At 45.1% G+C, this 139,616-nt stretch overlaps 14 protein-coding genes across 24 annotated transcripts in view; 5 read left to right on the top strand and 9 right to left on the bottom strand.

Annotated features, from left to right (window-relative positions):
- Positions 1-7,786: 7,786 nt before the first annotated feature.
- Positions 7,787-9,358, bottom strand: LOC117738046 (uncharacterized protein DDB_G0271670-like; the record flags this gene model as incomplete). The annotated part of the gene is made up of 2 exons (XM_034544336.1): positions 7,787-8,411; positions 9,057-9,358. Coding segments are annotated over 2 exons (927 nt in total), but the record flags the coding sequence as incomplete, so codon positions are not given.
- A 5,169-nt stretch (positions 9,359-14,527) lies between these two features.
- On the bottom strand, positions 14,528-15,469 carry LOC117738052 (uncharacterized protein DDB_G0271670-like; the record flags this gene model as incomplete). Its single annotated transcript, XM_034544345.1, has 1 exon — positions 14,528-15,469. A coding segment is annotated over one exon (942 nt), but the record flags the coding sequence as incomplete, so codon positions are not given.
- A 4,602-nt stretch (positions 15,470-20,071) lies between these two features.
- ids (iduronate 2-sulfatase) lies at positions 20,072-29,386 on the bottom strand. Its single transcript, XM_034544105.1, has 13 exons — positions 29,168-29,386; positions 28,646-28,782; positions 28,371-28,548; positions 28,171-28,259; positions 27,354-27,554; positions 24,632-24,802; positions 24,392-24,518; positions 23,752-23,919; positions 23,230-23,336; positions 22,223-22,342; positions 21,714-21,824; positions 21,439-21,564; positions 20,072-21,358 (listed from the first exon to the last, which is right to left on the bottom strand). Exons 1-13 carry the CDS (start codon positions 29,226-29,228, stop codon positions 21,278-21,280), a joined length of 1,677 nt encoding a protein of 558 aa, XP_034399996.1. The 5' UTR covers positions 29,229-29,386; the 3' UTR covers positions 20,072-21,277.
- A 1,129-nt stretch (positions 29,387-30,515) lies between these two features.
- Positions 30,516-33,034, top strand: dcps (decapping enzyme, scavenger). The gene is made up of 6 exons (XM_034543289.1): positions 30,516-30,826; positions 31,175-31,325; positions 31,412-31,557; positions 31,821-31,934; positions 32,174-32,284; positions 32,500-33,034. The coding sequence occupies exons 1-6, from the start codon at positions 30,620-30,622 to the stop codon at positions 32,764-32,766; spliced, it is 996 nt and encodes a 331-aa protein (XP_034399180.1). The 5' UTR covers positions 30,516-30,619; the 3' UTR covers positions 32,767-33,034.
- Positions 33,035-33,972: 938 nt separating this feature from the next.
- Positions 33,973-70,354, top strand: zgc:66433 (uncharacterized protein LOC321250 homolog). Of its 5 annotated transcripts, none has more exons than XM_034543247.1 (16): positions 33,973-34,122; positions 51,964-52,046; positions 55,626-55,800; positions 56,681-56,807; positions 58,583-58,723; positions 58,828-58,887; positions 62,333-62,476; positions 62,563-62,659; positions 63,230-63,500; positions 63,601-64,084; positions 64,730-65,930; positions 66,053-66,156; positions 66,348-66,498; positions 66,681-66,799; positions 66,979-67,072; positions 68,806-70,354. In XM_034543247.1, exons 1-16 carry the CDS (start codon positions 34,058-34,060, stop codon positions 69,291-69,293), a joined length of 3,804 nt encoding a protein of 1,267 aa, XP_034399138.1. In that variant the 5' UTR covers positions 33,973-34,057; the 3' UTR covers positions 69,294-70,354. The 5 variants fall into 5 exon arrangements, with proteins under 5 accessions (XP_034399138.1, XP_034399144.1, XP_034399141.1 ...); XM_034543253.1 differs by lacking the exon at positions 33,973-34,122 and adding an exon at positions 34,413-34,456; XM_034543250.1 differs by lacking the exon at positions 33,973-34,122 and adding an exon at positions 34,414-34,452.
- Positions 70,355-76,361: 6,007 nt separating this feature from the next.
- Positions 76,362-86,022, bottom strand: LOC117737465 (LON peptidase N-terminal domain and RING finger protein 3-like). Of its 2 annotated transcripts, none has more exons than XM_034543454.1 (12): positions 85,136-86,022; positions 83,367-83,485; positions 83,135-83,257; positions 82,859-82,984; positions 82,571-82,769; positions 82,408-82,492; positions 82,039-82,153; positions 81,743-81,864; positions 81,344-81,502; positions 81,076-81,238; positions 80,821-80,970; positions 76,362-80,601 (listed from the first exon to the last, which is right to left on the bottom strand). In XM_034543454.1, exons 1-12 carry the CDS (start codon positions 85,836-85,838, stop codon positions 80,440-80,442), a joined length of 2,226 nt encoding a protein of 741 aa, XP_034399345.1. In that variant the 5' UTR covers positions 85,839-86,022; the 3' UTR covers positions 76,362-80,439. The 2 variants fall into 2 exon arrangements, with proteins under 2 accessions (XP_034399345.1, XP_034399344.1); XM_034543453.1 differs by having other exon boundaries at positions 76,362-80,604.
- Positions 86,023-88,399: 2,377 nt separating this feature from the next.
- commd5 (COMM domain containing 5) lies at positions 88,400-93,066 on the bottom strand. Its single transcript, XM_034543129.1, has 7 exons — positions 92,623-93,066; positions 92,213-92,373; positions 91,672-91,700; positions 91,525-91,575; positions 91,260-91,355; positions 90,938-91,013; positions 88,400-89,137 (listed from the first exon to the last, which is right to left on the bottom strand). Exons 1-7 carry the CDS (start codon positions 92,741-92,743, stop codon positions 89,036-89,038), a joined length of 636 nt encoding a protein of 211 aa, XP_034399020.1. The 5' UTR covers positions 92,744-93,066; the 3' UTR covers positions 88,400-89,035.
- Positions 92,892-98,578, top strand: fam199x (family with sequence similarity 199, X-linked). Its single transcript, XM_034543127.1, has 8 exons — positions 92,892-93,005; positions 94,212-94,380; positions 94,764-94,983; positions 95,112-95,270; positions 95,373-95,534; positions 95,756-95,939; positions 96,045-96,148; positions 96,289-98,578. Exons 2-8 carry the CDS (start codon positions 94,214-94,216, stop codon positions 96,463-96,465), a joined length of 1,173 nt encoding a protein of 390 aa, XP_034399018.1. The 5' UTR covers positions 92,892-93,005; positions 94,212-94,213; the 3' UTR covers positions 96,466-98,578.
- A 1,311-nt stretch (positions 98,579-99,889) lies between these two features.
- smim19 (small integral membrane protein 19) lies at positions 99,890-101,652 on the top strand. Of its 2 annotated transcripts, none has more exons than XM_034543468.1 (3): positions 99,890-100,134; positions 100,838-100,962; positions 101,141-101,652. In XM_034543468.1, exons 1-3 carry the CDS (start codon positions 100,022-100,024, stop codon positions 101,197-101,199), a joined length of 297 nt encoding a protein of 98 aa, XP_034399359.1. In that variant the 5' UTR covers positions 99,890-100,021; the 3' UTR covers positions 101,200-101,652. The 2 variants fall into 2 exon arrangements, with proteins under 2 accessions (XP_034399359.1, XP_034399358.1); XM_034543467.1 differs by having other exon boundaries at positions 99,893-100,146.
- pld7 (phospholipase D family, member 7) lies at positions 101,638-110,269 on the bottom strand. 2 transcript variants are annotated; one of them, XM_034543463.1, is made up of 12 exons: positions 109,094-109,387; positions 108,783-108,890; positions 106,175-107,179; positions 105,824-106,005; positions 105,365-105,536; positions 105,163-105,277; positions 104,363-104,490; positions 104,040-104,243; positions 103,795-103,934; positions 103,350-103,515; positions 103,149-103,248; positions 101,638-102,314 (listed from the first exon to the last, which is right to left on the bottom strand). In XM_034543463.1, exons 1-12 carry the CDS (start codon positions 109,094-109,096, stop codon positions 102,112-102,114), a joined length of 2,526 nt encoding a protein of 841 aa, XP_034399354.1. In that variant the 5' UTR covers positions 109,097-109,387; the 3' UTR covers positions 101,638-102,111. The 2 variants fall into 2 exon arrangements, with proteins under 2 accessions (XP_034399354.1, XP_034399353.1); XM_034543462.1 differs by lacking the exon at positions 109,094-109,387 and adding an exon at positions 109,437-110,269 and having other exon boundaries at positions 102,002-102,314.
- gpr137 (G protein-coupled receptor 137) lies at positions 109,814-113,640 on the top strand. The gene is made up of 8 exons (XM_034543466.1): positions 109,814-109,923; positions 110,818-111,280; positions 111,540-111,589; positions 111,713-111,950; positions 112,153-112,302; positions 112,393-112,518; positions 112,622-112,740; positions 113,109-113,640. Exons 2-8 carry the CDS (start codon positions 110,897-110,899, stop codon positions 113,203-113,205), a joined length of 1,164 nt encoding a protein of 387 aa, XP_034399357.1. The 5' UTR covers positions 109,814-109,923; positions 110,818-110,896; the 3' UTR covers positions 113,206-113,640.
- A 1,055-nt stretch (positions 113,641-114,695) lies between these two features.
- Positions 114,696-124,861, bottom strand: syvn1 (synovial apoptosis inhibitor 1, synoviolin). Of its 2 annotated transcripts, none has more exons than XM_034543464.1 (16): positions 124,491-124,861; positions 122,705-122,856; positions 122,514-122,606; positions 122,259-122,411; positions 122,043-122,091; positions 121,428-121,531; positions 120,467-120,593; positions 120,126-120,225; positions 119,855-119,920; positions 118,206-118,322; positions 117,823-117,980; positions 117,135-117,281; positions 116,874-117,005; positions 116,366-116,549; positions 116,037-116,155; positions 114,696-115,943 (listed from the first exon to the last, which is right to left on the bottom strand). In XM_034543464.1, exons 1-16 carry the CDS (start codon positions 124,717-124,719, stop codon positions 115,732-115,734), a joined length of 2,142 nt encoding a protein of 713 aa, XP_034399355.1. In that variant the 5' UTR covers positions 124,720-124,861; the 3' UTR covers positions 114,696-115,731. The 2 variants fall into 2 exon arrangements, with proteins under 2 accessions (XP_034399355.1, XP_034399356.1); XM_034543465.1 differs by lacking the exon at positions 124,491-124,861 and adding an exon at positions 124,296-124,425.
- Positions 124,862-125,786: 925 nt separating this feature from the next.
- On the bottom strand, positions 125,787-131,417 carry smad5 (SMAD family member 5). Its single transcript, XM_034543416.1, has 6 exons — positions 130,672-131,417; positions 129,167-129,445; positions 128,427-128,534; positions 127,396-127,617; positions 127,043-127,299; positions 125,787-126,920 (listed from the first exon to the last, which is right to left on the bottom strand). The coding sequence occupies exons 1-6, from the start codon at positions 131,072-131,074 to the stop codon at positions 126,777-126,779; spliced, it is 1,413 nt and encodes a 470-aa protein (XP_034399307.1). The 5' UTR covers positions 131,075-131,417; the 3' UTR covers positions 125,787-126,776.
- A 5,146-nt stretch (positions 131,418-136,563) lies between these two features.
- The window catches only part of ap1ar (adaptor related protein complex 1 associated regulatory protein), a 10,001-nt gene continuing 6,948 nt past the window's right edge, over positions 136,564-139,616 (bottom strand). For all 3 annotated transcript variants that reach the window (XM_034543534.1, XM_034543535.1, XM_034543533.1), the window contains 2 exons: positions 139,168-139,290; positions 136,564-138,940 (listed from right to left, as the gene is read on the bottom strand). In XM_034543534.1, coding sequence (XP_034399425.1) covers positions 138,669-138,940; positions 139,168-139,290 — 395 coding nt within the window. In that variant the 3' untranslated portion in view covers positions 136,564-138,668. The remainder of the gene's footprint in view (positions 138,941-139,167; positions 139,291-139,616) is intronic.

Below are 139,616 nucleotides of genomic sequence, written 5' to 3' on the forward strand. Positions count from 1 at the left end.
GGTCAATTTTGGAACTCACGCAACCGTTCTGTTGACTATATGCAATGTCAGTATGTCGGTATATTCTGAGACATTTCGGGGACAGACTGCCTCAGCATGACCTTTTATTCTGCTGACATCTTATTAAATATGTCATCAGCTCATGTTACATTATCACAGTTGTCAACTTGTTTATCAGAAGCAGCGGTGATGGAAACAATCATCGCTGTTGGTGTGATTACAATGAGGGAGCTAAACAGACTTGTTTATTTTTTGACACCAGATGGTTACAAGCCGATAATACGTTGATAATCTCTCCAGTAGTGATGAGTGTCTCTAATATTTGTTTGCGTTTTAGAAAATCACAGATACACTTTAATTGCTTAGGAAATTGACAAAACTGCCTCATACAGTAAATTAACTCCCAGTATTTATAAGGATAATTATCTTCTCAAATTCCTGTGATCGACCTGAGAGCTGCTTTTTTAATGTTCTTTTATTTGATTGTCCTCATGAAACAGTCATGCAAGTATTTGAAAAAGATCAGTCTCTATTTATCCAAACTAATAATAATATAATATCATATTTGTTGGGGTCACTGGAGGGAGACGTTCATACAACGTCTCTACCACACTAGTCAGCTCTAGAAAATAACTGCTAACATGTCACATCATGTTCTCTTATTTATGCTTTATTCTAAGCGATAATCATCATTTGTCCATTTCAAGTTACTTCTGAGGAAGATCAACTAATGCTGTGGGAGAATTCATATTTTCAGCTGTAATGGAAGACAATAAGTTCTGCAACCAATTTACTGTGCAATGCATTTACAGAAATAGTTTTGAGAGAATTAGACGAGACAATCGATACAGCTCTCATGTCTTATGTGTTACGTGTCAACCAAGAAATGGGAGGCGATTAGCCTAGCTTAGCATAAGGGCTGAAAACAGCAAAAGAGCTAGACTCTCTCTTAAGAAAAAGAAAGAAATAAGAAGCTGCACAGCCCTTACAGCTCACAAATCAACACCTTGTGTCCCGTTTATTTAATGCATACGGGCAACAAAACTCTTAAGTATTCCAGAAGCTGACTCTTCCTAAATGAATTGGTGAGCTGGATGTTTGGACAGAACCGGGCGAGCTCGTTCTCCTACTTCTACTCTTCATGTGAAACTCAGCCAACCAGCTTCTTGGCTCCAGCTTTAAATTAAGCACAATTTCTTTAATAGGCACTTTTTTTGTAGTTGATATAAAGCAATTGTAATAGGGTAATGAAGGAGTAAACATACAGAAGTTCAAAAACTTAAGTTCAACTCACAGTTCTGGAGCCTGTCAATTTTACAGTGAACAGGAAAAAGCATTGAAGCATTTTAACCCGTCAACCAGTAATATTCCCATTGAAACCATGTTAACCTCTGCCAAGGTTGCTTTGATGGTTTCACTGTCCCATGTGCAGTTATTTTTAATAGATATTATGGTTTCCCTCCTGGGACACAACAGTGTTAAATGATGCAGGGATTCAAAATGGCCCAGATGAAAACAACCCATAAAACAGGAAGTTCAAAAAAAATAAATAAAAAGCTGTTGACTCTGAGCACTTCAGTGTTTTTCATTCATCCCGATCCCTGCAGATGGAGAGTGTCCAGACTGCGCTCTAAATGTGCAAAATGTAGCTGTTTTAAAACAAAGCACTTGTCCACCATCAGTGGTTGTTCGGGCCCGATGTTCACAAAACAAAGACAGCCTTAATCATAAACCTCTATTTGTAACGTCGACCAGGAGAAAGTCTTCTTGGTGATGAGCTGCTCTACTTATTGCGACGATACAACGGATTCAAAATTCATGTGGCATTTATTGATGTTAAAATGCTCCATGGCCAGTGTTGGGCATCCCAACATGGTGACATTAGCGTATTTTAAGGCAGGCATTGGTGGCTTTGAGACGGGCAGCAACACAGTGCCTATGTCTGTGGCTCTGATGTGCAGCGCAGGCCAAACGCTGTAAAGATTTCTATAAAATGACACCGAAGAACACATCTGTCCAACATGGATTGCATTGTATTTTTAAATGTGTTGCACAACTTCAGCTATTTTTCTGTTTCTATCAGTGCTATCTTTTGGCCTTTTATATGGTTCTTTTTTCTTTCTTTTTTATAAAGAAGTTGTTCTATGTGATGATCAGAAGTTGTGATGCAGTTCCATTGTTTTTAAATATTTAATGTCTCTAAAAATATGGATTAAAATCTGTTTGAACCAGTGGTTGTGCTGCTCTCGTGGTCTCATTTGTGTCTCTTTAAAACGCAATATTTTACAGGGCTGCGTGGCTTTTATATCGATCTGAACTTGTCAAATTCACCAGCAGCAAAAACACATAAACTTGCTTTCATATTGCATTTTGAAGTTCCATATTAAGTAACAAGACAAAGCAGAACACATTTGCCCAAGTTAATTCACACATTATAATAAGCGCGCTTACAATAAGATTGTGTTTTGTTAATGAATCAATTCTCCGAGTTCTTTTATAAATACGACCCTTGCCTTTGAGAGGCCTAAATGTATTACATTATAAGAGCCAAGCTAGTCTTCTTATTACCGCTAATGGACTCTTATTTCTACATCATAGCAACTATTAGCCCACTCCACCAGGCATGATTAATTCATTGAATAAAGCCGCGCATTAGAATTCAAGAGGGAAGGAGGCTGTGTGTCTTGAGAAAGGAAGAGTGACGGTGGGAAAGAGCTGCGTGTGAGAGAAGTGAGGAAAGACAAGCAGTCTTGTGTTAAAGTCCAAATTAAAGAGCACTTTCTGGGTAACATAAATCCCGTCTAATTAAACATTTCTCTAAATGAGGAAGGGCATGGAAAGCCTATTTGCAGAGCCTTAATGTTAGCTGAGTGTGTGTGTCCTTGGTGCACAGCCAGCACGCTCACAACTTAGATTTATAGGTCTAATTGCTCGAGGTAACCATGCACTCCATGTGCAGAATTCTGATTTGGAAAATAATTCATATGGCAAAATGCAGCACAGCCTGATGAAATTGATCGATATGTTGACTCACGAGGAAGCAGAGGGGGCGAGTGTGTGTGTGTGTGTGTGTGTGTGTGTGTGTGTGTGTGTGGGGGGGGGGGGGGGGGGGGGGGGGGGGGGGGGAATACAGATATAGTGTCCTGAAATCTGACCTCCACCTCAAAGCTATATAAATATAAAAATATGTATTTGGTATAAAACTAGAGCCTTGAGACTGTAATTTCAGGCAGACTTTATCAAATCTATCATATATTACTTAAGGTAATAATATATGATGGTATGCTAGCACAATTCGATTAATAAACATTGTGTAAAATCCATAAAGGTGGTGCAGTTAAGCCAAATATGTAACTTGAGGAGTAAAATGTTTTTATTCATTGAACCATATTCAGTTCCACTCTCTAAGTCATTTATTACAGTTTTTAAAAAGAGAAGTACGAGAAACATAGAACGACAAATAGAAATTGAATAAATAAACCACTCCAACTTCCATAACTTAATTTTTTTTATCTAAATTGACTCCATACTTGGAGTCCTTGTTGGTTTTAAACCCGTCGGTGCGTTGAGGTTATGCATAAATGGTTTAGACTTAATCACGTTATCGTTTTATTCCAGACGAACTGGGCTTTTAGAATATGTACACCAGTGTGATGTCACATGAATGTATAAATAGTGCCTTTGAGTACCTTTTAAAGCGCTATACAAAATAAATGTATTATTATTATTATCAATATTAATATACACCGTTTGTACTAATCTCTTAACAATACATTTCAGCCATGCTTCATCTGTTACGCCATCTTTGTTTGTTCTGTGCCTGGTAAGGAAGCGTCCCTTTAAGGGAAATATTGGCCTGTTTCTTCTTTCCTCTTTGGGGGATTCATCTCTCCCGCCCCCACCCCCCCCCCCCCCCCCCCCCCCCCCCCCCCCCCCCCCCCCCCTTTACAAATATCCCGGTAGCAGACTTAATCATCAAACATCATCTGTTTAAAATATACAACTATCAGTTTCCTTATTTATGTGTCTCTCCTGTTTGAATTGTTGTTTGATATTGTCAGCGTACAACATATTTTAAGTCCAGTGTCCTTGTGGGAAACTCATGAAATCCTCGGATATGTTCTGTAATAGACACGACATTGAGTCATCATTCAGTGTGGTTTATATGATAGGAGGTGGGGGGGGGGGGTATTGCAACAGTCCAATAACGTGATTTTTATATTTGAATGATTATGTGTCTGTAAAGTAGCTTTTTAAATAATCAGGAGGAGAGGACCGGCTGCTGGACAAATGGAAACACCAGGAAAGAACACATGGTGTTGGTACTTTGATTATTGTTTCAAGGACTAATACAAATAAAGGTTTGCAATAAAATTGTCTTTAAAAATATTATAAATACCAAAATACTGAATAAAATGTGTTAGTAATCCATTAAAATATGAGTGTAGTATCCCTAAAAAGTTATGCAAAAATAAAAAAATATAGCCATATTCCTATGCCATACATATGCCATATGCCTATGGCATGTCTATGTATGCCATAGTATAGTATGGCATACTATTTGTAGAATTAGATTCCAGTGATGGTTGTGTTTCCAAAAAAAGTCAAAAAGTCCAAATGTATTGAAAACATAATTCCCAAACACAAGTTTTTATATAACACAATTATCTTTGCTTTTTAGCCTTTAAAAAAAAAAATTCACTGCGGTCAATAAACTGTTTGCTCTCAAAGTCGCCGCAGTGTGAGACAGGAAGGTCCAGAGCAGCTACATATTCATACGATAAATTATTAATTTCAAGAAGGATATGTGGAAATTTAATTTTAGCATATTTTAATACAATTCAAATTGAGCTCAGAGGGAATTATTTTCATCAGACATTACGAGTGGTGTGTGTGTCTGCTCGTCTCTCTCGGCTCAGGAAGAAGCACGGCATGCATATTCTATCATTTATCAGATTGTCTTATGTACGTATGACACGTCCTCTGGGCTAAAGAGTTTTCAATAGATTATTAATGTGTTGCAGCATTCAGACTGACTGAAGCTACACTGTGTCGCCCTCACAGCTGGCTATGGGCTACTACTGCTACTACTACTACTAAGACTACTACTACTACTACTAAGACTACTACAACTACAACTACTACTACAACTACTAAAACTACAACTACTACTACAACTACTAAAACTACAACTACTACTACTACTGCTACTACTACTACTAAGACTACTACAACTACAACTACTAAAACTACAACTACTACTACTACTGCTACTACTACTAAGACTACTACAACTACAACTACTACTACTACTGCTACTACTACTACTGCTGCTGCTGCTACTACTACTAAGACTACTACTACTGCTGCTGCTGCTGCTGCTGCTACTAAGACTACTACTACTACTACTACTACTACTGCTGCTACTACTACTAAGACTACTACTGCTGCTGCTGCTGCTACTACTACTACTAAGACTACTACTACTGCTGCTGCTGCTGCTGCTACTACTACTAAGACTACTACTACTACTGCTGCTGCTGCTACTACTACTAAGACTACTACTACTACTGCTGCTGCTGCTACTACTACTAAGACTACTACTACTGCTGCTGCTGCTGCTGCTGCTACTGCTACTAAGACTACTACTACTACTACTACTACTGCTGCTACTACTACTAAGACTACTACTGCTGCTGCTGCTGCTACTACTACTACTAAGACTACTACTACTGCTGCTGCTGCTGCTGCTACTACTACTAAGACTACTACTACTACTGCTGCTGCTGCTACTACTACTACTAAGACTACTACTACTGCTGCTGCTGCTGCTGCTACTACTACTAAGACTACTACTACTACTGCTGCTGCTGATACTACTACTAAGACTACTACTGCTGCTGCTGCTGCTGCTTCTACTACTAAGACTACTACTACTGCTGCTGCTGCTGCTGCTGCTACTAAGACTACTACTACTACTACTACTACTACTGCTGCTACTACTACTAAGACTACTACTGCTGCTGCTGCTGCTACTACTACTACTAAGACTACTACTACTGCTGCTGCTGCTGCTGCTACTACTAAGACTACTACTGCTGCTGCTGCTGCTACTACTACTACTAAGACTACTACTACTACTACTGCTGCTGCTGCTACTACTACTAAGACTACTACTACTACTGCTGCTGCTGCTACTACTACTAAGACTACTACTACTGCTGCTGCTGCTGCTGCTGCTACTGCTACTAAGACTACTACTACTACTACTACTACTGCTGCTACTACTACTAAGACTACTACTGCTGCTGCTGCTGCTACTACTACTACTAAGACTACTACTACTGCTGCTGCTGCTGCTGCTACTACTACTAAGACTACTACTACTACTGCTGCTGCTGCTACTACTACTACTAAGACTACTACTACTGCTGCTGCTGCTGCTGCTACTACTACTAAGACTACTACTACTACTGCTGCTGCTGATACTACTACTAAGACTACTACTGCTGCTGCTGCTGCTGCTTCTACTACTAAGACTACTACTACTGCTGCTGCTGCTGCTGCTACTAAGACTACTACTACTACTACTACTACTACTGCTGCTACTACTACTAAGACTACTACTGCTGCTGCTGCTGCTACTACTACTACTAAGACTACTACTACTGCTGCTGCTGCTGCTGCTACTACTAAGACTACTACTGCTGCTGCTGCTGCTACTACTACTACTAAGACTACTACTACTACTACTGCTGCTGCTGCTACTACTACTAAGACTACTACTACTACTGCTGCTGCTGCTACTACTACTAAGACTACTACTACTGCTGCTGCTGCTGCTGCTGCTACTGCTACTAAGACTACTACTACTACTACTACTACTACTGCTGCTACTACTACTAAGACTACTACTGCTGCTGCTGCTGCTACTACTACTACTAAGACTACTACTACTGCTGCTGCTGCTGCTGCTACTACTACTAAGACTACTACTACTACTGCTGCTGCTGCTACTACTACTACTAAGACTACTACTACTGCTGCTGCTGCTGCTACTACTACTACTAAGACTACTACTACTACTGCTGCTGCTGATACTACTACTAAGACTACTACTGCTGCTGCTGCTGCTGCTTCTACTACTAAGACTACTACTACTGCTGCTGCTGCTGCTGCTACTACTACTAAGACTACTACTACTGCTGCTGCTGCTGCTTCTACTACTAAGACTACTACTACTGCTGCTGCTGCTACTACTACTACTACTGCTGCTGCTGCTACTACTAAGACTACTACTACTACTGCTGCTGCTACTACTACTAAGACTACTACTACTGCTGCTGCTGCTACTACTACTAAGACTACTACTACTACTACTGCTGCTGCTGCTACTACTACTGCTAAGACTACTACTACTACTACTACTGCTGCTACTACTACTAAGACTACTACTGCTGCTGCTGCTGCTGCTGCTTCTACTACTACTAAGACTACTACTACTACTGCTGCTGCTGATACTACTACTAAGACTACTACTGCTGCTGCTGCTGCTGCTACTACTACTAAGACTACTACTACTGCTGCTGCTGCTGATACTACTACTACTAAGACTACTACTACTACTGCTGCTGCTGCTTCTACTACTAAGACTACTACTGCTGCTGCTGCTGCTGCTACTACTACTAAGACTACTACTACTGCTGCTGCTGCTGCTGCTTCTACTACTAAGACTACTACTACTACTGCTGCTGCTGCTACTACTACTACTACTAAGACTACTACTACTGCTGCTGCTGCTACTACTACTAAGACTACTACTACTGCTGCTGCTGCTGCTACTACTACTAAGACTACTACTACTACTACTACTGCTACTGCTGCTACTACTACTACTAAGACTACTACTACTGCTGCTGCTGCTGCTACTACTACTAAGACTACTACTACTGCTGCTGCTGCTGCTACTACTAAGACTACTACTGCTGCTGCTGCTGCTGCTGCTGCTACTACTAAGACTACTACTACTAAGACTACTACTAAGACTACTACTACTGCTGCTGCTGCTGCTACTACTAAGACTACTACTACTGCTGCTGCTGCTGCTACTACTACTACTAAGACTACTACTACTGCTGCTGCTGCTGCTGCTACTACTACTAAGACTTCTACTACTGCTGCTGCTGCTACTACTACTACTACTAAGACTACTACTACTGCTGCTGCTGCTACTACTACTAAGACTACTACTACTGCTGCTGCTGCTGCTACTACTACTAAGACTACTACTACTACTACTGCTACTGCTGCTACTACTACTACTAAGACTACTACTACTGCTGCTGCTGCTGCTACTACTACTAAGACTACTACTACTGCTGCTGCTGCTGCTACTACTAAGACTACTACTGCTGCTGCTGCTGCTGCTGCTACTACTAAGACTACTACTAATAAGACTACTACTAAGACTACTACTACTGCTGCTGCTGCTGCTACTACTAAGACTACTACTACTGCTGCTGCTGCTGCTACTACTACTACTAAGACTACTACTACTGCTGCTGCTGCTGCTGCTACTACTACTAAGACTACTACTACTGCTGCTGCTGCTGCTACTACTACTACTAAGACTACTACTGCTGCTGCTGCTGCTGCTGCTACTACTACTAAGACTACTACTACTGCTGCTACTACTAAGACTACTACTACTAAGACTACTACTACTACTACTAAGACTACTACAACTACAACTACTACTACAACTACTAAAACTACAACTACTACTGCTACTACTACTACTACTACTAAAACTACTACAACTACAACTACTAAAACTACAACTACTACTACTACTGCTACTACTACTAAGACTACTACAACTACAACTACTACTACTACTGCTACTACTACTAAGACTACTACAACTACTACTAAGACTACTACTACTACCAAGACTACTACTACTGCTGCTGCTGCTACTACTACTAAGACTACTACTATTGCTGCTGCTGCTGCTACTACTACTAAGACTACTACTACTGCTGCTGCTGCTGCTGATACTACTACTAAGACTACTACTGCTGCTGCTGCTGCTGATACTACTACTACTAAGACTACTACTACTGCTGTTGCTGCTGCTACTACTACTACTAAGACTACTACTACTACTACTGCTGCTGCTGCTGCTGCTACTACTACTAAGACTACTACTGCTGCTGCTGCTGCTGCTACTACTACTAAGACTACTACTACTGCTGCTGCTGCTGCTACTACTACTACTAAGACTACTACTACTGCTGCTGCTGCTGCTGCTACTACTACTAAGACTACTACTACTACTGCTGCTGCTGCTACTACTACTACTAAGACTACTACTACTGCTGCTGCTGCTGCTACTACTACTACTAAGACTACTACTACTGCTGCTGCTGCTGCTACTACTACCAAGACTACTACTACTGCTGCTGCTACTACTAAGACTACTACTGCTGCTGCTGCTGCTGCTACTACTAAGACTACTACTACTAAGACTACTATTAAGACTACTACTACTGCTGCTGCTGCTGCTACTACTAAGACTACTACTGCTGCTGCTGCTGCTACTACTACTAAGTCTACTACTACTGCTGCTACTACTAAGACTACTACTACTAAGACTACTACTAAGACTACTACTACTGCTGCTACTACTAAGACTACTACTACTAAGACTACTACTACTGCTGCTACTACTAAGACCACTACTACTAAGACTACTACTAAGACTATTACTACTGCTGCTACTACTAAGACTACTACTACTAAGACTACTACTACTGCTGCTACTACTAAGACTACTACTACTAAGACTACTACTACTACTGCTGCTGCTGCTGCTACTACTAAGACTACTACTACTAAGACTACTACTACTACTACTGCTGCTGCTGCTGCTGCTGCTACTACTAAGACTACTACTACTACTACTAAGACTACTACTACTGCTGCTGCTGCTGCTACTACTACTACTAAGACTACTACTGCTGCTGCTGCTGCTGCTACTACTAAGACTACTACTACTGCTGCTGCTGCTGCTACTACTACTAAGACTACTACTACTGCTGCTGCTGCTGCTACTACTAAGACTACTACTACTAAGACTACTACTAAGACTACTACTACTGCTGCTGCTGCTGCTACTACTACTACTAAGACTACTACTGCTGCTGCTGCTGCTACTACTACTAAGACTACTACTACTGCTGCTACTACTAAGACTACTACTACTAAGACTACTACTAAGACTACTACTACTGCTGCTACTACTAAGACTACTACTACTAAGACTACTACTAAGACTACTACTACTGCTGCTACTACTAAGACTACTACTACTGCTGCTGCTGCTGCTACTACTAAGACTACTACTACTACTAAGACTACTACTACTACTACTGCTGCTGCTGCTGCTGCTGCTGCTGCTACTACTAAGACTACTACTGCTGCTGCTGCTGCTGCTACTACTACTACTAAGACTACTACTACTACTACTGCTGCTGCTGCTGCTGCTACTACTACTAAGACTACTACTGCTGCTGCTGCTGCTGCTACTACTACTAAGACTACTACTACTGCTGCTGTTGCTGCTACTACTACTACTAAGACTACTACTACTGCTGCTGCTGCTGCTGCTACTACTACTAAGACTACTACTACTACTGCTGCTGCTGCTACTACTACTACTAAGACTACTACTGCTGCTGCTGCTGCTGCTACTACTACTACTAAGACTACTACTACTGCTGCTGCTGCTGCTACTACTACCAAGACTACTACTACTGCTGCTGCTGCTGCTACTACTAAGACTACTACTGCTGCTGCTGCTGCTGCTACTACTAAGACTACTACTACTAAGACTACTACTAAGACTACTACTACTGCTGCTGCTGCTGCTACTACTACTACTAAGACTACTACTGCTGCTGCTGCTGCTGCTACTACTACTAAGTCTACTACTACTGCTGCTACTACTAAGACTACTACTACTAAGACTACTACTAAGACTACTACTACTGCTGCTACTACTAAGACTACTACTACTAAGACTACTACTACTGCTGCTACTACTAAGACCACTACTACTAAGACTACTACTAAGACTACTACTACTGCTGCTACTACTAAGACTACTACTACTAAGACTACTACTACTGCTGCTACTACTAAGACTACTACTACTAAGACTACTACTACTACTGCTGCTGCTGCTGCTACTACTAAGACTACTACTACTAAGACTACTACTACTACTGCTGCTGCTGCTGCTGCTGCTGCTGCTACTACTAAGACTACTACTACTACTACTAAGACTACTACTACTGCTGCTGCTGCTGCTACTACTACTACTAAGACTACTACTGCTGCTGCTGCTGCTGCTACTACTAAGACTACTACTACTGCTGCTGCTGCTGCTACTACTACTAAGACTACTACTACTGCTGCTGCTGCTGCTACTACTAAGACTACTACTACTAAGACTACTACTAAGACTACTACTACTGCTGCTGCTGCTGCTACTACTACTACTAAGACTACTACTGCTGCTGCTGCTGCTACTACTACTAAGACTACTACTACTGCTGCTACTACTAAGACTACTACTACTAAGACTACTAATAAGACTACTACTACTGCTGCTACTACTAAGACTACTACTACTAAGACTACTACTACTGCTGCTACTACTAAGACTACTACTACTAAGACTACTACTAAGACTACTACTACTGCTGCTACTACTAAGACTACTACTACTAAGACTACTACTACTGCTGCTACTACTAAGACTACTACTACTAAGACTACTACTACTACTGCTGCTGCTGCTGCTGCTGCTACTACTAAGACTACTACTACTACTACTACTACTAAGACTACTACTACTACTGCTGCTGCTGCTGCTGCTGCTACTACTACTACTAAGACTACTACTGCTGCTGCTACTACTAAGACTACTACTACTGCTGCTGCTGCTGCTGCTACTACTACTAAGACTACTACTACTACTACTAAGACTACTACTACTACTGCTGCTGCTGCTGCTACTACTACTAAGACTACTACTACTGCTGCTGCTGCTGCTACTACTACTAAGACTACTACTGCTGCTGCTGCTGCTACTACTACTAAGATTACTACTACTGCTGCTGCTGCTGCTACTACTACTAAGACTACTACTACTGCTGCTGCTGCTGCTACTACTAAGACTACTACTACTGCTGCTGCTGCTGCTACTACTAAGACTACTACTACTACTAAGACTACTACTACTACTACTGCTGCTGCTGCTGCTGCTGCTGCTACTACTAAGACTACTACTGCTGCTGCTGCTGCTACTACTACTGAGACTACTACTACTGCTGCTGCTGCTGCTGCTGCTGCTACTAAGACTACTACTGCTGCTGCTGCTGCTACTACTACTAAGACTACTACTGCTGCTGCTGCTGCTACTACTACTGAGACTACTACTACTGCTGCTGCTGCTGTTACTACTACTACTAAGACTACTACTACTGCTGCTGCTGCTACTACTACTAAGACTACTACTACTACTGCTGCTGCTGCTACTACTACTACTAAGACTACTACTACTGCTGCTACTACTAAGACTACTACTACTACTGCTGCTGCTGATACTACTACTAAGACTACTACTGCTGCTGCTGCTGCTGCTGCTACTACTACTAAGACTACTACTGCTGCTGCTGCTGCTGCTACTACTACTAAGACTACTACTACTACTGCTGCTGCTGATACTACTACTAAGACTACTACTGCTGCTGCTGCTGCTGCTGCTACTACTACTAAGACTACTACTGCTGCTGCTGCTACTACTACTAAGACTACTACTACTACTGCTGCTGCTGATACTACTACTAAGACTACTACTGCTGCTGCTGCTGCTGCTTCTACTACTAAGACTACTACTGCTGCTGCTGCTGCTGCTACTACTACTAAGACTACTACTGCTGCTGCTGCTGCTTCTACTACTAAGACTACTACTACTGCTGCTGCTGCTACTACTACTACTACTGCTGCTGCTGCTACTACTAAGACTACTACTACTACTGCTGCTGCTACTACTACTAAGACTACTACTACTGCTGCTGCTGCTGCTGCTGCTACTACTACTAAGACTACTACTACTGCTGCTGCTGCTGCTGCTACTACTACTAAGACTACTACTACTACTACTGCTGCTGCTGCTACTACTACTGCTAAGACTACTACTACTACTACTGCTGCTACTACTACTAAGACTACTACTGCTGCTGCTGCTGCTGCTGCTTCTACTACTACTAAGACTACTACTACTACTGCTGCTGCTGATACTACTACTAAGACTACTACTGCTGCTGCTGCTGCTGCTACTACTACTAAGACTACTACTACTGCTGCTGCTGCTGATACTACTACTACTAAGACTACTACTACTACTGCTGCTGCTGCTTCTACTACTAAGACTACTACTGCTGCTGCTGCTGCTGCTGCTACTACTACTAAGACTACTACTACTACTGCTGCTGCTGCTGCTTCTACTACTAAGACTACTACTACTACTGCTGCTGCTGCTACTACTACTACTAAGACTACTACTACTGCTGCTGCTGCTACTACTACTAAGACTACTACTACTGCTGCTGCTGCTGCTGCTACTACTACTAAGACTACTACTACTACTACTGCTGCTGCTGCTACTACTAAGACTACTACTACTGCTGCTGCTGCTGCTGCTGCTACTACTACTAAGACTACTACTACTGCTGCTGCTGCTGCTACTACTAAGACTACTACTGCTGCTGCTGCTGCTGCTGCTACTACTAAGACTACTACTACTAAGACTACTACTACTGCTGCTGCTGCTGCTACTACTAAAGCTACTACTACTGCTGCTGCTGCTGCTACTACTACTACTAAGACTACTACTACTGCTGCTGCTGCTGCTGCTACTACTACTAAGACTACTACTACTGCTGCTGCTGCTGCTACTACTACTACTAAGACTACTACTGCTGCTGCTGCTGCTGCTACTACTACTAAGACTACTACTACTGCTTCTACTACTAAGACTACTACTACTAAGACTACTACTACTACTACTACTAAGACTACTACAACTACAACTACTACTACAACTACTAAAACTACAACTACTACTACAACTATTAAAACTACAACTACTACTACTACTGCTACTACTACTACTACTACTAAGACTACTACAACTACAACTACTAAAACTACAACTACTACTACTACTGCTACTACTACTAAGACTACTACTACTACTACTACTAAGACTACTACAACTACAACTACTAAAACTACAACTACTACTGCTACTACTACTAAGACTACTACAACTACAACTACTACTGCTACTACTACTAAGACTATTACAACTACAACTACTACTACTACTGCTACTACTACTAAGACTACTACAACTACTACTAAGACTACTACTACTACTAAGACTACTACTGCTGCTGCTGCTGCTGATACTACTACTAAGACTACTACTGCTGCTGCTGCTGCTGATACTACTACTACTAAGACTACTACTACTGCTGCTGATGCTGCTACTACTACTACTAAGACTACTACTACTACTGCTGCTGCTGCTGCTGCTACTACTACTAAGACTACTACTGCTGCTGCTGCTGCTGCTGCTGCTACTACTACTAAGACTACTACTACTGCTGCTGCTGCTGCTACTACTACTACTAAGACTACTACTACTGCTGCTGCTGCTGCTACTACTACTAAGACTACTACTGCTACTGCTGCTGCTGCTACTACTACTACTAAGACTACTACTACTGCTGCTGCTGCTACTACTACTACTAAGACTACTACTGCTGCTGCTGCTGCTGCTACTACTACTACTAAGACAACTACTACTGCTGCTGCTGCTGCTACTACTAAGACTACTACTACTACTACTAAGACTACTACTACTGCTGCTGCTGCTACTACTACTAAGACTACTACTACTACTACTGCTGCTGCTGCTACTACTACTAAGACTACTACTACTGCTGCTGCTGCTACTACTACTAAGACTACTACTACTACTGCTGCTGCTGCTACTACTACTACTAAGACTACTACTACTACTGCTGCTGCTGCTACTACTACTACTAAGACTACTACTGCTGCTGCTGCTGCTGCTACTACTACTACTAAGACAACTACTACTGCTGCTGCTGCTGCTACTACTAAGACTACTACTACTACTACTAAGACTACTACTACTGCTGCTGCTGCTACTACTACTAAGACTACTACTACTACTACTGCTGCTGCTGCTACTACTACTAAGACTACTACTACTGCTGCTGCTGCTACTACTACTAAGACTACTACTACTACTACTGCTGCTGCTGCTACTACTACTAAGACTACTACTACTACTGCTGCTGCTACTACTGCTCCTGCTGCTGCTGCTACTACTACTACTAAGACTACTACTACTGCTGCTGCTGCTACTACTACTAAGACTACTACTACTACTACTGCTGCTGCTGCTACTACTACTAAGACTACTACTACTACTGCTGCTGCTACTACTGCTCCTGCTGCTGCTGCTACTACTACTACTAAGACTACTACTATAGATCTAACTAGCTGGTGACTAAATGTTTGTTTCATGCCTTCTCATGGGCTCCATTCAGCGGTCTGGACAGAAAACATGCATTTACACAAACATAAACTCAACATGTAAAGTCCCCTGTGCTTGACTAAATACTTGTTAAATCAGGTTTCATGGAGGACCGAGAAGATGGAGGTCTATTGGGTGCTACATTGATCACAACCATGAGTGTAATGATGACAAGGAGTTCAAAGGGACTTACATGTGGGGTCCTTTGAGTCACAGAACAAAGACTCACTGTGATACGATGATAACCTTCACTGTCTGTCTGTGCAATCATTTGGTAACAAAGGAAACAAAATAAGGAAATAAGGAACAAATTAAAAATAACTGAAGCATGCACCTCGAGGTGGTTTCAACAGGTTCCATTCTGTACCATCTGTTGTCAATGAAAAAGGCTCTAATGATGGATAAATATCTCATATCCAGAGTATATTTTTGGAGAACCTGTGGTTTTACAGTGTCTTCTGAAAGACATGTTATTCAGTTATTTAATTTTAAAAAGTAAAAATAATTCTCAGGGATAATATTCTCAGGGAGCTTGCATCACACAGAATGATGGCTGAATGTCCATGTTCATTACTGGCCATATCCTATAAATTTCCCCCACGACACTGGAAAGTGGAGAATTGGATAATATTCATTAAAATAAATGACGCAGGGTTTGATTCTTCCATAGTTCCCACTGGCTTTGAATACACCAGTCCGCCTGAAAACCCACAAGATGATCTTCAGACTTCCAAATTCAGCCGACATTCAAACCACCCTGGGTGAATGAATAAAATGTGGATATTTTTGCACAGAAGATTCTCACCTTTACTTTAATTTCCATTTATTTGTATGTATATTAATCCATAGTTTTAAGGCTTATATGACAGTGTGTTTTACCTTTTTTCTGTGACATTAGGGTCTAGCATCTGCCTACATTAAAAACATGTTTTTAATAAATAATAATAACACACACACACACAAGACACATATCAAATATAAGATACAAACCATATACATTGTAAACCTTGACCTCAGGATCTTAGATTAAGACCCTCTTGTAGATCGGACCACTTACATCTGAAATTAAATTAAAAATACATTTTTAAAATAAATATTACTACTATTTTGACCAGCAGTCAGAGGCTGATTAAAGATATGTCTTTGTTTTGTCAACGTGGCTACATAACATAAACTACCAGTAATCTATCAAATGCAAGCAAATGGAAAGACTGAGAAAATGAGATTCAAGATGGAAAAAACAATGTTACTTTAATTCTAAACATGTGTGGGACCTCGTGAAATTCTCTTGCAGCCTGACAGTTTGAGACCCGTAATCTTAACACAAAACATGCAACCATAAGCAAAGATCAAGGCAATACTAGAAAAAAATGATTTTTCAGATGTTTTTAATCTAATTCTCCAAGCTTGGTATTTCTATAATTGTCAATGACATTTCAGTGAAAATGCTTTCCCCCCACCCCCTTCATTAGAACTGCAGGTTTCCCTCACCCGCGGGTTGATTACAGCCATTCAACTTCATTAAAAGAAACCCAATCTCAAAATTAATTCCCTCGGTCGCACTGTGCAGAGAGGCAATTTCAATAGAGTGCCCCTCATTCTTTGCCACGCGTTTAAAAGTCCATCATCCATTAGCTAAACCCGCTCATCCTTAGAGGGTCGCGGAGGGGGACCGGAGCCCCTTCCAGCAGCCGCTGAGCGAGAGGCCCATCTGGGACGTCACGGGGCCGACCCGCGGAGACGGACCGCCAGCCATTCACGTCCACAACGAGGGGCCATTCAGAACCGCCAATTAAGCAAACATGCATGTTTTTGGACTGTGGGAAAGTCCCCACGGGCCGGTGGGGGGGAGGGGGGAGGGGTGGGGGGGGGGAAGCACGCGACCTCCACATGGAAAGAGGCCGAGCCTCTCCAAAACCGTCCGTTGTCGGCAACGGTTCCTCAAAAAACAGAAAAAGGAGGCTTCCTCTCCTGCTCCGGGTTCACAGCTCCCGAGGCGCTAACGAGGGATGAGCTCGTCAGCTCTAATCCAATGGCTCCCGATTAAAGGCTCCACATTGGCAGCCAACGGGTCACATCCAGGCCCACTTCTACTCGGCTGCTTCCTTGACGCTCCACGTGCTCTGGAGACGCCCTTGCAGATGTCATAACAGGCCTACTGGATCTCCAATATACCCCACCGCCAGAGGTCAGGGGTCAAGGCGCATACCAGACTGCCCAGGTGACACATTAAGTTGGATTTAAGTTTCTGTGCACATCTATACAGGTATTTCAATCATCAAGGCTGATTAGAGCACTGCTATGCTGGGAATTAAGTGAGGGTACCAAACTCCATATTCTAATAAGGAGGATAATTCGAACCTTAGCAGAGAGGTTTCAGGCCCTGATGAACCCACCTGCTCGGCACCAGACAGCGAGAGGCGAGCTGGACTAGCAGCTATCGTTTCCCTCCAGCACGCCTCTAGTGCGATGCAAAAGCATCCAGATAAAACACTGTAAGCAGCTTAGCGGCTTCAAAAGAGAGGAGACGGCAGAATCCACCAAATTAATTTGGCTTTTGAGGAGAATTTCTTGTTAAAAGCAGCTCCTCTGAAAAATACTCTGCAAACACTTCAAGACCTTGGGAGGCAGAGGGTCCGATTCATGTCCCAATTCTGTGTAGACTACAGTCTGTTTCCTATTCATGCACACACAGTAAACACACACACACACACTCACACACACACAGCAAACACACACCCCCTTGAGAAGAACCCTAGTCATGATGCAGCTGAGCTAAGCACTTTTAAAAACACACTCTCCCTCTCTCTAAAGTAAGTGTGTATGTCGGCAACGTTAACAGAAAGGCAGCGTGACCTGCCAGAATATGAGCCCATAGCTGTAATGCGATTACCAGCATATGAAACATAATGACAGACGATGAGAGCGAGACAGAGACGGAGTGCATTGGGTGGGGTAGTGTGTGTGAGGGGGGGGGGGGGCCGCAGCAGAGCAACAGCAGGTAAACACTAATGTAATTGCCATTAGATCAATTTGATAGTGGTCAGAGATCACCGCTTGTGATGATAAATATGGATCTGATAAAACCACTGAGGCTGAAATATGGGCCGATGTGAGAGCTGCACTTACTCAGAGCGGCGTGACCACGCAGCGAGGCCCGTCTGCTGGGCGGCGCTCTTATCTGAGCTCTGACAGCGAGCATCCAGCTGGTGGAGCATTAGGCACGCGCTCACTTTTGTGTTTATATCATATTATAGATCATCTTATGCATATTCACTTTGTTCTCTCTAAAATCATATAAGTGGAGGCTTTAAATACGCCCAGTGGACTCTCTGCCTCTTCCTGATCCGTGTTATTATTTGTGTATTTCTTTTTATTGTGGAAAATAGCATAATATAAACAAACTAAATAAAGTAATCAGCTGGAGAGTCAGTCCAAAACAGAGCAGCTGTTGGACGCCCATCCATCAGGTGACCAGAGGTTGCTCAGCCTGAAGGAAAGCACCATGTGCTGGCTGTCAACAGGGAGTCTCGTCTCCTTGTCTCCTTGTCTCCTTGTGGTCCAACAAACTTGTGGAATGCATTTTCTTCCTCGTAATAACGAAACATTTGCTATGGAGATTTATTTACTATACATTTCAAAGCGTCCACGTTGCTAAATTGGCTCTGAACTGAATATCTGTGTAATCGTGTATAACTGGAAGCAGCAGTGTGTATTGCAGTGTCCTGGTCTCACACACACACACCCCTCAGGTTACCTTTAGAAAGAGATACCTCGAGTGTCGATAGCTTGTTTCCATTGAGTTTTGACATTCAAATCATCTTCATGTTTTAACAATATTTCTCACAATCCACTAAACAAAAATCATATAGAACACCCACGAGATAAATATGAATGTTGTGTGAGGGAGAAGTTCAGGCTTTTCATTTGTAGCATACAGACTTCAGTTCAAGCAGACTTCAACATATGCTCTGCATGATTGCCCAGAAATTGAAAACGGTAAAAAAAGAAAGAAAAAGAATAAAAAAAATAAAAAAAAGGATGCATACTATATTTCAAAATGCAATTAGAGAGCTTTTAACCGTGTTGCCCGGACGGATTGACTCAGTGGAGTCATGCACAAATTAGGGAACGATCAGCTCGGGTTAGCAAAGCATTCTGGGCAAAGAAATTACAAAATAAAAGAAACGACAGAGAGGGGGAAGCAGAAAAAAAACAGAGCCAGACAGGAAGTCCCCGAGGAGCTCCTCACTGCTCTGCAGCTTCACACGTCTCCTGGGGGAGCGCACAACATGCAGCCCAACACAGTGGGGAGGGGATGCCAAGTGGGCTTCCTTTCTGCAGGACAAACGGGAATACAGACAACAGTCACTGCGAAAACAGTTTGTTTTATTAAACAAAGTTATCGAATCAGACATAAATATATTAACAGCATGGCCTTGCCTAGCTACAGATTTAAATAATTTCCCCCTCAGAAAGCTGGCGATCAGACTGAGATGCTCTGACGCAACCAGAGCGGAGGATGAGCTCGTCTCTCTGTTGGCGTTCGTCTGGATGGACGGATTCTAGACGCAGAACCCTGATGCTGCAGGAACGGTCACTAATGAGCGAGGTCAAGGGGGAAGACATTTTAAAGAAAAAGAAAAGCTGATTCAATAAGACTTCGTCTGGTATATGATCCATGCTGATTACATGAATCATCTGCATCCCATTAACATGAAGCCAGTGTAGCCTATAATAAAAGTTGACAGACCGAATCCCTGCAATCCATTGTTGGACCTGAAACTCGAGCTGAAATTGCTTTCTTCTCAAATTGCCACAGCGCATGCATTGGAACAGCGATACGACGTCGTGCCAGTCTGTTTCATTTGCATCCAATTATTATGGGGGGCTTTTACTCACTTCTTCATTGCGGGTCCGCAAATTGATCCGAACCGACTGTTTACCGAGGGAGGAGGCAACCGGCTGCAAGTGACATCGAGTGCAAGTACAAATGTCATATTGTTTAACACTAGAGCGCCAATCTGTCAAAGTCCCTTTTATCTGTTCAAGGGGGTGGGTCAGCTGTTCAGTATTAGTGTTTTCTAAAGGAATCATTGAAATATGCCATTTGATTTTTCTATTTTCTACCCTAAGAATGAGGCAGCTGCGAATAAGCTTGGCATAAAGACGGGCTGCAGACCACCCCCCCCCCCCCTCCCAACATGTTAGTAATAAAAACTAAGTATGGAACTTTCTGCTCGGGCGCAGTGAGTTGGACGACAATGAAAACACTGGCGGCGGGTTTTAGCAGCAGGAACACAAACCAGTCAGAATTGTCTGTGCGCTTATGGATGTTTCTCTTTGTCAAAGAAAAACGGTGCTTTCGTATTCACTTTGCTCTCGTGTTGAACACAGCTCTGCCTGCCAATGAGTTCTCCACAAGGAACATGAGCCTAAAGGATTAATAGTGCCACCACGTAATGCTAAATCAAGTATGCATCATATTAGAAGAAATATTCAAGGCATCCACCCGTCCATCCTCCCTTTGTGCTCGTCTCCATCCGTCCATCTGTGGCGGTTCTATTCCCGTCATCACGCCGGCCCTCTACTCGTTTTCCTCCCTGTTGAGAGGTAGAGGAGCTGCCGCCTCATTCTCATCTGCACGCTCACCGTCTGGACAGAAACCAGTCAGAAAACACGTCAGCAGATGAAAGAAGAGGAAAGTATTTCTAAATAAACTAATGCAAACTTACCGGAGGCAGGCTCGCCATCTTTCCCATCATGGCCCGGTGGTCAAAGTTGTCGTAGACGTTCCTGTCCTCACCGGGGTCGTCTGTCAACATGTACAACTCCCCCCCGTGGACATCCGACACGTTCACCTAGAATGAGATGCAGATGGATGACAGGCAAATATAATCTGCTGCTGTCATGGAAAAACGTACTGCGCCACACAATGGACAGATCGATCAATCAATCAATCAGATCAATAACACACAGAACCTGAAACAGAGAGATATTATACACCAACCTGAAATGTTTTAGGGTTGAACCCCAGCCAGAGAGTGTATCTATAGTCCCAGCAGCGCAGAGAGTAACCCATGACCGTTATGTCTTTAAGGTCGGGGAGGTCAGAGTTCACCTACAAAAAATTTTTTAAAAAAGATTTCAATAATGAACACTGAACTATAAAAGCGTCTCCCGTAGAAGCTGCCAACTCGTCCTGTGAGCCGATGTCTGGCGTACAGAGATCAACCTGCAGCCGGCGCCGGTCGCTCGAGACCTCCCCCCCGTGGCCGGCAGCGGGCCGGCGTACAAACGCAGCGAGGGCAGAGAGCGGCTTCAGCTGCTATGACCTTCACTAATGTGAACATTTTATATGAGTCCACTAAATCCATTTCATTAAAAGTAACAGGGCGACATGTTAATTAAAAGATTAGGCCCGCTTTCTGAACAATAGAAAAATAAAGATTTAACCTTTAGACGGCTCATGGAGGCTTTTTTCATTTCATTTGCTTTTCTAAACACTCGGTCTGGTACCTGTGGCGTGTCGGCAGGTCGAGGGTACTGGCTGAAAGACATGGCTTCTGTAATCCTTTGCTCTTTGTGTCGGTGTTGGAAGGTGGAGGCCCTGTTTTTTCCTTCTGTACACAACTCCTCCTGAAAGCCAGAGGGTAAAAAAGGAAAGAAATGTCAGAGGCCATTACGTCACGGGCACGTCGGGCACGTTGGGGGTTGTTTATGCAGCGTTTACTCCCATTAACTTTGTTTGGCAATGTTGACACGAGGGCCAAATGAAACCTGAAGGTTTGCAGTTTGGTTCTTGCGTTGCAATTTGTGGGAAATGTGAAGTGCGTGCTTGACACGGCATGAAAACCTGGTTTCAACTAAAAGACCAAAAGGGTTACAGACGTCCAGCGAACGTCACAGAGGCTGAAGGACACTTTGAATCCCACTTTGGTAAAGTAAATACCAGACTGCAGCCGTGCTGCCATAGATGCTCCGCGGCAGCACTCTAGATGCTCAGCGTGCTCACAATGTTTAGCCATTCAAAGGCCATTTCCTTCACTTCTACACTTAGTCCCACCTGATGCACATCGACGCAATACCACCATGGCATGGCACATCTTTGGAGCGGTCGGTTAACAAGGCACAGCAAATAAATGCCTTCAAGGACCCTTTTTTTTTTTTTTAAAAGGGAGCTGAAAGTATCCTATTATTGTTTATACTGGATTAGATTTAGATTGTAGTTGAACTGCCAGTGTAATAAGTTTCATTACGTGGAATATGTCGTAGGTCAGATATTCCTGATATTTTCCAACTCAACGGACATAAAAGTCGGAGGTTGCTACACCAGTCTAGACCAAAGTGGAGTAAGGACCAACGTTGCCTTTCCACTGTTGCCAACGGCAAAGTTGAATCTGATGCATTTTTTCCTACTGTGGTTGAGACAAAGAGCAAGTTGTAGACATAACCAAAGCTCTTCAGTGCAAAGCTTTAGTCAGTGAAAACTAGATTCAAACGCTTTCATTTCCATCCATTGCTACCTGAAAAGAGAAGTCCGGACACGGTCTCGGTGCTTTGAGGCCAGCCAGGTGGGAGACGGTCGGAAAAACATCCACCAGCTCCACCACGTTTTTGACAACTCGTTCATCTGAAAGAGAGACGGGGGTGGGGGGGGGGGGGGGGTCAGCCAATTAGAGAAAGTCTTACATTCCCACTTACAGCGAATTAGCCAAGATATCTCCTAAATATCACTAGACTCCCTGCAATTGCATCATCGTTGCACCATTTATGCACAACTATCCGAGGCTAAATATCAAAGTGAATCCCTCTCTAAATACTTCCGGGAGCTCTCCGTGTAAATCAAAAGACTTCATTTAAGTTGACAGAATCATCCATGTTTTATATGAGGAATTAGGACTAAAATTATTCAATCAGACGCAAGTTCCCTTTTGTGAGTTGATAGACATGGTGCTTTTAAAAATGATAATACAAAAGAAAAAAAGGAGGGAGGATTGTCCATGCTGCGTTAATCAACACGAGTAGTCATTGAAGGGGGGCCTTACTCTTAAAGACGAGCTCCGACTGGACGAGGACATTAATAAAGGGAAAGGTAGACCCTCGCAGCGAGTCGCGGCCGGTGACCCCAGGAACGTAGAAGATGAGGGGGACACGCGTTGAAACATCAAAATTTGAATACTTTGCCCATTCACCGTGTTCTCCCAATGACCACCCTGCAACAAGAGGGGAGACAGATTTAAAAGAGGTTAGTTCACAATGACTGAGGCAGATGGGAGGAATAAAACAGTATTTGACAACTAGTATTTGAAAATGATGGCATTGGATTGAGCTTTACTGGGTATGAATCAAAACAGTCATGGAAAGGATTCACTCCGGTGTCCTCCACTGAAGGAGACATTAAAAGAAATTGAGTTTCCGAGTCAAAGGGGAAAAAAGGGAAAATAAGTAGTGCAAGAAAGAGCTGGGATTTTAGGATACAGCTAGATTAGTGGGAGAAGGTAATGGAACAACACGCTGTTACAACACTGCCCTCTGGTGGCGACAGACGCATGTCTGCAATAAATACATTTACACATACATACACTTTTTTTTTTTAAACACTACTTCCTAACTAGAAACGCACCGAAAGCCTGACATAGGACAAGAGTTAATCATTTCCCTAAGTATCCATCGGCGTCCACTAACCATGATCTGAGGTGAACACCACCATGGTGCCGTTGGCCAGCCCCAGCTCATCCAGAGCACCGAGCAGCCGCCCGACTTGGGCATCCATGTAAGACACGGCAGCGTAGTAGTGCTGACGGATGCGCAGCTGGAAGACACGATGTGGAACACAGTTGGTGTGCGACACAGGAAGTAGCAGCAACAAGGGAGAGCAATACGTGTACATGGAGATGTTTTTCAGGGTGAGCAGCGCGCTCGTACCTGGAAGTCTTTGGGAATCGGCCCGTAGGGGAAGCTAATGTTGAGCTTTTGGACATCGTCCCTCTTCCTCAGATCCATCCAGGGGTTGTAGGCCACAGGTGGAAGCAGTGAAGGGACATCGGGGTCCGGGGCCAGAGTCATTTGTTCAATGGGATATAGACTCAGGTACTCCTGGAACGCATAAACTCTGTTCAGTAAAACCAGGCAACAAGGCCCCCTTCATACACAACACGCATGGAGAGAACCACTCATCACTTCACACTGGATGAGTACTGCTGAACCGACGCTGGATAGTTTAATGAATGCATCATATTTTAACTGTTATAAAATGAAGAGTACAACCTGAATCTGCAATGTAACCAGTAACATTTCTGTCGGTAAAATGTTATTAGTACCGTGTTTTCCTCTGAAGCCGGAGTACGTCGCGACCACAGTTCAAATTATTTTAAGTGAAGAGTGAAGTCATCATCTGCACAATGTACTGAAATGTACGGAACGTCTGCTTTCAAGTTATAATGCTGGATGTTTAAACTATTAATAATTCATCGTATTTTAATAAGATATAGTAAAATCTGAATCTGCAATGTGCCGACTGTAAATGTGGTACGACAATGTTTTCCTATGAAGTAGAAGTACACAGTAGGGAGTAGACAGGCCAGTTGCACACGTCTTAAAGTGCTTTGGGTCCTTTGGTTATTTCAGGGGACAATGACTTAAGTAACAATTCATTATTTATAATTTCCAAAACATAAATCTATAGCAGTTTGGGAGAATATTAATATGATGAAAGATCAGTTTCTAATGTGGCTGAGGTGTCCAGACCACACGGGGTTAATCCCATGCAGCATCCATCACGCGCCGACAGACGGAGCTGGCGTGACCTTTTCCCTCTTTCCATCCCTCAACTTGCCACCTGGAAGGAAACTTCTTCGTCTCCGCTCCCATCCATCCACCTTCCACTTCATCATACTCCCTTCATGCCGAATGGAGCCTCCCGTAGATCTAGATCAGGCCTCATTAAAGTCTCTTCACATGCAGCCCTCTATTCTCTGCCTTTTAACAAACAAAACCAGCACCCTAAAGCAACATTGGGCCTCCTGCAAGATGCACGAGTGCGAACAGAAACCTTCCTAAAGAGCTTGTGCGAGTGAACTATTTTTATTACTAACGATTGTGCATTTCGTTACCTTGAAGCAGTTTAAAGTTTGAAAAGAGAAAGAAAAAGTTGAATGATTTTGCATGAGATCCAATGCCACGGTCCTCTACGGACTCCGAGGGTATTGAATTCTGTTGGAAGACGATATTTGTTCCCAGCATGGCCGCGGCTCAACACTGTCCTGTACGGCACTCGTCTCCTCTACATTCATTCACCCTCATCTTCTGAAGGCCGTCCCGTTTCCACTCCACACAAGCGCCGGCTGATTGGATTGTACAATGCATGAATGGGCATTACAGGAATTCCACCTAAAGGATATTTGACCTTCAGTTCGTGGGGTTTGACATTGAGCTAGTAGATATCAGGATAATGGAGGCGCATCCGTACACGTCAGCCAATAATACAGTTTTAGTACAGGGATGCCAAATGTATGGTTCAGGTCATTTAGAAACTGTCAATTACAGCAGTTGTGCACCAGCCGGTCACATTATTCACCATAATGTTGTAGCTAAATACATGTTTATTAGAAAAAAGTATTATTCAAGAAAACCCTTGTGAAGATGTTGGAGTAGGTTATATGCGATATAATAGTAATACCAGATGTTTGTCATTTCTGCAACGCTATAACTCAAATTCAAGGTTCACGATGAATCTCCACAGCATCGTGAAGCGGTGCAGCTCCCGCTAGATGGGCACGACGCCCGCTGCTAGTCAACAGCTCGTTGACTAAACGGGAGGTTTATCGGGTCAGAGCCATGACACGGTTAAACGTTTGTTTTAGGAGGACCAAAGAGTAGCGAGCCATCAAATGGCTCATCTTTTCAAAATCGTACCGAGGAGGGCCGTTAATGCACGAGCGAGCGTGCCGATAGGCGATCATGTGCTGGACGGCTGCCGGGGGAACCATTACCCACACGTTGCTCTTCTGAGTTGCACTGTAACAAGCCGTGGAAACCAAATGGAGAAAAAAAGATTAATACATTTAAAAAAAAAGATACTGACTGCGTTGGTTCAAAAGTGTGGCTCGCATACAAGCGGCTCAAACGGAGATCCAGCATGTCCACAGCTGGTTCTAATCATTCACGTCATATGTCCTTCGTTCTGATATTTGTAGTAATGTTGGCAGATCAAGTCCTCACTATGAAACTAGTTGTGAACGTCAAACCCTGCGGAGCCTCTTAAAGCCGGCTCGCCTCAACTCTGAACAACTGTTGATTTAACTGGTTTCTAACCATTGTCACTTCAAGCCGTGTAGAGGGTCTTAGAGGTGTGGACGTCAAGTACCTGTGGATGGGATTTGATCCGATGCATTCCGTTTGTGCAAATTAACACGCATGCTGTTTGTTTTTTGCATTTTATTTGGTTAATATTTTTTTTTACCATTTTTCCTCTGTACACGTTTCTTTTAAATATGTTCTCATTTATGAAAAAAAAAATAGATACACAATAATCTATATATATATATATATATATCTCTCTATCTATATATATTATTGCGTATCTATTTTTTTTTATCTCTATGGATACAGTATATCATTGCACAGTAAAAAAAGAAAAGTCCTGTACCTGAGGTATCCTGAAGGGAATGTGTGGTTTGTGAAAGCCCACCGCCAAGAAGAAAGGAACGTCGTCGTTGACCCGACTCTTCAGTAACCTCACTGCCTCGTCTGTGCTCTCCAGGTCAGGGAGGGTTCCCCCGGGCTGCTCCGCCACGTTCACCGCACACAGCAGGTTGGCGTGGAGTTTACCATCCTCTCCTTTACACACCTGGGGGGGAAAAGGGTTATTGTTAAGTGTCGTAGAGTTTCTTTCTTCAGAGTCTGGTGGCCGGTCCCCCAACTGAAGCTGCAGGATGATTTGGTGACTGAATTATTGCAAACTGATCAAGAAATGTCATCCAGGTTAAAAAAAATATATAATAATTACAAACGGATGTATATATGAACAGTAAAAACATTTGATCGGAATCTTTAAACTCGCATGCAAAGAGTGCCGCCTGGGACTGAAGATTCAACCCCTCAAACTACTACCATGCTATTGGAGTGAAAGCAATGCGTTCAAAAACATTGTCATTTAATTTTTTTTAATTTAGAATTTAGGGAGAATTAAGACATGACTTCAAAGTATTTTATGAAGCAAGACATTTAAAAATGAACTCCTCTGCGTCTTAAAGGCCTGAGTAACATTGAGATCGTTTGGAACTTGATTTCAGGCGCGAGGTGCAACGTGCACAAAGCACTTGAGCGAGGTTTAGCATCTTTATGTTCTCCATAGGAAAATAATGCCTGATGCCTTCACAGGGGTGCTAGACCAAAGTGTGACCATTACAAACTTACAAATGTGATTCTCCCGTGTGTGTGAGAGATACTTTTACTTTACACACCTTTTCTTTCTCATATCTAAATGAAGCTGGGTGGAAGGCCGGGGTGGACCAGCTGTAGGGGAAGTCATCGGAGTGGTTGGAGGGAATACCTAAAGAGACAAAATACAACGCTACATCTATATAATTGGAGGCCAAATAAGTTATACTTTTTTCTAAGTGCTTCCTACCGCAGTGTAAGAATACACTGGAATTAATCTGACCTGGATGAAATATCTTGCCCACAGACGTGGTGAAGTACCCTCGAGATTTAAAGTACTGCGGCAGGGTTGTGTAGTTTCCAGAATGGGTTCTCCAGTAGGAGTTGAAGTCGTAGAGCCTGGTCGTGTCCGGCCTGCGACTGGTCAACATGGACGTACGGCTGGGAGCACACACGGCTTGCTGAGAAGAGCGGAAACGACACCTTTGAAGTTTCCCCTCATCATAAAAACATCATTCTAATAAATCACATAACAAACCACATATAACACCCGCTGACCTGTGCATATGCATGGAGAAAAACTTGGCTTTTGGACGCCAGCTGGTCGATGTTTGGGGATTTTGCCACGGAGTGCCTGTAGCATCCCAATGATGTCCTCAAGTCATCTGCCATAATGAAAAGGACATTTCTCCTCTCTGAAACAAGCACACACAAACAGTTCATTCGGGGGTTGTTGTTTTTTTTTTTCTCCCTTCAACTTTTAAATTGACCTATTCAGCAAAGTTCCCACATTGCTGCAAAGGAACAGGCCCCCAAACTCAACGAGGTGCTGTTGAACACAGCAACAAGCTGATGACAGTGAAGTGCTCCTGATACACAAACGGCAGATCAAAGCACAACACACACGTGCACGTTTCAAACTCAATAAGCGCGACGCTTCAAGTAAACCTGACAAACAAAAGCCCCATTCAGGGAGTCAATGTCAGCTCGCGGTGGCTGCAGCCACTAAGTCAACATAATAAGCACTCATTACCCGATAATGTGAGCTAGTTACGGAGAGTTACTGACAGACAACGTTACCTCTCCTCGCGACCACAGCCAGAGCCAGTGCGTGAAGAACCAGGAGGCGGAGTGTGTACATTTTGATTTGGAAAAGAAGACTAACGACACCATAAACTCCAGACACAGTTCACTTTTGTAAAGTCTCCTCTGCAGCTTCTTCCCTCCTCTCACGGGAGCCAAACAAACGCGCGTGTCGTCGTCTTTAAATAACTTCCTGATTATCGCACCGCCCCCAGTGAAAGGTTTTCATTTGTCCACTCATCAGTAGCCCCGCCCCACAACGCTAATCATATTAGTTAAATGATGTGTCAATCATCTTTAACGCCAGCTTGTGTGTGTGTGCGTGTGTAGTTTTTTTGGGGCAGTTTCTCAATACCAAGTACGCCAAGTGTGTACTTTGGAGTTTGTACTTGGGAGTTAAGGACGGGAGGAAGTGCAGTTACAACAGCAGCTGACTTGATGACGTCACCACGTCGGCCAGTCTTTTTTCACACGCGCACCCACACATGCGTATATAAAAAGCCAATGACGGGAAAACGGTTGTGGAAGGTGGTCGTTATCGGGTATTAATTAATAAAGAAGAGCGGCACAAAGTATTATTCGAGACGCGCCTTACTATATATCTTGCTTTGTAAGTGGGTCTTAACATTGTGTCTGCCCACTATTCTTCTTTGTAACCTGTCCTTATGCAGACTTCAACATTTACTTTATATACCAAAAGAAAAACGAATGACATTGAATGTTGTATAAATTATACATGTCACGCTTTGGGAGTTTGTTTAATGTCAGCTTTAGTTTCTGCTGCTGTTGAACTGTACTGGGTTAGACTAAGCAGTGTTTCTATTATTCATATTGGATGGAAAAAACGCCTCAAAAACAGAGTGCATTATAACATTGCCGATGTTGACATGTACTGCAGTGCTTTTTGTAATATTAATATATTATCTAACTAGATCTAATGAGCTGGTAGAGGGGAGGTTTGATACAGTAACAACAATATAAGTTAACAGTTTCATATTTTAATGTATTGGCCTATTCTATTCCACATACACATGTGTGTCTTCTTGGTACTCAAACATCAAGCAGTTAATGGGTCCGTGTAACAGGCCTTGACAGTTAGATGCACACACATCACATCATTAATGCAAGAAGTAACACATACATAAACACAGGGGTGTAACACATTAATTAAAGTATATAAAGGTAGTGACAGATTTAGGAGATTACCAGAGGCGTCTATGACTTTATAGTGAAGAACATAACGTTGTCATTGGAATACATTTACCATAAAATATTCTCCAATAGGGAAAATACTTCCTGATCTTCAAACACTTTGCCACGAGCTACGGGGAGCGCGCATGCACGAGGCTCGGTCTAGGTTCGCTGAGTGGATTTGGGGTTGTTTGATGATGAGTAGGTCATCATCCTACACATAGACGATCTTTGGCCACAAAGGCAGCAACACAAAACATGGCGGACACCGCGGCCAAACGGGAGACGGATAGTGTCGGAACCGATGAATTATCTCAGAGAGTCAAGAGGGCGAAAGCTGACAATGAGAATGGCGACGGAGGAGTTGGAAAGGATCCTGAATCTGAACATATTCTGTCCGAGTTTAAAACGTCGACTGTCCTGAGTGATTCAGCCCGGGAGAAGACCATCTTCGTGCACGGGAAGGTAACCGGAGGTTGTTGTTAGCCGGAAGAAGCAGTTTAGCTCACTAACTCTAGCTGTGGTCGTGCTGCCGAGAGAAATAGTTTGTAACTTAAGAGGGAAACGTTTTTATTGTATTAGGTGCATTCAAAGGGCTGAGTAGTTTCGTGAAGCAGAGATGGAACCATTCACTTCCGGTTCGATATTTCAAAATAATGGTCCGCGTGATATTGCCTTATTGTAAGGATGGATTTCATAGAGACGAGTGCAACAACACACGAATGGCTGTTTTGCATTAATTCCATCATGAGGGCATAACAAGCCTCAATATTAGTTCAGACAGTCAAACATTGAAATGGTTGTCATCACCAGCTCGGCGATCAGGAGGCTGTGGTCATCCTGGAGAAGACTCCCATCAGAGAGGACGACCTGGCTGAGCTGTTCACTGGGTCCAGGCTGAAGCTGGAGATGAGGAACGACATCTACAGCACGTATCGGTTACTGGCTCCCCCTCAACTCAATGGTGCGGTCAAAATGAAGAAGACGATATGATGAACTGAAGGTATCGGCTCGGCCAAAGTTTGACAGCCTGTGCGTTTCTGTTTTTAGAGATCAAGACCACGGTCGTGTGTCCGGCCACGGAGAAGCATATCAAGAAATACCAGCGACAGGAGAGTTCACTGGTGGAGGAGACGGGGGAGGACTACAAGTCCATCACGTTGCCCTACATTCAGAAACAGAGTTTCAGCGTGCAGGTCGGTATCCAGAAATCACGTGCTTGTATTGGCATCATTACATTACATTACATGTCATTTAGCTGACGCTTTTATCCAAAGCGACTTACAATAAGTGCATAAAACCGTGAGTCCAAACTCAGAACAACAAGAATCAAGCAAGTACAATTTCTTCAATAAAGTTAAACTACACAGTACTATCCGTAAGTGCTACTAAAGTGCTAGGGAATCATAATGCATCTCCGTGAGTGTACATCATTAACATGACGATTGACCCCCTCCAGTGGGTCCACAACATCCTGGAGAAGAAGGCGGAGGCTGAGAGGATAGTCTATGAAGATCCGGACCCAGAGGTTGGCTTTCTCCTCCTACCAGATTTTAAATGGGACCAGAAACAGGTGAGCTGACACTAATGCTGGACCACAGTCGACAACCAGAAAAAGACATGATGTGGAATACAAGTCAGTGATTTCAGACATTTACACTCTCAGGACTGCAGCCTTTTCTCCTGATGTGAGAAATGGTGTTGTGTTCCCTGTGTGTGATGCTGATGCTGAGCAGGTGCATGTTTCCATGCTGAGTTAAAGATCCTTCGGCTAACAGACTACGCAGTTTAACAACGTCTGTCTTCTGTCAGGTTGACGATTTGTACCTGATTGCCATCGTACATCAGAGAGACATCCGGAGTCTCAGAGACCTGACGTCGGAGCATCTACCGCTGCTGCAGAACATCTTCCAGAAAGGAAAGGTGAGGGAGGAAAGAAATGGCTGAAAACGTCCTTTTCTTCCATCCGCCGCCATTAATGTGACCACATATTTAAGCCGTTGTCTTCAACCAATTGTACTTACTATTTTAGAGTGCTAGGACAGGACATAGCTCTTCATGATTGGAGACAGCAGTGGACATATTCATAATGTCAAACATGCAGAAAGTCTGACGACGGCCCTTTCCTTGTGGTTTAGGAGGCCGTCCTGCAGCGCTACAGCCTTGCGGCCAGTAAGCTGAGAGTCTACCTGCACTACCAGCCGTCCTACTACCACCTCCACGTCCACTTCACCAAGCTGGGCTACGAGGCGCCAGGCTGCGGCGTGGAGCGGGCGCACCTCCTCGCGGACGTCATCCAAAACCTCCAGTCCGACCCCCAGTACTACAAAACCCGGACCCTGTACTTCCCCCTGAGGGCGGACGACGGACTGCTCGGCAAGTTCAAGGAGGCGGGGAGGCTGTGATGTTTCCCCGCCATGCACTTATTCCACCCCGTTAGGAGATTCCCATCATCACTGTGTGGTTTATGGAGGAGCTTTTTTTTTTTCTTGCATTTGATACACATTTGATACATAATTTGTACATGTTTTTTTGCAACGATCTTCATATTGTTCCTGACGTGACATGAGTCAACCCAGCGGCTAAAGGGCTTTTCTGTCAGTCTCTGTTTTAAATGTGTTCGATATGTTAACTTAATGTTGCTGACTGAATTAAAGAGTCTTTTCTTTTCTACTCCGCCTTCGTGTCATCCCTTGTTTCGTAATATTTGAGACGGGTTCGACTGCCTGAGACAAAAGACGACGCTTGTTTTTCATGTCCTGGTGGCACTTTTTTATAGAGCACCTTTCAAACTACCCAAATCTGATGTCAAAAAATAATGTCACGGTAGACAAACTCAGCCACAACACCAGATGGCAGCAATAATCCCAAAAGAGTCCAACTTTTCCAGTGAAACTTAACACAAACAACTCCAGTCTGGGTAACTAATGAAGTGGGGTTCCCCTTTGTTTCCTCTTTCGTCACTAAAAGAACAAATAGCGTGTTATCAAGGACTTTTCTGGCAGCCGGCATCATTTATTACTTTTTTGATCTCATCAGACGTCAGTTGGCCGATGATGTACGCTTTGTGCGTACGTTGCATTCGCGTGTTGCTCGTAAAAATGTAAACTAATTAACAGGACCCAAACCTGTCAGAAAAAAGAACAAGAGACTCGTCATATCCATTCAGGCAGCATGTCAGGGACCCTTTAGTGGTCTCTGTTAAAGTCTAAGAAGCTACAACTTGTTCAAGGTTAATTTAGAATGAATTTAGTTGTGTAAATTCCAGGTTAAATTAAAAAAAAATCTCTCACGTTATATGCGTGAGGAATAAATATAACAGTTAAAATCTGCCTAACACCATTGTTGTATTAGTTCAGTGTCACGACTGAACCTGCACACCGCTGAGATGAGATTATGAACATCAGATGAAACACACTATTGCACTTGTGTCACACACGCTACATTCACATGATTTTGTCCCAGAAAAGTGTTTTAAACCTGAGCTATTTACTTATTTATTTTGAATCTATTCATACTTTTCTTCATATTATTTTTATTTGCACTCTTCTTTTTTTTTGGTAATACTTCTGTACATCAGAAAGTCGCGGGAGGATTGGGGCTATTCCGAGCCGCCTGTGAACGCACCACCGTGGAGCAGAGGACGCAGAGCAGGGACCGAGATAATCCAATCATCGGTCAGCGCTGCCCGCGCGGATGTCTTGGTTCCAGTCTCTGAGGGATGAGTTCACCCTGAGACCGGCTGAGATAGAGCCGACACAGTGAGTACCCCGCCGCGTGCACGCGACATCTCTGAACGCACCTCAGCTCCGCGAGAGGGCAACTTTTTGGCGGAGATGGTTGTGTGTGTGTGTGTGTGTGTGAGAGAGAGAGAGAGAGAGAGAGTTATTATTGGGCTGAACGGGAATTATGACGTTCGGCCGCTGATCGATACATGCGGTCGATATCGTGTTTTTTGGTTTTGTTTTGTGCATCAGCCGAAGTTGTTGAGGAGGAGGAGGAGGAGGAGGAGGAGGAGGAGGAGGAGGAGAAGAAGGAGGAGAAGTGTGTTCTCTGTTTGGATCGCGCTTTACTGGGAACACTGGGGCGATGTAGGTGGGCTGCTTATGGCTCTAATTATTCTCAAGAGTTTTGTAGTTTAACAGTTTAACATCTTTTTTGAAGGGTTTTATTTGGGACATCTCTGTGACGTCCCAAATAACGTGTGGGTGTTTGGTCATCAGATACATCTTTTAAATAATAACGAAGTCTATACTCACAGATTATCCTTACTTTTTCTTTCATTACATTATTCACCCTAAAACGTACTGTGACGTAGAGGTTGTGGTCCTGTTTGAATTTGAGTCAGCAATGTGCATTATGAACTGTCTCAAATGAGCTAATCTGACAATAGGACCTTGGTGATCGTCCACATCTGCTCTTTAGTGTGTTATTTCACATGCATGTCCTATATGTGTTTACGTAAAGGTCCAGTTGTGTACCGACATGTAATGCAAACTGTCCCCATTAGTTTGATTTTATTATTATTATTATAAACTTCAATTTTATGTCTTTACTGTCAGCCATTCTGTAATACTGTGAGATAACACACACTCCCTCAGTGTGACGTGTGTGTGTGTGAGCTCAGTGTTTGGCAGCAGCAGGTCAAGGACGGGCCAGATTAAACAGTTATATTTCACTGGGTGGGAACCGCTGTAATCCTGAACGGCGTCCGACTCAGAATAGAGTTGTGTTGTTTGTCAGCGTGAGAGGATGAAAGGCTCTATTGATCCGGGATCTGCTGATCTGATCCTCATGAAGATGCACTGCGGCCTCTCTGAGTGTTTCTTTGTGACAAAGAGGCGAACGCACAGCCTCAAACAGCCCTGATAATCGATGCCATTAGACCACCGCGCTGGTAATCTGATTGAAGAGCTTGCTGTGTGTGTGTGTGTGTGTGTGTGTGTGTGTGTGAGTGGGTATGGCCTGTCAACTGTCACAGCCGTCCTGATTGGACAGCTGATCAGGTCATCTTGTCACTGGGTCATTGAACAAGCCCTCTGAGGTTTTAGGGGATGTCCTGTTTACTGTTCCTCTCTGTGAGGAAATGGCATCGTGATAACGCACTGATACACACTGCGACACGCACACAGCTGTGGTCGAGTCCCGCCCAGTGTGGAGCGGGAGGGCCTCTGCTGCATGGAGGTGGTTGTGGGTTGTTTCTTCCTTTCTGGGATGAGTTGATCAGTGAGGCCAGCATTACTTCCTGCAACATTAAAGGGGAACTCCATCCATCTTTTACGAATGAAGGTTGTTGTGCTTGTCAAGGCTTGTCACAGGTTGGACAAAATACAACTTTATGTAATATTTTGTTTGACGAAATTGCCCTGCACTTGAGTCATCATCCAGAGTGGATTTCATTGGTTAGCTGGAGGAGACCCTCTGCATACGCAACTCTACTGGTAGAGAGGAGAAACTAAATCAGCAAGGTTAACATAGTGTGCCGAAGTATCGTCATTTTAACCGTGCCCAAACCTGACGACGTGGTCACTGACCATCCACCACAGTCGGAGCAACGAGATGCGTCATTCACTCTGTCAAAGCGTGAACTTTCAGGTTAAAGACCGTCATCTTTCACTTCAACTCTTTGAATCAACCGCTTGTGGGCCTCCTGTTGCTGCTTCAACACACACACACACACACACACACACACACACACACACACACACACAGAGAATAGGTGTGTGAGTGAGGAAGTAGATTTAAAGACGACTGTTGTAAAGAATAAATCCTCTCTCTCTCTCTCTCTCTCTCTCACACACACACACACACACACACACACCACCCAGTGTGGCTGGCTCGGCGCGGGAGTATGATTACAGGGCTATTTACATTACAACATAGAGCGACAGAGAAAAGGGGGCGAGAGATTGGCAAACAGAGAGAGAAAGAAGATGGTTTCCAGATGTGAGGTGGAATTCAGAGGGCTACAGAGCGACTCCCCTCCTCCTCCCCTTCCTCCTTCTCCCTTCTCCTCCTCCTTCTCCTCCTCTGAGCAGCGAGAGATCTGGATCAGCATGTGCACTTTGTAATGGAGAGAATAGGAGACTGAGAGAAACCACAAAACAGAGGAGAGGGAGAAGGCGTTGCACTGCATGGGGTGGGTGAGAGGAGCTCGGGCCGGCCGAGGGAAAAGAAGTGATGGAGATGCAGGAAGGGGATGGAAAGAATAAAGCAGAACGAGGAGGGAAGAAAAACAGGGCCTCTCGGTCAACCGCAAGTCCAGCAATCTAACAGCGGGTGTGAAGGGATGTGTGTGTGTGTGGGGGGGGGGGGGGGGGGGGGATTCAGTTGGTGGAGCTTGTTTTAGTATTGGTGAGCAAAAGAAAAAAGAATCCACCAAAATTTAGCGGAACTAATTTGTAAACACATGGCTTGAAGACATCATGCTTTTTATCCTTACGGCTCTAATCTGAGCTGGTATCTGGTGTCTTAATGAATTTTAGTTAATTAGGGCCCCCCCTCCATTGGTTTGTGGTTGACGACATCCTTGCCAACGGAGGTGACACGAGAGGGTTGGAGCACAACCGCTCGCTGAATAAGACATTTATAAGCCAACAGAATTGTGACAACTACCTTTTAGGAAGTGAAAACACACTGAGGGGGGTTAAAGTTGTTGGACAAAAGATTGAGACCATAAACTCATGTTCACAATGTTTACTGAAGTAAAAGAGAGAAGTAGGGTCACTTTCTCATTGACTTCCATACAATCGGACTCTTTTTACTACCGGAGGAGTCGCCCCCTGGTGGCCAGTACAAAGAGTGCACGTTTAAGGCTTCCCTTTACAGAACCAGAGGTTGCCATCAGGCAAACCCCGATGTCACCGTTGACCGTTCATCATTGAAACATGGCTCAGAGTTAGCCTGGGGGTAGGGTGGCTAACCTTTTAGGCTCTAAGTCTTTGCGTGTGTGGTCCTGTCTAGGCTTCAAACTAAAGCAGCTGAATGGAACTCAGCCATCATTCATTTCATTATTTCTACCTGTGCTTTACCTACGTCCCTCCCACCGCTGTTTGTCGGTTCTCAAAGTCAAACGCTCAATATATAAATCCACTTCACACGGATAAGTTACAATATTATGATTACTGAAAGGACAGCCCTTCAGCTTCTCTCTCTCTCTCTCACGTTTCAGGAAATACCAACATCCACTTTTTTTCTTCGAAGGGAAACTGGCCGACATTCCTCTTGGCTCTTTAAAGAGAAAGCTGCGTGATTGATACATGCATATACACACATAATATATATATATATATATATACACACACACGCACACTCAGACATATTTACACATTTCACAAAGGGTTGCGCCACACTCTTGGAGCCGTTCGGACATGTCAGCATTAAGAAATTCATCCAGCACACACGCACACGGAGACTTTGGACGGTTGTGTTTTGAAAATCTTCCCCTTGTTGATTTTCGTCCGGTGAAAACGAATGTGAGACCAGTTTTATGCTGAGAGGTCATAAATCTCCCCCCACAGAGGTGTATTTAGATTCCCTCTCAGAAAGGCTAAGAGGGGAAAAGTATCATTCCTGGATTGGGCGTGCAGTGACTACCTGGACAACTGAAGCAACGGGTCAAATGGTTTGCGATGGGAAAGGGGTTGCGTAGTTGTACGCCGCTTTTTAGCGTCTTTCAGCTCATTGTTTTGGTTTTGCAGGCCGCAACTTTAATGTTTTGGCTGGCTGTCCTCTGCGGCGACTTGCCCACGTCTAATTGGTTTGACCGAGTTCCTTTTATTTATTTCCGTGTCCCGTGAGCTTCGTGTAGGTCCATGATGTGTCAGGACATCCCCGCTGCAGCAGAGCGGCGCAGGGCTTCGGGATGGGGAATCACAGGATACTGATTCCTGGAGCTAATCGCTGAATGTATTGGTGGAAACACTTGATTAACCCGCACATTAAAATGGAGGAAATCCTCTGTCAACACTCCTCCCTGATGATTTATTGGCAGTGGCATATGGTAGAAGCTCCTATAGAGTGTGTGTGTGTGTGTGTGTGTGTGTGTGTGTGTGTGTGTGTGTGTGTGTGTGTGTGTGTGTGTGTGTGTGAAGGAATTTTGCAGTCCCATGGTGCCAACAGTGATCTTCGAGGCCGCGTGTTTGTGTATTGTGCTGTTGAAATGGAGCTGCAGAGCTCTGGAACTGATACAGACCGAGTCTGTCTTTGTTTACTCTGACAAACACACACACACACACACACACACACACACTCACTCGCTCTGGTGACTTGGACAGCTTATATCAATTTCAACATGTTTGGAATGAATCACACAGACAACACTCGGTCTGGGCACGTCGGTATTGAGCAATTCGCCCCACTATCACCACTCCTCGGATGATTAATGGGGACGTGGATGTTTTTGTCACTTTGTCTCCAGGTCATTTTCCATGCGGCCGCCTCAGCACTAAGATGCTACCCTTGCATTTGAGATGCAGCTCAGAGGTGCTATTGGATGACGTAGCATTGTTGGAAGAAGTCAATCTTTAAACTTTGCCTCGATATCTCACTAAAACGCAAAGTGTGTGAATGCGTGCCTCGTCTCGGGTGACGATTTATTCATTTTGTTTTCGTGTGTGAGAGAGAGGTTTTAGCAGCAGGGAGTCTCTGGATCAACTCTTATGTCACCTGGCTGCAATCGGAGCTGTAGTGGTTGTAGGTAGATCAGCTCCCTACTTACAGTGATGAACTGCGACAGGCTGTAGCTCGACCGCTAGGCCCCGTGCCGAGGAGGGAATGATTAACGCAAGGCATTTGACGGGCAGAGCCACTGTGTGAAGGTAACTCGGACAAGCTCAACCATTGTTTCCAGCTGAGCATACAGGGAGGCGTGGCTAAGGGAGATCACATGGGAGAAACTTTGGATCGCACTTCTTCTTTTTTTTGTCAGCCTTCGATTATTTTCAGGCTGGTGGCACAAACTTCAACCTCCATTATAAACGTCCTGTCACGAGCATCCGTCAATTGAGAAAAATCCATGTTGTCATCACTAAGCGCATGTATATTGATTGTTTTTTGGCAATGCAAGTCCATTATGTGAAAGTAGAACAACACAGTGTACCAGGAACGTCTACTCTGAATGGAGCACAAGTGAATCCAATTTGTCCCTGTATGGCTGAGAATAATTTTTTTGTTATCTCATGTGGCCTTGTCATAAACAGTTCAGCCATTAAGTTCTCACGGTCCAACAATATGCAGCTCATACCTTTCCTCAATAGATAGATATATAGAACATACAGTACTTAGTCTTGCTTCAGAGGTTCAGTAAATTAGTTAGCAAGATATTACAGTAAAATAAAAGTAATCATTTGGGTGTAGGTCCAGTAATGAGTCGGTCTGAATGATTTGATAAAGCCCTTTATTTTTTATTTGAATTTAATTTAAGTAAACCTGCATTATTGATCTCCACCAAGCCCAGATATATGTTGCTCATTAGCAGATAAATGTTCCACTATGTTCACCAGCCAACAGCGCTAACTTTGTCCGTTTGCCGCTTGGTGCTCAGCGAGTAGCTGCAGTGGGTTCATCACATTGGAATCAATGCTCATGAGAGCCAAGAGATTGATTCAAAACGGAGCTGGAAGATGTTACAACCCTCAGTCCATCTCACGCTCGCTGCTCATCCAGACAGCTACAGCTCGCTACCTCATTGCAGCGTTCACTTAGGATTCAGGTCTATTTTTTTCCACTGTACGTGTGTAAAAAGGGAGGCTGATGGCCAATAAAAAGGTACGGAATAACTCGGAGACACCGTCCAAATCAATCAAAGTGGGCAAAGTGTTTCCCTCATTGACATCCAGTCTACAGTTTGCCCCAGCTGTGTCTCTGGCTGCAGGGCGGTAGCTGGGGGTCGACAATGCACTAGAGACCCCTGCTGACCGCGGCCCGATTTTAATAGTAGTGAGTGGGGAGACAATGGCAGTGTAACACATGAAATAAAAGGGGTTTTGAGAATGTTTGAGTCACTGCAACCACAAGAGGTTCTTTAGCATCCTTTAGCCAGAAGAATTGGAGATTAGCCGTGGACAGACACAGAGGTGCACACGCACTCACGGCGCAACCTGCACAGTGGGTTCACGCACTCCTAGCGTAGTTTAAAATGACTGCTGCATATGTTTAGACCCAATTTATTCATCAATACATACAAAACATGGCATTGGTGAGTTTACAGAATAACTGAACAGTCGGGTGACAAAGAAAGAGGATAAGGTCATGGGGGGGCAGTCTCTTGCTCCCACTTTGCCTCCTCCCTCATTCCACCCCCCTTTCTCCTCCTCCCTCTCCCAGCCTTCTCTCCACTGCATTTCCAGCCGTGGTGACCGGGAGGAGAGGAGTGAGGCATGCAGCAGCAACTCAGTCACTCATTTAGTCAATTGTTCTCCTGCGAGCTCACGGCTGTGTTGAACCGGCACAAGGGATTTGTTCTGCACTGTGAGACGTGCTCCTCCAGGAAAAGCCTTTCAAAGACATCCCCCGATTGATTTGAGAAGGAGATTCCTGTTTCTGCTCCCTTAAATCGGTGCTTCTTGTTTGACACTCTGATCCCGGCATAATCCCACTCTGGCTGCGGTTGCGTGAGCGGTCACCATTGGCTCGCTGTTGCGCCTCTAAAGTTTGGAGAGGGGAGCTCTCCAAACTTGTGCCAAATCGGGACTGTCGCGGAGCTCAAAAGGAGGGAGGGGGAGGATGGTTTGACTGGGAAGAGAGAGAGAGAGAGAGAGCTCCCGTGTGGAGTTGCATCTTCTCTGTTGCAAAGGGAGAGAAGGGTCGCCGGTCCTCAGAGAGAAAAGGGGGTCTGGTGCAGGACAACGGCTCAAGGTGTTGGATGTGAGGGTTGTCGATACAGGGACAAAAACAAAACAATTGTTCATTTTGCGGCGACGGAGAAAGAGATATTTTGTCTCGGGGGCATCTTTTACAGTTTCTACAACATGGCTGGGATGTATGGATGCTTCAAGAGCAGAAAGTAAGTTTCTTTTTGTAATAATGCCATTGTTCTTTCATCGGCGCCTATTACTGGTGAATGATTATGATGAAGCGATATTGTGACGCTCAGTTCTGTTGCAGAGGCCGACAATAACTCAAACTGGATCTCCTGAATATTGCAAACTCTTTTGTTTTGACATCACGCCTGACAACAACACAACATGACTCGCCATGTGCAACACGACTAAAGCTCTGCGTCTCAGGATGTGGCTGTCATTTGTTAGGGATGTGCCACTGTTCAACTCCCGTGACGGAGGCCATGGACTACTTGTAATACTTTGCTATTATAACGGGTGTTATCTCACAAGGGGACATATCTCGTACTGAAGAGCCAAATGTGCTGACCACAGCGCAAATCCAACCGCTGACAGAAATTACCAACCCTTTTCCCCCCCTCGGAGCGCGCTGATTTTAATAGCAAGCTGTGGGGGGGGGGGGGGGGGGGGGGGGTCGTTTAGTCCCGCAGGAATGACACTGTCTTTAGTCGCAGCTGTCTAATCAAACTTTTGTTTCTGGAGACTATCGATGGCTTGTAGTCGGGCGCTGACAGTCAGCTGGGTGACTCAGAGCTCGGAGAGGGATCCTTACACTGGAAGTGAATGACGAGTCAGATAATCCCAGGACCAGACTCGCTCATCGGGTCGAATCAGGTCGATGAACGTTATCTCCTGTCAGTACTCTCCTGAGCGGGATCAGTCATGGTGTTGCTCAACGCATGGCTTGATGCTTGATAGCTGTGGGTGCATTACACTTCTTCCGTATTTCAATTTTGAGTGCTTGTTTTCTGTTGTAGTTGAGAGGAGCCCTCAGTGGTTTGAGTGCTTTGACTCGCTATATATAGGCCCGGGGCTTGGCAGTGCGACAGGACCACAGAGGGTTAGGATAATGAGCGCCTTGAGCTTTTTGACTACAGTAAAGTAACTTCATTTGGAGCCGAGCTGTGGAGCTGTGGTGTTGGGCGCACTGTTACCCCCTTCCACTTTCTTTGTCTTTGACCTCTCAGTCTCAGGACACAACAACAATAGAAGCTTTTATGCCCAGTTGACTAAGACAAACATGTTGTGTGTGTGAGTGTGAGTGTGAGTGTGTGTGTGTGTGTGTGTGTGTGTGTGCGTGTGTGTGTGTGTGCGTGTGTGTGTGCGTGCGCGCTCTCCTTGAATTCGCTCATTACTGAAACAAAGATGAGCTCGAATGACTTCTTCCTACAAACTGTCACTATGCAACACTGACGGTGCCTTCAGACCGAACTAATGAAGTCGTATTTTCAACAAGTCAACCATTCATATGGCTGAGCGGTTAAAAGGAATAGTTCAACCAAAAACAGTATGACTTGTACAAACAGACGTCGACAGAGGCGGAAAGAAAGACAACAATAAAGGTTATATGAAGGTTATAAAACATACCAAAAATAAACTTCTGAAAGACGAATGTGCAGCACTATCAACGTGTCTTTATGTATTTGTGGGTTCATGGAAACGCAAAAAGCATTTTCTGATTATCCGAGAAATGCATGCAAATTCCTGCTTTGTCAAGTGGAAGCGTGGCGCCTTCAAAGTGTGTTCACACTGAGATGCGTTCATCTTTTTGGGGTGCTGCGCTCCCCCTAATGCCATTTGATAGACCACACTGACTGTGACCACAAAGAGCTTACTGTTCACAATTAATATTGTTTTTGGATGAACTACGCTATTGTACAAACTGTCGAAACTTACAAACAATTATAGGCGTTTCCCCGTCCCTTTAAAAAAAAAAAAAAAAAACTTTAATGATTCCTACGCAGTGTTAAAAAAAAAAAATTCTGTCAAACTTTCTATGTGAGATGGAGTTATTGCTCTCCAAACGCATTTGTCGAGTCCTTAAAGTCTGCATGTTGTTTCATTGCATGTGACAAACTGTTTCACAATATGAGCAACAAGGTGTTAATCTACTTTTAAAAGCCGTCAGCTGGAAGGAGGAGAATGGAAAGCTTGACCGGTAGATCAGCAGTGAATAAACAGCTGGGGCTTCGCAGATGCTTAATTGGCCACCACCCATGATGCAACATGCTCCATGCTGGAATATTTCAATCCATAGAGAGCAGAGCAAAAGCCGCTTTGTACCCTTTTTCGTGTTTTTAGAATGTTGCAAAACGTCCATCAGTGTTTAGGCTCTGAGCCGCACAGGGAAAGTAGATGAGAGTCTAGAAGCTGACGACAAGTGTGTGTGTTCTCACTTTGTCAGCGGGCCCCGGTCTTCCCCGATGCCTCCCTGGCCCAACAGTCCTTATGTAACCACAGCAGCGGTACGGTGATGCAGCGTTAAATGAATGTGGGCCGAGCAGAGGGACCGACGAGAGTGTTTGGTCAGCTTCTGTCTCGAGTCCATTTAAGGCGTGTTGCTAAGAGCGCAGACCGGAGGAGATGGAGGAGAGAATGTGGCCCAGTGGAGGAGAGCTGGAGGACGAGAGGAACCCAAAAGAGCAGTTTATGTATCGTAAACAAACCTCAGGGGTTAAAAGGGCAGCTGTTTGGACAATAATGGTATTTCCAATGAAATCTGAAGCTGATTCTCAGGTTCCAAAGTTCATGGAGCTCCTGTCCAGTTTAGAGATGAAGAAACGGACACACAGTTCTCATGTCTCTCAGTTAAATGTAGCAATCTTAAATGGTTATTCCTACATCTGATTACCAAGGCTGCATGTTATTATTACTATTTAAATATATACCTTCGTCGGGCAGCAGGAATACAGAAGCTGACACAAATAACATTTGTATTTTTTCAACAGTAACGTACACACAAAATGTTATTAAGAACATTTTGAAAGTATTTTTGGAAGGATATATTTAAAAAAAAAAATGTTATAGGTCAGCTAAACCTTTTTTAACAGGTTGATGAAGATTGCGTCAATGCAAAGTCTTCATTCAAAGTGTGGATCATCCCACAATAGTTTTGATGTTTGTGTAATGATATGAGCAGTATTTTATATATATATATATATATACTGTATATAACTTGTTACTTTCTCAACTCTTTTTTTCTTCTTTCTTTCTGCATTTAAAAGCGTGGGAAAGTGACGGTGACATTCTTCGGCGCACCGGACTGAAATGTTATGAATAATTTCCTTCGAAGTCTCCTGCTGACTATGCAGACGTTAAATACCGCGGTTTTAAAGGCCATGTTCCCAGCGGAGGGGTGTGCGGTTGGACGAGAGACAGAGGAACAGACAAAGAAAGAGAGAGGAGGGATGGTGAGATAATGACACCGGAGGAAACAGAATGAAGAGACAACGAGGGGAGGGGGGGGGGTAACAAAGACATGTTGGTGTGGAGCTGTGTTATCTGGCCACATTCTTTCTATATTTCTCATACCCTTTTATGGTCCTTTGGCTCAAGTAATGGAGATGGGTTAGACAATAACAAAACTCACGTAAAAGCTTTTTAACATCTGGGGAGGGAGTAATAAGAGAGTGAAGGATGTGGCTGCTGCCCTTTTTACATGCTGTTGCCAATTACTGTTTTATTAGATACCATGCAGAGGGACATGTGACAAGATGGCAGGAGGAAACAGCCGGACTGGACCTTGTACAGCGTTCAATAAACCATTCCAGATTGAACCAGATCCAGGAAAGGCGACTTTACGTTGTCATTTGGGGCGACTGTGGGTCAGTGGTTAGCAGGTCTGTCTTTCAATCAGGGGGTTGGTGGTTCAATCCCCGCCCTAGTCGATGTGTCCTTGAGCAAGACACTTAACCCTGCATTGTTCCCTGTAGCTGTTCTACAGTGTATGATTGTAAGTCGCTTTGGATAAAAGCGTCAGCTAAATGACATGTTATGTAATTTGATGACCGTTTGGATCTCTGATGTGTCTGGTTTGACATATTTGCTTTCTTGCCAACAGTTAAGTGAGATTACAGATGACAACTGTCATGTTTTTACACTAAATACGTAGCTAGAGCTAAGACTGGACTGACAGCAAGACTCTGGGAAGCCATTGGTCCAGCCAAGAAATAGTTCCAGCCTACAACTCTCCATAACGCCATTGATTGTCCATGTTGCTGTTTGTACAGATGAAACAAAGCAAGATATAACATGACAATAAGTGAGCCTATGTTCACAGCATGGACAGCTGCATTGTCGTTCCAATGCTCGTTCTGGGCCTCGCACTGGAAACTGGCTTACGGCATTCTGCTAGGCGGAGCGAACGGGACGGAATGAAAACGTACGATCGGTTGACGCTTCGCCGCCTCATCGGAGCTCCGACGATAGTCAAGAACGATTCAGCTGAATGTGACCGGCTTCAATTGTCTTCTAGCCAAATTAGCATCTGAGGTACGGACATGAATCGGCTCAGGTTACAAAACAAGGGATATGTTCAGGCTGTTATTCATTAGGTTAGGTAGATCTGTATTAGTAAACCAAGTTAAAGCGATGTGCCCTAAATCCTTGGGTATCCAATTCCAGTTGTTCTCAGGAAAGCTTCGGTCCAGTCCTTCATTGGCAGCAAAGGGACTGTCCAATGAAGGCGTTCTGATCCCAGTAAGATTCTCAGCGTGTTCCCAGTAAAGAAAAGCGAGAGATTGGAGATGAGATTGAGCCTGATTCATACCCAATATGTCAAGAATAATTCTCTGTAATGTGCCTGTGTTATTCCAGCATGTCAACATACCGCATGGTGTGTTCTCTCTAAGTCGACATGCATGCTGCTTATGTCTGTATATGAAACATGCCTTGTCTGTATGTCATGTATATCTGTACCCAGTGGCTAATCTCAGTCCGCCAAGTTCATTGTTTCAGCTGACTGGAAAAATCCTTCTCCTCTCTCTTTCTCCCCGCGGAAATTGAAGGCTTGCGGCCCGTCATGGATCCACTAACATCATATTAAGGCGGCCAATTCATCTGCACCGCCTCGGCCCGGGCTCTCATCTCATCTCACTCTGCCAGGACTCAAGTCTCTGGCTTTATTTTTTTTTTTGCACGGGGAATGTCTTCTTAAATTCTCTGGCCAAGCACCTAAAAATAGGTCTTTGTCTGGTCTTTTTGGGGGTTTCCCTACGGATTCCTCGCAGTGATGCATTGATGGGGATTGAAATAACTGACTGAATATTTTTTTGAATTGTTAGACCCGTCACAGGCCTCTTCACCTCAAACATCCCGATCTTTTTTGGGGTTTCTACGTGCGTGAGTTGTGCTCAAGGCATCGTGAATTAAAAATAGATGTTCTTGATAATACTATAAATTCGCAAAACCCACACTGACGGTATGCGAATGAGCATTCCAGCTTCAAGGGGCGGATTGTGCGATGGAGAACAGAATTTCATTCATAAACGCCGTTGGCTCCTTCGGCTCTAACTGCTCTCCCATGACTGAGGTTTAGCTCCGGCTTCTACGGCGGACGTGCACACGGCTGAAAGGAAATCTAATGGGAAATCGTGACCGTAAACGTAATCACGTTATCGAAGGGATACAGCATTGAGTATTCCTTAAACAGGTCATAGTTGGCCACAACCGTTCTCCCCAGCGACGTCTGTTAAACAGACAAAGAAAAAAACGTATTGAATAATAATAATAATAATGTATTGAATAGAAAGTGGGCTGCACGGTGGTGTAGTGGCTAGCACTGTCGCCTCACAGCAAGAGGGCCGCGGGTTCAATTCCCGGTCGGAGCGGTCCTTCTGTGTGGAGTTTGCATGTTCTCCCCGTGGCAGCGTGGGTTCTCTCCGGGCTCTCCGGCTTCCTCCCACAGTCCAAAGACATGCTGCAGGTTCATTGATCTCTAAATGTCCCATAGGTGTGAATGTGAGAGTGAATGGTTGTATGTCCCTACATGTGCCCTCGATGGACTGGCGGCCTGTCCAGGGTGTCCCCTGCCTTCGCCCTATGTCAGCTGGGATAGGCTCCAGCGCCCCCGCGACCCTAATGAGGATAAGCGGTATTGAAAATGGATGGATGGAATAAACAGGTCACGGTGACGACCGCTGTAACTCTGCAGCGATGGACGTCAGCGCTTCAGGGGTTTTACTCCACAGTGTCCAACTGTTGGCTGCTTTCCTAAACTCTGCCGCTGATTCATTGTAAATACTCTGCGCTCCCTAATTGCTGTAGTAATGTAGTGAGGTCAATATAAGCCTAATTTAGTGCAAGTGGGACAGAGGGATTAGGACTGGAGTGGAGTGGATTTGTGTTGTAAAAGCTCAAAGTCCAGTATAGGATTTACTATAGAAGCCTCTATGTTACTACATTTGATAAGCCCTTTCAGTATCCGAAGAAACGTGCCTGTATGCAGAGAAATAATTTCAGTTCATCATGAATGGGTTTGTTAACCATATTAGAAGCTTATTTTTACCGTAACGTTGGGAGTGGGGGGGGGGGGGGGGGGGGGGGTCATTGTCACCGCAGTCAGCCATCATGTCAGACATCATGTCAGACATCTGTATGTCTTTGCTGACAAGAGCCAATTAGTCTGCACTGAAAGCCTGTGGAGACTGGTTCCATTGAGAGATTAAGGCTGAACTAGATTTGATTTGTTCTACGTCAGACGGACAGGAACCCAGTGGACAAAGTCAAGTTGTAATCATCTGTGACAAAAGAGCTCAGCGTTCATGCACAAAAGATGGAATGCAGGTATAGTTTGACTGGAGAAGTTTCGACATTATTTGGTTCTCTGTGTGTGTGTGTGTGTGTGTGTGTGTGTGTGTGTGTGTGTGTAAATGCTCACTCTGTGTGGGTGTTAATTAGGTTATTTGATGTGCCTATAAAGGCTGAACCCCTACTGGTCTGAGTACCTCTATGTGTAATCCATGTTACATAATGAGCAGGGCACACACACACAGACTCTCTCTCTCTCCCTCTCTCTCTCTCTCTATGCACAGATGCCAACCTTGGTAACTTGGATCTCCAGCTCGTTAAACGACTTTGCTGGACAGTGAAATATTGTTTCAATGTTATGAGAAAAGAGTCTCCGCAAGTTTATAAGGTCCCCACACCTCCTCCAACATGTTGCCCTGTACTATTATGTTTTACTGCTCAGTTTCAGCTGTTAAGCTGTGTATTAACGACTGTGGGACTGTTTCTAAAGCCCTTTCGTTACATTCATCTGAACCAGTGGATGTAATGTTAACTTGATATTAAAAGAAATATCGATGCACTTGCTTTATGTTTAGTGATACTGCATTGATTCTCACGCTGAAATGCTCTTGATTTTAAATTCATAGTTGACACGCAAAGACTTTGGTTGACAACCACACTACTGATTCACACAGGAAGGCCTCAGTGTTTACTGTAAGTCTGTTTTCTCATACGTGCCTCTCGTCCCCCTAATATGCGTCTGTTTATCTAACGGACTCTTCTCTCCTCTCATGCTGCTCTTTCCCACAACCCCTCTCTTTGACCCCCTTCCCTCGCCCTGTCTCTTATGTTTTCTCTCTGTCTTCCTTAGCTCTTGCCTTCTTTCACTCCCCCTTGCTCTGTATTTATGTGTCCCACACCCACCCTCTCATCTATAATTCTCTCGCCCCGTCTCGTTGATTCACTCTGTCTTTCTGCCACCCCCTCCTTTCCCCATCATCCCTCCGTTCTCCTCGATGAAGCGGCGGATGTCACCATGGGGAACCAGCTTTGGAAATGGGCGCAGGTCAGTCATTGTGACCCCTGACCCCTCTGACCTTGAACCCTCTGGCCATGAAACTGTCCTTCGACTTGAATTTAGTGAGACGTTTGGTTCTGTACCACATTCATAGCTTGCTGTAGCCTAGCTTAGCTCGCGTTAGATAGTTATAGGCGCCTCCAGTTCTGCTCTTAATTAAAACAACAACTATTTTTAATGCGTGGAATAAACAAATGGGACGCTGTGTGCTCATTAATGAGCTTTACAGGTGTACATTGTCAGATTTGTGTGATTTGCCATGCTAGCATGGTCCCAGTCTTTATGCTAGCTCTTAGCTTCAGCTCCATACCCAACGCACAAACATTAAGAGTTGATTTCCTCATCTAACACTCATCAAGAACAAGAATATTTGAAATATTCCTATGCAGTAGTTGTAGAATATGCATTATCTGTAATATTTCCAGGGATTCCAGTCATGTGATACTTTTTTGGGGGGGGATTAGACAGTTGAGAACCGTCAGTCTCAACAATGTTATAGACTCATATACCGATATAGTTATTCAGTTAAGAGTAAGTTTTAAAATGTCCATAGGCTTTGCCTATTGTGGTATGTTCATTTAGCCCACCTGTTGATACATAAAGTCCTGTGCTGGTTTTATTGGGTGTTTACTGGTTTCACTTCTCTCCACGAGTTCATATAGACAACATACTGTGTGTGTGTGTGTGTGTGTGTGTGTGTGTGTGTGTGTGTGTGCGTGTGTCGTGTCTTCCTATGGCATCAGACAGGAAATGGATCCGTCCAGCACTATCAGCTCATAACAGCATCAGCAGACCATAATAGTTTACATCAGACGTTCCTCCCTCTCTGCTGTAGACAACGAGGAAGGTGAAGAGGGTTCTCATGACTTTACCAAGGGGGAAGATAATGATGGTGATCATAGCTAAAGGTTGTGTAATAGTAACACTGACGAAAGCCCCTCAGCACGTCAACAAACCCTCTGGAATGTTCCATCTGTTTCTTTAACACAAGCTCACTGTAAACACAGTTGACAAGAAGCTCTGCAGCCGCTTCCTTAATGGAGAGAAAGAGAGCGAGTACACACTAACAGCAAGCATGGAAAACACGGCGGTCTTGTGAACCTTTTTCAGAAACGAACTGAAGAAATCAAAATGTCTCCACGTGTCTAAACATGTTTTACTTAATTATCTCAAAGTCAACATGAACTTTTCCCTCTAGCTGTCAACCATATCGCATGGTCTTCATCAGTGGATGGAGCTAGCGCAGATGTCATGGAGACGGGTCTGTTGACGTGGATGCTCCGCGTCATCATTTTATTCATAGTACCTCAAGAGCTTCGCGTCCCTATTGGTTTACAGTTAAGTAAACTATTTTAGTGCTTCAACCAGGGTCATCAGTTCAGTGATATGTGAGGCATACGATTCTATTATTTGCAATAGTGTCACTAGATATTAGTGATATCACGTAGTTGGTATAATTAATAGGTGCTGAGAGACGGTTTATTTACTCTGTATTATAGAAGCAAGAAATTATCTTATCTTGTTTTATTGAATTGTTTTATCTATTTTAATATCTGTTTCTTTGACATTTATTTTTCTACAATTTCCTTACAAGTCTGTAACAATGTTAGCATGCTAACAATTAGCGCTACACACAAAGCACAGCCGTGGCTGATGGGGATGCTGTTAGCATTGTCAGTGTTTTTAGTCATAAACCAAAGTATTGGAAAGATTGACATTTTGAGCTGACGACGGTGCTGAAGGATTCATTCTGGGGCTTGTGATCTCTCTACAAATAGTTTTTGAGGTATTTTCAAAACGTTGGACAGATTAGGCCGACCGAGCAAAATAAATAAAATTCTGTCACCCAGATCTGTGAAACAAAAGGCAGGCACATTTTGGTTTAGTTGCTTTATTGCATATCTGTATGTAGTAGCCCCCTAACTGCTGTTTGGGGTTGGCTGGATGGTTTCAGGCTTATTGTCGTCCAGGGTGACATAGTCACAATTATTCTGAGCTATTCATTTGCTGAAAACATATCAGTATATCCTGCCTGTCCTGCCTAACTGCACGGGACATCTTTTTCTATAAAGCACATAGTTCAATTTATTTGAGACTCGAATATAGTCATGTAAAACTTTACAATTTATGCGCCCTCTATGAGAGAGCAGTTAACTGGTTCAGCATGCCGGAGCTGTTGAAATGTGTCCGGTACTAACCTCTGTTGTCTCTAGCGCTCTTATGTCCACTTAGCAGCCTGATGCATGCTGGTAATGGGAATACCGCTTGAGTTTGTGTGAGGGGTTGCTGGGCATCCGTCGGCGCCAAGACGTGAGACGTCGTGTGGACGGCAGAGCAGAGCACTGGAAACATAGCCGAGATGCCTCTGGAGAGACGGTTCGGATTGGACTTAAGATGGGCCTTAGATCGGACTGAAGTGTAACATAACCGCTCAACCTTTAAGGAGTGAAGAGGGTAGAGCACTGGTGATGCATGCAGGACTTCATCCAACGGGCTGTGAAAATGGTTTCATAAGGCAGCGGCAGGCTTGCTGCAGACGACTGCGATCCTTCCAACGAACTTGCTCTGTTAGTTCAGTCCTGTGCGAGTTCAGATTTTGCCGAGCCACTTTCACTGGCTGTCACGTCACTCCCAAAGGGGACTTTAATCCCATTTAATCCACCGAGTCCGATCACACTGCAGGTGTTGGTATATGAACAATAAGGAGATGGAGGTAGATTAAGATAAATACAGTTGCAGCCCACAGTTGTCATGGAGAAAAAACTCAAAATTAGTTGTGCTCTTGATTGAGGATGACCTTAATTACTTAATAACTAAAGAAAAATGTTTATACTGGATTATATATTGTATTGTGCCAACAGTATAAATCAATCCAAGTAGTCGTGTTCATCACATTGTTGCACACATGTTTTATTGAGCAGCAGTTGAGCTCATCAATCTCTCTCCCTGTCTTGCAGCAGTGACAGCGTTGCCATGGCATCGGGACCTCCAGATGTGATGGACCATCAGGAGCCCGCTGAGGTCGTGGAAGAGTGCTCAGGTAACCATTTGATGAAACGTTCAGTTCAAAGAAATGTGATGGGATTTCAGTAATTGAGGTACATTTTGCCAAAAGGTTGTAGTTTATTCATGTCACGTCAAGTTTATCAACCAAAATTGATATTTGTAAGGTTTGAATTTCAAAATGTGGGACACCCAAGACTAAACGTTTAACTTCTTCTGAGTGTTTTAATGGGTCACTCCCTTTTATATGTTGTCACCAAGACCTAATTGGTGTACATTTTAGGAGGAACACACACAAGTACTTGATTTTAATAGAGCCATCTGAAACAATGTATGTGCTAAGAAGCCAAAAAGGTTTCTAAGGAACTGCTGGGACCAAAATAACTGACTATATTATTGTCGGTAACATTATATGGAAGTCTACGTCATGAGATTATGTACACAGACACAGCAGAGAAGATCAGGCCGGCTTCAACAATCGAGATCTAGGGCCTCGTTGCTGTTGGCAGGAAATGAAGGAACAGCGCAAGCTATCGTCATCTCTCTCACACAAAACCCAGATGCACACTGTCTATACAGATGGATAGCACACATTCTGCTCTTACTAAGGGAACAAATAGGAAGTGCATTGGGTGGTCAGAGTGATGTGAAGCAGGGGGTTTAGTGCTGTTAAGATTATTGTTAAGAAAGTGGAAACTGTCTCAACGAGCTCCTCTGTTAATTCTCACGTTTCAGGGTGAATCTATTATTGCAGGAAACAGAACATTGGCACTAAGTTTGGTGAGTCACGTCTGCTTGACTCTCATCCGAGAGCTAAACGTCAGGCGTGACTCCACAGATCATGATGTCTGCCAGTCATGTCCATATCAATCTGTTGGTGTTTAGCCGGTGAAGTTGCGGGACCAGCAGCTTATTGCTGATTTGGTGAGATAAGCTGCAATCAAATTAAAACAGCGCCCAGTTGAATGTGCAGCGTTTTAATTGGATCTGCAGTTTGAGAGGGTTGGAGTCTGCAAATAGAAGTGATGCACATTTAGGCCTGCTACTTTCATGGCATGATACTGCAAAGGTTTACGGTCATGTATTACTCATTAAACTTAGCTTAGTCCCAAGAATATTGGTACTATAATTTGACTGGTGCACTATCTAAGTGGGCGTGCAATAATACTAGTTTGTGTTTTCGGTAGTTATGTCACTTAAAGTCGATGTGAGCACCAGGCATCTGAGCGCTGAGTTCACCAATTGGGCCACCAGTTGCTGTGATTGGTTTCTTGTCATTTGCCATCATCACAACAGGACCCGTTCTACAGAGCAAGTAGAGCAAAGAGACCCGGCAGGTGTTGAACTAACAGAAGAGTGACGATTCCTTTTAGAATCAGTGCTAACGTTAGCCTTCTCTTTCCTCTTGGAATACGAGCTATAAGGGAATTGAACAACTTTGAGAGGAACACGTGTACCGAAACTTCTCAATGTCAAAATTGTTCCATCTTTGGCAGATGATATATGTGTTATAGGACCCCATCGCTCAGTGAAAGAGGCTGATTGAAGAAATGTGTTGTCAGGGCCTTTAACGTTTAGCTTATATAAGCTTTCATCATAATGAAACTTAAATCTATATATATCAACCTGTTACCCCCCCCCCCCCCCCCCCCCCCCCCCCCCCCTCCATCCTCTCCCCACCGCCTCATCTTCCTCTTCCTTGTGTCGTTTCTGGGACAAAATAACAAATGTTGCTCGTAGAATCTGTCCAACTCTCTGGACAGCGGCCATGTCCTGACACAAAAACGTTGGAGAGGCGTCTTAGCGTCCCTCTCGTACTCTTTCTCAATCTGCCTGTGACACTGTTTCTCTGACTCAAAGGTCGCTATCTTGCCATTGTGTGAGCCGAGGTCAGTTCGCCAATATGTTATTTTTAATATGTGAATGTAGTCATGTTTATAAACTGAGATCATTTGGAAATAACAGTATCTTAGAGCTCCACTGACCTTCCATTGAGGCAGTGGCCTTTTTCGTCTCTCTGAGTGCAGACCTTTAAACTTAAGTGTGTATTGTGCCTAAAATAGCCCAATAAATGGCACCGTCGGCTGGTGTTTCCCCCTGATTTTTCATCCTGGCAGTGCAGAAAGGCCTCTGAGGCACCATGAAAAGCTGAACAGAACAGACAGAAGAGGGGAGAATTTGCAGACAACATTTCTTCACACAACATATTATCATCTTTGTGTGATTTGGTGGCAATTCATCAACATTGTGTGGCAGGTACTCTACTTCGCCCTGCATGCGGTTTGTAAATGCAATTTGATTTTGCACTTCATTTCTGTGAAGCTTTGTACGATATTTATCAAATATGCCTCACACGAGATCTCAGAAGAAAAGAAAGCAAGTGGCTTGTGTCTCTATCTATGACACAAAATGTGAAATCTGTAGCGTAAACTATAAGCCTGACGTGGCCTTGAGCAAATGACCCAGAAACCTTAAGCGTCTTGGCGTCTCGTAACAGGCTGAGATTCCAGACATTTTTCACTGTGATTTAGTTCCAACCAGAAAGTGTATATGTAGAGAAAGGAAGGAATGCTGAAGGATTCCCGGCTGGGAGAAAAACAGAAATTACAACGCTAGTGTAGAAAGAATGTGTCTCTCCTAAAGTATTTTTATGGCCCAGGGATGTGAATTTGTTCCCCTCTGTTTCGTGTCTCAACTCATCATCTATCCGTGGACTAGGATAGTATGTACTGTTGTTCCTCCACCGGACACAGGCCTACTCCAAATCATTCTTTTGGAACTTGCTCCAATACCTGCTCAACTATTGGCATCAGCCTCGGCTGTGCTACGTGTTTAGTTCTAATGAGCAAATGTTGACGTGCTAAACCGATAAGCTAAGATGCTGAACATGCTGTAGTGTCCCTCTGAACACCAGTACGTCAGTATTGCCACTGTGTGCATTTGAGCATGCTGATGTTAGCGTTAAGCTCAAAGCACGATCGCGCTACATTGCTGTACACTCTTTAGTGGCGCCGAATGCAGCCTGGGGTTGTGTTGCTTCAGGTACCAGCCTCGACATTAAATACATCCAGGAAGTCCAGTTTGAGTAGCGGATCCAAGAGTTTTGAAGGCCCAATGCGTTGAGACGCATGGACACGGCCCTGTTGAATGTGGGCCAGAGAGAGGGGACCAGTGGGCATTTCAAGTTCTGGTTGAGCGCCTTGCTGACTGAAAGCAGTGAAAGCACTTTGTAGCTGTTTAAGGAGTTATACAAGAGTTGTTGAGTTTTTCCACTGCAGTGCTAATGGAGGTTGACTCGCTGGGGGGGGTGGGGGGGGGGGGGGGGGGTTTACAAGCAGAGGAGTGTGTGTGTGTGTCTGTGTGTGTGTCTGTGTAAACACACATCCGTGCTGGTGTTTAGTTTCTCCAGGGATGCCCACCTGGGACTTTACAGCCAACTAATTGCTCAAGTTCGAGTTCATACGAGGGCAGTGTGTAAAGATGCTGTGTGTGTAATTGCCTCATTAGCATATCACTGTGCAGTTAGTTGTAAAGCTTCACTGGAGAGCTTTCAGAGGAAGCGAACTGTAACCAGTTTCTTTCATTCGCTCACTTTTGATCGTTTCTGCCTTTGCAGCAAAGAAGAAGTCCAAGTTCCAGACGTTTAAGAAATTCTTCGCCAGGAAGAAGAGAAAGGAGCCGCCGGCCGCTGGAGCAGAGGAGGGGCTGAAAGCCAGCCAATCGAGCGACAACGTCAGCAAAACATCCCAAAATAACACGCTCACTCGATCAGAGAAGGATAAGGGCTCTGGGTAAGATCAGACACACACATGCATTAAAAACCCACGATAACTCTTATTCAAACATTGACACAGTTACGAACACATGCTAAGTGCCTTTTAACAGGACTTGAAAATGGATTGACATACCTCTATGAGGTTTATATGGGAAAGGTTTGGTTAAGGATTTATTAAAAGCTAATAAATAACACCCCAGAGAGATCAATCCACTTCTGGCAAGTTCAGAGATATCCCTCAACCTTCCAGTAATGAATTCAGCCACCACAAAGTGTTTTCACGAGCTTCCCCCAACAAAACATAGGCGCTGCTACTAGATACCAATGATATCTTCCTGCTGCATCTTCCTGTGTATTAGGTCCTCTGTTCATGTAGATAAATAACTCCTCTTGTGTGAAAAAGATCATTTAAGAAAGGCAGATCATGTTTTCACATCCATTTCCTGTTCTTCCTCAGCGGAGCCCCGGGGCTTCCTGTTTTCGTAACAAGTAGCGGAATGTGTCTTCCTGTGGACAGTCCTAATTTCCTTTGTTTCCCTAAGCTGTGCCACTTCCTGCCTCGTCCACTCGTGACTTTTCCTCGGTGTCACAGGATATTTTATCGATGCCGTTCAGTGTTCCTCCTCCTAGTCATTGGGGGAGTTGGCACAATCGGCCAAAAGCAAAAAAAGAAAGTATCGATTGTATTTTTCAATGATCTTTGATAAAAGAAGAGAAACAACTCTAGTGGGCTGAACAATTGTGGCTCAATGGTGTTTGTTTTTAAACCACTGACACATCAGGGCCTCTCAACATCCAGTTGTCTTTATTTAGTTTATGATGCCATAGAATTTGAAAAACATAACTTTCTGTTTGTTTATTTCTTCCTCTTCCTCTTCCTCTTCCTCTTCCCAAAGGTCAAAGACCAGCCTGGGCAGCAAGGCCTTGTCACATGACTCCGTCTTTGTTTCGGACTCGTCGGAGGCCAACGAGGCTCTGGGAGCGTCTCAGGACAACATTCATGGGAAAGTGAAATCACTCCAGGTAAATAAATACACATAAGTAGTCTACGTGCTGAGCTAGCGTTCAACTCAAGGAGCAAAGTCTGAGCTCCTGTGTCAACAAGTACCGTAGTCTCTTCCTGGGGAAAGAGTTGGCATGTGGAGACAAGCAGGAGAGAAGAGGATTTGATGGTTGGAATAATGAAAAATAGTAGACAAATAAAATAAATCACAATCTGTATGTTTGGGCGTGGGAGTGTCTACGACCTTGTGCTGAGCTTTCATGAACCGTATTAACAATAAAGGAGGTGATAAAGAGAGACAAAGCAGCTGATCCGGAGTATATTCAGTCAGACGGGCGAAGCTGATGAGTATCACTGAGGGAGGTTAAAACCGAAGCTGTCAAAGCAAAATGAAGGAGCGGCTGAAAAGCAGACAGACAGAACAGATGTCTGTCACAACAACGGGCTCAAACGTGACGCCCAGACAGACCGACTGACCTCCAGTCAAACTGGTCCACTAAGCTTCCTACAGAGGAGGGAGAATTAAAACAAGATCTTATCAGGATTTGCAAAAGAGGAAAAACTTTCTCCTGGAGCTAAAAAGTAAGTGAAAGTGTTTAGTTTGGGCCTGTTGGCAGAAGAGACGGCAAACACACAGGCGATAATAATCATTTATAAAACGAGTTCACAAGTAAAACTGCACAAGTATGTAGATTAGATAGAAATAAGACCTTGAGTATAAAGGGAAAACACTGATTGATTTATTCATGCACTGAGGTCATTGGTCCAAATCCACACCTGTACAAATTGTTTAACTTTACCCCAAACATCTGTATTATTTTAAAGTCTTGTTTCTCCATTCACTCTGATGGAGAAATACCAAATCCCTTCTAATTTTGCTATTATAACGGCTCTGCTATTATGTCCTGAAACAGTTGGCATATTGAGATATTCAACAAAGAAAATAATTTAACATTAAATAGGCAATAGAGAGAGGGAACATTAAATCTTCCCTCTCTCTTTTCAAATTGCTAACTTTAGCTTGTTTGCTATTTTGTGGCGGTCGCACACACTCGTACCTACATTATTAACTCTTTGTTTGATCTTGAATTAAGTCTTATTCATGTGCAGGTACCTCACAGCCAAAATATAAATATATATGTCTGTAACACAAAAGTTTATATTAATTTAAGCTAAAAACTTTAAATTTCATGTACTAGTAAGTTGCGCTTCCCAGCACAACTGCTAATGGCGAGGGGAGCTACTCCGATGTCCTTGTTTTAGTTGGAGGTCCTCTCTGTTTCTCCACGTCTTCCAGTTACTGTAACAATATCTCAATATTAACATTGTAAAAGCTGCAGCGGTCGGTGTCTTTCGGTCAAGGTCTTGCTGTGTGCCCGCGTAACAGCCCGGCTAAAGAAAAGCTGTATTGTCCTCTGTTTGCTTTGCACCCGAGTCTGTGAGTCCTTGAGCGATGGTCACAGGGCTACACGTAGCAGATAACAGGTCTGTTGGTTTGAGTTTCAGCGATACCTGCCAAACAAACGGCCTAAAATAAACACTTTCCCTCTTGTGCCAGTGTCCCGGCAAGTGGTTCTCTGTTAATCATACTCCACACTAGAGGGGATTTGGGGGACTGTAAAAGCAGTGAATCAGCACCGTTGTTACTGTTTTATAAAACTTAAACACGACGACCAAACCCGGAAAACACTTTCACTTCCTGCTGTCGTATCTCCAAGTTTTACTTTGTATCCCAATAGATGTCACACATGCATACAAACTCAAATTCTTTGTTTGTTTTTTTCCTCCCCTGCAGCTCCAGCTGAGGCAGGCCATCAGACTGGGCTCCCCTCCGTCCCTCATGTGCGTGAAGAAAACGGACGACGCTGGAGCCTTGTCAGAGGACGACGGCCTGCCCTGTAGTCCACCTGAGTACACAGCGCTTCACACAGCCACGGTGACACATTTAGATTGAGTAGCGTCCCACCCTGTGGTCCACCGAAACACTTTCTGCATAATTATTCTTATAAATCTCTCTCTCTCTCTCTCTCTCTCTCTCAGAACCAGGCTCAGAGGAACAGCTCCATCAGCCTGGAGGCCATAGACAGTGACAGTGACCAGGTACGCCACCAATTTAGCCTTGCACTCCTATGACATAATGGGACATTTTCCTTTTCAAACTTGTAGTCTTTAGGCTTTTACACAGCTCCCTCTGGAGACACAAGAGGCTCTTTGCAACGTTTCCATATATATACGGTGAGACCTCCTGCAAACAGACTGAGTTCCCCTTTCAAGCTGAATGAATAATTAGTGCTTTTTTGTCAACATGTAACATTGCAACGTTACATCACTGCCCTCAGGAACTGAACCCACAATTTCTCAACTCCAGTTCGCGGTGCGATTGTAAAACAAACAGCCGTCGAGTGACCTGGCTGGGGAATTCCCCCGCGAAATGCGCCTCATAAAGGAACCTTTGGCAGAGGATCCTCCCGGCTGTGTGAGGCGAACATTTCTCCTCATGTGACCATGACGATGAAAAACATCTCATGATCAAATCTAATCACCGAAACGCGACTAAATAAAAGTCCCCCTAGTGCAATTACATTTTTCTCAGTGCCCTCATCCTCATTCCGTCATACCGTCTTCCTCTCTTTCCCTCCTATAGGTCCTCCAGAACAATTCACCGCAATGATTACTTTTCAGATGGACATTGGCATTTCGTGATCAGGCAAACGGGCCTAAAAAAAACTGAACTATTCATTATGTCTCGCCGGGTTGTGATGTGGACGAAAAGCGCAGTCAGGAATAATGACAAAATGAGCATTTAATGACAGTGCCGTTTTAGCAATTTCAGAACGTTTCTTTTGACCAGTCATTTTCCCACTGGAAAGAACCACAAATGGCCACGCGACAAAGACGTGCACACAAAACCCTGAAAATATCCCTTTTTAAAGAGCATTTCATGCACAGGAATGCGATCAAGGAGGACTGCAGCGACTTATGAGTCGCAGTGGCACTTTCTGGAGCTTTTCAACTCCTCACACCAGACTTCGCGGAGACACACAGTGGTTGTGTTGTTTAGATCTTCTCCTGAAAATGAACTTGGATTTCATTGCAGGGCTGACAGTTTGGAGCTAGACAACGAGTCCATGTCAGCCTCTTATCCTTGCGGGTGCTTGTGTCTGAGTCGGTCTGCCTTCATGTTGACTGTAAATAGAAAGAGCGCAGGCTTTGTCATTCGTTGACATGTAGTTTAGATGGTTTTATTCTTCAGTTTTTGTCTTTGATTTTGGGTGTAGCTCCACCCTCAGTTCTCGTTGCAAAAAAAATAAGATGGCGACGACCCAAAAAACAATATGCCGATTGCCATAAAGGGTTTCAAAACGGCAGTCCACAAACTAATGCTTGACGACCACGTCCGGGTATACAGGCTATGTTTGCGGCGAGCTGGTGGAGCATTTAGTCGGTGGAGACCAAAACAGAGCTAAAAGGAGAGTGACAGTTGGACTTACATTCTTCAAGTAGCCAGAAACACGACTCCAGATGAATTCACATGTTGCTGCCTGCCGGCTGCATGTGTAAACGGGCAACTGAGGGAACATTAGTTCAACGTCATTTCTTCTCGTGGGACTTGTTAGGTTGTAGTGGATTTTATATATATTTGCACATGTAGATAAGAGAAGTTTATGTTTTAAATTAATACATAAAGAAAGATATGATAATTAATTTGGGATATTATGAGGAATATTCTGGAGGAATGTATTGTGAAACATAAGAGAGGATCACTGTTTTATTATTCTGTTTTAATGACAAATGTAATGATTAGCTGTATGATGCATGAGAATGAATGAATGTTTTATTGTTTAGACAATAGTTAAAATGGATGCCGATTGAAACCTAATGTGTTGCTTTTATTCGGAAGGCAGGATAATAGGGTTTTATTGTGAAGGGGAACTTCCTGTCCTTGACCGGAAGAGTGAGCTTTGACCTCGCCTGTTTACTAATTGGCGTAGCGAGTAGAACTGCGGCATCCTTTGAACTGACCAATGGAACTAACCTTTAGGTGTGAATTCATTTGCATGACCATACTAATAGCCGTGCATTTGTTCTGGGGACATGGTTCTACTGGTCTGGAGACTCGAGACAGCCCCGGTCTGTTGCTCCCTGGGAGCCGCACTCCGTCTGTGGAGAGTTCCTCCTTTCTGGCCACACGATCGTGAACGCTACATGAGTATTATCTTTGCCATTAAATATTGTTAAACTTTAACTCGAATCCTGAATTTCCTGCGGCCACGGGACCCGGAGCTTTGAACACAAATCTTACAGACTGAAACTCAAATGGATATTTCTCTTCTGGCTGTCATTCAACATTGGTGTTGATTTGAGTGTTGTAAATTCCACGTTGAGAGGCTTCTCAAGTCAGATAGGTTTTTTTATTTCCACCTGAGGATGTAACGATCTCCTGCAGCTCTGATTCACACACAAACACACAATGCACACTGTATGGGAGGCAAAATAAATGGCTGTCATGTGCCTTGTGTGTGATGCTTGAAGAAGAACCTCAGGGTATGTGTGTGTGTGCGTGTGTGTGTATGGTTGTGTGTGTTGGTGTGTTGGTGGGTTTGGTCATAACTCTCTAGCTGCTCTTTAAACCGTAAACAGAAGTCAAACGTGACCTCTTCTTCTCTGTATGTCACTTTCTTATCTCCGCTTTTCTGACCGTCTTTTCTCTGAGCATAATACTATACGTGTTATTCCACTGTGTGTGTGTGTGTGTGTGTGTGTGTGTGTGTGTGTGTTCAGAGTGCATTCCGATGGTTTCTCTGGCAGTCAGCGTGTCTGCTTGTAGTTATAGAGTTAGAATTCTGCCTCAACCCGTCTCTCTCTCTCTCATTGACTCACTCACACACACATAGAGAGACCTGACAACTCCATAAACAGAAATCTAGACGTCAACAAAGAAGAACCTGGATCATATTCTTCTGACCGCACCACGGTCTCTTAGTCTAGGGATGAGTGTGTCAGTATCCGACAGTAATGTGAGTCTTAAATGGTCCAAGCATGAAGATGTATCACATGACCTCTGGTGGTATCTAGCCATGCAAACAGTTTGGGGTTTCCTAAGGTCATTGTTGAGAGACATTCGTCTCTGAAACGTCGGCCACAAACCAAGTGGAGCAAAGAGTGGCGCTCAAAGTATCGACACGTCGCGGCAAGTCAAGGACCTCACCGCTTGTTTTAACCGTGAAATAGTTCTCAAACACAGAATTGTGTCACTGTGCTCCTTTAGCGTGGGCTGAGATGTCAAAGTGTGCATCATTTGAACTCAAGTTACTTGTCTTTCTTTTTGTTGATAAAAGTTAAAAACCTCTGTAAGATTTTCAGTTGAAACAAGTGTAACTGGACACAGAGAGGGGAACTTCTCCAGTGATGACACAGTCGGAGATAAAGACAGCTAATATGTATCCAGCTGGACACTTCCAATCAACTTCACCTGTGTTTCCAAATGTATTTTCCCGTTGGTGAATGAGTCATTTGTGAAAGGCCGTCTCCTTCTCCTCCCCAGCTGACCAGCCGAGCGGTGAGCCCCCTGGTGGTCCCGGGGGACTTCAGCCAGCCGGCCAGTCCCTTCGGCTGCCTGGATAACTCTGCTGCCAAACACAAGCTGGGCCTGAGACTCAAAGCCGGCAACAGGAGGAAACCGGTCGCTGTAAGACATTCAGACACACTAGCTAGAGATGATGTGGTAGGGACCGACGTGTCTGATGAGAATGATGACGTCTCCTGTCCACGCAGAGGCTGGAGATGGAAGCACAGGGAGACTCCGCGGTGGAGGAGGTGCTGAACTCCTCCAGGACAGACGCTGCAGGGGAGCGAGCGAAGACGACAGAAGGTCAGCGCGCTTCTTCTTGTCTCATTTCTTTAGACTGGATGTCTTTTGCTCCCTCGTATTGAAAGGAAATGATTTAATCGGATTGAAATTGCGCGTTCCATTTGTTTTTGCAAATTTAATTATTACAAATACGTAATTACTCCCACATTTATAATTAAAATAAAAGCTCACTTGGCAAAACATTTTCACTTTACACCTGAGCATAACATTGCCTTAATGTATTTTTTATTGTTATTATAAATTTGCCCACAATTTGCAACCTAGGCTTTAATTGCTCTAATTAAACTATGTACTGATTTATAATAGATATATAAATAAATAAATGGCTCTTTGGATGTTATTTTGTATTGGTTAACTTGTATTCCTTATATTCCTACCATTATAACAAGTTTTGAATTTAGTTTTCAAGTTATCGGCGGTGTACATTGTCCACCAATTTGACAAAACCTATGACTTTGATTTAGTTCATTATTTAATTGTAACATTGCCAGCCATAGACTTCCATATCCTTGGTGCCGTGGTGTCATATCAGGTTGACCTCTGAGACCTTTGCTTCTGTGTGTGGTCCAGTTGTAAGTGGGGATGAGCTGAAACCAATGGGAGCTAGGGAGGAAGAGGAAGACGAGCAGGGGGAGCAGCCACAGCATGCCAGACACTCCCTGTTGAGAAATGAGGAGGAGGAGAGGGAGGAAGGAGAGGACCAGGCCGAAGCAGAGCAGGATGTTTCTCACGACTCTTCCTCTCCTCCTGAGCTGCGTCTCTCAGAGGAGGAAGCCCCAGACGCCCGGCCCCGGCCCTCCTCCAAGCCCAGCTCCAGGGACCCCTCTATGGACAGTCCCGGGTGAGTCAACTTAATTTCCTCCTTGTTCTCTCCTCCGCTCAGTCTTTCTTGTTTATGTTTTCTCCTCCTATCAATCTAACCCCTTGATATCTGCTTCTAGAGCACTGCCAGAGCCCCCTGCTGGTTCGAGAGAGTACTTGCTGGACCCTCCAGGCGTTGCCTACGGAGCAGAGGAGAGGGGGGTTGAAAGCGACTTGGCACTGAGCGGAGAAGAATATGGGCTTCAGGAAAACAGAGAGGAGGAGAGCTCCTTCTTACAGGAAGTGCTGAGCTCCTTGAAGACTCCCCTCGCGTCTTGCTCGCTGGCCATGGAGACTGAGGGTGTTGTCCTGGAGAAGGAGGTGAAGGAAAAGGAAAGAGAAGATGTCGAGGTAGAGGAAGTTCAGGAGGTGAAAGAAGAGGAGGCAGTGATGGACGAGCCCGCTGGCTCCCTGCTGTCGGATCACACCGCGGAGGAGGAGGAGGAGGAGGAGGAGGACGAAGAGCTTGTCAGTTTGAGCACTGCTTCTTGTCGAGATGTTGAAGAAGAGGGGGGAGAAGATGCAACAGAGGAACTAGTGGTGGAACAAGGCTGTCAACATGATGTATGTATCTTTGATTGATTTTTACTATTCTGAGTGTATATATATATATATATATATATATATATATATATATATATATATATATAAATGTAAGATTAAGATTTATTCCAAGTTTTCCTTCACAAAAATGTCACCAAAGATTAAAAAGGAGATTTTTCCCGCGCAGCCCTTTGGTTGGAAATCAGCAGACAAAAACAAAACAAACAAACAAACAAACAAAGCGGTCCATGACTGAAGGACTCCATTAGCGGTGCTGTCACACTGTGGGTGTGGTGGAGAATGTTCTTTTGCATTAGGACCCTGAGGCGACTGTTTGAAAAGAGTCGTTGTGCCAAAATGTGTATTAAAGTCTTTTGTCTTTTGACCTCTTGGCAAGTACACTACTCTGAGTTATCGATATTAAAAATGTGTATTTGAATTGATTTGTCGGTATTAATTTCCAAAATAGATAAACCATTTGGGCCCAAAAATACAGTATTATCATATTGTAAAGCTCATTGCAAACGGTTGCCTGTTTTACATAACCAGCCAACTTGAAGCAACATTAGCACTCATCTGAAGGCACTCTTTTAGCTCTGTTTTTGGTCTCCACCAGCTCCGGCTCCTGAGCTGCTAATCGCTAAATCTCTTTTCTTCATCTTCCAGCGAGAGGAGGACGCAGAAGAAGAGGAGGCAGAGGAATTCACCCGGGAGGAACAAGATGATATACAAACAAGAAACGCTATCCACCAGGCGGAGGAGGAGGAGGAGGAGGAGGAGAGTGAGGGAGAGGAGGAAGAGGTGGAAGAGGCGATAGAACTGGAGAAGCAGCCCGAGGTGGAGGAGGTGGGACGGGAGAAGAGGGAAGAGGAAGAGGTGGAGGAGGCAGCGGTGAGAGTGGAGGAGGCGGAGGAGGCGATAGAAGAAGCGAGGGAAGCCACCGAGGAGAGGACGGAGACATTTCCTGACGCGGCGGACGAGGAGGTTGCCATGTTGCCACCACAACAGGAGGACGAGGAGGAGGACGGGGAGGAGGACGAGGGTGTAGATGTTGTGGTTGGAGATGACACCGTGTGCGTAAATGACAGCAAAACAGAGCTGAGTCCAGCAGCTTCAGATCAAAGCTTTGGAGAGAAGAGAGAAGATGGAGAGGAGAAGGTGGAGGACCGCGTAGAGATCGATCGCGCGGAGCAAGAGGAGGACGAGAGCGAGCGAGATCTGCAGCAGGAAGGCGTCCAAACCTCCAAGGAACAAGCTCACAAGCCTCCCCCTTTGTCACTTTCGGAACCACATAGCGAGGCTCCGTCACAAGAGAGCGGAACCAGCACTCCCAGTAAGACGGGCACGACCACTATCCACATCAATCTACTCTCTCCAAGCTCGGAGAAAGCCACGCCTTTCTTTCAACCGTCCCCAGCTGCCGCACGCCCCGACGAGATTGGGACACCTGTTCACGCCGTAGCAGCCGCAGAAGAAGAAAAAGAAGAAGAACCAGCTGACGATGTGGAAGCCGCAGAAGAAGACAGACCGCCGGGAGAGGCTGCACCTCCTGCCTCTGTACGGGGAGAGGTGAACCAGCCAACCAGTGGTCCCGATCAGAGCAAAGCCCACTTCACCATCGCCCCCTCCTGGCAGAGGTCACCCTCTGTGGGGGAGGCAGAGGAGACTGTGACCCCTCCCCTCTCCCCGCCCGCCGTCACAGGCGCCGGAGGTGTGGAAGCTGCGGATAGCAAGGACCCCGAAGTGGAAGCAGAGCCGGCCAGTTCGAAGGTGGAACTGGCGTTGAGCCCTGGTAGAGCGAGGAGTGCAGGGGCCGCTGCCCCAATCCCATCATCCATTCAACCTCCGACCACAGCGAGCACAGAAGGTAAGCACAAAGGTCGGTTTATTTCCATTTGGGCCCCTGGGTCCGCTCTCCGTCTTGGTGCTGCGCCCTGAGTCACATGAGGGGAACCTGCTGTTGGAGTTTAAACCTTCTCCTCTCTGCAGAGAACTCCGTCGTGGTGGAGGGAAGCGCCGACAGTCCTTTTGGGGTTCGGCTGAGGAAGACGTCAGCTCTCCACCTCTTCAGCTCGGAGGAGGAAAACACAGAGGTGATTCCCTTCCCCTTGTGCTTCTAATGGTGATCCTTAAATAAACAACAACAATAAGCTATTGCTATGTTGAATATGTGTTTGTGGCTTGTTTCTGCCGCCCCCAAGCAGCCAAAAAATCTAAATAAATAATGAACGCAGGTGTAAAGTGCTTTTTTGTATTGAATTTTGTATTCATCGTTCTTCTCCAGCCTCCCATCGAGCCTCCAGCTCAACCAATCAGCTGTAGAGGTGACTCACAGCAGCCAATCAGCGTGAAGCCCTCCGTCAGCATCAAGCCCGCCCTCTCCAAGAAACCAGACGTACACGGAGACAGCGGAGGGAAAAACAAGTGCACGTTAGGTGTGTACACACACACACACACACACACAGACACACACCCTTTTCCTTTCAGTGCACGATGCTCACAGTCTTCTTATGCATACGTACACGCAATTGCCCATAAACCTGGGTTGAATCTGATTCGAAGAGTAAGCTCCTGACTCAGCTTCTGGTGTAACAGTGTGTCTGTCTTATTGATTCAGACCCGGGTCCAGTTCGTGGCCTTTCTAGTGGATCGGGTCCTCCCAGCTGGATCTCCATGGCCAAACAGAAACAGAAGATCTACAAAGAAAACTCGCTCGATGAGATTACTGTCAGGAAGGTAATTTGTGTGTGTGTGTGTGTGTGTGTGTGTAACTGCATTGTGGTAGACAAGATGTTTAGGCTTGGTTCTTCAACGGTCCCAAACATAGTTGCTTCAGATGACTCGGATGAGATGGTTTATTGTATTTGTTTCCAGCCACATAACCTTCTGTTTACAACGGTGCTCTCTGTCATCAGGAGGAGCAAGAGAGGAAGAGTTCACTGCCACTGAATGTCAGCTCAGCTGCAAGCCGGGAGCACAGCAACAGAACAGTGGAGTCCACCGGCAAGGGTCAGCACACACACACACACACACACACACACACACACACAGAGAGTTATTTGAAAATGCAAAACATGTTGTGCTGTTGTGCATTTACAAAAGGCCCATCAGCGGCAGTAGCAACAGGCTTTATTTTAATGAGTCTCATTGAAATTTGAATTTGTATTCTAGGGAACGTGTACGTACTGATTATTTGTTTTATAGTTTAGTCAGAAATACAGAAATACCATGGTTTTTCGTTTTCCGTTTTCGCTGGATTTCTGTAACAACCTTGCGTGTAGTTGTAGTTTAAGTCCCTCATCAGGACTCCGTTGTAGTTTGACTCCCTCATCAGGACTCCGTTGTAGTTTAAGTCCCTCATCAGGACTCCGTTGTAGTTTGACTCCCTCATCAGGACTCCGTTGTAGTTTGAGTCCCTCATCACGACTCCGTTGTAGTTTGAGTCCCTCATCACGACTCCGTTGTAGTTTGACTCCCTCATCAGGACTCCGTTGTAGTTTGAGTCCCTCATCACGACTCCGTTGTAGTTTGAGTCCCTCATCACGACTCCGTTGTAGTTTGACTCCCTCATCAGGACTCCGTTGTAGTTTGAGTCCCTCATCACGACTCCGTTGTAGTTTGAGTCCCTCATCAGGACTCCGTTGTAGTTTGAGTCCCTCATCAGGACTCCGTTGTAGTTTGAGTCCCTCATCACGACTCCGTTGTAGTTTGACTCCCTCATCACGACTCCGTTGTAGTTTGAGTCCCTCATCAGGACGCCGTTGTAGTTTAAGTCCCTCATCAGGACGCCGTTGTAGTTTAAGTCCCTCATCAGGACGCCGTTGTAGTTTGAGTCCCTCATCAGGACTCCGTTGTAGTTTGAGTCCCTCATTAGGACTCCGTTGTAGTTTGAGTCCCTCATCAGGACGCCGTTGTAGTTTGAGTCCCTCATTAGGACTACGTTGTAGTTTGAGTCCCTCATTAGGACTCCGTTGTAGTTTGAGTTCCTCATCAGGACTCCGTTGTAGTTTGAGTTCCTCATCAGGACTCCGTTGTAGTTTGAGTCCCTCATTAGGACTCCGTTGTAGTTTGAGTCCCTCATTAGGACGCCGTTGTAGTTTGAGTCCCTCATCAGGACTCCGTTGTAGTTTGAGTCCCTCATCAGGACTCCGTTGTAGTTTGAGTCCCTCATCAGGACTCCGTTGTAGTTTGAGTCCCTCATCAGGACGGCTCTGCACACTGTTCAGCTCTTGGCTGATGCAGGTCTGCCCTCATCTGGACAAACTGTGCTACTGCAACCAACCCAACAAGAATCACCTCTGTCGGTTTAACATTCACCCTCGGTTCACAATAACATCAATATAGTCATTTAAACAAAACATATACATATATATTTCTTACCTGCTAATGAGGGTGGTTATAGCTAATTACATATCTCACAAATTAATATAGTTTTGGTCCAGAATACCAGTAGTGTTCATATATTGTTACACGCAAACAAGAAGTTTTTTTATGTAACAAGATAATACATGTTTTTATGGGAAAGAAATGCAATAACATCAATGTACATTTACAGATATAAAACAGATAATATAAAATATATTTTAAGATTGGAACAGTATATAGCTAAATGAAACAAAAAATAAAAGAAATATGCATATCACATTTTCTCTTACTAGTGATAGGTTAAATACTAAGATGACTGATATGTCACATTGTGCGTTTGATTGATGTGTGTATGTTTCTATTTTCTTTTCTTTCAGTGAGTCCGTTGGACATCAGTAAGCATTCAACATCTGTAGAAAAGGAGGCCAGGAGGTCTCGCTCTCCTCTGACTCCGGTGCCTCCTCATCCTCTTAAATCCCAGGCGCTGCCCTGCCCCGTCCCTTCAAAAGCCCAGCTGCCCCCGGCGACCGCCAAACACCCACCCCAACCTAACCCACCCCAAAGGTCCCTGTCACCCCCTGCTCCGATTCCCGTGTCACAAAAATCACCCTCTTGCACAAGTCCGCCATCTCCCACAAAAACTGCCACCTCATCCAAGACGCCACAGCCCCAGAGCACGACACCCACCTCGCCTCCCTTTTCCCCGGAAAAGTCTGGCTCAAGGGCCCCGGGGCTTACCAGCCAGACCCCGGCCTCTCAGCGAGGCCTGCCTCCCCCGGCGTTGCCCCAGGACGAGCCTCCCTGGATGGCCCTGGCCAAGAAGAAGGCTAAAGCCTGGAGCGAGATGCCCCAGATCGTCCAGTGACGGGTGCTGGTTTCAGTGAGATCTTGTACACGGGCCCAAGCGGGTCGGATCTGCACTGGTTGGAGCAGGGCCGAGCGTCCAGACAGACCAGAATGCATTTGCACACAAAGAGTTGCTGTTTCCTGTGGTTTTCTTATTTCCTGGTTTCTATATCCTGGCTTAAGTCTTCCGATTGGTGTAAACCAGCCAATCACAGCTCAAGACAGGCTCAGTCTAACTGCTTTCACTTCACGTCCTTATGTTGTACATTGATGTTTTCTAAATGGCAGCGTGGTACCCCCACTTTCTATTCAACAGTCTTAGTATGCTAACATGTGCCTGAATGAGAGGAGATCCCTGCAGTCTCACAGCAGAACATATACAAAAAAATGTTATCCAAAGTAACTCAGATGATTCCACCCGATATCAGTAAATACTTCAGGGGAGACAGGATTGTTTTATAAAATGAAAAAGATTTATTCATAAAGTTGGTTAAAAGTGATGATGAAGAGAAGGAGACAGAAGTGTGTGTGTGTGTGTGTGTGTGTGTGTGTGTGTGTGTTAAGCTGGAGGAACTCTCTGATCCGCGTTTCCTCTCAATCTGGTTCTCTAGACTCTTAAATGTCTTGTAGCACGTTCCACTGACACTAAACCAATGTTTGATGTGCTAGCAAGCGCCTCAGCGTGTCCAACGTGTTGTCGACATGAATAATATTTTGAATTGGTCTCTTTTGATATTTTGTGGACGTGGTCTCCCAAAAAGCCCTCTGTTCAGGACTCCAGGAAAACGTATCATGACGTCAGACCTTCATGTGTTTTAATGCGTTTCAGTGCGCCATGTTGGCCGCGTGCTGAGCGGCGGTGAGGAAACATTTCACGATCATAACCGAACATGTCGTGGACACAGCCATCCACACATTAATATATCGCTTGGGGATCGGTTTGCTTCACGAAAGCGTTTCCTTTGCATCAATTTAATCTATCTATCTCACAGTAACTACATATGTTTTATGCATTTTGTATCGCCTTTTCGAGAATGTTGTCTTGTACATAAATGCACAGTAAAGAACAAATCAAATCTTTTTTTTTTCCGGGTTCTTTTGTTATCTGTCTGTATTTTTCTCACAGCAACAAAGCCAACTTCAGCCATTTGGCTTTTAAAAGTTATCGTGCCTTTAATGCGCCATAAATCACTGTGTAGAATCAACACGCATGTATTCAAGCTTAGTTATCAAACACATTGTGAATTAATGCCATAATCAAGAAAGCAATATAGTGATGTTGCCTACCAGAAAATTGAAATGACACACAAATCCAAAAAGCACAATTTGGTCTTCTAAAACCTCTCTAATGTTTTTTTCTGCTTCACTTTATCAAAGTCACACTTTGCATGGAGACTGTTCACATATTGTGATATGATTTGATAGACAGGTTTAAACCTGCAGCTGCATCATTCCACAGAGATAATCACTCTGATTAATCATAATTGTTGCTGTGTGCCATCTTCATTCACTCTTAACCAGTAAATATATATATATATATACTGATATTTACACATCCGGCCAAATCACACAAGGATTGCCTTTATTATAACACCACAGTTATTCAAATAGACCTTGTGGTTGTAGAGATAAACTCATTTTAATATGGGTATGCTCGGGCTAAAGTAAGGCCTTTGGAATTTTGTAACGTTTTGATTTCTTTCTATGCCAAACGAATATATTTTATTATGATAATATCACCACTTCTGTTCTCATTCTTTTTGGCATAGATTCCACGGTCACTGAGGTCAACTCCTCGTGGGACTTCTAATGTGGAGCAACTCGGGAGAGTTTAACGTTCTGCCATGAAAACGTTGCTGCTGTAGGATTCATTCATTCATTATTTCCCAAGCAGAATTGCATCGCCATGAGTGTAATGAGACATTTGAAATAATATATCAGTTAATTTAATAAACAAAACACTTTTGGGGACTCTTGTCAAAACAGCCTAGTGTCTTTAAACCCCAAGCTATTTTCTAGGTCTCTGCTCGAAATAACATAGCCAAACTAAAAAGGGTGTATCTCTGCAACTACAAGGGCTATTTGAATAATGTTGGTGTTATAATAAAGGCAAACCATGTGTGCTTTTGTTCAGATGTGTAAATATTATTATATTTTTTACTGGTTAAGAGTAAATAAAGATGAAAGACAGCAAAAGTTGAATTTCCAGGTTCGCCTAGGAAAAAAAGCACTTTCAAGATGATTATCTCTTGGAAGGATGCACAGCAAAGGTTAAAACACAGAGATCATAGCAACATATGTGAACATTCTCTCTGCAAAGTTTGACTTTGAAAAAGTAAATCAGAACCAAGTTAGAGAGGTTTTAGTACAGATTAATTAGGCGAAATGGGCATTTGGGCAATTTGAATTTTCTCATGTACCAAACCATATATTTCACGTATATTACTTATGGTGTTCAATACATCCAAATGTAGCAGTCTCTGTTGATTATGTTGATTTTTTTTTTTTTTAAAAGCCAAAGATAAGCAACATTTGTGACTGTAAGCGCTAAAGCGATTCATGTTGCTGTGTTCTTTGGCTCATATCTCAGAGATGCTTTGGTGCAGAAGGATTTTCTAAAGATATTTAGAATCTGTGTAGAGTCCTCTTGCTTATTGCTATCTGGCCTTTTGTGATCGCACCGAGCTACGGGTTGTTAGTTCCGGAAACGTGCCGAGTGGGCTGACTCCTGACAAAATGACAATTATGATATTTTCATAATTCTTGCAGTTGGTGTTTGAGTTGTGTGGAAATGGCTTACTGATTATTGTAGCCCATATTCTATGTTCCATGGGGCTTAAAAGGTTAAAGGAGTACAGCATTTTAGTATTAATACTTGATACTTCAGAGAGCTCCTCCTGAGTCCCAGCACAAATTCTACTGAGTCGTACTTCCTGTGATGAGTAGGCTGAACTCATGTGTAGAAATCTGTTAATAATTATCTCTTTAAAAGCAACGCCCCCAAAACCATACGCGCTCATTCAAAGTCACTTTTCATTGGAGCGTCTCAAGCTTTAAATCTAATCAACCCAAAACTTTCTAAGGAGACTTATTAGCCAATAGATTTCAGACCTGCAGTAGTGACTCTCTTTTGGATTTTAAGACACTGACTTATTAAAAACTTGCATTTTAAACTATCAACTTACAGCCCTTTGAGTGTCAGGGACTTGATCACTAACTGTACAATGTGTGTGTGTGTGTGTGTGTGTGTGTGTGTGTGTGTGTGGTCAGAATTTGGGTTCATGGGAATGTGTGTGCACGCGTACAGGAAGCTGTAATCAGTGAGAGGGCTGCTTCAGCTCCCCAGATGTGTTTTCTGGGTGAGTTAGGTAACGCCGCCGCCGCCGCTGCCCTACTTCTGGTACATGCACCGCCACGCGCACACACACACACACACACACGCGGCTCCAAACTGGACCGGCCAAGTGGTACGGTGTGTGTGTGTGTGTGTGCGTGTATTTCCGTGCCAGGTATCCATAGCGATGACTGCTGGGTACTGACCTTCTCATTTACAGGTTATATAACTAACCAACTTGGCAGGAATCACAGAGGTGAGGAGACAAGGAGGAAGGAGGGAAGGGTGTGTGTGTGTGTGTGTGTGTGTGTGTGTGTGTGTGTGTGTGTGTGTGTGTGTGTGTGTGTGCGTGCGTGCGTGTGTGCGTGTGTGCGTGTGTGTGTGTGTGTGTGTGTGTGTGTGTGTGTGTGTGTGTGCGTGTGCGTGTGCGTGTGCGTGTGTGTGTGTGTGCGCGTATATTCAAGTTGACTCGGGCCATTACACACAAAGTTTTGAAAACCAAAAGACACGACTTATCTAGTTGTGAAAAAGAAGGAAAATAAAATCCTCTCAGTGATGAAAGTAATTACAGCTCTCATAATTCAATGTACTAAAGCACTCCCACGTCTGGTCGCGTTCGTCACCGACGTGACACTCATCCGCCCAGAGGAGTGACGAACATATAACGTAAGAGCAAACCAGCAAATAGGCTTAATTCTGCCGCACAGTGTCACTGTATGAAGAAAAAAAAGGTAAACCGGAAGACGCTGAGACGCTCCTCAGTGGACGTGAACCTCACACTGTCAGGCTGCTAAAGCTACTCTCCTTTTTCTTGGGACACATCATCTCTCTGGCTGCAGAGGAGGAGCCGGACGTGAAGAAGTAGATTAAAGGGAAAATCCACCTAAAGTCAGCATGCTTTGAGGTTCGGTCAGAGCGCCAGACTGGCCCCACCTCTTTTGACCTCTGAGTGACCTCTGAGTGACCCCCGGACCGCGGTGAGGTCGGATTCTCCAACCGTCATTGTTTCCAGTGACATTATAGCTGACCATTTGATAGCCCACCGTGTGCCAGCGTTTCATTAACACAACGACAACACTGGCTGGTTCCAGCCTGCAGGAGACGCAGACCGAGGACATTAACACATAGAACAATGTTTGTTTGTTGTAGTTCAACTTATTTCTTTATTTGATTTGTTGTAGGCACCATTGAGACTTCTTGAATCTGCCACCGTAAACAACCTGAAGACTTGAGGAACACTTCTCGGAGTTCCTTGCAAACAATATCCTGATGTGATTTATTTTGGCCATAAACAAAGCCGATCACCGGGTGACCCGCTCATGAACCCATGGATATCATTTTAACACGCTTCTGCTTTTTCAGCCAAACAGGACTGCAACCTGCACTCCCTCTGATTATTGTCAAGACATTTAGTTCGATAGATAGATCGATAGATAATAAATAAAATAAAAGTATATACAGTGTATATAAGTGAGTATCAAGTATATAAAGTGAAAGCGGTGCAAGGGCTTATTGATGTTGATTAAATTTGAGGAGGATCTGGCCAGAGGTGATTTATTATAAAGTCTAATAGCAGTGGTCATGAATGTTCTCCTGTGTTCTCCTGCATCAGGAATGTTCTCCTGTGTTCTCCTGTATCAGGAATGTTCTCCTGCATCAGGAATGTTCTCCTGCATCTGTCCTTGTGACAGCGGCGCCCAAGCATTTCACTCGATAGTGAGACTCTCCTTGTTGCAGTCTGATTCCTTCTGGTGTCAGGTTGAAGGAGTCCGGTCCACAGTGAGCACTCACATCAACACGGTGCATCCTAGACATTGAGTCAAGGTTTTTAATTTTAATTTTTTTATTTATTTATTAGCCTTTATTTAACCAGGTCGATCCCGTTGAGATACAATGACCTATTTTTCAAGGGAAGCCTGGCCAAGACAGCAGCATAGAAAAATTGCAACAGTCACAAGACACAACAGAAATCACATAACACAGATAAAATACATTACAAAAAGAAATAAGGCAACAGGACTAAAGCTCCGGAATCACACCAAAACAAGAACAAGTGCGGTATGAAGCCGCTCCAATTTCTCTCACACGAGTCTTTAAAGTTTCAAGGTTGATGAGCTCCTTTAACTTTAGAGGTGTTTGCAGTGCATCCCAAGCAGCAGGGGCAGCAAACTTAAAACAGTGCTTACCAAATTCAGAGTGAACTTTGAGCATAATTAATAAATAAAGCTCATTGGAACGTAAGCAATAATTGCTCTGGGATTTAAAGATGTAGTTACATAAGTAGTGGTGGAGCAGACCCAAGATAGCTTCATAAATAAAAATATGCCAATGTATAAGGCGGCGTGCTGCCAGAGATGGCCACTCAACTCGAGCATATAAGATGCAGCGGTGAGTGAGGGCTTTACAACCAGTGAGGAACCTTAAGGCACCATGACACACAGTGTCTAGAGAACGCAGACAGTTTGCTGGGGCATTCATATATAAGAGATCACTGTAATCAAGTACAGGGAGGAAAGTGGTAGCAATCAACTTTTTTCGGGTAAAAAAAGAAAAAAAAGGTAATGGTAGAAATGAACTGCATGCAATATGCTGGTGTCATTAAAGCGCCCGTGCCTCTATATTTAGAGGCGCGGGTTAGGCACGAGCAGGCCTTCAAATCTCTAAGAGTCCTCATGGGACTGCAGCGAGCTAATACTGGCTAATCTGCAGTGTGATTACACTGAAGAGCAACACAGAGTGAGCCAGGAAGAAGGAGACGCCGCTCTTTCCCTCCATCTCTCTCTTTCTCTACCACTTCTTCTGCCTCCTTGTAAGTCTCTAACTCCGACTGAGTGGCCCACATTTGCATTTGGACGTCTGTCCAGCTTTTCACTGTCTCTGTCTCTCTCTCTGTATATCTATGTCATTCATCTGCACATCAAAGGGTCTGTGTGTGTTTTTTCTGCGAGTGTGCAGAAAAAACGTATTGGAGACCCATGTATGTGTGAAAGCAAGCGGTCACTTTCTCTGGTCCCAAAATCCCCAAAGCCTGACTCTCTGTCTCTGTCTCACACACAAAAAGTAGTTATATTCAACAGGCGTTTCTTTCTTACACACACACACACACACTCTGCTTTGGCAATGCCCTCCTCACCCACCGTGTCTTCCTCAGCCTACCTTCTACTGACCTAATCGAATACGAAGTGTAGCTGAAGAGTAACTCCACTCTGAAAGCACGTAATGTGAGCCGTCGCCCAGCTGTTATATAACAGGGCTCGCTTATGAAATGCAACAACTCTGGTCACATTGCCAGCATGCGTACGTATGAGCTGGTGTTGCATTGGAATAATCTAACCGTGCGCAACTGATTACGTGACCCCCGCTTCAGTACGGCTCTCCGCTTGTTTGCATTCTCGGGAAGAGTTTGTTGAGAAGACAGGAAAAATAAAAGTATCTTAGTCGTAGCATAGCTTAGCACGACGGGGAGTTTAAGTACACAAACAAGATATAAAGTGTTCATTTCTAAGTGTTAAATAGATTTAAAAAGATGCCGGGAGGAGGATGTTATTTTCGGACAGAGCTAGGCGACCCGTTCCCAGTCTTTATGCTAAGCTAAGCTAATCTGTCTGTAGCTTCATAATTAATTATCGATCAGTAGTATCGGTCGCTGACTACCTCCCACATCACTCACCTTACGGACTGGAGGTTTGAATTCATCTTGTGAATTATGAACCGGTAATCTGATCTGAGAAAGAAAGAGGCGTCAGACTGGAGTCCAGTCCAGCGTGTTCGCGATCCCATTCAGGACCGAGAACGCAAACCTTTTGGTTTATTCACAAGTTGCAGCTTCAGAACTGTACATTTGCAAAAGTAATGCATACTAAAGTTTTACTATAAAAACAGACATGTACAGAGAACATCCGAGACATACATACATTCATCTTGTGCGAATTCACCCGGACACATTTAGAGGCCGTCGACCTTTCGAAGCGGGGCAGAAATATAGATGTATAGATATGAGGACCGGCAAAGCTTTCGTTTTCATTTTTAAGAGTTCACAAAGCATGAATGTTTGGCCAGAGGAATTCAAATAGTCGGGATCAGTGTCAAATACATTTTACAGAAGCCTTTGAATTCACAGCTTTGACACGTGGCATAAACTCTGTTGATGACGGTGCATTTTGACATGGGCACACTTTGTTTTTCTTTTTAAAAAAAAGAAGAAAAAAAAAGGGGGGTACATTTTGGGACCAGTTGACATTATTTGTTTGTATAATCAAATTACATTTAATTTCCCACAGATTAAAACAACAATGACAGGAACACAAGAAAATTAGGAAGCACCGTTTTTCTCTCTCTCTTTGTGGAAGTGCTCTAGGAGGATGCCAGAGGTAGTTACACTTCCTCAAAAGGTCAGTGGTTGAATTCTGAAAGGTCATGATATCAATGGGCAATGACCACCTGCATAGCTGGATTACAAACGATCCGCAAGATCCCACTTCTTCTACAAGCCATTTTTACAGCTACACAGGAAGTGGGAATGCCCTGTTCGCCCGACACTAAGACAATAAAAGCTCGGTGTCAGTGCCGGTTTGTTAGCATGACCGAAGTTATCACGAGCCCGGAGTGCTACAGAATGTGAAACAAGCAGCTTTCGACCCACCCTGAACTTTCAGGGTTAAAAAACAAATGCCGCAGTATTCACGTCCCAGCTGGGCTTACAACCCGTGCCGTTTCCCGATCAACACCTTCTCCTCTCAAATCATCTCCACGAGAATCCGAGCACATAGGACTCTCATCAGCAACGAAAACATTCTATCCTTTTTCATACATATTTAAAAAGCACACAAAATAGCAGCAATTGGAGTTGCTGTAATCGCCGTTATTAATACGAGTCAACCGGGGTTGCAGGGGATGAGCGGTGTTGGTTGCAGGTGCGGGAAGTAAATTAAATCCCACATGTCCCACAGAACCCATGGTCATGAACGATGGTTTTAAAAAAGGGGTAGTTCAACTTCAAAGTAAAAAAATACATGCGTTTCCTCAGGTGTGAGTTGAATGGATTCGGAGATATTGGCCGACGGGATGTTCTGATTTTGGGGTGAACTGTCCCTTTAAAAAAGGTGGGTCATGTGTGAAGCTAAGCTAGCCAGCTGCTGGTGCTAGCTGACGCTTGAATTAGTGATGTAACATGAGAGGAGCAGCAATCTTCTCATCTAACTTTCATAAGCTTATCGACCAAAATGTGGAGCTACCCTTTAACGAGTCCAGATATCTAGAGAGGAGATGAGCGTTGGTTGACCTCATGGCTTCTCAAAGACATTACGGTAAGATGGGATTCAAAACATCAGCACACATCAAAGTGTAAATGGAAGAAGTCCAACTTAAGGCACTAGAACTGCTGTCACAGATGAACAATAATTCACAGATATCAGTTGTAAACCGAAGCATCATTTCAGTGTCATGCTTACATTTGTGGGATGAGGGACAAAAAGAAAAACTAAATAGCATCAGCTTCACATGCGACGATGTCGACAGAGAGATCCGTTTTTTTCTTTTTACAAATTGTAAAAAAAAAAAAAAAAAAAAAGAATAAGCATGTCATTGCATTTTAGGTGGATTTTCCCTTTAATCTACTTCACGTCTATCTGGATTTGTCTCTGGGTGTGATATGCTTTTACACTGGCGGGGTGATTATATCGGACTAATGTCGTTTCCCTTTCCTGCCCAGTTCGTGCGGTATAGCTTCTTAGTGGTGGCCAGTTAGGATATCAGCAAACAATAGGGTGATACTTTCAGACATGGTGGATCGATGATTGAAGTGGTGGGACAAACACCTTCCAATTGAATTTAACACTAGGGTCATTGTACAATGATCTATTGCAATATCAATATTAACGACTTTGGCCCTTATGGTACAAAATAATAAATGAGGATGACACCGACGTGACACTCCCTGCACTAATACACACATGAAATAAGAGAAGACATGCCAGAAAGTGACGAAAAATTATAAAATACAAAGAACCCGACAGAAACATGTACAAATCAAAAAGACACGTGTATAAAATAAAAGAGTTTAAAGGCAAAGCTCAATAATCTTTTGTTTTCCAGAGAGCTGCCCTTGACTTGTAAAAGCAGTCATGTCACAGACAACAACCAGCAAGGCCTCAATAAGTCTTCATCTCAGAAATACATTTGTGGGAAATTCTCAAAATAGGTTTGGGGAGGACCTTAAAATGAGCCTGCTATGTAAAACTGTCCCACTACAGAAGGCACTGGCCTTTACCCCTCGCATGCATCACTTGGGGACCGTCTACCGATTAAACCACCAGAAGATTTGACTTCTGTGGTAACCAAAATACTTATGTCCTCTGACTCAAGTGAACATGCACACCGTGAGGCTGGCCTGGACCGGTTCTTTCCCTTACGTCAAGTGAAAGTGCAAAAATAAAGTCTGAATAAATAGTGAATAAATACACATAGGACATAACGGTATCTGAAATCCAGACGTGGCTCTCTTTGAGCGTGGAAGTATTTCAGCCATAGAGCGGCCGCTGACGGCAAAGGAAACCCAAATATGGTTTTATTCAAAATAGCTGGGCTTGCGAGCAGCCAATCAAAATACCACGCTGACTCGAGTCACCGGTGATCTAACAAACGGGTTCTGGGAGGGAATCTGCCCTCGACTCCAGTTTCCATAGCTGGTCCTGGACCGTTTCAGCGGCAGCCATGTTGGCTTTTTGATTGCGTAAATAGTGTTTATTTTTGCCATAATAATATCTGACAGTTACCGAGGTATTATGGCCGATGTTTGGGGTCAAATGTTAAGTAAAAAAAAGAAAGAAAGAAAAGACAGTCTTTGGAAAGTGAGCAGCTCAACATCTCTCTCTGTGAAATGTAAACAATGTCACTGCATGCATAAATAATGCCAAAATAAATAAGGAAAAAAATAATAAAAGAAATCAGACAAATAAAGAAATGAAAATGTCTGAATGGAACATCAAGAGCCTTAAAGCACGCCAATGTAAAGGTTCAGTCATTTGTTATTCAGCTGCATGATGTGGTGAGTCAGACAGGGACAGAAGGGAAGGAAGACTGAATAGCAGCCAATAGAAATGAGTTAAAGTTATATGAAAGGTGGGCAGAACAGTAAACACATCTTTTGTAGATGTCTACACGTAGTAACGAGCACACCAATTAGTCCTCTATAGTCAGTAATTTCATCATTGGAGGGGCAAATCACTTGTTTGGTCCCTCGCGAAGCTCATATGTACATTTAAAAGACATGGATTAGCTGAGTCAGCTAAAGCTACGTTCAGACAGCTGTATATCATATCAGACTGCAGACTGTTTGTTTGCCTTCCAGAGGAAGAGCATGAACTACAAAAATGGAGGAAGACCACAAAAGGCAGCAGTGGAACCTGTGGAGTCACGTCAGCTGTTTGTTGAAGAAGAAAGAAAATCACATTTCCATCCTGTCTGGACATAGCTGAAGTCCGCACGGTTAGTTTTTCTAGAGAATGCTATGAATGGAAGATATCAATGCATTCACATCGAGTGTCCCGGTTGATGCGTTTCTTTTTCTCGCTAAAGTTTGAGTCCAGCGCTGCTTTCTGAATGGGATTGTGGCTACAGCGGGATTGTGGCTACAGCGGGACGGTGACGGGATCAATGCCCGCTCCTTTGGGCATCAAACAGGAAGAACAGCAGGTCAACTGCTCCTTTGAAGGAGGGCCTGTGTGTGTGTGTGTGTGTGTGTGTGTGTGTGTGTGTGTGTGTGTGTGTGTGCGTGTGTGTGTGTGTGTGTGTGGAGAGGGGTGTCGCTACTGCATTTTCCAGTTGTGGAGCGTTAATGTCCCCGGTGCCTGCTGTGGGCCATGAAGAGCAGCACTTTGCGGATGCCGCTGAGGCGATCCTTCAGAGAGGTGAGGGCCAGGAACGGCAGCTGGGCTCGGCCCTCCAGCGGAAGAACGGCGAGTAACCACCAACACCACGAGGGGCCGTTAGGACTCTGCTAAAGAAGGGAGGAGGGCACACGGGGAGAGGGGTTTAAACACACGAGAAAGTAGGAACAGAGGGATATTCTACTCGGGTCTCTTTAGGATAATCGTGGCAATGGGTTCGAGCTGATCTGCCTCAGTGTCTCCATTTGGGGCCTCAATCTCTTTTATGGTATAAAAAACCATAAAAGGAGTAAAAAAGTGTCACTTTGTAAATTGTGTGCGTGTACCTGAAGTTCAGAGTCTTTCTGAGGCATGGGTCCAAAGTGTCCCTCAATGCGGTCCTTCTGCTCGGCCTTCAAGGAGTTGACCCACACCAGGGCCTGGTCGTACACCGCGTCGTGCAGAGTATGCAGCTCACGCTCTGCCAGACCCTCCACCTAAACACACACACACAATGCTATGAGTCATCACATCTTAAGGGAACCCTCCATCAAGCCATCCCTCTCCCAGCTACTCCTCATCTGCCCAGTCCTCCCTCATACCTTAACGTCCTCCAGGTACTCGATATCGGCCATGTTGTATCCATCCCTCTCGCTGTGCTGGACGACTTTAAACCTTCGCATGCCGACGGTGTTCACCACCGAGCGGCCGTCGGAGAAGAACTTCACGTCGCCGATCTCCAGCAGGCACCCGTAGTCCGCAAACCTAGAGACGGGGGAGGGCGGGTTATTACACTTCCTGGATCCATACTCTGGTCACCGCGGTGTTAAAAACACCACAACACGCCTAAGACGCCGTCCCAGCACTGACCCTTTGAGGTTGTCTCCCAGACACATGCCGAAGCTGTTGGTTCCCGTCTCGATGCATCGGCGAATCATCAGTCTGTAGCACGGCTCGAAGATATGGAGCGGGCACGGGACAGTGGGGAAGGCCATGGTGCACACGAATATAGGCACATTCTTGTTAAGACTGAGGGGAGAAAACAATGAAGGGGCACGTGTTTACCAAGGAAATACAACACAGTGGTTTTCTATAGAAAGGTCTTTTAAATGTTCGGAAGAACAGTTGAATGCCCATAAAAACATCTGCCCCATAACTCACAACTAACTATTAGCCCCTAAAAACTAATTTTGGAAATGTTGCGTCAGCGAGCGGACACAGCGAGTATATTAAGAGGGCGGAGAAGAGCAGAGGAGGACACAAACTTACTTTGAGAGCTCGGCCATCTCTTCCTGGTGGATTTTCTGTCTCTCTATGAGCTCCGAGGGAAGATACTTCGATATCAGGTTCTCCGTTAGTACCGTCTTGCAGTACGGCCTCTGGACCAGGTACTGGGGAGAGATACAGACTGTGTCAGAAACACGATCATAGTGGCAGAAACACAGAGAGAGAGTTTCAACGTGAGGGCCCGTTCTATGCTATACCCCATGACATCCTCTTATTCTGTGCGTGGTTCGGAACTGTAGGGATTCAATTAGTATAAAATGAACGGCACCGCGTCGTACCTCGGACAGCTCCTCTTTACAGAGAGGACACTTGGGGTTGTGGTCCAGACACCGCTCCAGACACCGCAGACAGAAAGTGTGGCCGCACGGCGTCGTCACCGGCTCATAGAAAAGTCTGGGTGGGGGAACCAGCAGACAAACGCAACACCTCAAAACCGTGGACAATTTGTCAAAACAATGTGAAATAAATATTAATTTCAGGTTGTCTGCTGGCAGAGACAAAAACCCTTTATGTTGGTTTCTCTCAGGCTGCATTTCTGCATATCACACGTTTCCACCGTCCGAGGCCATTTAGTTACACAACTACCGCATGGTGGTGCGCCGGCTGTCAGTAAATATTTAGATCCGACACTGTGAAGCAAACCTCACCTCATACACAGAGAACACTCCAGGTCTGCTGGGTCCAAGGTGCCACTGGCTGCAGAGCTCAGTTGATCCGTCCCTTGTGCTGGCTCTGAAAGGAGAGATCACGAGATACTGAATAAGACACATGCCGCTAGGCTACGTGCAGGTGGTTTGCGCGTAAACTCACCGGACTTGACTCTCTTGTGATCGTCTCTCCTCTCCTGTCCTTCGTCCTCCTCCTCTTCTGAGCTCCTGTGTTTCCTTTTGAGGAGGAAGCTGTGATCCATGTTCCCCTGACCTTTGACCTCACCGCCCTCGGGCCTTTCGGGTGCAGGAGGGGTGGGGCCAAGACCGCCCTCGGGCGACAACAGGCTGGGACGAAAGATCTGAGAGAGGGAGCAGGACTATGAAACCTCATGCCCGTCCAGCGTCACGCGTTTCCTCATAAAGTGCCGACTGCGGTCGCAACTCTTACCTGGGGCGGAGTGTCGATGCTGATGCTGTTCTTGACGTGCGCTTTGAAAGACGTGTGCACGTTGGCGTAGTCTGAGATGTGTTCAGGGACCTGACCGGTGACCGGAGCCAGGAGATCACAGAGGAGCTGAGAGAAGACAACACAGGAGGCTGGGATTAATCTACATGTATTTAAATTATGAACAGGCAAAAACAATTTTGGGTCTTTTGAGGGGTGACACATGGAATATATGATATTCATATGTAGGAGTCCACAACAATACTCATGATGATTTACCCTGTGAGCCTCGACATTGGCCAGTCTACAGTCCGGCTCTATGGACAGACAGACCAGGTACTCCCTAAGAGCCTCCTCGGTCCTACCCAGCGAAACCAGGGCCTGGGCCTTACGAACATGACCCTGCAGGAAGGAGGAAGATGTATCACTTATCTAGCATCCATGCATTTGAATAACGTCAACTGATTATTACATATATATAACATATGTAGGAAGCGTTTGTCTGCCATACCTTGGACCAGTGAGGCATGAGTCTGCAGGCCATCTCTGCGTCTCTCAGGGCCTTTTCATAGTGTCTCAGGCTGGAGTGGATCTGGGAGCGGTTACTGAACAGTATGTGGTCCATGGGTGCTGAGGAGGAGAGGAGAGACAGTCCGTTAGTGAGGTTGATAGTTCCATTGTTGGTGTTTACGAGAGTCCAAGAGCCCGAGGTATAACAAGCTAAAATATTTAATTTACAGTGGTGTAAAACAGAGAAAAGACAGCAGATTGTCACATGCGAGCAGCTGGAACTAGTGGATATTACCTTATTATACTGAGAAAACGGTTTCATAACATACTGCAGAATTTCCAGGAAAAAAAAGCAGGCACCAATTATTTATTTTCTTATTTATTAGAATTATTATTTATTATTTTATATACCGATTAGATAAAAAGGTGACATGAACGTAGGAATGATTAAATGGAACCCTTCCCTCCACATTACAAAACGCATTACGCAAAAAAGAGGAAAAAAAGAAAAAGTGACGCCTTACAAAACGGTGCAGCACTATCAAGGTCACCCACATTCCAGGTTTCATAACTATAAGGAAGTATGCAGCTAGCCTCATGGGAACCATGGGAACCAGGGGGAGGGGGGGCGACCAGAACTTGTTTAGTAGGCATGAAATAGATTGATAGGATAACAAGTGCTGCCCCCCCTTCTTCTTTTCATGCCGAGATTCAGCTAAAACTATTTTGCATACATTCCAAAGTGGCGAGGGAATAGGCGCCTTTGGTTAATAACAGAAACGGAGACAGAGTGATGGGTCAACCTGTTCTCCCATCTTTCAAAGTCACTGCGGTTTGAAGCTGGTCCTTTCCACACAAAAAAATACAAATAAATATGGGACAGATATTTGATTCTGCCTGGACAACCCTGCCCAGTGTTTGGTGTCCGAGCAGCTGGCAGAGTCACGCTCCATGGTGGTGCAATTTAAACTAGTCCTTGTTTCAGTCCGGGGGGGAAACTATGGTGTACTTCTCTGGAGGATTCAACGAAGAAACAAGTCACTTTAAACCGACACAACCCCGCGTTGACTGAGAAGCACCACCACCACACAGTAAAGGTCAACCGAGATCGGGTCAAGTGGACTTCTGAGCCAGAGGAGAATCCAATTAGGGAATGACACCACTATAAGCGTGTCGTAAAGGCTCTTAAGGGATGAACTTCACACCACCAGGTATCCTGATTGACAACTAGGTGCACATAATTGCACTACTACTACTAATCCCTGTCTGTAGGCCACAGCTCACCTGTTCCACCACCACCTAGGCCTATCTTCAAACCTCTGGCATGGAGGCCCTAGTGGTGACCTGAAATAGTACCCTTGACCCACATTAGCCTGAATCATTGTTTGTCGTTATACAATGAGAGGGGCTGAGGGGAGGGGGAGATACGCGCTTACGCAATGTTTGGTGCGCGAGCCCAGCCTACGTAACCGTGTTATCCAACACATGGCGCCGTGGCTCTCGGATGCCAGCAGAGGCAGCGAGAGTCACACACACACACACACACACTTACGAAACAAAGTCACGTAACGGCGTTGTATTGTTTACTGTATCGCTTTCGCTACAAGTCGCTCACGTGACAATGATGGCGCAGCAACCGTGTGGAAAAGTAGCCCGACGACACAAATCAATACAAATATATACAAGTTAAAAGTAGCAACACCAAGACAGGGTTCGCCCGGTCACACCCGCAGTAGAGACCCGTAAACCAGCGTGTTAAGAGTGTCCTACCTATCAGCGTGGCTCGGTTGTATTTGTCCAGCGCCGCCTCCACCTTCCTCTCGGCGTACAGCGCGTTGCCCTCCCGCCTCAGCCGGCCGGCCTGGTGCAAGGTCGGGAACCACTTCGCCAGCAGGTTGCTGAGGACCACGTCGACCCTGTAACTCTGGACGCCGGCCACCCTGGAGCCGTCCCCGCACTCTTTACACATCACCGGCAGCTCCTTCTCCTTCCGCTCCCTCTCCAGACACTTTTTGCAGAAGCAGTGTCCACACGGCAGAGTCACGGGCTCGAACAGAAAGCTCAGGCATATCCGACAGGAGAAGTCTTCGTACCCGAAGCCCGCGGCGCCGCCTCCCGTCGGACGTCCGGCCGCCGCCGCCCCGACCTGTCCTCCTTTCCTCGGGGTCTCGTGTCGACCGTCGCCCCCCGCGCCCTGCTCTCCGATACTACTCGACAGGTACTCTATGAGGTTGGTCAGGTGAATGGGTCTCAGTCTCTCCGTCTCCGAGGCTTGTCGGTACGCGTCGAAAGCTTCGGTGAATTTGCCCCCGAAGGCGAGCGCATCAGCCCGCATGACCATCAGCTCCTGCCGGCCCCCTGGATCTCCGAGGCACGCCAGCTGGCACTCGTAGATGTCCGCGGCCAGGTCAAAGTTGTTCGACTGGAAAGCGTCCGCCGCGAGCTGCAGCATGCTCTCGCTCTCTGTCCCCATAGCCCGCAAGTTGCGAGAAGTCCGTCCGCCCCCTTCACCTATGTGACGCGTGTCTGGTCAAAACACCCGCTGCGGAGCATGTCTGCGCGTGCTGCCGGGAAGTCTACTGACGCGGTCACGGTCGGGTCCAGGAAGCATCCGTAATATCCTCAATGGAGCGACGCAGAAGAAAGAAAGAAAAAGAACGTTACGTAAAAGTTGTGTCACGTGGTGCCGGTCAGCTGTTCTCATTGGACGAGTTTAGAAAACACAATCTGCCATGTAACAGTCGGTGTTACAACATGTTTTTGGTTTAGTTATCGGTGGTACGATAATTAATCCAAGGGACTTTCAGAGGCATTCTATCTCTGCGTATTGTTCATATAATTACACAGGAAAAATAGCTAATCACCCGCTACAAGTTCAGGCTTCCCTGTTAAGTGACTCCTTCAGCCGTCATATAACAAGTTAAAGTTAAGTAACATTTCCATTTCCATGTTTTTAGTTATGCTAAATGTTATGGCACACAGGCAGCATTTTGAGTACAGTGGATAGATCTTACTCTGCCACAAACTGTACTTCTGGAGAGCAGTCTCTCACCAGCACTCTGAGGCCTCCGCCATTGTCCTCAGTCAGTGTTGCATAAAGGTTTTATAACAACAATAAGTGACATCATACATTGAGAAGTTTGTTGAAGTAAAGCTGTATTATTATGTTTGGTAGTTCCACTACTACTAATAAAGAAAAATGTATCAGGAGTGAGACTTAAAAAAGCCTCTCACTGGATTGCGATCTAATGTTTTACTGTATGAGTATAACAAGTATACAACTGGTACCTGGTAAGAGCCACAGTGTGTGTTATAGCACTTGCAGTATTATTTAAGTCCTCAGTTAAAACTAGACGGTGTGACTATTAAAGGGTGAATGGCGTGGCGTACAGGACACGTCACACAAGTCTTGCCGCAATCAACTCACTGTGAGACCAGAGGTGGGTTAAGGTCAGAGGTTAATCACCTCCGGTTATGGGATTGTCCCCCGCATTGCCCTGACACGAGACCACGTGGTATTAATAGCACGACCTGAACTAGGGTATCCTGCAGCCTCAAAATAAAACGTGTTGGCCGCGCGTGTGAGCGGAGATGAGGGGCTGGTCAGTCGATCCGTGTCCATGTCAGTAGTGGCGGTGTCTAACACATAGGTCGGCCCGTGAACTCAATCCACAGACACAGTCGCTGACCGACATGCACACCGCAGCAGACTGAGACAGACTGACATATATATATGCAAATGAGGACAATCAAGAGTGTTACGCAAGCACGCCAACACACACACCCACACAGACACACACACACCCACACGTGATCACAGATCTGTGAGTCCCTCCACATCTTGAAATGTCCTTATGTTTGCATCTGAATAGGCCACCAACGCAGTCTAGTCCGGTCTCCACAGCACAGACTGTCTGTCAAGAAAGAGAGATATTCATGTGATGGATGACAAGCATGCGCTTATATAAAACACCAGAGGCATCGTGTTTGATTCCTTATGGAAACAACGCGTAAACATGCAGTTTGCACGTGACGAGGCGTCTTGAATCCGATTTGAACTTCACTAGCGGGGAGGAATGATCCCTGAAGAACGAAGTGTCTGCAACTTGAGTGCCACGACAAAACCCTACACAATTCTCTGGTTTTATTTTAAATGTTTAATCCAAATATTTTACAGATTTTAATTACTATATAAATAGTGATCTCTACTCCTGTACTTCCTGTTTTCAAAGCCTATTTAGTGCTTTGTGAATATAAATGCATTTTCTAGGCAATAGATTTTGAATTATACAACTTTTTCATCTGAATTATTTATATGCTGGCACAGACTCCAGGAAGCTGCTGGGGAAACGTGAGTCCCATCATTCTTGGTGTGCGGCCTCATTAAGTGGACATCTGCAGTCCAGCGTAAGCATAAGCGTGTGTTCCAAATTGTATCACCAGCCAGCCAATATTCTTAGATTTGACATTTCACCTAAAACCAAAACATGTCGACCTCATGGTGGCGATGGATGAAAGGTCAACGCCAGAGTCAATAGGATTCATCCTCTGGGAGCCGTGGACCACATCGCTGTTGAGATATTTCCGTCTGGACCAAAGTGTTAGTCAGAATCGATGCTGCTCAGACTGCTTTTTTTAAAGGCAGCACGAGAAGCTGACAAACCATATATTGAGACGATAGTCATGGAGATTTCAGTGAACCGTAATTGTGTCAATTTTGGAGAGCAATTCTTCCAAGTGTTGAGAAGAATGTATAAAAGGCCGTGCTAAATGAACTCTTGGGCGCAGGCTTTATGAGACACTCCTCGGTTCTGTTTCGGTTCATTTGCTTACACAACGAGGTGCATAAGCCTTGACTCACTGTATGATTGAAGGCTTTGTTGAATAAGAGCTTTTGAAACCGCATCGTTATATAATTTTCCAGCTATTTATCACTTACGTTGAGGCTCCCACTTTCGTGTGTTTGTGATGGCGCCGTGTCGGTGAGAAGTGTTGAACGAGTGAGTCGTTACCTTGGTTCAAATCAGTCTTTGCTTGTGCAGGAATGGACAGATTTTATTAGAGAAACGTTTCATCGAGAGGCAACAAGTCTTGATGTCATTACGGCAAACATACAAAATAACCATGGGAACCACTTTTCTTCATATTCAATAGTGCTACAACCCAAGAGACGAGTAAACATGTTTGTTCTCCCAGTGCTATACATGAGTAGAAAAAAGGTTTATTCAGAGACTTTTTTGTGAATCCTCATGTTTCAGAAGAATGTGGACAAAATGTGCAGAGTCACATGACACCAGAGAAAGTGGCTCCTTAGTAAGAGAGTGTCTGAGTGCTCACTTGACTGCGTTTGTATTTTGGCACCGTGGAGGCTTTGCAACCGGCTCAAATCTCCCAACAACCATTCAATGGGATAATATGTACACTTTACTGCAAGGCAAGGGAAAGAGTGAACTTATAGATTACTTTTTAAATAAAAGGCAACAAGCCCTGGTCTCTTTTGCCCTCAGTTTAGTCATCGTTAGTAGCTCCTGTGGCGCAGCCAGCTGGATACCTGTTTCTACCATTATGCACGTGTCAGCAGTTAAGACCGTTGGACGCCAACGCCGTCGAATCAGAACAACATGGCGGTCAGATTAATCATCGGATGAACCAACAGGCCAACGTGGTAAATCAGTCTTGGATTTTGAGGATGTTCCTCTTCTCCAGATCGTTCATCTCTTTGAGAATCAGAGCCACGTTGTACCGGAGCTCCTGGAATTTGGACACCGGGACCTGAACGAGAAGACAACAGTTGACTGACAAGGAAACACGTTAACGATACGGTATAGTATTAGCGATGGCCATTTTTCTCCACACCCGTCTCCCATGATCTTTTAAAACCAGGATCATTTTACTATTGTGGTAGAATATGGATGTACTTGCTATTGGAATGTGGGTAAAGGACATGTAAAAAGGAAACGACAAGAGCTTTGATCGCCTCGTGTTATGAATTTTGAATGATTGGAAACTGTCTGGCAATGATGCACTACTGGGACTTTTTGTGTGTTTGATTTGTTGTTTAGTTAATCCTCATAAGTATTGTGTCAATATCAGTGAAGAAAAGAGGGTATTAAAAAAAAATTAAAAAAACATAACCAGTTTTTAAACATAAACTGTTGTTAATATCATTAGTTTTAGCAAATATGTGAAAATGATACCGGTGCTGGGAATAGTTCTAGTTCCAAGATAACTTCCAGACATATGTTGGTATACTAACATATAATATTAGCATAATAACTGGGTTTGTATTTTACATTAACCATGAAGGGACAGCTCAACTGTTTGGTGAAGGCCTACAATTTTTTTTTTTTTTAAACTTTGAGTTCTGTTAAAAAACAACAACATTGATTGTCATTACGTTTGCCCCAACATTAAAGGGTTGTCAAAGAAGGCAACAATGGTCACTGGAAGAGTTCTTAGAAGTCTAACAGGCCTTGAATTGCACATTGAACAAGCCTTTCCTGAGTCCGACCTCTGACCTCCCTACAGGGTGAAAGAGGGTCACTCCCGCAACAATGAACTCCACACATACATGTGGTGTTATTTATATCTACCATCATCTCTGTGCCTCTCATTCCTGTATTAAGGACTCAAGTCATTGGCCCTTTTTATCACTGTACTAAAAAAAGATACATCTGCTGATTAAGAAGAGAGATTACAGCAGCAGCAGACTCTGGATCAGATCCTGAGAAAAGCATATCAATGTGGAGATAAGGTACATCCATCAATAGAATCTGCCCACCGGATGCTGCTGCTAATCTTCTAATTCTGCTGTAATCTCATCACGTAACTGCAGCAGTATGTACAGCGACCGCCGTAATGCAAGTCCTCCCTCCTGCCTCTGTCCACATTAGTAGCCTCCTTTGAAAGCTGCATCCATCCTGAAATCAGCAGGCAAGTATGTATGGAGTATGGCGCCCCCTGTTGAGCAATGCATCTCACTAGCTTGTTGAAGATTGGATCCATTTCGCTCCTGAGTTTCTCTATGTGTTGTTTTAAAAAAAAAATGTATATGTCCTTTATTTAAAATGAGCACATTCGTATGTTTGTAGCACAAGTTATAAATGTCACTCTGATATTATAATGGTTGTTTCTGGGTTGTGAAGGTAGAAAGGTTGCTACTGTTGGCACAATGAAACCACAATACTTTGTCGGATTGCATATTGTCATTTGTAATTAATAGGTTTGTAAAAACAGAAATAAACAGTGTTAGATAAATGTTCATTTGCTAAGAGATAGAAGAGTTATATCGTAGTAACTGTTCCGCTTTGTAGTGAATGTAGAAAAGTTTATCGTGCCATTATTGCATAAACAAATAGACTTTACTGTCGCAGTGTATCAGAAATAGGTTCTAGGTTAGGCTGTAATTAATAAATGTCTTTTTCATGAATAAGACACATTGCTCTATACACCTTCAGTACTGGAAGGATTAGACTGAGTAGCTTCTGTATTCATGATCTGGAACACGTACATTCAGAGTGAAAACAGGTCATTTCAAAGAGACCGTCAGGAACAAATCAATTGTTTGTGTACCTCGAAGCGGTGAAAGCTCCCATCCGATAGTTTCATCTGCATCAGGACAGAAGGCTGCAGGGCCCTGGCTAAAGAGCTGTGGAGAGAGAGAGAGGAGACACATTACATTTTCTAAGAGAAATGTTTCCAAAATGTACGCATCTGTTTATTTAGCAGGCTCAGTCCAACCACCCACCTCGTCTTGTATTCATTACAACCAAAGCAGAGACATCAAAAACACCTCACACTATGGAAGAGATTTTTTTCACCCAACAAAGACACCCAACAGAAAAGCCTTTATGGACTGGTTGGAGGGTGAAACTTCTCTCAGAAGGTACATTACCTTGTGGAAATGGCGACATCCACCCTCCATTTAAAGTCTTCTACCGTGGTGAGGTGTGGGTCGTTCCGGGAGGTCGCTGCGTCTAGAGCTGCACGTCTACCAGTACAAAGAGAGGGGGTTCACACAGAAACCATTTCTTCATGAATCTTTTGACCCCAGACCCGTGGTGATGAAAACCAAACCCAACTTGGACCAAAGGAAAAGACACAAAAACAGAGACTAAATGTATAAAAGTCTAAATTCAGAGGCTGTAAATTCAACAAACCTGTTGCCAAAAACCACACTGGAGAAATCTGTGATGAAGTCTTCAGGTATCCTAATAGACCAAACAGACAACAGCAAATTGAGGCACTCTGGGTTGAAACGCGTAAGCGCATCAAAACATTGTGTGTGATGAAATGACCGGCCTTACCTCAGTTCTCTAAGATCTTCTCTGAAGGCCTAAACGTGGAGACAAACCCAACGTTAAGTATCGTTTGATCCAAGATTTAATGATGTGTACATCCTAAAGATGTGTAGTTCTATGCGAACGATAACATTAGCGTGCGTTGTCCTCGATACCCAAACAGGTGTGTTGTGTGGAATTCATTATTAGTTGTAATATTTCCACCTGTGCTTTTTTCCTGTGACTTGTAAAATGTCTTCAGTGAGAAAGCCCTATGGTTTCCAGTGTCAGCACACACACATACTCAGTAAGAAGTATGGAGCAAGGGATTAGGGCAAATGGCCTGTCTTGTAAGAAACTAATAACATTCATTATTTATTTTCTCTCCTTTTCGGCGTATTGGCAAATCGTGACAGTGGGAAGCACCTGAATCCAAAGCGGTCACCATTATAGTAATGTTTTTTCTCCATGCTATGACATGTCGACACGTCTGCTGTGAAAAAAGGGTGCCTGGTGCCTGTATGCACTTCCAACATCATCTCATCTCCAGCGTTGACCAGCAGCTCACCTCCTGCTTCAGGGACGCCGTGGGCAAGCGGATGGCCTCAGACAGCACCCTGTACGTCCCAGCGACCACATGACTGAGTCTCTCCTGGGGGACCGGGCTGCTCTCCGCGATCGACCTCATCGCCACCCTGCAGTCCTTCCCCTCCAGGCCGCTGACCACAGCTGGACAGACAGGAATCCACAGGCACATTTGGCTCACTCACTTATTGAATGTCTTCAAGTGCTCGGGTCACGGGGTCACGGGGTCCAGCAGAGACCGTTACATCAACATAGTAACACTTAAACTTGCTGGTGGCCCCAGTATTACAATGAGCCACTAATACAGGTATTAGCTACACACATTCAAACCTAGAAGTAGCTATGTAAAGAGACACTAACATGTAACGATACCAGGTTAAAAACGGCATTCACCTTTCAGTATCTTTCTGAACGTCTCTTGGTCCACATCCTTCAGGTTTTTCGACAGTGACTCGATTTCCGCTGGTATCCTGCCTCCCAAAAAGCTGGAGTCCTTTGTGTGGCTTGAAGACATGACTCACCGTGCACTAATACGCCTGTTGTGGAGTTAACAGCTAAATAGCTAAATTAGTATCTTTACCAAAATACAGCCGTTTGTGCTACTTAAAACAAAAAAAAAGCTCGTTTCTCTTTTTACTCTGACAGCTTCCGCCTTCGCGTCACGTGACGCTGCGCTCGCTCCCGGGAGTCTCGCGGTGACAACTTAGGTCATCGCTGGAAAAGAAAGGATTTGCAAATGGAGGTGGCAGAAATGGTCATTCTTTGAACCACAAAAGGTTGGTGTTTTGATGTAGCTAGCGCCTCCACCACCGCGTCGCCTGGCGCGTAACCCGCGTGAGTGTGTTTTGTGGGGAACAGGCCGGCGCCAGCGCGAGCTCGGTGTCGGTTGGTCGGCTTGGTGATCGCTACGTGGACATTTGGAGGATTAGCAGCTAACGTTAGCTCACGGAGTTAGCGTGTGTTGTGCTCTAACCACAGGCTGTTCGCCTTCACGTCTCCTGTATAACGTTAGCGATAGGCAGCTGTCCGTCTCTAATGCTGCACTCGGTCTTATTTGTTACGACAAATCTACTTTGTGTGCAGTAAAGCGTTTCCGTCTGGTGAGAAAAACAACAATTCCTGCAGTTTGATGCTAAACGTGGATTGTCAACAAATAACCCGAGCGTTAGCATTCCCCTTAGCTTCCTAAGTTACGCCCACGACATTCACGAGTCTGCTCCGCGCAGATGGTCCCCAATGCGAATGAGCTGATGTTGCTGCTCCATCACATTTGAATGAAAGTGTGGCTTTGTTAATTAACTGTGTACCACATTACTGCAGCTGCCTTTATTTACATTTGAGCTCATCATGTCTGTAATGGAAGGTGCCACTCTGTACGGGTCATACAGCTGGAGGACGACGACAACACGTTAGAAGCACAGTTTGATTTCTCAGTGTGACGTTTATTTCACTTCCCAACCCAAACCACAGAAGTACAATATCATAAAATACATAAATATGCAGCACTTATGTACACATGTTCCCCTATTGATAAATCTCTGCACATCTGGGGTAAATGGATATATTGCATCCCGTAACCTAATTATTCAAAAAAAACTATACATATATTTTTGCCTGACTCGATCCAATATTTACTTTACAGAAAATAACGTTATGTCAAATCCAATAGTATACTTCAACTTTGCTACAGGCACAATGCTGATGGTGTGGTGTTCTAAATAAGCTTTGTTCATGAGCAGTGTCTGTTGTGTAGACTTTGCATCAGGGACTTTTGTAAACAAATGAAAGCTGAATATCCTGTGGACGCAATCATGGACACCTGTATAGCCAATACATACTGCCTTTTGTAAAGCGTTGGTTGTTTTCAGTGTACGTCAGATGTGTTCATTCAATGTGGTGGTGATTATTAAGAGCTCTATTAAAAAGGGTCCCATTACGTTTCTCTTACCCGTTGCCTCTGTTTCTGTGTCGGGTACACCTAGCCATGTCTGAGTCTCTGTATGAGAAGTTCTTGGCCCCGGAGCAGCCTTTCCCTCTCCTCTCCCAAAGAACCAACCTCAGCGATGTGGGGACCCTGGATGTCAGTGACTTTGGCTGTCAACTCTCATCTTGCCACAGAACAGATCCCCTACACCGCTTCAACAGCAACAGGCAAGTGGAGAGTGTGTGTATTTGTGTTCACACGCGTGTGTCTGTGACGTAAAACTCTTTAGACATAGATATCCACCTTTATAACAAAGTAGTTGAAGTAGTGGCAGACAAAAATGTATGTGCATCATGTGAAAGAGCAGAGTTTTAATCTCTTATTTTGAAGAATCCTAGGTCTAAATATTGCGCTCAGTGACTTCTGCATAATATATTTTTTGCCTATCCTTTTGTTAAGATGAATGTTTATAATGTGCAAAGGCTTTTCCATGGTTGAGGTGGCTCCTTCTCTTGGGCGTACGCCTCTCTGTCTCAGAAAAACAATCTGAACCATTTCCAGAAAGGCCTCACAGAATGCGCTCTGACGTTCACTCACTGTTCTCCCCCAGGTGGAACCTTACTTCCTGTGGTACCAGCGTCGCCAGCTCGGAATGCAGCGAGGAGCTCTTCTCCTCTGTGTCTGTGGGGGACCAGGACGACTGCTACTCCCTTCTGGATGACCAGGAACTGACCTCCCTGGACCTGTTTCCAGAGGGCAGTGTTTGCAGTGACGTCTCCTCTTCTATCAGCACCTACTGGGATTGGTCCGACAGCGAGTTTGAGTGGCAGGTTGGTTGTTAGCTGGCTGGTTAGCCAACCTGGAAGGGATTTATAAAAAATAAAAAAAAAGACTGCTGGTTTTAATTCAAGTGCTTTGGGGACGGAAGAGATAATGAGTCTCACCTCTGTCCTCCCAGTTGCCAGGAAGTGACATCGCCAGTGGCAGCGATGTCCTCTCTGACATCATCCCGAGCATGCCAAGCTCGCCCTGTCTGTTTTCCAAGAGGAGGCCCAAGACCCACCCTCATCGCAACCTGGATGAGTTGCCATGGAGTGCCATGACCAACGACGAGCAGGTAAACAAAGCCGACCCTACGCACAGTCAAACACTCAGTGATGGGGGAGATACCTGGATGAAAGGAGCGAAGCTCACAACCGATGCGTCCTGTTCTCTCCAGGTGGAGTACATCGAGTACCTGAGTCGGAAGGTCAGCACAGAGATGGGCCTGAGAGAACAGCTGGACATCATCAAGATCATCGACCCCTGTGCTCAGATCTCTCCCACCGACAGCGAGTTCATCATAGAGCTCAACTGTCTCACGGACGAGAAACTCAAGCAGGTGGGCAGAAACTCTGAAGCGCACCGTTAATCAACCAGTCGACAATGCAGAGTCACCGGGTAATAGATCGTCATTGGCTGCATTTTTGCCACACCTTCAGGGATTCACCAACCGTCTGCAAATTCGAAAAGCTTTAAGCGTTGTTCATGAACATGAAAGTCAGATTATATTTTAAGTCTTAAGCTCATTTATCATTATCTACCCCCGTGTGACGTCACCAGGTGCGTAACTACATCAGAGAGCACAGCCCCAGGCAGCGGGCCAGCAGCACCAGAGAGGGCTGGAAGAGGAGCAGCCACAGCAGCGCCAGCACTGGCGGCGTCAGCGTGGCCAGCAGCAGCAACGCCAGCATGGTCAGCTCCGCCAGCTCCTCCGCTGGCTCCACGGCCTCCAACTCCGTGGCAGGTGAGATGCAGATCTTGTAACATCAAGCTCAAATTTGAGCGCCGCTCCAACTGTTTTGAGCTCTCTTCCTGGTTGTGAAACCGTCTGCGTCACGTTGTGTTCCAGGTGGTACGGCATCGGCCTGCAGCGGAAGCAGTGTTGCTAACATTAGCAGAGCTCACAGCGATGGCAACCTCTCCAGCGCTGCAGAACGTATACGAGACTCTAAAGTAAGAAATGTGTGTTTGTGTGTGAAAGCATCCCAGAGGGAGACATTGCCATCTCTGATACTATTCTGGTTAATTTGTTGCCACCTTGATCCTCATCTCGGTATCTCCTCCAACCTCTCTCTTGCCACGCCGTCTCTCAGAAACGCTCCAAGCAGCGCAAGCTCCAGCAGAAGGCCATGCGCAAGCGGCAGCTGAAAGAGCAGCGGCAGGCCCGCAAGGAGCGCCTGAGCGGACTGTTCCTGAACGAGGAAGTGCTGGCGCTACGGGTGACGGAGGAGGACGGCGGCCACGTTGACGACCTGGACATACTGATGTGACACCAGTGACTCAATCAGTGCTCCCTCTACGCCGGCCCCCCATCTCACCCTCTCCCCCTCAGAGCTCATGGACCGCGCTGCTCCCCGAACCACCGCCGCCGCACGCAGCCGCCTCAAGGAGGCTAACCTGCCGAGTAGTGTCCGACGGGCAGGAAGAGCTTGCAGTAGTCCCCAACACAGCTTGACACACAGCGTGCTAATACTAGTGTAGCGCCGCTAGTGCTAAAGCTGATAGCCGCCGCGATCACGACGAAGCCTTGCTACAGCAATACTGCTAAAACACACACACACACACACACACACACACACACACACACACACACACACACACACGCGCGCGCGATACTACGGGCAGGTATTTCAGCTTAATACCGTTAACAAGCTTGTAGATGCTGTAACGGCACACATCCCCCGCTACTAATGCAGCCCCCGCTGGTAGGAGGACAGAGAGGGCACAGAGTCCAGACCACGTTGTGCAGGAAACCGGGTGTTTATTTCTTCTTTGATGTGCAAGGGGGCGGAACAGTGGCAGTATTTTACATCCCCACTCTGCTCTGGTTTAAACTGCTGCAGGTGGTGTTACGACGATACACACAAAGTCAGAGCGGCCTGAAAGAAGCGGAGGCAGTTTTAACGTGACAGCAGATTGACTGTAAATAGGAGTGTCGTCGTGGCGACACATCTGGGGGAAACAATCCTGAGTTTGAAACCTTGCATTGATACGCCATGTCTCTACATGGGGATGCTTGAAGTCACCCCCACAAAAAGAGGACACATGTCCATCTGAGATTAAGAGGTCCCCGGTGTGGAGCCTCTCTGTCTTTCTACCCGCCGAGTGTCGTGGTCCCCTTCCACTCCTTCAGGCCTCGAGGGAGCACTGAATCTGCATGTTTAAAGTCGTCACTGACACCGTGTGGTCCAATAACTAACAACTGGCTTCGTTATTCGCTTACTCCTGTTTAGAAAAATAGCTTATGTGTTGTAAATACATGATAAATAACAGCATATTTACCGCTTGCTTTCAGGTTTTACTTGGTGATAAAGGTTTCATTTGATGTTCTTTTCCCATTTTTTGTGTGTGTGTGTGTGTGTATGTATGTGTATGTGTGTATATATATATATATATATACATATATATATATACACACACACACTAGCACTCCTACCTGTATTGTTTTGCCCGAGACGGACCGAAATAATCGTTTACTTCTGCGAGCATATTCTCTTAAATGATTTGACCACCGCGATAACTTTGAAGCATTCGAGCATCGGTGAAGTCTTTATAAGAAGTTTTTACAGATCATATTGCGTCTGTCAACGTACTCTATGGCCGGTTTGTTTGTAGGGTTTTTTTTGGCGCTGAACTTGGAGCTGGTTTCTTAAGTGCGTGTGCATCCGACGTTGGGCCATTAACTTTCCGAACCCCCCCCCACATGAGCTTTTTTGTGAAGTCGTAGCCACCATGCTGTTGTCATATTCGCTAGGAGAGAGAGATTATTTCTTTTGTATGTTTTTTTCGTTTCCGTTTTGTCCACCGTGTAAGAACCACTTTCCCGCAGCTCCTCGGCTGTTGCACACATTGATTATTGGCCTGAAAGCCTGCAGTCTTTGCTGTGTGTACTGGGCCATGGCTCTCGTCTGTCTCTTGTATAAAGTTCTTCTTCGCCGCAATTATGGTAAATGCAGCTTTATGTATTCTGTAGTTATGAATTAGTAAAACTCTATTTTGAAAAATAAGATACTTTTGAAAAAAATAATAAAAATAAGCCAGCGTGATGCAACAAAGGTGTTTGTGTATATAAAGTATCATAGCTGATAATTTACCTGATTTATATGTAGTTAAAACAAACAGTTTAAACGGAACTTTAAGTTAAACTTGAACCACCAGGCAGACCGGTTGAGTCCAGTAGATTTGAACCCTCCGCTCGTGTTTCTCCATGAACTGGCTCCTCTCGGACCACGATGGAGCACTGGTCCCCTGTGTTATCACTGGCTGAAGCATACGGATTACCAGAGAAGCCCTGTTGGTGCTTCAGGCAGGACTGTGTGCACACCACTCGATAGTTCTGATCCACTGTAAACTTGACAAATAAATTGGCATTGTTGCATCCTATTGTTCTCGTCTGTGGTGGCGTTTCCTTCAAGTGCGTTCAGACTCAAATTAAAGAATGCAGATATATAGATTTATTTTGTTTGTTTATTCCTTCTTATCTCAATGTGGAAGGTCCTATTCTCTATGCACTGAAAACTAACGGTGCAGGTATATTTTTGAGTTGGTCATTTAGGGGGGAAGGGGTTAGCTGGCACAGTTCTATGCTGCTATGTTAAAAACATCTAGTCCAGGGTGATTTTCAGCTTTATAGTATCAAAAGTAAATATGTGCTCTGGACTAAAAGTATACAACTAATAGTGTAACTTCTATTGACATAAAACATCTGTGATGAGTGATGGTAGCTGGCTATAATTGCATCACAAAGTTGGGTCAAATGTGGTTCTCCATTGATGTTACTGTATATTTTGAGATAACTTTATATTATTAATTTATTAATATTAATGGCTAAATAAATAAATTGGACATTGCTCCTGATGGATGGCTTAACAATCTAGTTTGGATTTTTAATTAGTAATTCTATTTGTTCTAGTATTTCTTTCAGTTAAAGCATTTTAACATTGAATAATTGAAACATGTCATTCACACCCATTCTTACTTTTTCAACCATTCATACTCATTCACACATTAACTAATTAAATGTATTGCTTATTTTTATATGTTATAATTTATATATTATCATTATATATAATTTGTTTTTGTGGTGGAGGCATACTGTTAGTTAATGTATTGCCTTTTTATATATAAATTAAATATTTTATTTAGATTATTATTATAATTAATGTATAATAATTATGTTATTTTTTTGCTGGGGAGGCATACTTTCTGGTAATGTATTGTATATATAAATTCTATTTTTTATTTATATATTATTATAATAATTAATATATTATAATTATAGCTTCTATTTTATTTAAATACTCTTTGTTAAAACCTTCAGGAGAGCAACAGCGGAGGATCCCTCTCCCCGGATGGACAGAAGTTACAACACATTCAATGCATATAAAATAAGTTTATGTTGTTTAACAATCGTCTGTTCATCATAAGACACACAAATAGGCCATACATATTGTTTACACGGTCACATTAATTGATTAAATAACAAGTACAATGAGTATACATTGAATTTGAGGAATGGCGCCGTGGCACGATTGTCATGGCAATGGCACAATAGTCCGACATCGGACATCGTGCCTTCACAGTAACTGCAGCTGTCTAATAAATGTGGAGTTTGCCAACCGCCAATAAATAAAACTGAAGAAGAAAGATTATCGTCGTGGTCGGACACGCGCTACCCGGAAACGGAAACAGACGAAGAAGGTGGAAATGACGTCGGTGTTTACGGCACTCGGTCGTGTCCCGTCGCTAGCCTGAACTGAACGGGAGCTAAGAGCGCTGCTGCGGAGTCTCCGTCTCACAGGTTTAGCCCCGCTGTGCCGTCTTTCAATGGGGGGCCACGGGAACGAGCCCGAGACCATCGACTACTCGGTGCACGAGGCCTGGAACGAGGCGACCAACGTCTACCTGCTGGTCATCCTGGTCAGCTTCGGCCTGCTGATGTACGCCAGAAAGTGAGCACTCGCAGCCACTATTCACTCATTTAATGCTTAATGTATGGTTGGAGATAGATATAGATATATATATCTCTATCTCTATCGATATAGATATATAATTTCACACAAGATAAACATTAAAAACAAAAATAATATATATTAGAATTGTTTTATCGTGTGTGTGACATTTGAGTAAATATATATCACTAAACGCTCACTGTTTGTTGACCATCTCACTGAACTGCACCGGACATAGTGTCCTATACTGTGACTTAAGAAAATAGAAAATAATATAAGAAATGCACGACAGAAACATCATTTTCATACAGTGTTGTTTATTGATATGACATGTGTCACACAATAGGGTATTGTGTCCCACTAAAGGTCACTTTGAATATGTTGACGATCGTTTCATCTTGATCCCAACAATATCAGACATTTCTTTGTCAAAACAAACACAAAAAGAGAAATAACTACAAATCATTCAACTACAGGGAGATAAGCGTACATCGTGCGGTATTACTTTAGCAATAAACATCCTTTGTCATGCTAATTCTGCATTCATGTAACTCCTCCAAACTCAAGGTATTTAGCATCAGGTCCATTTAGATCTTTGGTGTGAATCGCCAGAAATGAAAGGTGATATTCTGTAGTGGCAATATGGCCGCTCTCTTCCTGAAACCTGTCTGTGTGTTCACCTTTTACCTAGAAACAAGAGGAAGATCATGCGCATCTTCACTCTGCCCCCCACCGTTGGCAGCAGCCCGGAGCCAAACTTCTACGACAGCCTGCAGAAGGTCCGCCTGCGGCAGCAGCTGGAGATGTACTCTCTGGGTGAGCATCAGAGGAGCTCGCACAGGACAACGTGGCTGTGTCACCCTGTCCCTTCTATGGAAAAGAGATCTGATTATCAAAGTAGTTAACGAGGAAGGGACAGATGTTTGATGTTTCAGTTCGATGACCTCGACCGTGTTACATTCTGGGTAAATGAAAATGTTCTCCGGTCTTTCAGCCAGGAAATTTGACCAGCAGCAGGGACAGACGGACAGTGTGCAGCTCTCCATGGAATGAGGGCAGCGAGGAACTCGTCCATCTCCGGGCATCTTCAAGCCCTCTGTGGAAGTGGAAGGATTTCAACGGCGGCCCCGATCGGAGGCGGAGCCAATGGCGCTACGCCGAGGCTCGTCTTTTTTTCCCCTCTGTCTCTAGTGGAGTAAACGCAGCTGGATGGTGAAGCTGCACAGCGAGATTCTGGCATTGAGCAGAGACTCTAACATGGATTGAGAAGTGAAGAACCTGCACTGCAGCAGACGTCACGGACACTCAGATTTAAATTAAAGAAAGAAGGGTCCATTATTATGATTTCTTTTGCACATATAACAAGATCCTTTAGATTTAAAGTAGGTTCTAGTTGGTTTCCATTTGTATGTTTACTATGTTAATGTTTGTCATTTGTGTAGTGAAATTAAGATTCTCAAATGTGGAAATAAAGATACCTTAACCATCAGACCTGAGACAAAGTCAGACAAGCACTCTGGGTTTTTATTTCATTTTGTGGCAAAAAAAACAACCCTCATCCAACTCTTGTAACTTATAAAAAAACATGTTCAGAAACATTTAAAGGGTCAGTTGACACAAAACAACTATCTCCTCAAGAGGGGTCTATCCATGCAGATAGTTTGACTAACTACATTAAATCCTATTGACAGCTTCAGAGACAAATGCATTAACGGTGCTATATCTGGGAATGGGATCATTTGTTGCCTCTCAACATGGCGATGGCTGAGCCGGCAGCTCGCAGCTAACAGTTCATACCTCCGCAAAAATGCAAATGCAATTATATACAAAAAAAAACAGGCAGCCGGCCGGGAACGGCAATACAAATAAAGTGTGTTTATTCACACGGCACAGGAAGCGGATTCTGCAGAAGCCGAATAAAGTTCAAGTGGCAGGATGCAGCGATCTTCACTGCGCAACGACCCCTCAGTGCGGGCCGCGGGGGCAGACGTCCATGTCGTCCAGAGAGAGCCTGCTGGCGTACTGGGACATCCAGTCTCGGAGGAAGAGCTCCTCTGCTTGGCTCTGCAGGGTCTCCTGGCCCCTTTCAACCACAGAGCCGGTCTGGTTCACCACCAAGCCCACTCCGGCCGTCTGGGTGAAGTAGTTCTCGGACCAGTTGGACGTCCCTGTGAACGCGGACACACTGGTTAGAGCGCATGACCAACAGCGAACATGTTGGTGAGATTCACACCCTCCCCGCCGCGCATTGAGTTCCATTAAAGAAAAAGAAAACAAGTGGGTTTTAGACTTTTGCATTTTCCGGAAGCAAGTTGATCTGCAATAAAATCAGGTTGGAAAGTATCTGCTACACTTATTTAATAAAAAGGGACAGTGCACATTAATATAAACATTTCTGTAAATGTGCCAGAGTTAGCCAAGAGGCTATTTTTCATCTGATATATAATATTAATATAAAATTAATCTAAACTCAATTCCAGACTTAAGTGGTGCTCTCTGAACAAAGCCTCATGTTTTAGAAGCGATTTACATGTTTTGCATGAAATATCTGCAAAATTAGTAACTTGCCAATGTAGGGGAGTAAAAGGCAAAATATTTCCCTCTGAAATGTATTTCAAAACTATACTCGCTTGTTTTTTGCCACTGACGGAATCAGATTGTTATGAGTGTGGGACAACTTCATGTATGGACTCTCCAGAGAAATAAAACCTTTTCCTTTACCGCTCCGTTTGTTGTCGCGTCGCGTGACTTGTCGTAACTTGTCGCCGGGAGGCAGCGGTGGAAACGTGAGTAAGAGCTGGTAAGTCTGGGTTTTTGTTTTGATGTTGGAGTACATAAAGCTGAGCTTAATGTTACCTAGAAGATGTTCAATGTCATGGCTGAATATTTGGATGACGACAGCGAGTTGAAAAGGTAACGAAAGACGTCTTATAACAACCGGAGCCTGACACAGAGGATCTGTCTCTGTTCTTTACAGAGGCCAGTAATTGGTGATAGCATACCTATGTAGACCACTCTGTCTGTGACCATGTACTTGGCATGATTGACTCGTGCGAAGGGGATCTTCATCTGCTCTGCCGTTGAGGCCACTGTAAACATTTTCTGCACGGAAACCAAACACCAGGAGTTTAGGATACATTGGCCTTCTGTTTGAGTCGCCATGTCTGAGTCATTGTGCAGGGAACTAAAATCTCCCAACGCACCACGTTGATGTCACATTTCAGCTGAGGGCTGCCGAGCACCAGCAGGGACTGCAGGAAGGGGAACATGGCGGCGGGGGAGTGCTTCCAGCAGCTGACCAGGAGTCGGACCTGTACGCCTCTGGTGCAGGCGGCCGCGCGCAGGGCCGAGTCGATGGCCGGCCAGAACCTGAGAGAGAAGGACCAGCGCACGGTAAAGTGTTTGGACACTTGCTGATCAGCTCTCCAGTCATGCACGTCTCTGTAAAGTCAGCAGGTGAACCTCATCTTACTGACAAGCAGCTGTCTCGTCAGCTGATCAGTGTTGTGACTCAATACCCACTATTTGACTCTCAAGACATCCTGCGCTGCACTATTTGTTGCTGTAACACCCGTGACGGCGTAGAGGTTTACACCATCCTTTAATGTCTGCCATTGTAACAGTGGGAGTGGGATTGGGGCTCGTCACCTGAGCGGCTCCGTGTACTGAGACAGAGGGAGGTAGTCCATGACGGAGATGTGAATGAAACTCCGGGCATCGCCGATGACGGACAGGATGGTGGAGAGATCGTCGGAGCGGCCGCGCGCTGAGATCTGCGGAGGGGCACTCTGCAGGAGACGGATGTCACAGGAGGGAGGATATGCCATCTTAGGATATTGAATGAGAAATACGATTCCTGTTGGAAGAAGCTTATCGAGGAGATGTGTACTTACAGACAGGTAGACTTGAGCAGGCACTCCGTTGAGCTTCAGCCGCAGGGGGTTCTGGGAGCTGGACAGGGCAGAGAGACGAGCGGGCCAGTACGGCGGCAGGGAGCCTTTGCTGGCACCGCCGATGCTCCAGTACAGCCCGAAGATCCGAGCGGCGTCCTGGGCCAGGCAGCTGCAGTCCTCAACTGACAGGCCGACCTCCTTCACCTTGTTTCAGCAAACGCACACGTTAGTTTGGGTTCTAGAGCGGACAATGCCATCAACTGGTTGCCATACCAGTTCAACTGGAATCAGATCTACGTCCACTAATGCAGACACCGTGGTACCTGACTGAGAGAGCGCCAGTCCATGTTGGCGCTGCCCAGGTAGAAGTGCTTCTGATCCACCACCCACAGCTTGGTGTGGACGATGCCTCCAGTCACAGCCTGGAGGTCGACCTCTCGGACTTCAGCACCTGGAAACAAAATAAGAACCGCAGAGTCACGACCCCAACTTGTCGGATCACAGGAATTCATTTAAAAACCCGATTCAGTCATGGTTTAACTTTTAGATCACGTTGGACCAGACAACAAGCTTACATTCAGAAACCTTTCATTTAAACTTTAGTCTAGTTTCGTTCTCCAGACCTAAATCAGATTTACAAAACTTTATTTGCCAATTAAAAGTGTGGTCCAGAATTAAGTTACACTTGAGTGTAACTTTTAAACTGTGTAAGAAAAAAAAAAAAAACTGTTGTCTATTTTCTAAAAAAGTATTATTTTGGCATACTGCTCCATTAATTCGGCCAACAAGCCTTCTATTGAAGCCATGATGGGCACCGTTGGGCTAACTAGCTGACTTCTTAGCTGGCTAGCTAGCAAACAATATAATGTTTTGTGAAGGACGACAGAGCAGATTCAACTTGGATTTAAACTTGAATTTACTAAACCAAGATTAGTTTTACAGAGCTCTGCTGACCTAAATAAATTAGCTCAGTTTAAACCCAGTTTTGCTAAACTCTGATTATGACAAATCCTAGATTAAATTAACCTGTGGTGATGCAAACCAGCCTAAATGTGTGTGTTTTAATATGCGCATTTCACGGTGCACAGGACACAGAGCTCCGTACTCTGGGGCGACAACGTACCTGCTGCAGCCAGTTCTGCCGTGTCTTCACTTGAGGTCTGGGGGGCGTTCACGGCAATCTGGAGTTTCACACCTTTGGATTTGAGCCCTTTAAGTTGCTCAAAGACCAGTCTTCCCTGCAAATTGTGTGACAGTGATATTGCACACATTAGCGGTTCAAACGATCGCGGCATCGTGAGATTAGAGCATGCCACTGAGCTAACCTGAGAGTCGGAGGAGTCCGCGAACTTGCCGCCTCGCAGGGTGAAGTAGAAGGCGGCGATTTGCACCGAGCTGTTGGCCTTGTCCAGCAGACGTAGCCAGCTGTCTGCGATGCTCTGTCTGGAGGGAGGAGACTGGTAGAGACCCACGGGGATGCTCTCCACCAGCTGCACCCTGAGCCAAAAGGGGGGAGAGAGACACTAAAGCTTCAATATCTTACAAACCAAACAGAATCTTAAACTAGAGCTGACTGAGTGAAAACAATCACAGAATAACTTTGTTTATTCAGAATGCTTTTGACATTGGTGATTATTTTGGCCTCTTTATCAGTAGGGCAGATTGAGACTGGAAAAAGGGACGACATGCAGTACAGTGCCACAGGCCGGATTCAAAACCCCGGCCACCACAACCAATTCTTACTTTTGCCACAGCTAATGGCTCACGAGAACAAAACGTCTTACCGACAGTCGCTGCTACAAGGCTCTGGGATAAAGCCCTCCAGCCAATGCAGCTCCAGCTGAGCTGTCAGCTGAGCCACCGACAGGGGAAGGCCGTAGTGCCAAACGTGCTGGCTGAGCCCCCCGAGAAGCAACAAGGCGGTGGGAAGGACGCAGAAGAGGGCGAAACTGGAGCACCCAGAACTCTGCGGAACAAGAGTAGCACCAGTTTAACTTTGACAGGAGGCTGGGGAAACAGCCGAGGGGCCGAGCTGCACGCCTCAGCTGTAACTGCAGGGTGTGGTGGTGACATTCCTTTTTTCTGGCTCTGCCGAGACCACCGAGACTACAGAACGAAGCAATAAGATGACTCACCTTAATTGACCTCGCTGGCGCTACAGGAGAGGTGGAGTCAGCGACGTCGGCTCTTCCCTCCAGACCTAAGACCCCAGGCGAGCTTATTGTGAGCGGTTCGTGGCGCTCCTCCACGGACTCGTGGCCCTCACACTTCTCTTCAGCAAACTCCTCCACGGACTCATGGCCCTCGCACTTCTCGTCAGCAAACTCCTCCACGGACTTGTGGCCCTCGCCCTTCTCGTCAGCAAACTCCTCCTCAGATTCGACGTCCGACGAGGATCGACTGTCCTTAAATTCATGCGTGTGCGTGGGCTCCGTGTGCGTGGGCTCCGTCTCCCACGGCGGCTGCTCATCCAGAATGGCCTCTTCTTGGCAGACCTCGGTTGTGTGAAGGACGTCCTCAGCCTCGGACATTTTCTTATCTCCAGCGGCATTGAGAGTGATGCTGCTTCTAACCATGACACCATACTCCTCTTCAGGGGGGTCGTGCACGGCGTCAGCCTCTGTTTGGAACGCTTTGCTCTGGTCTCGCACTGGTACGTGCTGCTCTGACTCGTACTCTGGTCTGATGGCTGGCCTGGGGCTCGCAGTCATTGAAGAGTACTGCGCAGGCTCGGACAAACCCCAGGTCTTGGGCGCAGTAGTCAGAGGGGTACGGGCCGACGTCATTGCTAGTTCTGCACTGCTGAACAGAGAGGGGGCTTCCAGGCCGACATTGGTGTCGTGGACCGCTGTGAAGGGGAGTGCCGTTTCTCTGACGTCGGGTGGCTTGGACCTCGAGGCCTCCGCGCTCCCACTTGCGGCTGTGCCCGGAGGCTGAGCTCCAGGGACTGGGGCATCTTTCTTGGGAGCGACCGGCTCCGGGGTCTGGCTTGCACTGGTGGGCCGTTTGTGGAAAGTGGGGATTCGGGAGACGGGTTTCCCACCTTTGCGGTTCATGTCTTCTTTCTCCTCGAGCTCTTTCCTTTCAGCCCTGTCGTCAACCTGCAGGCGGTCCAGTACAACACTGCAATACTTCAGCTCCTGAGGAAGACAGCACTTTATGAGGAGAACTAAAGATGCACTGTGTAGCCTACATGAAGATCTCTCTCACAGTTTAAAAGACAAACGACGACACCCTGCACATAACACCTGAAATACCTTTTAAAAAACACCAGAAGTTAAAAATACATTTGCAAACCCATTGCAGTCCTTCATCCACCGTGGAACAACAAAACAACAATACTGTGCATTACCTGGAGAGGCTTCAGTAGCACTGCGATAGCTAGAGTAGCCACACCTATTCAAATGAGCCCCCTTGTCTGGTACGCCTCAACACTGTTCAACATTATATGTTGTCCTACTTGTTGAACACTCATGTTTGAACAAAACATGAGTGTTACCGTGGCAAAGACATTCTTCAACTTTACATTCTGACGGCTGAACACTCAACTCTGCTTTGCTTCCAGCTTCATTTAGGTAAACTGTGCACCGGCATCCCATGGCAACAACCTTTAGTATTCCAAAGAAGTAAGCCAGGATGGCTCATCGGGGCGTGGCCGGTCCACTGGTCATATTTCTGCAGCTGCCGCATTCATTTCACAAGATGCATTGTAGTCCTCCCGCTAACAACGATTACCCAAACAGTGTGCTTTGTTTACTTTACATTGATGTTACTGATTGTCTGCCGACAGTTATTTTTCCCTCCCCCCATCAATGTTTTTAATTTGCACTCATCTTATTGTCCAAATAATGTATGATGGATTCCATTGAGCTGCTTCAGTTTCAGGGCCCTGCTGCTGTGCACAGTGGCTCACCATCACAAACAGGCACACCTGTAGCGCGGAGCCATCGTTAATGTTATGAGGAACACCTGTGTGCTTGTCCTACAGAGACAAGAGGTCTGCTGGGAAGACCATCCAGCCCAACTGATACAGGGTGGTTTGTGTTGGTGGTCTTTTTTTATAAAGATGAAAAAAAAGAGCCATGATGCATACCAACACAGGACTTGTTGCAGTTAAACTAACGATTTCATTCAAACATTGTTCTTAAGTTACTGGAAATATTTTGGGATTTACAGTAACATTTTATACTGAAATTACATATATAGTATAGGATTAAATGTAAGATTATCTGACACGGCTCACATGTCAGTATGTATGTATATATATATATATATATATTTGAATTCAAACCTCATATTTCTTATATCATAAATATTATATATATATATATATATATATTTTAGTATAAATCTATTTTTGTATCTAAGAGTCCTGTGGAAATATTGCTATTTTTTTTTATTAGCTATCTTTGATGATAAAGTGAATTATTCAACAGTAAAATATCATGCTATATAATAAGCGCATAAAAAGGAGTTCTAGATTGTTATAATAATAATAATAACAGACACAAGTATAACGTTTGACAAGGCTATTGGTTGAGCTCAAATGTGTATAATAAACAAGTGACTCGCGTACATCGGCTGTCACCGCACCACCACCGTAGACCGTATCGATATGAGGCGAGGACACTTCCGCACGTGGAATCCTAATTAGGAGTTGTGCTTCGCCCGGTCGGTCTCGGTGGCTGCACGGAGCCCCCCAACAGCAACACGCGTGTTCGTGTGAAGTGAACCGGAGCCTACCGTTCCGCCAGCCTCCTCCGCGGTGTCCTCCTCCAGCCCGGCGGGGACACTTGGACGCGGCTCCATCACTTCGCTGCGGACGGACTGAGAGTCCGAATCGTCCGATTCCTGACAGGACGAGAATCCGTTACACACACACACACTCAGTTAAAGGGGAGGAAACACCGTCCCCACGCATCGGTTAGATCCCAACGGTGGCAGGACGAAGGACACGCTTATTAATCGACAAAAAAAGGGCCGATGGCACAAGTAAAGACGCCGACTCCCCTTCTTCACAACGCGCAGCCCGCCGGCGTGAAGGAAGAACTTACCATGGCGCAGTAACTTGCTCGGTAAGAAGTTCCGTCTGGGCGCTCGCGATGCAGTTATTAGCTATTAACGGTTATGCTAAGCGGCTACACAAATATGACATACAATGTGGGAGCAGCAGTATATATATATATATATATATATATATATATATATATATATATGTGTGTGTATATATACATATATATACTCGACAGCTTAAGGCAGGCCGGATGCTATAGAAGCGTCACCGTGAGCATTTCTCCCGGGTTGAAGGAGCTACGTGGCCGACTGTGAAGTTTTCCGCTGCGGAGGGAGGAAGAGGAGGAAGAGGAGGCGGAAAAGCTGAGTAATAACAATACCCACCTCGTACGTAAATACCCCTTGCGGGCGGGTCGACACTCTCCGCGTTACCGGAGTCAGGGACTCCACCTCGTCGGCCCGAATCGGGTGGAGGGACTTTCTGGACCGCAGCACCATCGACATCTTGGACCCACTTTAACAAAGCAGCAGCGTTACCTTGGTATTTAACCGGCGCGTGAGGACAGCAGTGATGAGGGGCGACTCTGGCAAACGGCTGAAGTCGAGTATGGAGGAGGCATTGAACCGGGGTTATTAAAACACCTTTCTCGGTGACTTCGACCCCATTCAACCTGAAATGAATGCGCTGTGTTTCTTGAGATAAGTAAACAACAACTTGAAGAAACCGCGATTTCCTGTCGTCGCCGATTGGCGGTTGGATTCAAAGCGATGGCTCCGCCCACCAGACGTACGTAGTCCACACAACACGGAAACTCGGGATTACCGTCCTGTCTGCTGGTCAACCGGGAGCTCGGCGTTCGCGTCAAACAAGGTCTGTTGTCGTTGGTACGCGATTACTGACAGCTTTTACATCTTGGTGCTCTCTTCGTGACCGAGCCACGGCTCTGGATGGGTGTCATTCCTTCCGGGTAACCAAGTGAAGTGTCAGCGGGCAGAGAGCCGTTCTTGAGCCGCCTGAGCGGAACTTCACACCAGCTGGTTGTTTACGTTCCGCGGAGAGTTAGCTCGCTGGGCTACGGGGTCTCAAAGGTCACGCGACGATACCCAGGGCACGTGAATCACGCGCGCAGGGGTCACGCTCCACGAGTTCTACATGTCTGACCTTTTGACGTGTCGAGAGTGAAACTTTGAGCTGTTGTTGTGAACCGTTCAATTGACAGTTAGCTCGCGGTGCTATTGTCTTGTAGAGAGGGGGACCCAGCTGCGTAGAGCGTTGTGATCATGTGTCATCATTGTCATTCATGTTGAACAGGTTTTAGTTGAGTTTAAAGTCAGATTTCTGCTTGAATTTGTTCTGAAATACTAAAGAAATGCACCTGGACTTCGCCTTCACTTTTTAAATTTATTATTTATTTTTGTGATCTGCCAATATTTTCTCACTGAGTATTGGTACCTGCAGAATATCATCAGACAAAACAATGTCTAGTGGTGGTGGGCAATGGGGATACATTATTATAATAGGTTTATATATTTTCATGAAATAACAAAACATTTCGATTCACGCTTCAAACTCAAAAGTAGGAATATCTGATATTTGACTAATAAAGCAAATTAAACAGCGGACTAATTAAGAAGCCTTATCATAGTGAAAATAACAAACGTATTGGCCACAAACCCATAAGCATAAGGTAAACCACATTTTTCCTCCATCCTGCCAATCTCTTGCTCAGCGTTCTGCTCGTGACGCCCGGTGATTTTGTTTCAGGTCTCCCATGTGAACTGTCTGGGCCGAGATGGGAGTTTTTATGTGATGATGGACAGTTAGTCGGTCCCGTCAGCACTCAATGGAAGCTCCGGTCACAGCCCCCCCTCCTCCTCCCAACTCCTCCGTCTTGCCGGTCCCGCTCCCCCTGCATCCGGCCGTCGCCCCGTCGGTCCAGCTGGGCTTCACCATCCTCTACACCACCCTGTACGGCGCTCTGTTCCTGGTGGTGTACGCACAGCTCTGGCTCCTCTACCTCTACAGACACAAGCGATGGAGCTACCAGAGCGTCTTCCTGTTCCTCTGCCTGCTCTGGGCTGCAATTCGCACCACCCTGTTCTCCTTCTACTTCTGCGACGCTCTGGAGGCCAACCACCTACCTGTTGCAGTCCACTGGCTGCTCTACTGCTTCCCCGTCTGCCTGCAGTTCTTCACTCTCAGCCTTATCAACCTGTATTTCACTCAGGTAGGACTGAGGAGAACGGGGCCGGGGTTATCATCTTGGAGCTAGGACACACCAGCTGCAATGTAGAGGGACGCACTGATAAATAAGTGAAAGTAAAAACAAGTTTCATGGTCTTTACACAGTCTTTAAGGAGGGGAATTATTTTCGCCACCTGTCAGCCAAACAGCTGACGACTAATAAACACTTTGTTTGCTTTGTTTCATTCTTAATGTCACATGTTTGTGTTTACTCTGTTGCTTGTTTCTCTCTCGTACCTCAGGTGCTACTCAAAGTGAGAGAGACGTATAGCTCGGACGTGGACAGAGGAGTGTAAGTTTCAACCGACAGCAAACACCCCGTTGCAGCACCGAGCTTTTGTTCGGAACCCCCGATATCAGTTGAACCTCGAAGAGCACTAATCCGTTCGGCCCCTGGCCTCCGTGTCCTCCTCAGGTGGCTGGCGCGGTGCATGTACGGTGGCATGAGCGCCGTCTTCCTGTGTGTCAATGCGGTCTGCGCGGCCCTTGGGGACAGAGGTGCCGGCGGGTCGGGGAAGCTGACCTGGAATCTGGTCCTGGTTCGAGTCCTAGTCAACGACTTGCTCTTCATCCTGGTTGCGGTGCTGCTGGCCGCCTTGCTGCTGCTGCTGACCAGACACTCGCGCTCCACCAGCCCCTACCTGATCAGCAAGGTGTGCCCGTACTCAAATGTCTATTGAGTTGCATTATGGGAATTGTAGGATCCCACACTAAGGGCTAAGAAACATCTTTAGGGAAGTGCAATACAAGTCGTTGCAGCGCCCCCTAAAACATTTCCTAAAAAGCCACATCATGTAGTTCTGATTGTACTCCAGGCTGACGGTGTCTTTTTCTTCTTCTTCCGCACCCGACCAGGGGACCACGGTGTGCCGCACAGCAACGCTGGGAGCAGCAGTGATCCTGCTGTTTGCCAGCCGAGCCTGCTACAACCTGACGGTGCTCATTCTGTCCCAGAGCCAACGCGTGGAGTCGTTCGACTTTGACTGGTACAACGTCTCTGACCAGGTGAGCGCTCGTGTCCAAAGTACAGCGCATTGTTTGAGTTGGCAGTAACGGGTTGTCAATATGTGTGTTTGTTTGTTTGTTTGTTTGCAGGCTGACTTGCAAAGTGAACTAGGCGACAGGGGCTACCTGGCCTTTGGCGCCATCCTCTTCATATGGGAGCTGCTCCCAACCAGTCTGCTCATCCTCATCTTCAGAGTTCGCCGGCCGGCTCAAGAGGTAGTCGGCACAATCGGATAAAAACAACAACTTAGAAATGAAACGTGAAGCAGTGCAAGTCTTTTAAAGCCGTGTGTTTTTTCTTCTTTCTCTTTCTTCACAGACCAGCAGCATGGCCATCAACAACAGGGTCCTACCTCGTCCCTATTTCTTTGATGACCCTCAAGGCAGCGATGAAGACGCAGCGGTTCCATGGGCACGCGGTTCACATCCACACTCGAGGTACTGTCATCAAACGCAACACATTTTCAACTTTGGGGCACTTAATAAACGTCTGGAACGGTTTGATCGATTATCAAAGTTGTTGTAGATAATTTCCTGTTGGCCGACGTATCGATGAATAGTTTCAGCTCTGATTTAATATAGTCGTCAACCGAGTATCTCTGGGTTTTGGACTGTTGGTTGGACAAACCCAGACGTTGGAAGATCTCGCTCTTGGCGAGCCTTTTCCACCGACTTCTAACGAGTAACAGACAAAGAGAAAATAGTCAATGATGGGGGGGGGGGAGGGGGTCTGTGTGCCTGTGGGACAGGGGATGCACATCATGACCTCAGCGCTTTGTGTTCTCATGCTCTTCTCTCTGTTTCAGCTGGTACGGAGCGGAGACGGCTCCTCTCCTGTTTGCCAGCAACCCTCCAGACCAGAGCCACCAGCACCACTCGTTCTACTCCACCCCCCAGAACTGACCTCCACTTTGCGCCCCCAATGGGACTCATCTCAAGGGCAGAAAGCACACAGCTGCCAGCCAGTAGAACCGCCCTCTGTGGACAGTTTTTGCACTGAAGACCTCAGGAATTCATCAACAAACAGTGAATATGCACCTTGTAGTTTTGGAAAACAGAATATATAGAAGTCTTTTTTCTTTCCTTTCTTTTCTTCTTGGCTCAAAAAGAACAAACTTGGTGGGAGAAGCCGCAACAGACGGAACACTGTGATCAGTGATCTTCTTGTACATGATAATGTGCTTATTTAAAATAATTCATTGTTTTATTGTTGATGAAATAAGATGAACTAGCTCTTACAATTCCCGAAAAATGTCAACTTTTGCTTCGTAAGCATTCCTCATTAAACTAGAAAGATGCACTCAGGAGAGTGCAGATCCCCCCCCCCCCCCCCCCCCCCCCCCCTCCTCCTCCAGGTATCAACGGGTTGTAAGGCGTAATAAAAACACAAAACAAAAACGCCGATGTATGCAGACAATTCTCGCCAAAAAGGGAGCAGTCTGCAGCGCAGCATGGACCGAGTGGTGGCAGTGTACTGGTAGGTCACTTAGCTGTTAGCTTCTCAACCAATACAAGTGTGCATGCTGTAATCCCCTCACTTTGGATTGTGGGTGCAGAGTAGCGACTGGGGGTCGGCGATGCACTCGGCTGTCATCACCAGAGGTCCCTACTGTTGAGAGTAGCGAGGGAGGAGTCAGCGGGCAGTATGGAACGGGTAACAAAAGGCGTATTGAGAAATATTGCACGGTTTCCTGCAGCAGATTGCGAGATTAGCCGCAGACCGACACAGAGGTGATTTATCGCATTATCCCCCTGGAGGTAATAACTTGGTTCATAAGCTTGCAGCATGTGATAAGCCTTGGAAACGACCACGGACCGTACCAATATGCAGTTTTGTCCCTTTTATACTGTATGAATTGTAAACGAAATATATATAAATATATAACATTCCGTTTCTTTAAGAGCAGTAATATCTTTTGACACTTTTGCTTTGACACCAGCTAATTCCACATCAGCTGGTTGTCTCTCTTCTAATCTCGAGCCGACACATTACTGCAGGTATTCAGGGCCGCCGTCTGCCATCTTGGTTTGTACGTCTCTTTTGCAAAGAGTTTAATCGTTTTGAATTTAAAAGTTGCTTTTGATTTCTTATTTCCTTCCTGTGTAATTGTATGTGTGTACGTTTAACTTATTTTTTACAACAACTATTCTGTCCTTTATAATTCAATGTGATTCCCTCTTGTCTTTACTGGATTGAGGCTTCCTCATCGCTCACATTTTTACCACACGATTGATATTTACTATGTAAACAGCAAACCAATAAACAAAATCTAATTGAGCTTGTTTGGCCTGTTTGAGAAAACGTATGTGATGAGGGGGAAGTGTGTTCGACCACTTTATTCACTACCAACTAGTTAAAAAGTGCCCATGTTTTTCAAGGCACTCCAGAATGGTTGAGAATTTAAAATGTTTTATTCATCGGTGAACATCAGGTTTTATTTTATGTCTTTTTATATTTGCTACTTTTTATGTTACTCCCTAAATAACCTTTAAGGAAGTTTCCCTGAAAGATTTGGTACAAATTATGTTGGAAAATAATATGCTCGGTACATAAATCATAATTGACAAATAGATAATACATTTCCAATAAGAAATTTTACAGCACACTTCAAAAAGGCAAGATAAAAATCCCAGACACAGAAAGACTGAGCACTTCTCTTCAGGCCTTCTATGGAATGGGTTTGAACATACACACCCTTGTACATCCGTGCCACTGCCACTTCAGTCAAACAGTTTATTCTGCATTATGTACAGATCGTCCTATTAAAACTCTTTATACAGTATGTACACATTCAAATAAATCAGTATGATACAGCGACTGTAGTGGCGACAGAAGAGGGATGAACGTTAAAGGGAGAAAGCCAAAGCAGCTGATCAACGTCCTTTGATTTGAATTCTGTGGCTGCGATGCCGATCCAGGTGCTGTGTAACATGTTGACGTGGTGAGCGGGACCACCTGAATTAACCACCTGGGAAACTGAATCAAAACAGAAATCAAAGTAAAACTACCAAAACACAAATCCGAACACCTGTTGAACTCCATTTCTGTGGTCAGAGTGATGGCGTCCACCACACTGACCACAGAAATGTGAAAATCCTTCTCCACCTGACTAAACTTACAAACACCTGCAGTACTCGTATTGCAGTAGTCATTCTGAGGGGGGGGTGGGGGTTAACAAAAAAAGGAAAGAAAAAAAGAGAGAACAGGAGTCGTGCTATTGCTTTCTGACACAGAAGCGGTCCAGGTGAGCGGTACCTATCATCGCGTCTCCCGGTAGCCTGAGTCCAACTCGACAACAGTTAGGAACCTGAGCCTGTGGAAGGCGAGAGCCACGAGGAAGAGAGGCGATGAAGAACCAAAGCAACGATCTATCAGCTCAGAGTTCCTGCTGGTCCGGAGCAACGTGTCCCCGAGTCAGAGCGTGTGGATCAGTTGTCGGGAGGGGGTGAGGACGATGGCGACGAAGACGTCTCCAGCTTGCGGAGGCGGCGGCGCCTCAGCTCGGCGGCGTTTGGCTCTCCGTCCTCCCCCGCCGCCCCCGCCCCCGCCTCGTCCAGCTCTTCTTTACTCTCTGTGTCCGAGGCGGTGGAAGTAGAGTCCGCTGGCTGGGGGGAGACTGCAGCGCCGTCCACCTGCTCAGCTGGAAACAAGCAAAAAAATGTTTTAATCAAAATGTCAATTCATTTGTATTCGTTCGTTCGTTTAAATTAGTTGATGTGAACTGAGCTCTTACTGCTGGAAGAGCTGGAGGAGTCCTTCTCCTGGCTGGGACTGTCCGTGCTGCTGCCAGCTGCAGGAGAGGAAGCGCCGTCTGTTATGCCACCGGCGGCTCCGGCCTCAGCCCGAGGAAGACTGTGGAGAACGCAGCAGGGTCAATTCCACCAAACTCCAAGTCTTCCTCTTTCAATATTATTTATGTGGTAAAACTTGATTACTCATTTTAGTTTCATCTTAAAATTAAAATATTGTATCCATTAATTATATTACAACCCCTAATTCATCGCATATTTGGAAATAAAAAAAGCATGCGTAGGCTGGCTGCATTTAAGGAGGCTCAGTTACGCGAGTGTGGTGACGGTGCTGAGGTAGTGGTGGATGTTGAGCATGGCGGCGTCCAGGAGGGTGTGGATGTTCTGGAGACACTGGAGCCTGGCCTCGAGGCCCCGCCGACCCTCCGCCTCCAGATCCCTCAGCTCTTCCTCGGACAGCCGGGACAGAGAGGGAGGAGGAGGAGGCATGGACGACACTGGCGGAGAGGAGGAGGAGGAGGAGGAGGCGTTAACACAAACCGGTGCAGGGGACGCAAACATCACTTGGCAAAGGATGCACAATATATATACGTAATGAGGACTGTATGCGTGTGTGACTACATGTAGTTGGAAATGCCAGGGACTTTCACACAGCGTGACCGGATGGTACGTTGCTATGGTAATGCTAAGCACTTCCCTAAACAAAAGCGCAAACAAAGAAGCGAGATCATTTTATCACCTACATGACTCATCCACATGCATTTACAAATATTTCCGTACATTTACGATAGTCTGCAAGACCGTACAGAGTCAGTGCTTACCGAAGGGTGGAGGGGGAGGCATGAGCCATGGTGCAGTGGGGAAGGGTGGAGGGGGGTAAGAGAAGGGGAAGCCTGGGATTGCTGATCCTGGAGCTGGGGCGCCTGCAGTTGATGAGGCGGCCTGGCTGGTGCCTGGTGAAAACATTTTGGGTAGAAGTCTTATAAATGCCAGAAGAAAAAAAAAAAATGAAATCAATTAAAACAATACACGTGATCTTTTTCTTGTTTACTCGGTCGCAGCAGAGCGCGAGTCGTCCTTACCGGCTGCCTGCGTCGCCTCAGTGCCGCTCTGTGGCGCATCAGCGGCACCCGGAGCTGCGCCCGCTGCGGCGGGGGGAGGCACCGCAGGGAAGGGACCCCAGAAGGGGAAGACTCCGGGAGGGAAGCCAGGTAACATGCCTTGGGCCACTGGAGGGGAAACAGAGCAAATGATATCCTTAAACACCATCCATCCATCCATCCATTTTCAATACCGCTTATCCTCATTAGGGTTGCGGGGGCGCTGGAGCCTATCCCAGCTGACAGGGCGAAGGCAGGGGACACCCTGGACAAACACCCCGCGGCGGAAATGGATCCAAATATGCATTTACCAGAGGACGCTTAACAGTATAATGAGCATGCTCTGCAAAGCGGTCAGCGTAATCCGGCTTGCTAGTTAAGAAAAGTGGGACCAGGATTTGTCTAATTCGTCGACAGAATTTCTTTAAATGTTGCTGAAAAAGGTTCCAGACGGACCGGAGAATGTGGGGGTCAGAGCTCTCTAGCTTCCAAGTGAAACAGGTACATGTACTCTCGGCTATTGGAACTTCCGCTATTGCACAAGTTGTTTCAGAGCTCTCTGACTCTTGTACAGTGGCTGCCATGCGTTACGCACTTCGAATAATCCGTGCCGCTGGAAGCAGGAGGAACGGGGTTGTGTTTGCGCGAGTAATCTGGCTTTGACTCTCACCGTTGGCGGGCGGGGCCGCGGGGGCGTTGGCAGGGGCTGCAGGTGCAGGGGGCGGAGCCTGGGCCTGGGCTGGAGTCTGATTGTTGTTAGTCGCGCGTAGGACGTCCATGCGACAGGTCGGGCAGGTCTGCTGCCTCTGGAACCAGGAGCGGAGGCAGCTGTGGGGAGGGAAGGAGGGCCGCGACATTATTCAGAGCAGCGCACGAACAAACAGCAACATTGAACACACAAATGGTTCACAGAGGATTTTTTTTCTTCTGCTCAGTCGTGTTTAATTCGCCTCCCTGACTGTGCCATCAGTTACTGTAAATGCGGACCACGTCCAGCGTCTACGCTGTCTCTGTTTGTTGTGTTCAGCATCTTCAGCTGAGCACAAGACTTACCTGGAGTGGAAAATGTGATTACAAGGCAGTTTCTTGGCTCCGGTGACCATTTCCTCTCGACAGATGATACAGACGTTGTCAGAGGCCTGCAGATCTTCAGGAGTAGCATCGGGGTACCTGAACGCAGGCCAAGATCAGAAAGGAACAGCAGCAAACGTTAGCTGGCTAAAGATTAGTAGAATCACTACTACAACTACCCAGCCAACTAAATGTGTGCATATGGCTCCACACTGAAAACATACTGCTGTACCTCAGACGGCTTTGTACAACATTGCAACAATTGTGATCATTGTTGATTTTAGAAATAAAAAAGGTGGGCAAGGGACACATCTCCGCCCCTGGTACGTTTAAAACGATACGGTTTTGCATATTTTTAGTATCGATACTTTATTAAAATAGCGCGCGATCAGAGCGCTATTTTAATAAAGTCATGTGACCTCTCCACTGACTGCTCCGCTTCTTTAATGCTGCCCAGCTCGTTGACTGCAAGAGGGCGGGGCTGCGCAGCGCTCTCACTCAGTGATCGCTGGGGGGGACAACATGGCGTCACGTGCAGGCGCTTTTTGAGACTTTTTGTACAAAAAAAAAAAAAGAAAAGATGCGGAAAACGCATTGACATACAGACAGTGAAGCCCACTGACACAGACAGTGAAAGAAGGCCCACTGACACAAAGACCCGTCTGCAAAACGTGTTTCAAAGCCACTCAGACCAAGGAGCAACACGTCAAACATCAAAGCACCTTTCAGACAGACACCCCGAACTTTTCAGAGTTCAAAGAATGACAGGTAATCAAATGTGATTATAAACATGGTGCACACCTTAAGCTCACCCACATACAGCCGAACACGAGTAGTCTTAGCCTTTGACGACCAGTCTATACGATCATGAGGTCATAATGCACACACGTGTACTAAATGAAACACAATTGATGCAAAATGGCTACATGCTGGTGGATCTTGAGCTAATTCTATTTATTTTAGTTAAGGAAAAATAATTATTCCATGAATTAAGATCAAATATGAACTCTACAATTGCTCATACTTATGAAAGGAACTACGTAGTCATCTGGTCAGATACGGACAAAAGGCCTACATAGCCGTGTATAATCAATGCTGTGATGACACCATGTAGTTTTCATTAATATCTAGGCTAATACTAATATTAATGCCATTTATTAAGTGTTGAAAAAGCTGGACAGGAACAAGCTGGTAAAAATGGAACCATACAGATGATTTATTTATTACTATTATAGATAAATATACCAGTATCGTATCGAATTCTGGTATCGTATCGTAAGTATCGGGTATCGTGATATTTATGGCAGGTATCGTATCAAAGTTAGAATTAGGTATTGTGACAACCCTAATATCAATAGGGAGCGTATGAAGGCAAAACGTTAACGTCCCGACTGTAAACATTACAAACCATCATGGGATGTGCACGGCTCTACAGCGGGTGATTAAAACCGCCGAGAACATCATTGGTCCCCGTTCATTGAGCATCAGAGCTCAAAAGGATATTAAAAAGTCCAGACAGCCTGTTCTCCCCCTGCTGCCGCCTGGCATGAGATCAGCTTCTTTCTCAGGCTGCGACACTCCTCTATTCATCCCTCACCCTCCACATATTAAAGTTTAACCTTGTAACTCACAGTGTATTCATGTTGCGGATGGCTCTCCGGGACATTATAGCATCTGTTACGGCTTTCTTGAACTGTCTGAGAGAGAAAGAGAAAAACGGCACCAAACTCAAAACGTGCCTTAAATGTGAATTCAAAATACAGAAAGAAAAAATCATAAACATTTGTGCTAAACATACAGCTTTGAAATGTTGCTTGAATATGAAATATCATCATTAAGATTGGGAAATGTCCAAAGTAACAACACCATAATAAACCCTCTGAGCGCCACACAGCTGCTCACCTCATAGCCAGATACATGGGCCGGATGGCAAACAGGGGGAAGGTGTGGACCTTTATCATGATGGTCATGAAGGCAATGTACAGGAGCACTTTAATGAAACCTGGGGGAGAAACAGCAACTACTATTTGAGTACACACACACACACACACACACACACACACACACACACACACACACACACACACACACACACACACACACACACACACACACACACACACACACACACACACACACACACACACACACACACACACACACACACACACACACACACACACACACACACACACACACACACACACACACACACACACACACACACACACACACACACACACCTGTGAAGAGCTCTGTATAGAGCATGTAGACGGCCTTGTTGTCCCAGGGATTCTCACTCTGCAGGTCGATGGTGTGCAGAAGGTACTTAATGAAGGTGGTCAGCACCATGGTCATCAGGATGGCATACTGGGGGGCACAGTGAGGAAGTATGCCAAAATGTCCTTTTGTGTATACTAGCAAATGTCATCTATCTCAACATAGCGGGAGAAAGGTTAAAGTGGGAGGTTATGGTGAGGAAACGTTTCCTAACGGTTTATTTCCCAATCCAATATAAAAATGTCACGAAATGTTTTTACCAAATACCTCGAAATTGAGACGATGTTGTAACACTGTGCCTTCGTAAAATATATACAGAATGAGATTAAAAAAAAGAAAAATCATTGAGTAAATTGGATGTAATTATTGCATAATAGAAAACAGCATAACAGCTGGAACAGTCTGGTAAGATCAGAACTACTTTACTTTACATCTAAAATCAAGGAAGATATCTAGATTCATATCACGATATATCAATACAATATCAATATATTGCCCATGTCTCTGTTGGGTAATTATTCCATATGGTGGGTTCAATAATCCCAGGACCCTAGACTGCAAACAGAATGGTCACGTGTGTCCTGAGTTAAAGTATTTAAACATACAACAAAGAAAATGGACTTAAAGTATAAAAGTAAAAGTACTCACTATGCAGCCAAATGGGTCCGGTTAGTTAGTAGATTATTATATATTATGATATAAAATTATTATTATTGATGACATGTACGAAGTTTTGTTATGTTGTAGCTGACTGCAGTAGAGCTTATTCCATTCATTTTCTATACCAGTGGGTGGTTTCATTTCCTGCATAACAACACAATGCATTTTCAGTGGAAAAGTTAGTCTGGAGTCCTGAAGCCTTGAAGCATTTCGCAGCTGAAACACACGGAGCTCAAAAGCAGCTTCAACCAAAGTATGACAAACCTCAAATCCGAAAACGAGCTGGACCGAGGCTCCTCGGGTGATGATGCTGTGACAGGCGTGGTTGACAAACAGGAAGTCCAGGATAGCCAGCAGTCCCATTAGAGCTGTAGACAATAAAGAACACTGAATAACTCTCCTGTGAGGTATCTACACACAGAAGCTCCATAGAAAACAACACCTTTCTGTTGGCCCTGATGGACAGCTGTTTTAAAAACAGTAATAGCTAATGGGCCCGATTGTGGAAATCAAACTGGATATATGGCCAGGACGCTGACCCTGATCGAGCTACCAGCTGTCCTCAATTCAAACGCAGTCGGCTACTAAATTGCATCCGACAAGATGACTGAATGGGAAATTGGGTTACTATGGTCTGTCTATGTCAGCCATTCTAGTGGTCCGTTGTGGGTCTCCGTTAAACTGTGGCGCACCTGGCCTTGTGCGCAAACACCACTGATTTGCATACAGTTTCACTTCGACAAGACTAGTTTCATGTGTAGAGTCGATACCACAGAAAGAGACAGAGAAAGTAAACAAAGATTTAAGAGGAAAAAGAAAAGGCCAACACAGAAGGGGCGAGCAGAAGGATTTCTGGCACGGCAGATCACCTGTACTTACATAACACCCTGAAGTGAAAAATCCAAGAGATGTTTGGACTTCGTTCCATCTGAAGGAGAAAGATAAACATCATTTAAAAAAGGTATGCAAACCCTGTACGGTCACTAGAGTGCATTTAGCCACTGAAACCTTGATTCTAAATGATCTTCATGCATGTGATTGCACGTCGACTTCTTAAACTCTTGTACGCCTTAGCCACACTCAAACATCACTCACAAAGTCCACCCGGTCCTCCGCCAGCCAGTGGAAGCACTTGAGGAAGAGCAGGAGTGTGAAGAGGGCGACAAAGCGAGGGGAGAAGTCGTCCCTGAAAACAGTGAATGCCAGGCACGTCTCGGTCACAGCGTACCAGGAGCGCTCAATGAGATGCTGAAGAGGAAAGACGCAAACACAAGTAGGCCGATCAGATACGACTGAGACCATGCATTGTATATGACACTGATTGAAATAAAAAAACAACAACAACTCTACCTCCATTTCTGCAGCCCTCAGCTGTCCAAAAAAGACCTTCCTCATGAACTTTCCCAGCAGGAACACCAACACAAAGGCCTGAATGTACAACACCTGACGGCAGAAAGGAAAAAGAGGATTTGTCACAATGTCATTGATATTTATAAGATGGTTAAAACATCTATACAATTCCCACCAAACCCAGCGCTTACCGCCATGCTGGGGCTGCTCTTGGTGAGGTACACCACCGTCGGGTAGAACTGGAGTTTGAGGAGGTAGGCGTGCGCCACCACGGCCCCAGTCAGAGCCAGACTGGTGGCAGTCACCAAGGTTGCTCGCACCATTTTGGACTCAGCAACAGATACTGCGGTGGTAAGAGAAGAAGAAGGTTGTTGTTGCAAGTGGAAGCTGACTATTGTAGCGGAGCGGCATGTAAATAAAAATATTGCTGCATGTGCTGGATCATTTTGGCCAGACGTCTCTCTCACGATGTTCGTTTTACTCGGACAGATTATCGGCAAATATATATCTAAAACATTTGGTCTGAAATGGCCTGACAGCCTGTTAGTCATCCATAATAATATGATAAATTACATAATATTACATGTCATTTAGCTGACGCTTTTATCCAAAGCGACTTACAATAAGTGCATTAAACCATGAGTACAACTCAGAACAACAAGAATCAAGAAAGTACAATTTCTTCAATAAAGTTAAACTACAAAGTGCTATCAGTAAGAGACATTTAAGTGCTACTTTGTTTATAATCCATCCACAGCTTAACAGCTACAGTGTAATTATGTTACCATTCATGTCACTGCTTTTAGAACAGTGGGATAACTGTGTTGAAAAAAGAAAACAGGACAAAACTTTTGAGATCAGTGTTGACACACTGCTTCTTTTAAATTATTCGTAAAACACAGGCACCAGACACATCTTCACATATAGATTCCAATTACCAGCATTTCAATTTCTGGATTTTGAGAAAACTAGGGAGAAATTGTGCATCTCATAAAATACAATCTGGCATTTTGAATAATTACACTTTTGGGGGCCATGGCCAGACACACATTGCTTAGTCCCATATCTCAGACAACAATGTTGTCATTTTGACTCCACATGTGGAAATCTCACTCACATTACCAACTAGTGTTTCAATGATCGGCTCCAGTGAAAGCAATGCAGTGATGTGTTCCTTACTGATGTGAGGCACTGTTTGTGTGCACGGTGGAAGGTTACTACATGAGCCCGATTGTTCTCATGCGTTAACGACACATGGTTGGCCAACTGCGGGCTTTTAGGGCTGTTTGAGTAAGATGTGGGGGGAAAAGAGCTGCCAGCCCGCCAGGTGAGCAACATAACCCTGTGATTCATCATCCACCTGATTGAGCTTTGAGTAACGGGCCTGCTGGAGTACTAGGTGCATATGGTTGGTGGCATTTCATAAGGTCAGACAACAGAACACCACGTGTCATACGTAATCGCAGGTAAAATGAAACTGCTGCTTGCTTTGGCTTCGTTTCCTCCTGCACCGACGCCCAGCGGTGCACTTGGTTAGCATCGCGTACCCACCGATACAGCTCCCGAGTCAGCCCTCTCCTGGGCTGCGTTTCTCACGTCGAATGCAACGTGCAATAAACTCGCTCCTCTCTTATTTCCGCGTATATTAAAGTAGCGTAACACCAACGTGTACCTCCGGAGAGGAGAGGCAGCTCGCTCAGCGAACTCAGCTCGCGGACTTCAAAAGCTAACGTGGGAACAAATAAAGTCTTAAAAGCCCGAACAAAATATGGGATAGCTTACCAAGAAGGGGCTCATAAGCTGGCGGCATACTGCTCAGCACGCTGACTATGCACCAGTGTGTACTCGTGTCGGTACTTTACTCCAGAGACTACCTCGCTAGCTAAGTGTCAGACAGGTAACTAATGAGGTTAGTTAGCTAGCGCTAGCTACCCGTAGCTAGCTAGCAGGTACCAGCTGTCAGCACTCTGGACTCACCGACTCGATGTCCGCGGAAGACTTGCTCCTTCGTTAATTTGACGGACGTCTCCTTGCCTACTGAAATCTCTATATTCTCCGCGTCTACTCCATTTCGTCCGTTTGCAGGTAGCCTCTTTATAATGTGTATTATCCTCGCCCCTCTCCGTCCGGCTACGTGTTTATCTTTGGCTTGCTCCTCGGGAGCCACATCACATCCGGCTGCGGAGGTAATTTGACGCAAGAGCATTTTAAAGCGTCACCGAAACCCTCCGCGTCTCCTGTCCGAGACTGGTGGCAGTCTTGGAAAGGGACACTTTCGTGATCGGTGGATCGATGTTTGTATTTAATGGCACGTTTCGAGTTGCATTTCTAGGTGAAATGTGTTGTATCGGGGTTGTTGAATGTTAGGCGGCCTCCGACCGAGCTTTACGGAGATTTACGGTAAACACCGACGTGGACCAATAGGAAGTAGTCAGGCCGGCCCTTCGTTCCGTGGTTACGTTACACACCTCTGGACTGGAGCGGAGTTCTGCACAGGCGTGTCACTCAAGGAGACATTAAGAGAGTAGGAAATATGTAATAAGCAAATAGCAGCGCATATTTCTACGATGTATCTCTTGTCCGAAAAATGCTCTTGTTGACTTTCAGAATTAGAGTTTTGAAGTCATGTCGGTATACGCTTCTGCCTATAATCTAATAGTTTAAGGTTTGGTCTTTCCACTTGGATTACTCCTGATTAAGAGAAGTAAACAAACAATGGCAGCATGCAGACGTCCTGCTAAATGAAACATAACGCATGGCCAAGTGGTAATCAACCCAAACCTGTTATAAAGTTTACTCAAAAGGACAAAATCAACCCTATTTTGTTTCCCATTTCAGTCAATAAATATTTTTTAAATGAAACATGTATTTGACACCTCAGATTTATTGATACTCTGAAAGCTTTATGGCAACCAGGAATGAGCTGTAGGCCTTAATCATTAAAATGTACTAGTGTCCTTGTTTGCTGCGGTGCTTTTATAGTTTTGCCATGGCAACAATTAGACACTTTTAAGCTGTTCAAACAATTATAATCATAGGTAGATTATTCAATGGAGAAAGCTGGGTGGCGAAGTGTTGTAAATCTATCATCAGTAATATATATATATATATATATATATATATATATATATATATATATATATATATATATATATATATATATATATATATATATATATATATATATATTGACATCTGTGCACATGCTGGATCCATCGTGATTCAAATATTACTAAAATGTAAAGGAACAGACAAACGGACATAAATAAACAATCATTGTTAACAAATAACCTGTTTATTTCACTGCACTAATGAAGTAAATTATCTATCAACATAATGCCTTGGTACCCACGTCAAAATGTAATATGCCTGCACAAAATCCACGAGTGCACAATATTGTTAATACAGTGAGTATGGTAGAATACAGTCACTCTGACTTAAACTCTAGTCCAAACAAGAATCAATAACGACGATGTCCATTGTGTGATTATATCATAGACTACTACTTCTGCTGCAATAGATGTAACGTTAACAATGTTGTTAGCTTATGGCATGTTAAACGTGTTCAGTGATTGATCTCCCATATCAAAAACTATCAGGTCGGCATACATCACCTTCTGAAAAAGGCAGTAGCTTAGTGTTCATTTTTAGCAGTAGAGACCATTTAAAAACATTTTTTAAAAAGAAAGAAAAGCGTCCATAAGATCCGAGCCTGATGGTAAACCTCCTCGTGTCGGTCTTCATTGTAAATATCTGATGTTGAGACAACGATGTGAGAAATAGAATTCCAATTTGTCTGTCGGACATAAGGCGGAGTAGTGAGACTGGTCTGCTACGTAAAAAAAAAAAAACTACACATTCAGAGAAATAAAAACATTTGAGAAAAACAATAAAATCTTGATGCAAAAAAAAAAAAAAAAGGACCATTTGACAGATTCAAATGTGATAGCGGAGCCCTCGATCCTTGCGGGTTTCGTCGCATTGTCGAGCAGCAGTGTGTCCATGCCGTTACCACTCTTTCTCCGGGCATCCGCACGCAACGGTACTCCGTTTCAACAACTCATTCCGGCTGTTGCTGTTGTCAAATATCCAGCCAAAGTTCAATATACCTTCCCAAAGTTAGGTGTAAACAGTTCAGCCATTAAGACCACCTTAAATTATGAATCGCTGAGGGAAGGTAGGGGAAAAGAAAAGTAAAAAAAAAAAAAAAAGAGAATTCGAAATATAGTAGAAGGGATCTCCCAAGCTCCCACAAGTCCATTATTAGGACACAGAGGAGATTGGGTTGAGGGGCGAACCCATCTGTGTGAGCACCTTGTCCAGCCACTGCAGGGGCCCGTGCAGGTGCACCTCGATCCAGCAGGGGGTGCTGGTGACGTCCTGTCGGTGATACTCGGCTCCCCAGCCCTGTGAGAATGCAGAACCAATTTTTAACAACGATGCGATAATAATGTCTTCCTCTTGTTTGAAAAAGAAAAGAAAAAAAGGGATGAAACATGCATAGCTGTGCTTGTGTAGCAAGGCCTTACCTTGACAAAGCTCATCCTGATGGTGCACATCTTGGTGAGCTCATACACGGCCTCAAAGCCGTGGTTGACCGACTGGGCCAGAAGCTGAGCGAACTCCTGGTTGTTGAAAATCTTGAGGCTGCACCCACTGGGGATCTTGCACACAGTGGTCGGGTGGAAGCCGTGATGGTAATTGCAGTTACGGCTCTGGACGAAAATGCTGGTGTCACTGAGGCACTCTGCGTACACCTCCCCTCCCACGTAGTACAGGTGCACTCCTGGGAAAATAGAAAGACAAGCCACGGTCAGGACATCCGGGAAAAACGCAGCCATGCGAGAACACAATCAAAACGCTCACGCCCGCCAAGTCGCACCTTTGCCGATGTGCCTGCGCGTGTTCTCGATGGTGGAGTTGCGGTTGACGTTGGACAGCAGCCCGAGGCAGAAGCGGTTCTTGTTGTTCGAAGGGTCGGTGAAGCCGTCCACCAGCACACTGGTTGACGAGGCGTGGTAAGCCTCGCCGACACGGTTGTTAAGTTCATAATAGACAATGGAGCACCAGTGGCTCGGCTCCTCATACTCCACTGGCTGCACATCTGAAAAAAAACAAACAAACAAACAGGTCAGACAAAACAAACAGATGAGTCATAAACTTAGCCGATGCCCTCATTACACACATCTAGGAGGGTCAAGACAGGGACTGGATTCATTATTTAACAAGGACGAGTGTAGTTAAGAGCGAAGGGGCTCCTTAATGCTCATTGTTTTGAAAATAATTTCATACATTCTAAAATATAATTAGATCCCTAAACTACCAGATATGCAGAGTGTGTATTTTTCCCCCAACTTTAGCTTCTGTAGTTCATTATTCAGTTATCTCCTCTCCATTATAGAAGCATTTAAAGAAAGGAATTACACGTTAAATATTTCAATGTAGGTATTAACCATCTGACGCATCTTAAATCGGTTTGTCAATTCTAGTGTGGGAAGAAAAAAATCCCAACTAAGTATACAAATCAATATTTGAATATCAGACAGCAAATTAGAGGCCTCTGTTTGGGGGCAAATAGAGTGAGAAATTAGTTTTAAAAAGGTAACTCCCTCATTCATTTAAACGACACCACTGCAGTGTGAATGCCAGCGCAGAAGAAAAGGGCAAAAGCTGGCGTTACTTTTGCAGCAATGAACCGCCATGTGGGAAATGCCCGGCTTTCACACACGCACAATATGTCGAGACGGAGAAAAATGTTTTTACATCACTTTCGCAGAAAAGCCAAATCCTGCCTCAAGTACTCTGAACTGCTGTGCAGCATCTTGGACTTCCATAAGCTGTCAAACTGTACTTCCTGCTCTGCATTTCATCCTTTCAGAGTTTGGTCCTGATACTAATTAGTGTTCTCCTCACCTCCTCTGGCCACGTTCGGAGCCACCAGGCTGGTGCTGGTCTCCATGGACTGGCTCTCCTGGCCCAGCTGCTCGTCAGGGGGCATGTAGGCCGGGGGTGGGGTGTCAGCTGAGACATTGAGAGTTGTGAGTGAGAGTTAGTGAGGATGAGACCGACCACACACACAGCCAATATTGAGGCACAGACAAAAAAGAATCCAACAAAATTAAACCTCCACTTAGATGGCAGTGAGAAAATGTTTACAATGCTCAAACAACAACCATGGCCTTTAAGCACAAATAAAAATCCATGAAAACCGGCGCAGTAGTCACCAGACCCAGACACTCACAAGTACAATCCGAATAGGCCAAAAGGGATTTCTCCGATATATCAAGACTATTGAACATGGCAGAATGGAATGACTTGGTTAAGGGATATGTCTTTATGTATCTGTACTGTCTCCAGTCCGTAACAATGAGACAGAAAGGCCACCTGCTCCCCTGAGTCAGAGCCTTGACAGCAGCCCTGGTGGACACTGCTTAGCTGGCATTTCCTTTGTTCTCATTGAGGGGTGTAGCTTGATTTGGATGAATATAATAACTTGACCTGGTTAGACATTATTGTTAAAAGCATTTCCATTGCATAGAAATAAAGCGTATCGTGCATGGGTTTAAACTGGCAATGGCTACTTGACAGCAACACTCCAGAACACAGTAGTGTGGCCCCTTGCCCAGGGTCAGGTACATGAGCGTTAGGCGTACCTGGGAGCTGGAATGGACTGGAGGGCCCCGAGCTGGCCGGAGAGTTGGGATAAGTACCGCTGCTGGCTGGAGAAGAGGGATACGGAGAGTTGGGAGAGATGGGGAACGAACCGCCTCCACCTCCTCCGCCGCCCCCGCTATGTGGCTGCTGGAAGGACTCTGGAAAGGTGGCGTTCAGGGGCATGTGCGGTTCGTTGTGGGTGAGGTTGCGGAACTGTACCAGCAAGCTGTGTTGTGGGTTGAACTCGCTGTGCCGCGGTACCAGAACCGGAGGGAGCACTGGGTGGTGGGAAAGAGGAGGCAGAATGAGTTGGGCATGGAAAACACACACACACACACACACACACACACACACACTTATCATTTAGAGAACAAACGGATCACTTTATGATCCCAGTATGGCTTTTATTGATGAGTTTCCTTTCCATTACTTACAAGGAAATGCAGCCAAAGAAGAAAGCACACTCTTGTGTAACACTAGGGCTGCTACTAACAATAATGTTCTTGATTCGCCATTTGACCTATAAAATGTCAGAAGACGACAAAAAGGCCCTGCAGAATTTTCCAAATATAATAACACTTTAATTGGAAGTTTGAAGCTATTTTTACACACAGCCGATATCAGAAGTTGTTCTTTGTTTTGTTAAACAAAAAACAGACAGTATCCAGTCTGCGTCTTGAAACCAACAATTTGGCCTTCCTCAAAGCTGCATAAGACCTTGGCTAAGAAAATCACAGAGGTCATCCACAACTTTGTCAAGAGGATATAGTGCACATTTCCCCCGCATTGATTATCATGTCCTGAGGGAATTGAAGCATCATGTCGCCAAGGCTGTCCCTCTAAAAACACCCAGTAAGCCTCGCTTTAAAATGATACGGCGTGCGGTCTCTCCCGACCGACATGTGATCCCTATCCTCCAACTGGTCAATGCAGAGCTGGGTATCCCAAACCAGCCCGATGTCAGAGAGGCTGTCCCCTCGGGGTCGTCAAGAGTGGATGTGATGCAGTGCGTTAGTGACAGAAAGAGAGAGATGGGGCAGTGATGAGAAAGTGCTGGGAGTTTAGTCGGAGTGGTTTATGCATCTAGAACGCCACTCTCTGATGCCACACCCCATCTGGAGTGCCTAGAAGCAGATCATCTAATAAGACTCCAAAAGAGGCAAGCGATATTGATTTTCTGCGAAACGAGGGGGGAAGAACTGACAGCCTCCTGACCTCTGTGGATTTGTTTACCAGCCCCATTTTACACAGAGCTCCACGCTGGTCTCATCAGTCTGGCTTTTTACAATACGAATAACAGATCTGGGCCTGACTGGGCCTTAAGGACCACCCATTTGCAAATATGCCATTAAAATAACATATGCAGAGATGATCATTTAAATATAATTTGTTTCGAGAGGACAAATAACATAGTTGGGAGTAAGTGTTAAACATTAACCTTCAGTGTTACAAAAAAAGTCAATATTATTTGACTCCCCTATTCGGAGAAAGTGCAAGTACCTACCAGGACTCTCCACCCGCTTGTAGTGATACGGGTTGATGCAGACCTCCTTCTGCTTGGAGCCAAACGGGTACTCGCACACCTCCAGGGGCTTGAGCTCGTGGTGGGACTGGAGGTCCGGCCAGCGCCACACTCTACAGTAGATTACGTGAGGCAGACCTTTCCTGTGGGAGACCTGCAGCCGGCCGTCTAGCGAACGTGGAATGGTTACGCACTTGCTGTCCTGCCCAGGGCAGCTCAGAGCCTTTTCCAGGTCCTCCATGGCGCCCTTCTTCTTCTTCAGCTTTTTCACGAGCGCGTCCACCGCCTTCTCGGCCCATTTCTCCTCCTCGTCTCCCTGCTTCCAGCCGAGCAGGCGTTTCACCGCTGGGCTCGTGAAAGAGAAGAGACTGGACATGGAGGTCATGCTGGATGCTGTGGTGTAGGTGAAAGGGAGGACCTCTATAGTGGCTGCTCACTTCAGGGTGACCAGGGGGCGGGGTAGAAGTCCCCTGCTGATGATCTCTCCGATCAGCGCTGGTAGTCTAAAGTGGTGTTGGAACGTGTGGTCAACAAGAAAGCACTCGAGTGAGAGTGTGTGTGTGGAAGTATAAGATGAGGGGTTGGGGAGAGGAGGCTGTAGCCTTGTCTGACCAAGGACAGGAAGCAGGGGAGGGAGGGGAGTCAGCCAGCAGGACGCAGCTGCTGCTGCTCAGGAAGGGTCCTGCAGCAAGCGGTCCGGGGCTGGGTCACCAACACTGATGGAGGGAAGGGGGGGGGGGGGGGGGGTGGGGGGGGGGGGGCAGATTGCAGGAGCGGAGATCAGGACCTCTGTCGAAGTGACACGCTGCAGCAGGTCTCACCGGTGCAAGAGGACTGCTGCTCAACAACAACTCCCGGCTCTTCTCCGGATTGCCGTCTTCAACCGGTGCACAGTCAGTGTTCTACTCCACCAGCCTTCTGCGAGACAGAGCAGAAACACACTTGTAAATCATTTAAAAAACCCAATTACAAAATTAAATCAGAGCCTCAGCATAGCATGTGACAAACAGGATGATCAAATAAAGCCCTGGTCCCCCTTTTTCTTTTCTTTTTAAAATCACACATTTTAATTAAGAGAATCAGTCCTGCTGAAACTTCAAACATATATTTAGTTAAACTGCAGCTTATTTGTGAATTTAAAAAAGCATCGTCTCTCAACATGCTTGAGATGATGGGGAAATGTTCAGTAACTGTTTCACGTGACTATTTTCTAAAATTCCATAATGAATTAATATTTTTGGTCAGCTAATTCAGTGCATATACTTGTGTGGGCAGAAAAACAAAATATTCACATCAGCAGTTTTAAACTATTTTTCCACAAAAGGCTGTCCTTTTATTAAATATACTTTGATTATCATCGTTTCTCATTGTACAACCAAAACACACAGTACTGAATCACCACCTTTAAAATTAATGTACTATTGCTTCAGGGCGATTCCCCCCAACAATCTACCGTTTCCACCGGTTAACGCAGAGACCTGATGCAACTAACGAAATGCTGCGATATCCGACACTTCAGGCCATATCATGCAGCCCCGGTCGAGCAGACAGTCAAACACATGTAGCCTCCAGCAGCAGCTGTTTGGGGCTTGTGAAACCGGCCTCAGTCAGAAAGGATGTGACCACAAAGAGCTGCTTCCTCCCTCATCCCATCTCTGCCCCCCCCATCCCTCCCTTCCAGCACACAGCTGTCCAACAGCACTGCACCCACTTCCACTACTCATTGTTCTGCATGCACATGAAAGCCGAGGGAAACCTCCTGAAGTGGAACATGTATGCATACACACAGACACACACACACACACACACACACAAATGACCAGCCTGTAACTTTTGTTTTTTCTGACATTCAGCAGACAATGTTCCAGCAGCTGTTTCCACAGAGCCCAATCCGACAACAGATCTGGATGCAGCCTTGTTCAGACCGGATCAGCAGTGATTCATCAGCTCATTGTAAGAGTGAGCAAAGCCAACACAAGGACGTGTCCGATCTTCCTAAAACAGGCAGAAACGTACGGTTGGATGAACATGGTGTAGGAAAAACTTGCCCGAATGGACAGCCGTTCTGCATCTGAATGAATTAAACCCCCGAGATAAAAGCTGATCCTCTCTACAAACTGATCATGGATCACACGGATAGCTCTTGGCGTTTTCACCATCAAAGACATCAAAAGACTGACAAGCAAATCAATCTCAACCGAAAATACTTTAAAATAGCCACATCAAAAAACAAGGGGGGGGGATGGGGAGCTTATGTCCCTGATTTACTGATCATAGCCTGAATGAACTAACCATGATTAAAGATTGTTTCTGAGAGATATTATATATTAAGTCACAACAAAGAGCATGACAAACAGCTTTTGAATGTTGAAAAATACAGCCTAGGTAAATGTGACTTTCGTCCAAAAGAGAGGTGGTGGTTTGGTTCTTTATATTTTTCACGTGAGTTCATATATTGTAAAAGTTCCAGGAACAGAAGATAAAATGTGAGAATCGATACACATCGGAGGCCCTTTCGAAAAGTCCAAACCACTGAATACAAATAGGAAAAGGAGCCAACTCTGAAGTGGTAAACATCTACTGGGCCTGCATGACGTGAGGGTATCACGGCCGAGGCCGGTCGGGGTCACACCGCTCCGTCGGGCCGCCATCCTCCTCCTCGCGCTAACGAAGTCCACAACAACTCGACAACCGGCTCGTGCTTCACGGGGCGCGACCTGCCTGCGAAGCTCCACATGTAACGTTATGACGTGCAGGGCATGGACACTACGGAAGAACGGCTCGGCGAGTAGTAACGTGAAGCCCCCCAGAGACACACACGTTAGCGGGACACGGGTCCTCCAACATCCAGCTGCTCCCAGTTGGTTTAACTGTGACCCGAAACACGCAGCCGTGACACACAGTACATGACTCCAGAGGCGCTAGCGGACCCCGGGCTGTAGCGAGCTAACGTAAGCAGCCTCGAGAGTGTGCTAACTAGCCTTGCTGCCGTTAACGGAACTTGTTCCGCTTAAACTTAAAAACACGACTACCGCCACCTCGTCGGAGAGTTTCACGTCTCCGGGACGTCGTTCAGTCTTTAAAACGTGGTTTCTCCAGCTTCCGTGTTCTACCTCTTCACGGTCAGCCCGAGTCACTTCAGCCTTCCTCCTCTTCCTCCATTCCTGAAACTTTTGTTGAACTTCTCACAAGCTGCGGCTAAGCTCCGCTAGCGGCTAGCCCTCCGAGGACCGGGTGCACGTTACGTTAGCTCACTTCCCCTCTCTTAGTGAAGCTACTAAAGTCACATACCTCTTTAATAACGCACGCACGCCATGGCCAATGAGTTCTCGTGTTGCTCCCGGGCTGTGGTTCCTACTCTTACAGCTTTTTCTCCCGTTTTCCCCGGTCCCTTCCCTCCGCCTCCCCGCGCCATGTCCTCCAGATCCTGGGCTCAAGTAAACTGTGGAGGCGCAGTGCGTATCACTCCGCTTCCCCGACAAACTAGTGCTCGCTTTGGCGTTACAGCTGAGGAGAACGTGATTTGTTATTGCCTAAAGCGTACGACCACAACTCACACGTAGAACATGTATATTGTTTTTTAACAAAAGCAGTCCGGTTAATGGTTAACCTGTCCAAACACCAATTCGCGTTCCTCGCGCAGAGATAAGGGATATTCAGAGTGAAGTAACTTTTAACGCCGTTGACAGTTATACATAACGTTAGATCATTACGGAACATCGGCGGCTGCACCTGAAACGCATCACACATCAGCGCCGGCCTTTAAATGCGTTCATGGGGGGGGGGGTGTTCCGTGCGCGAAGTTGTGATTCTTACGGCGGTCGTGCTGCGGCCCTGGGACGTCTCACAAGTTGCTGGCTCCACTCAGTCTGGAGCGCTGCGGCTCGTTGTGTGTAGTCGTCCTGTGTAGTCTCTTGTTCCGAGCCCCAACACTCCCCGCGTTATTAACCCATTTAACTCTAATTAATAATTACTATTCCGCACGCATTTCCGCAGACGAACCGCTACACTCTCTCGCCCTCGCCCTCTATCTCGCTCTCTCTCTCTCCATTCAGTCGTCAAATTCCGAATGAAGTGCGGTGTCCATGTTCACCCGCTAGTGGGCGACACACACACAGCTCTGGGCTGTTAAAGGGACACCGTCGGACGTCCCAATTTCACTGGCACAGTTGCAACAATATATATTATTATTATTATTTAAATATAAAATGAAAGAAATGGAGGCAGGTTCCCAAAAATGTCAATGTTTCTTAAATTAACTCGGTTATGTCTCTTAACTTTTAGTTTCTTTTAACTTGTTCTGTGTTTTTTTGTTTGTAACTATGTGTTTCTTATGTTGCTGCCGGTCTTGGCCACGTCACCCTCGAAAAAGAGATGTTTAATCTCAATGGGACTCACCTGGTTAAATAAAAAGCTTAAATAAAACTAAAACAAGTATGGTTCTGTCCCTGCAGTGGTTGCCTCTCCCATCTAATGTCACAGTGGCGACTGTGGGTCAGTGGTTAGCAGGTCTGTCGTTCAATCAGGGGTTGGTGGTTCAATCCCCGCCCTAGTCGATGTGTCCTTGAGCAAGACTCTTAACCCTGCATTATTCCCTGTAGCTGTGTCTACATTGTATGAATGTAACATGATTGTAAGTCGCTTTGGATAAAAGCATCAGCTAAATGACATGATGTAACATGACGTGACGATGTCACAGTGGTGATGTCACATGTGCTTCCTGTCTTGACGCTCGAGGGCTGCACCAACTGTGATGGCAATGTGATGTTTCTCCACAGTGTGATGACTTCAGACTGTGTCGTATTAATGATGTCCATTCTTACAGGAACAACTACACACGAGATGACACACCTGACAGTTTGTTTTGAACGCCGGAGTCACTGCACTCAAGCGAAACTCCGAGGGCCACAAGAAACACGGTATCCCGTGGTAAATAATCATCAGAATATTGTTTCAATAGGATGAATCCTGAAAGCAAAGTAGGCCCCAAACAGGAAAAGGGTTTGGTGTTCATGTTGCACATGTGCAGTCTAGTTTAGTGACTGACTCCCTGCTCGTGTCCCACATCAAGAGACACACAAATGATGACAATAGATGCTTTCTCTTTCTTTTTTTTACAGTAACTGTTTCTCTTACTGTAATGCGATTACAAAAATAGAGCCCACTGATTAGCTACATGACACATCATATTCTATAAGACGTGAATGCGTTACCAGTGGTCGGGTTGACTACATTCAGCTTTGATATTTTTTGCTGCCATCAAGAGTGGTGTCAGGTCAACACACATCCCAGAGGTCACCTGGTTTGATTGGTTTAAATCAATAAAAAGTGTTCTTTAAGGCGTCACACTCGTCTTTGACTGTTCTGCCTTGGCGTCTACGTCTTCCTCTTCTTACTTAAACAAAACAACAGAAATATGAAATCCCTTCGTGTTCAGAGCAGCCGGTGAGTAACACTTCAGTCATGAACCGTCGGGAAGTCGAGTCACTGCTGCATTTCTAACACAGAGCAGCATTCAAAAAGAAAAGTGGACATTTAGTTCCAGATCATGAACCTGCATGTTGAAGCGACCGGCCTCCAGACAGGAGCAGTGTTGCGACCCGCTTCAATGCTGGTTTATGTGTCTCGGGGTCCAGCATGAAAGCTCTGCCCCGGAGCCGTGAAGACCCAAAGTGAAGTCAGTTATTTTAATCTGGCCTGTCAACTCCTCTTATACTGTCTGTGTGTGTGTGTGTGTGTTTGTTTATTCTGCATCATTGTGTTGTTTCTTTAATTGACTTCTAAGACAAATACATTCAAGAGATTTAGAAGGATTCCTGGTTTGTTTGTGACTTAGTCACATGATCTTTGTGAATCATACGAATAAATCACCAGTAAGTTACGAGTACCAACTTTAATTTTTTTAAAAGTGATTAGCTGTACAGCATAAAGAGGCTTTGGTGGATGAGCTGACCACATGCCAACTTCAACACAATCAAAGAGATGCAGTGCAATATAACCTTCTTGAGAACGTCCCGAGCTGCGAGTAGAGAACCAACCCTTTAAATGAGTGGTTCTCTTTGTTGGCCCTCAGACATGTTTCCAGATTAGATTTTTTTTTTGCTCAGGCTCAATGTGGCAAGGAATGTTAGATTAGTTTTTGTTTTGTTGACAGAAAGTGACAGTGATCAAATCAGAGCTCACGTGATCACAGCAAAGCATAATATGTGCATAATGTGCTCAAAGCAAAACTCTGTTTTGCGAGGGGAGGAGTGGGGGGGGGGGGCTGGACACTTCAGCAGCAGAACACAGTTCTCAGATCAGTTTCCTTTTCACACGTGTGGCTCATTTCAGTGCAAACTACTTTGGGTTCAGACGACGCACTATAAGATGGGTCAAAAAAGGATATTATATATTATATATATATATATACACACACATATAGAGAGAGCAGCATTGGATCGATTTCAGGGATAAAACAACGTTTACACCAGAATCATGATTGTATGTTTGATAACTCATCTTTTTTTCATCCAGACTCACACAACTTTGACAAAACATTATAATAACTATGCTTTGGATTTCACGCCAGGTTAAAGAAAAACTCATTACACTTAAAATTATTTGTCTCAGAATAAGTGCAGAAATTAAAATGCCGGCAACCAATCAGAAATCAGTCATGGTTCACAAAGGGATTTTTGTTAAGAAAGATTGTCTCCGGTTATGTTCCACCTATGTTGTATTTTCCTTTTCTATTTCATTCCATATTTTGCAGGCTGCTGTGGGAACACTGGACATCAAATATAACCAGAAGTATGATCAACATCATCATTAACCAGTTAATGAGAGCAGCAGCTGGCCGTCTAGGGAGCCTATAAAAAAGGCCAGTGTAAAGCAGATATTTGATTGAACAATCAATAATTCTATGCAAACAATGTAGAGGTGCATAAAGACCTGCTGTCCTTAATTAATCCACTATATACGTTTGTGGTGTGGTGGATGTCATGGTAACTGGCAATGATGTCGCTGTTCTGTGCTGTTGTTTTTGAAGTAAAAAAAAAACTAAGATCTTCTAATAAAATTGAAGTGGGAAAAAAAAGAAAGACAGAAAAATGTCCGTCTTAAACCCAGATGTCCTACGATGGACTGATAGAGAGTGTGTGTGTGTGTGTGTGTGTGTGTGTGTGTGCGCGCTTAATTATGTATCCAAGAGCTCGGCACTTTTTTCAGCCATTTTGAATGTAAATGAAAGTCTCTGAGTGTGCACTGATGTTGATTGACACAAATATCAGAAAATGCACATTGCAGTTGCGCGGTTGTTCTTTCTGAAGGTCCCACGCCGGTAGCATGATGGAGCGGGGCTTTCTGCTCAGAGAAACGTGCACCGACGGAACGCTGCTGCTTGACGACATGCTGGGCTATCAGCCGTAGAGCAGAGAATAAACCAAACAGAGAGACATGAGACACAAAGTAGGACTGAAGATCAATCAATCCATGACGATGATGATGATGATGATGATGATGATAAGCCATCAGCGACTGAAGAAATGATCCAGCCCCCACTGATTTGTCAAAATTATTTGGTCTAATATTTATTCCTTTTATATGGAATTCTGTGTCTCATGCAACAACCGAATAAAGCTGAAGGGCGGAGCTGAAACGGAGGCGTGAGACTCGAGGCTAAGGGAGGACCTCTGCTGCAGTTTGGTGCTGCTTGATGACGTGTCAAACGGTGTTTAACGGATCTCCTTGAGTCACAATGCATAAATGGTCGGCTATTATGGCAAATGAAGGCACTGGAAAAAATGTGTATTTGATAAAAACGCCACACTGTACTGAAGTGTGGAGATACGCAACCTTTTCTCGCAGCATCAGTCTGATATTACGGATTATGAAGAACAACTAGCTACATGTCCTTTCCATGAGGCAAAAAGAAAAATAAGCTGGTGAGCTTTGATGTGAAGGGGACACAACGGGAATGTCTCCTTTGGTTCTGGACACTATCTGTCCTGGTTGTCCGACCTGAGGCCACAGTCCGGGGCGTCCTCGGAGGGAGTGTCTAGGACTGGGTTGATGAACCCTTCAAACTCAGTGTCTGCATTGTTCTCTGGGTGGCTGCCCACGAAATCATTCTCCCACTCCAGCGCGTTGGAGTCCTCCGAGGCCGAGGCCGGGCCGCTGTTCACCGGCTTGCTGCCGGGCCTCAGGGCCGCGCGCAGTATGTCCTCCTCCGTCCGGGACCTCTCCCAGGCCGGGAGTCCGCGATTGATTCCTACAACGCAGGGACACGAGCGGTCACTCCGATAGCAGAGGTAAACAAAAGTACTGCAGGCCGTAAACTGGTGGCTCCGAGTTTATGACAGTAACCGGTCCCAACCCATGATTTAACACACTACGTTTTTTTTTCTTCGTGGAACTGTACTTAGATACCATGTATTCATACTCAGCATCTTTTTGTATGGTCAGAGCTGAATGTACTGTATATAGTTTCACCCTCACCTTCCTCGTCTTCCCACTCCAGATCCAGCGAGGTCCCGTCGTCATTGGTGGAGCGGGTCTTGGTGGTGAAGTCCCAGCTGCACTCGGTGTTGGGAGTCACCACGTTGGTGTCGGACGGCAGTCCTGGAAACAAGAGAGTCCACTGTTACAACATGTCCCTCACCCTGATAGACACTGTTACAACATGTCACTCACCCTGATACACACTGTTACAACATGTCCCTCACCCTGATAGACACTGTTACAACATGTCCCTCACCCTGATAGACACTGTTACAACATGTCACTCACCCTGATAGACACTGTTACAACATGTCACTCACCCTGATACACACTGTTACAACATGTCCCTCACCCTGATAGACACTGTTACAACATGTCCCTCACCCTGATAGACACTGTTACAACATGTCACTCACCCTGATACACAGTTACAACATGTCCCTCAC

This window comes from Cyclopterus lumpus, chromosome 10, assembly GCF_009769545.1.
Source record: "Cyclopterus lumpus isolate fCycLum1 chromosome 10, fCycLum1.pri, whole genome shotgun sequence".
Taxonomy (NCBI): Eukaryota; Metazoa; Chordata; class Actinopteri; order Perciformes; family Cyclopteridae; genus Cyclopterus; species Cyclopterus lumpus.

Excerpts from the sequence above, each read along its gene's own strand:
- ids (XM_034544105.1), bottom strand. The coding sequence starts at position 29,228 with ATGTACACACTCCGCCTCCTGGTTCTTCACGCACTGGCTCTGGCTGTG. Across the intron at positions 28,260-28,370 it reads GGGCAAGATATTTCATCCAG|GTATTCCCTCCAACCACTCC; the intron begins GTCAGATTAATT and ends TTGTCTCTTTAG. Across the intron at positions 21,825-22,222 it reads GACCTGCCGACACGCCACAG|GTGAACTCTGACCTCCCCGA; the intron begins GTACCAGACCGA and ends AATTTTTTGTAG.
- dcps (XM_034543289.1), top strand. The coding sequence starts at position 30,620 with ATGGCGGACACCGCGGCCAAACGGGAGACGGATAGTGTCGGAACCGAT. Across the intron at positions 31,326-31,411 it reads GGCTCCCCCTCAACTCAATG|AGATCAAGACCACGGTCGTG; the intron begins GTGCGGTCAAAA and ends TTCTGTTTTTAG. Across the intron at positions 32,285-32,499 it reads ACATCTTCCAGAAAGGAAAG|GAGGCCGTCCTGCAGCGCTA; the intron begins GTGAGGGAGGAA and ends CTTGTGGTTTAG.
- zgc:66433 (XM_034543247.1), top strand. The coding sequence starts at position 34,058 with ATGTCTTGGTTCCAGTCTCTGAGGGATGAGTTCACCCTGAGACCGGCT. Across the intron at positions 63,501-63,600 it reads CCCTCTATGGACAGTCCCGG|AGCACTGCCAGAGCCCCCTG; the intron begins GTGAGTCAACTT and ends ATCTGCTTCTAG. Across the intron at positions 67,073-68,805 it reads AGTGGAGTCCACCGGCAAGG|TGAGTCCGTTGGACATCAGT; the intron begins GTCAGCACACAC and ends CTTTTCTTTCAG.
- LOC117737465 (XM_034543453.1), bottom strand. The coding sequence starts at position 85,838 with ATGGGGACAGAGAGCGAGAGCATGCTGCAGCTCGCGGCGGACGCTTTC. Across the intron at positions 83,258-83,366 it reads TCATGCCTCACTGGTCCAAG|GGTCATGTTCGTAAGGCCCA; the intron begins GTATGGCAGACA and ends TCCTTCCTGCAG. Across the intron at positions 81,865-82,038 it reads GTAAAGAGGAGCTGTCCGAG|TACCTGGTCCAGAGGCCGTA; the intron begins GTACGACGCGGT and ends ATCTCTCCCCAG.
- commd5 (XM_034543129.1), bottom strand. The coding sequence starts at position 92,743 with ATGTCTTCAAGCCACACAAAGGACTCCAGCTTTTTGGGAGGCAGGATA. Across the intron at positions 91,701-92,212 it reads CGGCGTCCCTGAAGCAGGAG|GCCTTCAGAGAAGATCTTAG; the intron begins GTGAGCTGCTGG and ends CTCCACGTTTAG. Across the intron at positions 91,356-91,524 it reads AGTGTGGTTTTTGGCAACAG|ACGTGCAGCTCTAGACGCAG; the intron begins GTTTGTTGAATT and ends TTGTACTGGTAG.
- fam199x (XM_034543127.1), top strand. The coding sequence starts at position 94,214 with ATGTCTGAGTCTCTGTATGAGAAGTTCTTGGCCCCGGAGCAGCCTTTC. Across the intron at positions 94,381-94,763 it reads CACCGCTTCAACAGCAACAG|GTGGAACCTTACTTCCTGTG; the intron begins GCAAGTGGAGAG and ends GTTCTCCCCCAG. Across the intron at positions 95,271-95,372 it reads CCATGACCAACGACGAGCAG|GTGGAGTACATCGAGTACCT; the intron begins GTAAACAAAGCC and ends TGTTCTCTCCAG.
- smim19 (XM_034543467.1), top strand. The coding sequence starts at position 100,022 with ATGGGGGGCCACGGGAACGAGCCCGAGACCATCGACTACTCGGTGCAC. Across the intron at positions 100,147-100,837 it reads CTGCTGATGTACGCCAGAAA|AAACAAGAGGAAGATCATGC; the intron begins GTGAGCACTCGC and ends CCTTTTACCTAG. Across the intron at positions 100,963-101,140 it reads GCTGGAGATGTACTCTCTGG|CCAGGAAATTTGACCAGCAG; the intron begins GTGAGCATCAGA and ends CCGGTCTTTCAG.
- pld7 (XM_034543462.1), bottom strand. The coding sequence starts at position 109,556 with ATGTCGATGGTGCTGCGGTCCAGAAAGTCCCTCCACCCGATTCGGGCC. Across the intron at positions 106,006-106,174 it reads CGCCAGCGAGGTCAATTAAG|AGTTCTGGGTGCTCCAGTTT; the intron begins GTGAGTCATCTT and ends CTTGTTCCGCAG. Across the intron at positions 103,249-103,349 it reads TGAAATGTGACATCAACGTG|AAAATGTTTACAGTGGCCTC; the intron begins GTGCGTTGGGAG and ends GTTTCCGTGCAG.
- gpr137 (XM_034543466.1), top strand. The coding sequence starts at position 110,897 with ATGGAAGCTCCGGTCACAGCCCCCCCTCCTCCTCCCAACTCCTCCGTC. Across the intron at positions 111,590-111,712 it reads TCGGACGTGGACAGAGGAGT|GTGGCTGGCGCGGTGCATGT; the intron begins GTAAGTTTCAAC and ends TGTCCTCCTCAG. Across the intron at positions 111,951-112,152 it reads GCCCCTACCTGATCAGCAAG|GGGACCACGGTGTGCCGCAC; the intron begins GTGTGCCCGTAC and ends GCACCCGACCAG.
- syvn1 (XM_034543464.1), bottom strand. The coding sequence starts at position 124,719 with ATGCTCTTGCGTCAAATTACCTCCGCAGCCGGATGTGATGTGGCTCCC. Across the intron at positions 122,857-124,490 it reads CTTCCGCGGACATCGAGTCG|TATCTGTTGCTGAGTCCAAA; the intron begins GTGAGTCCAGAG and ends TTACCACCGCAG. Across the intron at positions 120,594-121,427 it reads AGCTCGTTTTCGGATTTGAG|TATGCCATCCTGATGACCAT; the intron begins GTTTGTCATACT and ends TGTGCCCCCCAG.
- smad5 (XM_034543416.1), bottom strand. The coding sequence starts at position 131,074 with ATGACCTCCATGTCCAGTCTCTTCTCTTTCACGAGCCCAGCGGTGAAA. Across the intron at positions 129,446-130,671 it reads CAAGCGGGTGGAGAGTCCTG|TGCTCCCTCCGGTTCTGGTA; the intron begins GTAGGTACTTGC and ends CCCACCACCCAG. Across the intron at positions 128,535-129,166 it reads CAGTCCATTCCAGCTCCCAG|CTGACACCCCACCCCCGGCC; the intron begins GTACGCCTAACG and ends TCAATGTCTCAG.